The sequence below is a fragment of the Microcaecilia unicolor genome, chromosome 13, assembly GCF_901765095.1.
Source record: "Microcaecilia unicolor chromosome 13, aMicUni1.1, whole genome shotgun sequence".
NCBI lineage: Eukaryota > Metazoa > Chordata > Amphibia > Gymnophiona > Siphonopidae > Microcaecilia > Microcaecilia unicolor.
The window spans coordinates 61,928,573-62,072,751 of record NC_044043.1 but is presented as its reverse complement, the minus strand read 5'-3'; the positions used below and the strand labels follow the sequence as shown (position 1 = coordinate 62,072,751).

Below are 144,179 nucleotides of genomic sequence, written 5' to 3'. Positions count from 1 at the left end.
GAATTAAATCAAGGACGTGCTATGGATGTAATCTACTTAGATTTCAGCAAGGCTTTTGACACGGTTCCCCACAGGAGGCTCTTAAATAAACTAGACGGCCTGAAGATAGGACCCGAAGTGGTGAACTGGATTAGGAACTGGTTGACGGACAGACGCCAGAGGGTGGTGGTGAATGGAGTTTGCTCGGAGGAGGGAAAGGTGAGTAGTGGAGTGCCTCAGGGATCGGTGCTGGGGCCGATTCTGTTCAATATATTTGTGAGTGACATTGCCGAAGGGTTACAAGGTAAAGTTTGCCTTTATGCGGATGACACCAAGATTTCTAACAGAGTGGACACCCCGGAGGAAGTGGAAAACATGAAAAAAGATCTGAAGAAGCTAGAAGAATGGTCTAACGTTTGGCAATTAAAATTCAATGCGAAGAAATGCAAAGTGATGCACTTAGGGAGTAGAAATCCAAGGCAGACATATGTGTTAGGCGGGGAGAGTCTGATAGGCACGGATGGGGAGAGGGATCTTGGGGTGATAGTATCTGAGGACCTGAAGGTGACGAAACAGTGCGACAAGGCGGTGGCCGTAGCTAGAAGATTGCTAGGCTGTATAGAGAGAGGAGTGACCAGCAGAAGAAAGGAGGTTTTAATGCCCCTGTATAAGACGTTGGTGAGGCCCCACCTGGAGTATTGTGTTCAGTTTTGGAGGCCGTATCTTGCGAAGGATGTTAAAAAAATGGAAGCGGTGCAATGAAAAGCTACGAGGATGGTATGGGATTTACGTTCCAAGATGTATGAAGAGAGGCTTGCTGACCTGAACATGTACACCCTGGAGGAAAGGAGGAACAGGGGTGATATGATACAGACGTTCAAATATTTGAAAGGTATTAATCCGCAAACGAATCTTTTCCGGAGATGGGAAGGCGGTAGAACGAGAGGACATGAAATGAGATTGAAGGGGGGCAGACTCAGGAAAGATGTCAGGAAGTATTTTTTCACGGAGAGGGTGGTGGACGCTTGGAATGCCCTCCCGCGGGAGGTGGTGGAGATGAAAACGGTAACGGAGTTCAAACATGCGTGGGATATGCATAGAGGAATCCTGTGCAGAAGGAATGGATCCTCAGAAGCTTAGCTGAAATTGGGTGGCGGAGCAGGTGGGGGGAAGAGGGGTTGGTGGTTGGGAGGCGAGGATAGGGGAGGGCAGACTTATACGGTCTGTACCAGAGCCGGTGATGGGAGGCGGGACTGGTGGTTGGGAGGCGGGAAATACTGCTGGGAAGTCTTATATGGTCTGTGCCCTGAAAAGGACAGGTACAAATTCAAGGTAAGGTATACACATATGAGTTTGTCTTGGGCAGACTGGATGGACCATGCAGGTCTTTTTCTGCCGTCATCTACTATGTTACTATCGGGCTCATTTTCAAAGCACTTAGCCTCCCAAAGTTCCATAGAAACCTATGGAACTTAGCCTCCCAAAGTGCTTTGAAAATATGCCTCTATGTATCAACCTTGGTGGCTATTGTGGTTTTGACCCCAGATAAGAACTGGGTATTCCGAATGTATTTCAAGAATAAATAAAATATGTTTTTAGGACTCAGAATTCAGATTTTCCCTGATGTCGCTAGAGATACTCAAAAATGGTGTCAGCAGTTTTTAGTGCTGAAGCCTGGAGTCCTTCAAATAGGGGCTACTTTTTTTTTTGTTTCTTACATTATCCTTGTAAATGTGTAGTCAGGTATCAGTTGATCAAATATGTCTTTTTTTTTTTTTTACCTTCTCATCTCACAGCTTTTTTGGCAACTAAACATATCACAGAGAATCATCTTTATACCCTTGTGATTGGCTCTCTTTAGTGTAATTTTGGGATTCCTGTTACCTGGTCAGGTCTTTTGCCTTCAAATTGTTGTTTTCCTTTAAATTTAATTTCTCTATTATTTGTAGTCTTGGATTTAAAAATGTGGACTTGAGTTATGACTTCTAATATATATATATTTGTTCCTTTCTCCCTTTTTTATTTGTTTATTTTTGGAAGTTAACTTTTCTGTACAAGTGTATTGCTTGATTGTAAATGTTAAATACTCAAATAAAAAAATTTAAAAAAAAAGTGCAAACTTCCTATATCATGGATCTGCTAAACAGCTATGGGTCCCACATCACCCCTCCATCTTGAATAACAAAATCAACCTGTTTGATACCTTTATGTTAATGATCCATTTCTGATTTATTGTATTGTGATTAGTTTGAATATATGTGGATTTATAGTAACCTAGTAAATGATTGCAGATAAAGACCAGCATGTTCCATCTAGTCTGCCCAATAAAAATGGCTAGAGTTATATAAGAACATAAGCGTAGCTGTACTGGGACAGACCGAAGATCCATCAAGCCCATTATCCTCCTGCTTCTAATAGTGGCCAATCCAGGTCTTAAGTACCTGGCAAGATCCTAGAACAGTAAAACAGATTTAATGCTTTTTATCCTAGAAATAAGCAGTGGATTTTCTGAAGTCCATCTTAGTAATGGCTTATGGACTTTTCATGCAGGTCCTTTTGTCTCTGGGCAAGTCACTTAAACCTCTATTGCCCCAGGTACAGATAAGTACCTGTATATACTATGTAAACTGCTTTGAATTTAGTGGCAAAAAACACAAAAAGGCGGTATAGCAAGTCCAAATTCCCTTTCCGTTTTAGGAAATTATCCAAACCTGATGCTCCGTGCAGGTTACACCTCTCTATGCCAGGAGTTCTCAGGGCACACCTAAGCAGTCAGGTTTTCAGGATACTCACAATTAATATTCATATGATAGATATGCATACAGTGGAGGCAGTGCATACAAATTTATCTCTTGCATATTCATTGTGGATATCTTGAAAACCAGACCCGCTTGGTGTGTCCTGAGGACTGGGTTGAGAACCCCTGCTCTATGCCTTTGTTTATCATGTTACATTGCTATGCATTATCTTGGGCAGTTGGCATTAGACAGGCAGATGATAAATCATTTAATTTAGTGGTCTTAAATGGACTGTGAGAAAGCTGTACTCTGTTTCTAAGGTGAACATTTACACTAGCATTGAGAAGTGCAAGGTCCTGGCTAGACTCTCAGGGAACTTAAATGTCTTGTGGAACATTGGGCACCAGAGCTGACCCTCTGCCACCTCAGCTGTTGAAATTGGAGCTAGGCAGAACCATGACTGGGTTTGCAAAGGGATCAGGTGAGAAATCTGTCTCAGGAGGAAACCAGGGGGAAAAGGTTGTCAATGACAGGGAGCAAAAGGTTAAACTGAGTGCTTACAAATCCAAATTAAAAATAACAGTACATGAGAATATATTTGTCTAAGGTGTTGTCACAGTTATGCCAGTAAATTATAGCGACTCCTTTCCAGAAGCCAGTGAAGTCCCAGGTCATCTCTGCAGGCTCTCCCCTTGCCACGCAGCTCTTCTCTGGATCATTCTTTCTGCAGCCTTCATGGCTCCACCCTCTTCTCTTGTGCTGCTGTTGTCCCTTTTAAGGCTCGATGCCTGAGGATTCCAGTGCTGGCGTCACTCTGACTTCAATCACTCCAGCACTGGAGCCTGAAATAACTGAAGCCTTTCTGTGTCTTCGTCAGTATCCCACCTCTTGAACATTCTCCTCACAGTCACCCTTCCTATACTGAAATAGATTTTGGATTTTAAATTACACCTTTTTAGTAGTAATATTTAAGACTAGTTGCATCCAGGTATAATTGATGTTTCTTTGTTCCCAGAGGGCAATTCTGTTAAGGCTTAAATGTAGGCGCCCTGATTCTGCACAGCCAGGTAGCATCTATTCTCTAACAGTATCTGAGCGCTGGCATAAAACCACATGGCCAAGTGTTCAGCAGGTGTAAATAGATGCACCTAAGGTGCAGCAAACCAGTGTATGCAACTTAACAGTATTACATAAGTGATACACACAGCCAAGCAGGTTTAATTAACAGGAGACTGTGTCACATGACAAGGCTGAAGCCGTAGCCGCCATCTTGATACACTCAAATCAAAGCAAACTATTGGTCCACGCCATAGGCGGTCGGTGGCCCAACTGTTTGGGGAGGCTAAAGGGGGCGGGGTTAGGGGTGGGGCTTAAATCCATAATTGTCTGATAACACACAGAAAAAAAAAATAAAAATAAAAGTCACAATTAATACCTTTTATTAAATTTAGATATTAGATATGTATCATATATGTCAAAGAATAAAGTGGTTGCTCAAAGCATATACTAACCACAATCGCTCAACTGCAAAACACTATGCACAACTTTGTGCAAAAACACACTCAGAACCTTACTGTACCATAAATATTACACTGGGCAGAACCTAATACACCAATATACCACCCATACGGAAAATGCAGACCGTCAACAATATGAAACAAGGATCATAATATCACAATTCTCATGTAGAGCCACAAAACACCCTAATTAATGTTTAATGTGAGATAAATGCCATAAATAAGTAAATAAATATAAACTTTTAATGTTGAGCACCTGATTCTCAAAGTGGACATATTCCAAACACTATAATGAAAATAAAATGATCTTTTCTACCTTTGTTGTCTGGTGACTTTGTTTTTCTGATCATGCTGGCCCAGTATCCGATTCTGCTGCTATCTGTCCTCTTAACTCCGTTTCCAGGGCTTCGTTTCCATTTATTTATTTACTTTCTGCCTTTCTTCATTTCTTGCCTTACATCCGTAAGTAAAAGCTGGGTCCTCTGCAGACTTGACTGTCCAGTGGATCCAGCTTCTGCCTATTTTCTCCATCGATGTGCAGGTTTTCTCCCTTTTCCCTCATCTCATCTCCTTCCTCTCTCTTCCCTTCCCTCCATCCATGTCCAGCATTTCTTCTCTCTCCCTTCCCCTCCATCCATGTGCATCTCCTTCCTCTGTCTTCCCTCCCCTCCATGCATGTCCAGAATTTCTCCCCTTCATCCATGTGCATCTCCTTCCTGTCTTCCCTTCCCTCCATGTCCAACAATTCTCTTTTCTCCCTGCCCTCCATCCATGTCCAGCAACCCTCCTCTCTCCCCTGCCCTCCATCCATCTCCAGCAACCCTCTTCTCTCCACTGCCCTCCATCCACCCATGTTCAGCAACCCTCCTCTCCCCTCTAGCCACCCATGTCCAGCAACCCTCCTCTCTCCCCTGCCCTCCCCTCCATCCACCCATGTCCAGCAACCCTCCTTTCCCCTCTAGCCACCCACCCATATCCAGCAACTCTACTCTCCCCTCCATCCACCTATGTCCAGCAAATCTCCTCTCCCCTGACCTCCCCTCCATCCATGTCTAGTAACCCTCCTGTCTCCCCTGCCCTGCCCTCTAACCACCCATGTTCAGCAACCCTCCTCTCTCCCCTGCCATCCCCTCTATCCACCCATGTCCAGCAACCCTCCTCTCCCCTGCCCTCCATTCTGTCCCCTGCCCCCCTCCATACCCAGCGCGATTCTCCTCTCCCCTGCCCCTGCCTGGCTGCCTCCATCCATCTGGGCAAGCGGCGCCATGAATCTCCCCTTCCCTCCCCTTCCTTACTATCTGCCCCACGCCGCCCTTGGGTTTTTCAATCTTTAATGTACCTCCGTCCCAGCGCCGGCCGTGTCATTTCGAAGCCCGCCCTGCACATCTCTATTCTTCTCTCCCTTCATGACGTGAGTTCGTTCCGCAGAGTCCCGCCCTCAAGGAAATGATGTCAGAAGGCGGGACTCTGCGGAACGAACTCACATCGCGAAGGGTGCGAAGAATAGAGACGTGCAGGGCGGGCTTCGAAATGACGCGGCCGGCGCTGGGACGGAGGTACATTAAAGATTAAAAACCCCAAGGGCGGCGCGGGGCAGATAGTAAGGAAGGGGAGGGAGGGAAGGGAAGACTCACGGTGCTGCTTGCGCGCCCAGAAATTCGGACAAACGGGCGGGCGGGCGGCCGGCCAAAACACCCCCCCGGACGCTTAACCCTTTCCTACTGTGGCTGGGGAGGCTTAGCTTCCCCAAGCCTCTTATACCGGGCGCCTATGGTCCATGCCAAGCCACATACAGGAAGTCCTTATTTCTAATAAGCATTTGCTATTGTTTTGGGTGACTCAGTATGGCGGCAAGCTCCGCCTACTAGTTTCAGGCCAAATAATGGGCCAAGCACGGTCCAGGTGTCTCCTGTCAATTAAGCCTTCTTGGACACACCCATATCTTGGCCATGCTCCACACATGTGTATGCTTCTTTGCACTTATGTGCTATGTCACACACTGCGGCAGCCATTTTGGAGAGGCAGCCGCTAGAAGCAGGAGTAGGCTTCACTCCTGGGGGCCTATCTTGAGCAGTGGTGGGGGGGGGGGTTGGGAGTGGAGGAGTAGCCTAGTGGTTAGTGCAGTAGACTTTGATCCTGGGAAACTGACTTTGATTCCCACTGCAGCTCCTTGTGACTCTGGGCAAGTCACTTAACCCTCCATCGCCCCTGGTACAAAATAAGTACCTGAATATATGTAAACCACTTTTTAATGTAGTTGCAAAAACCTCAGAAAGGCAGTATATGAAGTCCCATTTCCCTTTCCCTTATTGGTGGTAGGAGAGGGGGGTCCAGCCTTGCAGGGGTGGGTAAGCCAGGGGTTCTAGCCTTGTGGTAGTGGTGGAGGGGGGTGAGCACTTTTTTTTTGCGGGTCCTGGCTGATATTCAGCTGTCATTGTAGTGAAAATGCACAACAGTCAGTGGTAGCACTTTCAGCTGCTATCTTCCGTGCTTTTTCACTATACTGGCATTTCACATTTCAAGTTTATTTTGTGTACCACAAAATAAATATCAAAGCAGTCTACAAATAGTAAAATTAAAATTGGTAAAAGAAAAGGGTAAGGTAATGTAACACAAGGATGCCTAGGTTACAAATGGTAATTAATATCATAAAGTAAAGGGTCTTTATTATTCTAAGCTACAAATAGGGAGGGAAGGCAGTGACAAGAAAATAGCAAGACAGTGCATTATAAAATCTTGCTGCAGGGCCAACAAATGGACAGCTAAATCAGGGCAGGCTGCAGTTTCCTTCAGCTGGAGGGGATTGGGGATCTTCACCTGCTACATAAATGATGCACCTGGCTGCTGGGTGGGCCTGAGGCAAAAGTGGAAGGGCAGCCTCACAGCAGCTCAGTGTCTGTTTTTTTAGCCTCTGCTAATACAAATCACAAGATTGTAGTATTTCAAGTTTAGCTTAATTCAGAATAGTAACATAACAATACAAGAGCACTTGTATATGTCTTCTTGGAACTGAAACCCCTGTTGTTCACAAGTCCAGCTCATATTAGAGAAACTATCTGTGTGGTGTTGTCTCAAATAGATTAGAGGATACAAAGATGTTCATTTTTAAATACCGATCTGCTGTGCCGTAAATCACTTTATCCCTCACTGCTTCCAGCCTGGTGTGCCTGGTTTGAACACCATGGGTATGTCTTGAGATTACCTGCACAAATCATTTTGAATAGATCTCATTGTGTCCAATACTTCTTCAAAATTCCAAGGGTAAACCAGCCCAAACAATGAGAAGTATCACCCCAAGAAGTCAGCAAAAAGGAGTAGGGATGGACAGATAGCCTTCCAGAAAAATTTAAATCTAATTCTTGGAAGTAGGCGTCATGTAAAGTTTATTATGGCATCAACTATGTCAAGATTCTATATACAACAAGGGATGCAAGCAGACTCAACACAGACCCATGTTTCTGCGCTACAGTGCCTGCGTCAGGAGTTGTGCGAGCTTGTGAAAATCCTGCTGTATCACTGTGCATTGGAGACAGTGTTGGTGAAACAACACCAATTGCACCAGCAGAAAAGGTAAACAGCTATTTTGATCTAAGCCTTACAGCATATTCAAACTCACACCTGTCAGCACAGAACACAGGAAGCAATGATGTGTTTTTATCTGTAGGGTTGCTTTGTCACCCCAAAGGTCAAAAATCTAGAAAGATTTAAGTGTAATATTGCTTTGCAAATGAAAAAAGAATCATAAATATTTACTTTTCTTTGTAGCCTCTGAAAGGATACAGAGTGGGCTCAAAATCAGAGTCTGTGTATACCTTTTTGGTTGGAGGAGCCAAAGAAACCAATCTTTAGGCCTACCCACAGACTCTCTAGTAATTCAGAAAAATATTGATGGGGCCTTCGCCGAGTGGCATACCCCATTCAGCTGCCTATGCTGAAAATAGTCACTCTGGGCCTTGTTCTATAAAGATTATGCTCCTAAATTTATGAACATAATTTATGCTCATAAAATTAGGAGCGTAATTTATGCTCCTAAATGTATGCTAAATCTATTAGCGTAATAGGTCCTAAATTAGGAGCATAGAATACGCTCATGATTTAGGAGTGTAACCTTTATAGAATAAGGCCGTCTGTGAGTAAAATGATGCATACGGGTACTTGTAGGTGCAGGGAGAAATGATAGGGGGTGGGGTGGAGTGGGGGGCTGGTTAGGCCACAGCATTTCTTCTCATGAAAATAGTGATTAGGATCACTGCATCAGCACTGATGCTCTTCTAATAAGAGAGAGGGGGCTCAAAGATCCTTCAAATTGAGTGTGACACACTGCTAATGAAAGAGACATGGCATCCCTGCAGACAGCCTGGAAGAATTTCACAGAAAGGCTATGGAAATGGCATGGAGTCTGCACTATAATTCCCTGACTTTCCTGCTAGCAGCTATGATTGATAGGTCAGAACTCACAGTAAACACTGGCAGCTGAATAGTTGCCAGAAAATGTGTGATGTCACTTGTAACAATTAAGCTGAGTCTAGTGGTGCATTTGTAATATTTCCTAATATTTAGCCTGGGGCGGTAAGGTCTTGCAAGCCACATCCAGCCCATGGGCTATGCTAACCCCAAATATTTAATGCTGGGGCATGCACAGCTCCTGGCATTAAATATCTGGGTATGTCCACTGACCTGGAAGTTAATCAGGCACCTTTATGCAGTTACTTAACTACCGAATATCTGAAAAATTGCCGCTAATCGTCTAGATTGACGCTCCATCCCTAGCCGGTTAGGGGGATGGCAGGTTAACTGGGATATTTAGTGATACTAACAGGTTAAGTGCTGCCAAATATCTAGGATTGGCTAACTATGTGAGGTTTAACTGGGCATGATTAAACCCTTGTGAATATCGACCCTCCTGTTTCTAGGAGTATTGAACTTGCAGAGATTCACTTTAAAATAACAGTTTGCTAGTAATGTTAACACGGCCACCAGGTAAATGTTTCTGCTGTGTCTAGTAAACAGAAACTACTTTTGTCTTGTGGGACCAGGGATAAAGAAATTAGAAGAGCTCTTTGCTCTGGGGACATCAGGTTTTGATGGCATTTTATCTTAATGTGCCATCTAATGGACAAATAAAGTATTGCATCTTTAGCTCTGGGCTGCTGTGCAGTTGTTTGGCACCTACCGGACAGAATTTAGGATCCTTCCTTCTTACTAAGATGTGCTACGAAATGGGCTTAGCACACCCTAATATGGGACTTTCCCATGTGCTAAGCCCATTTCTAGCACATCCATAAAAAAGAATCTTTTCAATTTTTTTATTTGCACATTGTGCATTCATGTTGTCAATAGTGCACGTAAATTGCAAGTTATTAACGCAGGAGCTCTTTCTGCCTTTTATTTAGGAGGAACTATGGATTCCCACATTAAGCCTGTGTTATTCAGTTAATGCACGCTAATATGCATTATCTGAATAGCACATCAACGCCCGTTCTCCATCCCTGACTTTCTGTCCCCCCCAAAATAAATTAAAGCAAATATGTGGTTAGCATGTACAAAAGGGAATATTACTGCAAAATGCTTTATTGTGTTTTGTGATAAGCCTTATGTCCCGAGTTAAGCATGGATTAGCATGTAGGGGTCCTTTTGATAAGGCATCTTAATGGATTTAATGCATGTTAATGATTAGAGCATGCTAAATGTCATGCAGCCCATAGGAATATAGTGGGCTGCATGGCATTAGTGCACACTAAATCCTTTAGTGCACCTTAGTAAAAGAACCCCTTAATGGTTTAGTAAAAGGGCCCCCTACTTAATATGCCACTTTTTCACAAACAGCCTGGGTGGCTTACATTGAAATATGCCCAGTACATGCATAACAGAAACATAGAACTGGATGACAGATAAGAGTGCAAGGCCATGTCAACTGCAAAATCACTTTGATATATCTTTTATTTATTGTACTTTGATGTCTTTTTGCCGTGTTCTAATATTTTCAGATGTAGGGGGTCTTTTTACTAAGGTGTGTGCTAACAGATTTAGCACACACTAAATGATAAGATGCCCAAAGGAATATAGTGGGTGTCTTATCACTATGCCCAGTACATGCATAACAGAAACATAGAACTGGATGACAGATAAGAGTGCAAGGCCATGTCAACTGCAAAATCACTTTGATATATCTTTTATATACTGTACTTTGATGTCTTTTTGCCGTGTTCTAATATTTTCAGATGTAGGGGAGTCCTTTTACTAAGGTGTGCTAACAGATTTAGCACACGCTAAATGATAAGATGCCCATAGGAATATAGTGGGTGTCTTATCACTTAGTGTATGCTAATCATTAGCGTGCACTAAATCCATTAGCGCATCTTAGTAAAAGGACCCTTTAGCTTTTAAATTCTATTACGCTATAATTATTTATTGACTATTAGTTAATATTGTTTTAGTGGTGTGTTTATTTATGTAATTACAAACATTTAAAACCTGCCCAGCCGCTGTTCTGAACACATAACAATTTATACACATAATTAGGATAATCAGATAAAGCGAATGCTACATACCTGTAGAAGGTATTCTCCGAGGACAGCAGGCTGATTGTTCTCACTGATGGGTGACGTCCACGGCAGCCCCTCCAATCGGAAACTTCACTAGCAAAGTCCTTTGCTAGCCCTCGCGCGCCCGCGCGCACCGCGCATGCGCGGCCGTCTTCCCGCCCGAAACCGGCTCGAGCCGGCCAGTCCAGTATGTAGCAAGACAATACACTTCAAGGGAAGACACAACTCCAAAGGGGAGGCGGGCGGGTTTGTGAGAACAATCAGCCTGCTGTCCTCGGAGAATACCTTCTACAGGTATGTAGCATTCGCTTTCTCCGAGGACAAGCAGGCTGCTTGTTCTCACTGATGGGGTATCCCTAGCCCCCAGGCTCACTCAAAACAACAACATTGGTCAATTGGGCCTCGCAACGGCGAGGACATAACTGAGATTGACCTAAAAAATTTACCAACTAACTGAGAGTGGAGCCTTGAACAGAACAAACAGGGCCCTCGGGGGGTGGAGTTGGATCCTAAAGCCCAAACAGGTTCTGAAGAACTGACTGCCCGAACCGACTGTCACGTCGGGTATCCTGCTGCAGGCAGTAATGAGATGTGAATGTGTGGACAGATGACCACGTCGCAGCTTTGCAAATTTCCTCCATGGTGGCTGACTTCAAGTGGGCTACCGACGCTGCCATGGCTCTAACATTATGAGCCGTGACATGACCCTCAAGAGCCAGCCCAGCCTGGGCGTAAGTGAAGGAAATGCAATCTGCTAGCCAATTGGATATGGTGCGTTTCCCTACAGCCACTCCCCTCTTGTTGGGATCAAAAGAAACAAACAATTGGGCGGACTGTCTGTGGGGCTGTGTCCGCTCCAGATAGAAGGCCAATGCTCTCTTGCAGTCCAATGTGTGCAGCTGACGTTCAGCAGGGCAGGAATGAGGACGGGGAAAGAATGTTGGCAAGACAATTGACTGGTTCAGATGGAACTCCGACACAACCTTTGGCAGAAACTTAGGGTGAGTGCGGAGGACTACTCTGTTGTGATGAAATTTGGTGTAAGGGGCCTGGGCTACCAGGGCCTGAAGCTCACTGACTCTACGAGCCGAGGTAACTGCCACCAAGAAAATGACCTTCCAGGTCAAGTACTTCGGATGGCAGGAATTCAGTGGCTCGAAAGGAGGTTTCATCAGCTGGGTGAGAACGACATTGAGATCCCATGACACTGTAGGAGGCTTGACAGGGGGCTTTGACAAAAGCAAACCTCTCATGAAGCGAACAACTAAAGGCTGTCCTGAGATCGGCTTACCTTCCACTTGGTAATGGTATGCACTGATTGCACTAAGGTGAACCCTTACGGAGTTGGTCTTCAGACCAGACTCAGACAAGTGGAGAAGGTATTCAAGCAGGGTCTGTGTAGGACAAGAGCGAGGATCTAGGGCCTTGCTGTCACACCAGACGGCAAACCTCCTCCAATGAAAGAAGTAACTTCTCTTAGTGGAGTCTTTCCTGGAAGCAAGCAAGATGCGGGAGACACCCTCTGGCAGACCCAGAGAGGCAAAGTCTACGCCCTCAACATCCAGGCCGTGAGAGCCAGGGACTGGAGGTTGGGATGCAGAAGAGCCCCTTCGTCCTGCGTGATGAGGGTCGGAAAACACTCCAATCTCCACGGTTCTTCGGAGGATAACTCCAGAAGAAGAGGGAACCAGATCTGACGCGGCCAAAAGGGAGCAATCAGAATCATGGTGCCTCGGTCTTGCTTGAGTTTCAACAAAGTCTTCCCCACCAGAGGAATGGGAGGATAAGCATACAGCAGACCTTCCCCCCAATCCAGGAGGAAGGCATCCGACGCCAGTCTGCCGTGGGCCTGAAGCCTGGAACAGAACTGAGGGACCTTGTGGTTCACTTGAGATGCGAAGAGATCCACCAGGGGGGTGCCCCACGCCTGGAAGATCTGTCGCACCACACGGGAATTGAGCGACCACTCGTGAGGTTGCATAATCCTGCTCAACCTGTCGGCCAGACTGTTGTTTACGCCTGCCAGATATGTGGCTTGGAGCACCATGCCTTGACGGCGAGCCCAGAGCCACATGCTGACGGCTTCCTGACACAGGGGGCGAGATCCGGTGCCCCCCTGCTTGTTGACATAGTACATGGCAACCTGATTGTCTGTCTGAATTTGGATAATTTGGTGGGACAGCCGATCTCTGAAAGCCTTCAGAGCGTTCCAGATCGCTCGCAACTCCAGAAGATTGATCTGTAGATCGCTTTCTTGGAGGGACCACCTTCCTTGGGTGTGAAGCCCATCGACATGAGCTCCCCATCCCAGGAGAGACGCATCCGTGGTCAGCACTTTTTGAGGCTGAGGAATTTGGAAGGGACGTCCCAGAGTCAAATTGGAGCAAATCGTCCACCAATACAGGGATTCGAGAAAACTCGTGGACAGGTGGATCACGTCCTCTAGACCCCCGGCGGCCTGATACCACTGGGAGGCTAGGGTCCATTGAGCAGATCTCATGTGAAGGCGGGCCATGGGAGTCACATGAACTGTGGAAGCCATGTGGCCCAGCAATCTCAACATCTGCCGAGCTGTGATCTGCTGGGACGCTCGCACCCGCGAGACGAGGGACAACAAGTTGTTGGCCCTCGCCTCTGGGAGATAGGCGCGAGCCGTCCGAGAATCCAGCAGGGCTCCGATGAATTCGAGTTTCTGCACTGGGAGAAGATGGGACTTTGGGTAATTTATCACAAACCCCAGTAGCTCCAGGAGGCGAATAGTCATCTGCATGGACTGCAGGGCTCCTGCCTCGGATGTGTTCTTCACCAGCCAATCGTCGAGATATGGGAACACGTGCACCCCCAGCCTGCGAAGCGCCGCTGCTACCACAGCTAGGCACTTTGTGAACACCCTGGGCGCAGAGGCGAGCCCAAAGGGTAGCACACAGTACTGGAAGTGGCGTGCGCCCAGCTGAAATCGCAGATACTGTCTGTGAGCTGGCAGTATCGGGATGTGTGTGTAGGCATCCTTCAAGTCCAGAGAGCATAGCCAATCGTTTTGCTGAATCATGGGGAGAAGGGTGCCCAGGGAAAGCATCCTGAACTTTTCTTTTACGAGATATTTGTTCAGGGCCCTTAGGTCTAGGATGGGACGCATCCCCCCTGTTTTCTTTTCCACAAGGAAGTACCTGGAATAGAACCCCAGCCCTTCTTGCCCGGATGGCACGGGCTCGACCGCATTGGCGCTGAGAAGGGCGGAGAGTTCCTCTGCAAGTACCTGCTTGTGCTGGAAGCTGTAGGACTGAGCTCCCGGTGGACAATTTGGAGGTTGCGAGGCCAAATTGAGGGTGTATCCTTGCCGGACTATTTGGAGAACCCACTGATCGGAGGTTATGAGAGGCCACCTTTGGTGAAAAGCTTTCAACCTCCCTCCGACAGGCAGGTCGCCCGGCACTGACACTTGGATGTCGGCTATGCTCTGCTGGAGCCAGTCAAAAGCTCGCCCCTTGCTTTTGCTGGGGAGCCGCGGGGCCTTGCTGATTCGCACGCTGCTGACGAGAGCGAGCGCGCTGGGGCTTAGCCTGGGCCGCAGGCTGTCGGGAAGGAGGATTGTACCTACGCTTGCCAGAAGTATAGGGAACAGTCTTCCTTCCCCCGAAAAATCGTCTACCTGTAGAGGTAGAAGCTGAAGGCTGCCGGCGGGCGAACTTGTCGAATGCGGTGTCCCGCTGGTGGAGAGACTCTACCACCTGCTCGACTTTTTCGCCAAAAATGTTATCCGCACGGCAAGGCGAGTCCGCAATCCGCTGCTGGATTCTATTCTCCAGGTCGGCGGCACGCAGCCATGAGAGCCTGCGCATCACCACACCTTGAGCAGCGGCCCTGGACGCAACATCAAAAGTGTCATAAACTCCTCTGGCCAGGAATTTTCTGCACGCCTTCAGCTGCCTGACCACCTCCTGAAAAGGCTTGGCTTGCTCAGGGGGAAGAGCATCAACCAAGCCCGCCAACCGCCGCACATTATTCCGCATGTGTATGCTCGTGTAGAGCTGGTAAGACTGGATCTTGGACACGAGCATAGAGGAATGGTAGGCCTTCCTCCCAAAGGAGTCTAAGGTTCTAGCGTCCTTGCCCGGGGGCGCCGAAGCATGTTCCCTAGAACTCTTAGCCTTCTTTAGGGCCAAATCCACAACTCCAGAGTCATGAGGCAACTGAGTGCGCATCAGCTCTGGGTCCCCATGGATCCGGTACTGGGACTCGATCTTCTTGGGAATGTGGGGATTAGTTAATGGCTTGGTCCAGTTCGCAAGCAATGTCTTCTTCAGGACATGGTGCAAGGGAACAGTGGACGCTTCCTTAGGTGGAGAAGGATAGTCCAGGAGCTCAAACATTTCAGCCCTGGGCTCGTCCTCCACAACCACCGGGAAGGGGATGGCCGTAGACATCTCCCGGACAAAGGAGGCAAAAGACAGACTCTCGGGAGGAGAAAGCTGTCTCTCAGGAGAGGGAGTGGGATCAGACGGAAGACCCTCAGACTCCTCGTCAGAGAAATATCTGGGATCTTCCTCTTCCTCCCACGAGGCCTCACCCTCGGTGTCAGACACAAGTTCACGGACCTGTGTCTGCAACCTCGCCCTGCTCGACTCCGTGGAACCCCGTCCACGATGGGGGCGTCGAGAGGTAGACTCCCTCGCCCGCATCGGCGAAGCTCCCTCCGCCGACGTAGTCGGGGAGCCTTCCTGGGAGGTGGCCGCGGTCGGTACCGCACGCGGTACCGACGTCGGGGACCTCAACCTGGGCGATGGGCCAGCCGGCGCCACGCTCGACGGTACCGGTGGCGCAAGCACCGCCGGTACCGGAGGGGTAGGGCGCAACAGCTCTCCCAGAATCTCTGGGAGAACGGCCCGGAGGCTCTCGTTTAGAGCGGCTGCAGAGAAAGGCTGAGAGGTCGATGCAGGCGTCGACGTCAGTACCTGTTCCGGGCGTGGAGGCTGTTCCGGGCTGTCCAGAGCGGAGCGCATCGACACCTCCTGAACAGAGGGTGAGCGGTCCTCTCGGTGCCGATGCCTGCTGGGTGCCGAATCCCTCGGCGACCCAGAGCTCTCGGTGCCGACACGGGGAGGAGACCGGTGTCGATGCTTCTTCGATTTCTTCCGAAGCATGTCACCGGAGCTCCCCGGCACCGACGAGGAGGACGTCGAATCCATCCGTCGCTTCCTCGGGGCCGAGACTGAAGAAGGTCGATCTCGGGGGGGCTGTACCGCAGGAGCCCTCAGGGTAGGCGGAGACCCACCCGAGGGCTCACCGCCACCAGCAGGGGAATGGACAGCCCTCACCTGCACTCCACCCGATGCACCACCGTCCGACGACATCAGCAGACGAGGTCCTGGTACCACCGACGTCGATGCAGCTATCCGATGTCTCGGCGCCGATGCAGAGGCCCGATGCCTCGATGCACTCGATGCAGGGGCGGCCGAGGAAGAAGGTCTGGACGCTGACGACGTCGATGCACTCGAAGATCCCGGTGCCGATGCCGACGAAGAGCCCGAGAACAACACGTTCCACTGGGCTAGTCTCGCTACCTGAGTCCGCCTTTGAAGCAGGGAACACAGACTGCAGTTCTGAGGGCGGTGCTCGGCCCCCAGACACTGAAGACACGACGAGTGTCGATCAGTGAGCGAGATAACCCGGGCGCACTGGGTGCACTTCTTGAAGCCGCTGGAAGGCTTCGATGTCATGGGCGGAAAAATCACGCCGGCGAAATCAAAAGCCGAAATGGCGAAATTTGAAGCACCAAATTTAGAGGGAGAAAAAATCTCGACCGAGGCCGAAAAGAGGCCTACCCCGACGACGAAAGAAAACTTACCGGGGCAAAAAAGCTGGAAGTACGGGGAGGATTTACACGAAACCCGGCGGGGGGTTTCCGGAGCACTTCCCGACTAGGACAAAGCTTTCCCGAAGGAAAAAAACACGTTCAAAACAAATTGGACGCGCGAGGTCGACTTTCCGGGGCTCGACACGGCGAAAACACGACCGTACCGAGTGCGGACAAAAGAAGACTGGCCGGCTCGAGCCGGTTTCGGGCGGGAAGACGGCCGCGCATGCGCGGTGCGCGCGGGCGCGCGAGGGCTAGCAAAGGACTTTGCTAGTGAAGTTTCCGATTGGAGGGGCTGCCGTGGACGTCACCCATCAGTGAGAACAAGCAGCCTGCTTGTCCTCGGAGAAAACAAAATAAACAAAAACTCATTTAAAATAAATACAAATATAATCATATAAAAGGATTTAGAAAACTACATAAAATACTACTAATAAATAATTAAACAGTGATGATTGTGGATTGTATTTTGCTGTGTTACATTGCACCTTGCCTAGAGTGGTCTGGCAATTGGATGAGAAATTAAAACAAAAATAAATAAGCAAACCCTCTCCAGTTTCAGGCTTTACCCGCACCATGGCTGATGTAATAATCTGTGTTTTGAAATTCAGTGATGAAAAACATCTTCTATTCCCAATGCAGTCTACTAATGGCATACAAGTCACTATGATGTGAAAAACTGTGCAGACAGAAAAAAAAACAGCACACACAATTTATGGCATCAGGTGTTTGATTTCCTTTCCTCTCCATGCATAAGCAGACAAGGAGGCAGACCTGGACTGCTACCCTCCAGGCTGCTGGTACAGAGCACTGGCATAGGGAGGCTTTTGACTCCAGCACCTCCATGCTGCTGCAGCCCCCTAATCCAATAATACTTATCTTGTCCAAGCACACAAAAATGGCAGCACCTGACCCCTAGCAGTGCAAACCAATGCACTATTAGGGTTCAGGTCCTGCCATTTTTCAAGATGGTGCTTGGAGGAACAAAAAGCTACTGGACATTTCCACAGACCTGGTAAATGTTATTGGTCCAGGAGGGTGTCATAGCATGGAGGCTTTCTTATTGAGGGCTTCCCTGTGTTAGGTGCCTGGATCCCATGTGTTTTCCTGTGTCCTGGACCAGTTAGCTTTCAAGATGGGGTGGCTACTGGGACGCTGATGCCACAAGTCCTCTAAGCTGAAGTGCTGCACCTCATAGGAGATGACCCTGCCAACTCCTGCGTAGGATCTTTACTTCACCTCTGAGCTGAAGTAAAGATTTTGCACTAAATGGAAAGGGAAACGATGGGAGCAATTCCCAATTTGGCAGGTTTGCATGCTGACAGTGCGCACAATGGTTTACTTTGGAGTTTTCCATGCTAAAACTGTTATTGAATCAGGATTGAGGTTAGGGCAGGAAAATCAAAAATCAACTGTCACACTAAAGGATAACACAGCTTATTACATCTGCCCCACGGTATTGAGGTAACCTAGGAAAGATTACACTATCTATATCTTGATTAACTGTACAAAGAACTTGCCTTTAGTTTAGCCACCTATTTATTTATCCCAACTGACTCTATACCACGCATCTTGTCCCCATGTCTATATCTGCACCTGGTTCCTCAGCTATATGGTAAGCTGTATTGTAGAAAAGCATTAGTATCATAGTAATGTTATTTGAATGTTCTAATTGTATGCTTATTAGATACTAGTAAAAAAGGCCAGTTTCTGACACAAATGAAATGGCCGCTAGCAAGGTTTTCCTTGGAGTATGTTTGTTTGAGAGAGTGTATGTGAGAGTGACTGTGTATGAGAGTGAATGTGAGTGTGTGTGTGTGTGTGTGAGAGAGAGTGAGTCTGGGTGCGAGTGTGTCTGTGAGAGAGTGTGTGTGCAAGTGTGTATGTGAGACACAGTGAGAGTTTGTTTCACACAGTGTGTGCAAGAGAGTGTGTGTGAAACACAGACTCTGTGAGACTGAGTGTGTGAGTGACTGTGTGACACAGAGAGTGAATGTGATACAGTGTGAGACACAGAGTGTGTGAGAGTGAGAGAAAGACATTGACTGTGAGAGAGCGTGTGTATGACAGCGATACCTCCCCCCCTCTCTGGTGTCAGGCCCCCCCCCTCTCTCTGGTGGCTGAGCGTTACTGTGCAAGACGCTGAGCTCTGGCTGTGCTTCAAGGAACTGACCAATCCTATTTAATAGAATGCACCTCCAACATTCTGAAGCAGAGAAACCTTGTGTGGTTGGTCACTTCTGCTTGTGATGAACCCGGAAGTACGTGATGTCAATTCAGGAGATGGATACAGAGAGCAGGAATGCCTCGCCATGCAGTCAGCTTCAGAATGTTGGAGGTGCATTTTATTATATAGGATTCCATCGCTATTATGCTTATATCATATTATATCTCTGTTATTTGAATTTCAGTGCTGTTAAATGTGTATATTTTTGATCCTTTTTCATGGTAGTCCTATTATTAGGTCTCAATTTGCTGCTTTCAAAATTTCCTCTTTCATTTTGTCTGTCTTTACTTGTTCATTTTACTATTGCTATGCTATTAACAAAATTGTAAGTTTGATGTTAAACTGTACCTACTGTACACTGCCTTGGGTAAATCTCTTCATAAAGGCGGTTAATAAATCTCAATAAGGGGAGACCTCATCAAGAAATGGTATTATCTCCAGTTCCCACTAGAGGGTAGTATACTCCACTCTCCCAGCTTCAAAATCTTTTAATTTGAAAAAGGATTATTGTGGACCAGGGCTGTAGCGAGCTATGTACGGGCAGTGCGGCCACACAGGGCACAAGGAAGGCAGGGGCTCCAAAACTGTGTCCTGTCCATTGCCTTCCATGCTTGGCTGTGATGCAGTGGGCGGGGTGCGTTTCCGGCTCAAGATGGTCCTGCTGTGGATTGCTTAGATATATGGAAATAAATCCGGATTCTGTCAGTTATAAAATGCTATAGGATATTTGCAAATTTAGGGTTCCTTTTACAAGGAGACGCAGCAAATGTGACAAAGCTCATTCAATTCCTATGGGCTTTGTCGAATTTGTGGTGTGGGAATCACGAGCGTGGCTTTATAAAAGGAACCCTAAATAATATAAAGGATGATACTCAGTGGGACTTATTCAAGTAAAAATGGCTCCTACCTGGATAAGTCACGGTCACTGGGTCCATACCTGAATTTTCAGTGGCATTATCTGGATAATTACACTGAATAGCAGGACAGACCACCTTGGCACAATCTGGGTAGTGAAGCGGCAGTCTGGGTGTTACCTGGTTACAGGGGTGCAGCCAGGGAGGCTTGGGGGCTTGGCTCCTGCCCACTTTGGGCTCAATCCCCCTCCAAAATTGCACCACTGGTTTAATGGCTGGCAGGGATGCCCAAGTCCCACCAGCTGAACAGTTTTGCTGCCTGAGTCTTCACCCTTGCTGTCTCAGCGCTGTCACGCATGCTCAGTTCAGCATTTTGTGATAATTTTTGCATTTCATTTTCCACACGCTCAAGCACACATTTATGTATTTAAAGCATATTTTTTGGAAAGAGGGTGTGCCATGGGTGGGAAATGGACGTATCTGAATTAACCAGCCAACATGTTCTGATTATCATGCACAGAATTAATGCAGGAGGACTTGCCTCTTAAACAGGAGGCAGTAAGTGCTCTCACATAAATTTTTTTGCAGGTCTCATGTGCTAATGGAAAAATTAGTGTAGGACCTGTAAAAAGAAAAAAGCCCCATTTTATGGCCACCTTAAAAATGGGCTTGGTGTACTGGAAAGTCAGCATTAAAACACAGTAAGCCCATTTTCTAACACATTTTAGTACAATGACCCTTAAATGCTTTAAGTATCACACCAAAAATGGCATATACAATACAATCATGTAGAAGAAAGGGGGGGGGGGGGGAATAAATGCTATGAACAAAGACTGGACTACAAATATTGCCTTCATTTTAATACCTCTACCAAGTGTCAATAGGTTACATAGCAATATCAAATTTGCCTGATTAGTCCATTCAAGCCAGCAGGCCGCATTTTTAATTTTAGCTCCTGTTTCAGTAGTATGGAAAACTGCAACTCGTTCACATGTTCTCAATTTATCGGGCTGGAACTCTGGAATAACCTACCAGGTGACCTGTAACTGGAAAAAAACCTCCTCTCATTTTGGAAGAAACTAAAGACCAATTTCCTTGCCCAAGCATTTCATGATATGTGATTGTTATTGTGATAAATTTTATGTTAGTGTATTTATTATGACACTATCGCTGGGGTTTACCAAACTGCTAGTGCAGCAGGCTGTGCGGCAGTGCTGACACAGCCCATTCACTTTGAATGGGCTGTGTTGGCAATGCCGCACCGAAGCTGCTAGCGCGTCTTAGTAAACAGACCCCTATAATTACTGTGTTTGGTTTTATTATTGATGTTTTATAGTTAACTACCTAGGCATGAACGATGAGCGAGTTACAAGTTTTATTCTATTGTATTTTGGTTCTTCTGTTCTGCAATTATCCCAAAGGTTCAGCACGGATGATATAATATAGAAGTCCTTTAGTTAAGGAGAATAACAATTAAGAGTTCATACAATTCAGTAAACAAAAACAGGTTTCATTTTCAAATAGATGAGTTTTCAAGGCCTTCCTGAACAGAGAATAGGAATCAATTTGCCTTATTTGAAGAGGTAGCTGATTCCAAATTGACACGCCCTGATAGGCAAAAGTAAGCTCTAAGAGATGTTTACGATGAATATTTCTCGATAGATAATTAAATTTCATACGACGAGTCAACTGAGTAGATGTAAAAGATATTGGAATGTTCAAACTAGAGCTATATGGAATAGAAAATGTTACTATTTGGCCAAATATGAATACTGAATACGAATAATGGGAATTGAGCTTTAACATGACAAATAATAAAAGCAGCAACGTGAAATCAGAGATCCAGTGTTTATTTCAGTAGGATTTAGCGCAATAGAGCCCAGGATTATTCATATTCAAATTTAAATCACTATTTGGCCGAATAGCAATGAGAATATTTGGTACCCCTAATTCAAACTGTACACCAATTTCCACAGTTATAATAATCTAGATATGGAAGCAGTATAGCCTGAACAATACTCCTAAACCCCCTGAGGACTTAACACTGATTGAACTGTCCTCAACTGTCTGAATCGAAAGAATTTTTTTCACCAGAGAATTAATTTGAGGTTCAAAAGATAGATTAGTATCAAGTCGCCAAGAATTTTAGATTAATCTTTGAATTTCAGTATCTCACTGGAAGGCAATGTAAAATCCCTGACAGGAAGGAGTTTATATTGACCAAATCAGACTACCTTCGTTTTCAGCTTGTTTAACTTTAAGAAATTTTCTTGGGCCCACAAATCTGTCTTTGCAATAAATTCTTAAAAAATTGTAATGTATCTTAAAATTTATCTAAAGCAGGACAAAGAACAAAAATATCAGCATATGAAAAAGTGTGAACACTTTTACAAGCTGCCATCTAAGGAGTTGTTTGCTCTGTAGAGATGAAACTGCTAGGAAAGAGTTGAATATTGTTTGCGTATTTCACCATAAAGGTCATTAAAAGAGCTTATTCTGGTAATTTGTGTTCCACTGTGTTATGAATGATCAACAAAATAAACTTCTGGGCCATGCACCTTCATGCTCATAGTTTTGTGGTGCCCAGTAAGTACTAAGAAGTGAGTGGCATGGCCTACCCTTGTCAGGACCACCATGCTGAGAAGACTGACAAAGACAAATTTCTATGAGCAGTGTAATAAGTGTGCTTCTCAGCTGTTGACTGTTTGTGGTGACAGGATTAATTAGCAGGCTGCGAAGTCAGTAATAACTAGAAGGCCTAGTGGAAGTATAGATTATAAGCTCTGTCGAGCAGGGACTGTCTTTTCATGTTCAAGTGTACAGTGCTGCGTACGTAGCGCTATAGAAATAAGTAGTAGTAGTAGTAGTAATTATAGGCAGTCATGTAGCAGGGTCTATCTGGCAAAGACACACAGGGCACTTAAGTAGCTGCATGTTTGGGCTACAGTGGTGCCAGTATTGGTAGCCGTTTCAATTGTGACAAGGCCTGTGGTTAGATGTGAAATGGGAGGGGAGCTACGTGTGAACAAAGTTGGGGTATGAGAGAGAGTTCTATAACCAAGCACATCAGTAACACGCACCTTGCACACACAAGTGCTACAACGCATAACTGCAGGTAGGCAAAGCATGGGCAGAGCTGCCACTTAACGCATATGACTTGTAGAATACTGTAAGTTATGTGCATTGCACGCTACACTTAGGCGTGCTGATTTATACCTGCCATTGACCTGGTGTAAATGGGTATGTGGTTGGGCGGCGGAGATAGTGCTGGGCAGACTTATACGGTCTGTGCCAGAGCCGGTGGTGGGAGGCAGGGCTGGTGGTTGGGAGGCGGGGATAGTGCTGGACAGACTTATACAGTCTGTGCCCTGAAGAGGACAGGTACAAATCAAGGTAGGGTATACACAAAAAGTAGCACATGTGAGTTTATCTTGTTGGGCAGAATGGATGGACCGTGCAGGTCTTTTTCTGCCGTCATCTACTATGTTACTATGAAACAGAGGCACCCAACGCAGATAAATCAACTCTCACAGTTCTCAAATAACTGAATTGAAATGAAATAATTATACAAGCAAACTAGTTTCTCATAGAATATTAGTATACCACTCCATAAAGTCAGCAGACAAACCTACAACACGGGAAATTAAGCCAGTTTATGTATTTAAAGTTGGGTGAAAAAAATTGTTTTGATTCTAAATGGATAGCATTTGTATTTATTATGTATAGAGCAAGCCTTGTAATGTCTCAGATTCAAACATGAGACAAATGGAAGTGGGTCCACGTCTTAATTAAAATGATTATTTTGGAGTCACTTAGAAACTAAGGGGCCCTATTACTAAGGTATGCCGAAAAATGGCCTGCGCTGGTGTAGGCGCGTGTATTGGACATGCACAGGTCCATTTTTCAGTGCGCCTGCAAAAAGGCCTCTTTTATTTTTAGCCAAAAATGGACTTGCGGCAAAATAAAAATTGGCGCATGTCCATTTTGGGCCTGAGACCTTACCGCTACCCATTGACTTAGCGATAAGGTCTCGCGCATTAACTGGGTGGTAATCGTCAGCGCGTGTACACTGCCGATTACCGCCCAGTTAGCGCCAAGCGGTAGAAAATTAAAAAAATATTTTCCGACGCACGTAAAAAATGGAATTACCGCCTGGGTCATGTGGTAGCTGGGCGATAGTTCCAAATTGACACGTTGGATGCACGTTGGCACCTACACACCTTAGTAAAAGTGCCCCTAAATGGGATGCTATGAAATGAGCTTTATTTCAAATTGCACAGTTGTCTGGAGCATTATGATACTCAGGAAATCAGAACTGTAAAACTGGAGACTAAAAAGTTAACTTAATGCGAGAGGCATCACCAAAACACAGATGAAACAGTTCAAAACAGTATAATCTTGCTGCTAAGTATCAGAGGCATTAACCTGGGTTCACAGTCTGTAGGTACCAACAAAGTGAAATGCCTTCCAGGATCCTCAGTGAGCAGGAATACAAACTAGAGATGAAAGAGAAAATTCTAAGGCTGATATACTCATCCACCTGGGGACAAATGATTTGGCACATTCGTACAGCGTGCCTTTCAGAAGCTGGGGGAAGGAATAAAATCTTTGGTGCAGACTGTAGCTTTTTCTGAAGTGCTTCCTGCTTATGGAAAGGGAGAGGAAAGATTATATAAACACAGAAAACTTCAGTAAGTAGCTTAAATCCTTGTGTGAACAACATAGTAACATAGTAGATGGCGGCAGAGGAAGACCTGTACAGGCCATCCAGTCTCCCCAACAATATAAACAAGAAGGTTTTAGATACATAGTCGAATGGGGCAATACATGGAGAAACAAAAAGCTATAAATCTCTCTTTGGCAGGAAAGAGGATCCTTGGTGAGAAATTCAGTCAATATATTTCCAGGTTTTTAAACTAGAGGGTGAAGGTGGCAAACAGAAGCAGAAGTCACCTCCCAGCAACAACAAAAGTTGGACAACAGTGGGAGAAACAATAAGATAAATCATCTTAGCAAATCATGTACCAGCAATCAAGTGGAAAGGGAGACTAGGCAAAAAGCTATGCAAAAGGTAACGGCGACAATAAAATATAGCTGGAAAGCAATGAGCACGAATGCTTGCAGGCTGAGCAACAAAGTACAGGATCTGCAAGCCCTGATGTTAGAGGCAGACTTAGACTGTGTTGCTATTTCAGACACATGGTCACATGATTCCTATGAATGGGTGCACCTAAATGCAGCAGTTACTGTGTAATTATTAGACACACCTATGACTTCCTCATGCTCCTCCCCTGTGAATGTCCTCCTTGCATTTACATGCTAAGCAAGTTGTGTGTGTACATTACAGAATGATGCTGAACGAGTGGCTGCCATTTATGCCTGTAAGTGAACACTTAACATGTGAATGACAGTATTCTATAAGTGTAGGCATGCAAATGGTGCCTGCACTGAGGGGACCAGTTATAGTAGGGGCCCTCAAATCCAGTCCTCAAGGTCCACAACCCAGTCAAGTTTTCTACAATGAATATATATACGAGATCTATTTGCATGCAATGGAAGCAGTGAATGCAAATAGATCTCACAGATATTCATTGTAGAAATCCTGAAAACCAGGCTGGGTTGTGGACCTTGAGGACTGGATTTGAGGATCTCTGAGTTATAGAATTAGAGGGTATGTCTATAATTGGCTGTCTCCACCCATGTTCCACCTTAGCTCTGCCCAGCACTATATATAGATAATGCCTTACCTGATGGAGAGCCTGGAGGAGTATGGGGACTTCTCTGGTTTCTGATTAAATCTTTTAAAATCGGAAGCGTTGGCTAGTTCAGACGATTTGCGGAGATTGTGGGGAGCGGGGTTCCCATTACAGTGGGCAAACGAATCATTTAAATATCTAGGGATCCTATTGGCAATGAACCCGACAAAGATACATGAAATTAATGTGCAAAGGTTCCTCCGGGAGACAAAGGAGCAACTGATGAATTGGGCTAATTTGCCATTAACTTTATTGGGACGATTACATTTGTTTAGAATGATGGTTTTCCCTAGATGGCTTTATCTTCTACAGACCCTTCCTCTGTGGTTGCTCAAAAAAGACTTAGAAGCCCTTAGGAAATTAGTGATGAAATTCTATTGGGGGGGTGGAAAATCTAAAGTGAGGTGGAAATATTTATTAGGGGCACAAAAGATGGGTGGTTTAGGGCTCCCAGACATCCGGAAATATAATCAGGCATGCCTGTTAAGGCATTTGAGAGATTGGTTGATGGATTCAGATATTTATACACATGTGGAACTTGAGCGAGACCACTTCAGGCCTTGGCACCTGGTTTCCCTATTGCATTCTCCAAGGAGAGATTTGCCAGAAAGAGTAAGAGGAAGTGTACTGTTAAAGTCAATGAGACATGTGTGGAAAACAGTGCTCATGTATTGGGGGCAGGATAGCAGAGGAAGTGTATGGTTACCTTTGAGGGGGAATGTGTCATTTAGGCCGGGAGATGAAAATAGGATTTTCCGACCGTTAGAGAATAAGGGAATCCATTCGATGGATGAGCTGGTAATGGAAGACGGATCTCTGCTCTCGTATACTGAATTTCTGGAGAAGAGTGGGCAGGGGACGGCGGCCTGGTTGGCGTACAGGCAGTTGTCTCATTATGTGAGCACCCTCCCACCGGATAGTCTGCACCCACGGTTTGGGAGACAATTAAGAGAATTATTAGAAGGAGATGCAGCGGGGCAAATCTCAGTGTCCTGGTTTTATGGTAAATTGGGTAGACTCGCAATGGAACGGGACTTGACAGAGGTAGCAAATCGATGGAGCATAGAGTCGGGCAAAAACATCTCTACACAGTTGATATCGTCAGCTCTTCAGAGTGGGGTGGCCATAGTACACAATGCAGAATTACAGGAGTGTCACTTTCGCACTATCCATCGAGCATATTTCTCTCAGAGACAAGCTTTTAGAGCAGGAGTATCGACTACACAGCACTGTAGGAAGTGCTATAGGTTGGAGGCAAACTTCTTTCATGGGATCTGGCAATGTAGGTCAATATCACTATTTTGGTCGGCAATTGGCAAATACTTGACCAAAGTGATGAGGCGCACAATAACTTTAACTTTTGAAAGAGCTGTATTCAGTGTGCCTAGACTCTGGATGGGAACCACAAAGGGGGAGAAATTTTTTCTTGGCAAGGCCTGCATATTGGGGAAAAAATGCATCCTACTTTACTGGACTAATGATTGCCCACCCTCCTTTTGGGACTGGAGGAATCGACTTCAGGAATTGTTGACATGGGAGTCTAGAGGGGCGGGTCTGTCGCTGGGAAGGCAGCGGAGGTTCCTAGCAATATGGGGGGCATACATAAACACTATATCGCCTAAGGCGAGAAGTCATATCTTGAATAGACTTCCCTGGAACCAGTGAAGAGAATTTGACTGTGAGCAATGCTCGGGGAGGGGAGGGGGGAGGTTTGGGGAGATAGGGAAGAAGAGATTTGGGTTAGAAAGATTAAAGATAAGTTTTGGTCTTGTTAATTAGGATTTCCTATTGTATATGTTATCCGAGTTTCAATATGTACCATGGTGTTAACTTTTGTTACAAGGAAGTTTCAGGATGATATGTGCTAATATCATTATGTAGCTAAAGAAGCATAACAACTTGAGAAGGGGGGGACGGGGGGTAAAGGGGATTAGGGGGGAAAAAGTTGTTAAACCACAAATCTGATGGCTGTTTTGCACTATTTTTAACCCTGTTACATGAGAGGTTATTGCCGCAATGTTAAGTTTATACTTATATGGTTTATTGTCTTTGTATTATGTCATCAATAAAAATATTGAAATATAAACACTGCCCAGCATGGGCTGAATGAGATGCCCATATTCAGTGCCAGCCCTTATGATGGGACTGGCACTGAATTATCCAGATATGGTTGATATGCAGTACCGGTACTTGGATAACCATCCAGGTAAGTTTTAGGACTCCATTTCCCCTGGATTCTATATATGGCGCTAAAAATTGTGCGTGCAAATTTGGGCATTCTCCCAATTTGCCACTGCAATATAATTGAGTAATGAGCCAATTAGCACCAAAAATTGGGTGCTGACTTCATGTTAATTGGCAACAATTTGGATTTACGCATGCATCTTACTAAGTGTTATTCTATAACAATGTGCGCCCAAACACCATAGTGCACAACTGAATGGGGTGTGGTCATGGGAGGAGCATGGGCGGGTCAGGGGCATTCATTAAAGATGTGCACAATAGTACAAAATTCAGGGGATCCGCATCTAATTTACACACAATGATTTACACTAGATTTTATTTGGTGAAAATCCTTGTGACAAAAATTGGGCATGGACCCTGCCACCACGTGCTATTCTACAAACAGCGCCCGACTCAGAACGCCATTTATAGAATAGCGCTCTGCACATTTTTAGCTCCCATATTGTGGCACCATTTATAGAATCTAGCGCTTTATACAGTCCTTGCCCGATTCGTTATGTGGGCACTGGCACTGAATATCGACGGGTCCACCCCAACTCCACCCCCAGATTACCCTAACCAGATAGTTCCAAAGTAGTCTTCCGATATCCAGCGGCACAATCCAAGTATGACCTGGTCACTGAGACTTATCCAGGTAGGAGATTCTCTTAGCCAGATAAGTCCTGCTAAATATTGACCTGTACAATAATAGCAGGCACAGGACCAGCAGAGGGGAACCGTACTAACTGACTGCAAAGGTGTGGGGAAAACAGCAGGTTAAAACATCACAAGGATGGGCAGCCTAAAATGAGCATTTGCGAAGTGTCCTTGCATGGAAACATTTGCTTGGCATAGAGAATATGTTGCTAATTTGTGCTTTGAGATAAAGAAAAAAAAGTCAAGATTTGACCTTCTACTGTGTGAGGGATTATGAGCTGGTAACCTCCTCTTCCATCATCAAAAATACTGTCACAAGAAGACTGAATACAGTGCTGTAATATCATCAAAAATGAACTAGACAAGAAGACAGGGTTTCCTTTACTTAAACGAGGAAGAAGGATCAGTACTGCAGACACATCTGGAGAGAAACCCCACTACATCTACTAGTTTTACTCTGTCCATCTAGTAAGACAGAGAACAAGGGATTAAGGATAATTTTGGGCTGAATAAAATGACAGCAATATGAATGGGTGCTAGCAATTCAGAACAGCATCTTATGGTTTGTCATTTTCCCTCATAAACATCATCACAAATGATAAAATAACATTAGCAATATTAGTTTGTGAATAATCATTTTTATAATATTATAGCATAGGAAGAAGAACCTACAGCAGCAAGACATCACTGCTTCACACCATTATATTGCTCCAAAGAAAAGGAAAGGATATCATTCACTAGACTACTGGTTCTCAACCCAGTCCTCAGGACACATCCAGCCAGTCAGGATATCCACAATGAATATGCATGAGATAGAGTTGCCTTATTGCCTTCTTGGTATGTAAATCTATCTCATGCATATTCATTGTGGATATCTTGAAAACCTAACTGGCTGTATGTACACCGAGAACTGGGTTGAGAACCACTGCACCAAATTAACTCAGCAGTGCATTTAAAGGAGTGCTACCACCAGTTGTGTTGTTGAGGACTACAGCCATCTCTAGCCACAGGGTGCAAAGCACCACTGCTCAGGGGGAGGGGACAACACTTCAGCAGCTTTAAAGAAGCACCAGCTGTCTTCAGTGCTCAGTGGTTACCCCCTTTGGTATTTGAGGGCACTGGTTCCCCTGCTTGGATAGGGTGCTACAATCACTAAGGTACGAATCCTGACATCATCCATTCATGTGGATCTCACTGCTTACAGCCTGAAAGTGTGAGAACCCTAACAATACCCCTTTCCCTTTAGTACTCTGCAGACCATAGCTGCCCAGATGATTTTTCTGAAGCACACTGGATCAGAGGGCGCAGAACCCATGAATCCGTTAGCGGGTGTACGATCTCTGCCAGTTGTAAATGTCATGGATATTGTGAGGACAGCGTGTTTTCCGTATGCACGCATTCATGTTCTGAGCTGCATCAACTACAGAGCTAGAAGAGGTTCCTTTTTTCCTGCTCAACCCCTTCCGTCCATCCTCCATTCGGAAGAACTCCGCTGTAGCTTTGAAGAAATCCAGCAGGACCTTATGACTACAGGAAGTACCATCTTGGTTATCCCCAATAAAGCCACAGTGACCACCGTGCTGAGTTAGTAGCAGAAAAAAATGTGGGTTTGTCTCAAAGAGTTCAAAGGGCAAAGTGCTCTTAGGGTCCCCTCGTATGGGGTCATCTTGGCTGCAGATGCACAGAACAGGTATAGCTACCTCATCCACATCTCTGAGCGGGTCATTCCTTTCCCAGTAGGTCTCCCAGGACAGGGAGGAAGTTTTGCTACCAGTGACACAGAACAAAGTTTCTTCAAGCTCCATGAGTGACCCACTTCCAAACAGTTTGTCAGTGTTTATAACCTCCCCCAATACTGTGGCATATCTGCATAAGGAGCAAAAGAAAGATGACAATCTATAAAGAGACAGCTCCAGTAGAGAAGAGAGGAATACAAAAAAACAAACAAAGACAAGAGTGTGCAGAGCAGGATTCACCCTTGGGTGGGCTCTAGGCAACCAAATGACTTTGGGCACCCCCTCCCCACCCATGAGATCAATACACTTACTGTATTAATTCAGTCAAAGTATGAACATCAGTCATTTACTCTACACATCCACATCTGTCATATTCCAGACTCCATTAAGTCCTCTCCTCCCAACCCTCCTGGACCTAAGCAACCACTCTCCTCAGTCTCTAAAAATCCCACTATCTATTTGCCTTCCTGCACCTTTGGGTACTGAAAGTCTCTTAAGAGGTGGACAAAGTGGAGTGCATGGCGGTGGCTGATGGTACTTCTCAGATGCAAGGACTCTTAGGGAAGGCAGCCAATGCATGGTGCTGGCTAATGACATAGATGGCTGCTGATGACACCTCTTGTCTATATGGATTGACACAACAGTCACAATGATGACACCATCTGTTTCCTTTGTGGGCCTAGTCAGGGCCAGATTAAGACCTATCTGACAGGGCCCAACATCCCCAAACCTATGACCCTACGCACATGCCCAGTTTGCATATGTCAAAAGGACATGCCAATTCATTAAAGTATCCCTACAGACATACTTGGACTTTATGTTTATGGACCAGGGCACCTTCTTTTCTACTCTGTGGGGTAATTAGCTAGTTCTCCTGCCTGCTGTCACTTAGCTTTTCTCTCATAGCCACAGCTGCCTCTCAATAAAGTAGGAAGTTAGACAAGCAAAACAGAAGCCTGGAACTAAAGGTTCCTGATAACTTTAAGCCATGTTTTATCCTTGGGTACATGCCATATTTTGAATACCAGCCAGTCATTATCTGTCAGCAGTCTGCAGTGGCCCTTTAACTCTCAGAGAAAAAGACACTCACCGGCTCAGCTCCATCTTCTGGTATAGTAAGAGAATTCTCTGCCATAACCAAGGACACCCGGCTTCAAACCAGTCCTGAGGGCGAAAAAGTGGTGAGATGCAGCCTGCTGCAGTCACATAGCTAGAGGAACCACATTCTCCTAAGTAGGAGAAGAGAAGTCCAGCTCCAGTGCTTTCTCCCACTGCAAAGAGCTGAGTGCCTGGATGGCGATGGCGGATATACTGAACTGCTTCCCCAAGGTCACTGGGGTCTCCATATGGCTGTAGCTTGACCGTGTTAAGTGGACAGTCATTCTGGCAGCGGCGGTTAAAGATCACTGGCCGATAACCTTGAAGAAGTGCCAGATGACACAGCTGAAAAACAAAGGTCAAAGAATAACACCTTTACATTCTTTCTCCGCCTCCAAAATCATCACACATCTGCCTCCTACAATTAACTGTACACAGCATGTTAATTAATTTCAATAAATTCCCTTCAGATATCCAATAACCTTATAGATGTCATATACAAAATCCAGCCAAAAAGTAAAAATAAATGTGTTGGACAATGAACCTTAGAAGTACCGCACTGCGCCCACAAGCTCTTGCACAGAGACTTACATACTCAAATCGTCAACGGTTCAAAGGTTGCCACCTTCTTATATTGTTAATTTAACATCCAAACTCATAAAGTAAGGCTCTTGCACTAGTCAGTTTAGGGGCTTCTTCTCTTAGTGCCCCTAAGCCGACTAGATCAAGAGCCTTATTTTAGATGAGTATTAAGTAAAAATAAGCAAAACAAGTTAGCTATTGGATTACATTTATGAGTTTGGATGTTAAATTAACAACATAGGAAGGTGGCGGCCTTTGAACCGATGACGATTTAAGTCTCTGCGCAAGAGCTTGTGGGCGCAGTGCAGTTCTGCTGAGGCCATATCATTGCAGTGTGGACCACTACAAGTGTAGTTTGGAATGGGCATGGGGACAATGCACCCTCTTCCAAATATTCCATGTGTTAATTGTCTTCTTCCCCAACCATCAATGTGACCTTCCTACCCACTGCACCACCCCACCCCCAGATTTTGCAAGCAAACTGTGTCTATGCTGTGGACAGGGGTAACTGGGCAGGCTGGATGGACCAACTGGTCTTTCTTTTCTCATCATGTTCTATGTTGCTATGATTCATTCTGGTATCTCCCTCCCCTCCCCCTTCCCCCAGGATTGTACACATACATCCATGTCTCAATCTGAAATCTGAGCACAGAGACAATCTGAGCAAATCCTGGTACTCCATAAGAGTATGGGTATAGCCAGCTTTAGGGATGTGCAATCTGTGCACAGTGGCAGAATGAGGCCTGCTGCTTCCCCGGGGCACTAGGACAGCTGGCCTGGGCTCCTCCTCTGAAAAGCACACTACAACCATTCTAGAAATTCCCCCCCCTCCACTCCCTGCAGGAGCACCATTTCCACTGGTGGCCATCTGCCCCTAAGCAGTTGCTTACATTGCCTATTAAGAAGTCCACCCCTGCCACTTCAGTGACACTGGGGTGCTGCCACAGTGCTGAGAGCATGATGCTTCTGCTTCAAGGGCACAGGCACAGTGGTGGATTTAAAGAAGTAACATAACATAGTAACATAGTAGGTGACGGCAGAAAAAGACCTGTACGGTCTATCCATTCTGCCCAACAAGATAACTCATATGCGCTACTTTATATGTACTTCTGACCTACTATTACCCATAAGATTATACAGGACAGACAGCAGATCACCACTGCTGGGGGGGGGGGGGGGGGGGGGGGGGTCACCGCAGCAGCTTTAAAGAAGCATAGCTGCTTTCAGCAGCCAGGGAGCACTCAAAGTTCTGGCCTTTGAGGGCACTGGTCCTCCTGCCTTGGCAGGATGCACTTTTACTAGAGCTCTCCCCAAGTATGATTCTTGGCATTGTTTTAGTGTGGATAACAGAGTGGGAGGGTCAGTTCTGGACCAGTAGCTACCTAGTGGTTAGAACTGGGGGCTGAGAACCAGAGCAGCCAAGGTTCTAATCCTAATAATGATCCATGGGACTTTGTCTAAGTTACTTAACTCTCCATTGCCTCAGGTACAAAGTTAGACTATAAACCCTCTTGGGACAGGGAAATACTTAATGTACCTAAATGTAACCCGTTTTGAGCTACTACTGAATAGCTGTAGGTTATTCAGCTCATGAGAGCTCATAATCTTGCTTAATGAGATTTCTGAATTTATAACCAAATTAATAGTATAATCAGGGCTTTTTTTGAGGGGGTACTTGGGGGTGCTGAGTACCAGCACCTTTTCCACTGTCTGCTAAACTTGACCCATGGTTCTCGTATTTTAATGAAAGAGCTCAGGTTCTACATATAAATTCTGCCTTGTCATAGATTCTATGACTGGTTGCAGGGGTCCTGGCTGTTGTAGGGTGGGTCCCTCAATGATCACTCCATCCCTGAAGGGTGGCCTGGCATTTGAGTACCGGCACCTTTTTTGCTAGACAAAATGCACTGAGTATAATTATGCTGAAAGCCTGTACACTGATGCTATAATACATATAGAAGGAATGCACCTATTACAAGGGATAAAATTTCCTTCTAAAAAATATTTGCATACAGTGAATTAATCTTAAATGACAAATAAATCCAGGGTAAGCCTTGTGGCACTGTAGTGTATTGCAATGTGGAGCGAGCTGGGTTTGATTCTATCAATCTGCCAGCTGTGGCTGGGAGATGCTGCAGAGGCAGCTTTCAAAATCCCTGGTAAGCAGTGAGACCTAGTCATCATGAACAGTGACACATAGTGGCCCGAGTTAGGACCCAGAATTGCAATGTTTCTGGAGAGAGTCACATGCATACATGGCCCCCAGCTGCGAGCTGGACCACTGCAATGACTGGACTAAAGTAATAGGGGGAATAGGGGAAAACTCCCAGCCAGCTGTGAATTATTTTGACATCAGGATGGCAGCCATTGGTCATGAAGAAAGCCCTAAGCAGCAAGAGAACACTGGATAAATTCAGAACCTAGTGGCCTGGTTTAGGAGAAGCACGCTTTGCATCAAGTATGGTTTTGTATGGAATCTCTTTGAGAGGAGATATGATAGAGGTCTATAAAATAATGAGTGGAGTTGAATGGGTAGATGTGAAGCGTCTGTTCACGCTTTCCAAAAATACTAGGACTAGGGGGCATGCGATGAAGCTACAATGTAGTAAATTTAAAATGAATCAGAGAAAATATTTCTTCACTCAACGTGTAATTAAACTCGGGAATTCGTTGCCGGAGAACATGGTAAAGGCAGTTAGCTTAGCGGAGTTTAAAAAAGGTTTGGACGGCTTCCTAAAGGAAAAGTCCATAGACCGTTATTAAATGGACTTGGGGAAAATCCACTATTTCTGGGATAAGCAGTATAAAATGTTTTGTACATTTTTGGGATCTTGCCGGGTATTTGTGACCTGGATTAGCCACTGTTGGAAACAGGATGCTGGGCTCGATTGACCTTTGGTCTTTTCCAGTATGGCAATACTTATTTACTTATTTGTTAATCCAGATGCTGCAACCATTTCATAGTAAAAGGAGAGGTAAATCCCCCAGGAGCTACCAGTTACATCCTCCCCGAGAAATAAAGGAAATAGTGGAGTGAAGGAGTAACAGGGGCTTGATAAACTCAGTTTAAATCCCGCAGTCATTCCTTTTGATCCTGGATAAGTCATTTAACCCTCCATTGCCTTGGGTACAATTGTAAGCCTTCTGAGGACAGGAAGATATTTACTGTACCTATTTCAAGGAAAGGGTGCTGGATGCGTGGAATGGCCTCCCGGTGGAGGTTGTGGAGTGTGTCGGAATTTAAGAAAGTGTGGGACAGCCACGTGGGATCCTTTAGGAAAAGGAGGAGCTAGTGGTTACTGAGGAAGAGCAGACTGGATGGGCCATTTGGTCCTTATCTGCCATCATGATTCTCTGTTTCTAAGTAACTGGGCTTGAGCTAAATCCAAAATCCCTTCCCCTTAGCTGGGTAACTATTTATCTAGGTAAAGAACTTATAGATGTATGTATGTAGCTATATAAAGCGAATGCTACATACCTGTAGAAGGTATTCTCCGAGGACAGCAGGCTGATTGTTCTCACTGATGGGTGACGTCCACGGCAGCCCCTCCAATCGGAATCTTCACTAGCAAAGGCCTTTGCTAGCCCTCGCACCGCGCATGCGCGGCCGTCTTCCCGCCCGAAACCGGCTTGTGCCAGCCAGTCTCATGTGTAGCAAGACAAAGACAAGGGAAGACACAACTCCAAAGGGGAGGCGGGCGGGTTTGTGAGAACAATCAGCCTGCTGTCCTTGGAGAATACCTTCTACAGGTATGTAGCATTCGCTTTCTCCGAGGACAAGCAGGCTGCTTGTTCTCACTGATGGGGTATCCCTAGCCCCCAGGCTCACTCAAAACAACAACCATGGTCAATTGGGCCTCGCAACGGTGAGGACATAACTGAGATTGACCTAAAAAATTTACCAACTAACTGAGAGTGGAGCCTGGAACAGAACAAACAGGGCCCTCGGGGGGTGGAGTTGGATCCTAAAGCCCAAACAGGTTCTGAAGAACTGACTGCCCGAACCGACTGTCGCGTCGGGTATCCTGCTGCAGGCAGTAATGAGATGTGAATGTGTGGACAGATGACCACGTCGCAGCTTTGCAAATTTCTTCAATGGTGGCTGACTTCAAGTGGGCTACCGACGCTGCCATGGCTCTAACATTATGAGCCGTGACATGACCCTCAAGAGCCAGCCCAGCCTGGGCGTAAGTGAAGGAAATGCAATCTGCTAGCCAATTGGATATGGTGCGTTTCCCCACAGCCACTCCCCTCCTATTGGGATCAAAAGAAACAAACAATTGGGCGGACTGTCTGTTGGGCTGTGTCCGCTCCAGATAGAAGGCCAATGCTCTCTTGCAGTCCAATGTGTGCAGCTGACGTTCAGCAGGGCAGGAATGAGGACGGGGAAAGAATGTTGGCAAGACAATTGACTGGTTCAGATGGAACTCCGACACAACCATTGGTAGGAACTTAGGGTGAGTGCGGAGGACTACTCTGTTATGATGAAATTTGGTGTAAGGGGCCTGGGCTACCAGGGCCTGAAGCTCACTGACTCTACGAGCTGAAGTAACTGCCACCAAGAAAATGACCTTCCAGGTCAAGTACTTCAGATGGCAGGAATTCAGTGGCTCAAAAGGAGGTTTCATCAGCTGGGTGAGAACGACATTGAGATCCCATGACACTGTAGGAGGCTTGACAGGGGGCTTTGACAAAAGCAAATCTCTCATGAAGCGAACAACTAAAGGCTGTCCTGAGATCGGCTTACCTTCCACACGGTAATGGTATGCACTGATTGCACTAAGGTGAACCCTTACAGAGTTGGTCTTGAGACCAGACTCAGACAAGTGCAGAAGGTATTCAAGCAGGGTCTGTGTAGGACAAGAGCGAGGATCTAGGGCCTTGCTGTCACACCAGACGGCAAACCTCCTCCATAGAAAGAAGTAACTCCTCTTAGTGGAATCTTTCCTGGAAGCAAGCAAGATACGGGAGACACCCTCTGACAGACCCAAAGAGGCAAAGTCTACGCTCTCAACAACCAGGCCTTGAGAGCCAGGGACCAGAGGTTGGGATGCAGAAGAGCCCCTTCGTCCTGCGTGATGAGAGTCGGAAAACACTCCAATCTCCACGGTTCTTCGGAGGACAACTCCAGAAGAAGAGGGAACCAGATCTGACGCGGCCAAAAAGGAGCAATCAGAATCATGGTGCCTCGGTCTTGCTTGAGTTTCAACAAAGTCTTCCCCACCAGAGGTATGGGAGGATAAGCATACAGCAGACCCTCCCCCCAGTTCAGGAGGAAGGCATCCGACGCCAGTCTGCCGTGGGCCTGCAGCCTGGAACAGAACTGAGGGACTTTGTGGTTGGCTCGAAATGCGAAGAGATCTACCAAGGGGGTGCCCCACACCTGGAAGATCTGTCGCACTACATGGGAATTGAGCGACCACTCGTGAGGTTGCATAATCCTGCTCAACCTGTCGGCCAGACTGTTGTTTACGCCTGCCAGATATGTGGCTTGGAGCACCATGCCGTGACGGCGAGCCCAGAGCCACATGCTGACGGCTTCCTGACACAGGGGGCGAGATCCGGTGCCCCCCTGCTTGTTGATGTAATACATGGCAACCTGGTTGTCTGTCTGAATTTGGATAATTTGGTGGGACAGCCGATCTCTGAAAGCCTTCAGAGCGTTCCAGATCGCTCGCAACTCCAGAAGATTGATCTGCAGATCACGTTCCTGGAGGAACCAGCTTCCTTGGGTGTGAAGCCCATCGACATGAGCTCCCCACCCCAGGAGAGACGCATCCGTGGTCAGCACTTTTTGAGGCTGAGGAATTTGGAAGGGACGTCCCAGAGTCAGATTGGACCAAATCGTCCACCAATACAGGGATTCGAGAAAACTCGTGGACAGGTGGATTACGTCTTCTAGATCCCCAGCAGCCTGGAACCACTGGGAAGCTAGGGTCCATTGAGCAGATCTCATGTGAAGGTGGGCCATGGAAGTCAAATGGACTGTGGAGGCCATGTGGCCTAGCAATCTCAACATCTGCCGAGCTGTGATCTGCTGGGACGCTCGCACCCGCGAGACGAGGGACAACAAATTGTTGGCTCTCGTCTCTGGGAGATAGGCGCGAGCCGTCCGAGAATCCAGCAGAGCTCCTATGAATTCGAGTCTCTGCACTGGGAGAAGATGGGACTTTGGATAATTTATCACAAACCCCAGTAGCTCCAGGAGGCGAATAGTCATCTGCATGGACTGCAGGGCTCCTGCCTCGGATGTGTTCTTCACCAGCCAATCGTCGAGATATGGGAACACGTGCACCCCCAGCCTGCGAAGTGCTGCTGCTACTACAGCCAAGCACTTTGTGAACACCCTGGGCGCAGAGGCGAGCCCAAAGGGTAGCACACAGTACTGGAAGTGACGTGTGCCCAGCTGAAATCGCAGATACTGTCTGTGAGCTGGCAGTATCGGGATGTGTGTGTAGGCATCCTTCAAGTCCAGAGAGCATAGCCAATCGTTTTGCTGAATCATGGGAAGGAGGGTGCCCAGGGAAAGCATCCTGAACTTTTCTTTGACCAGATATTTGTTCAGGGCCCTTAGGTCTAGGATGGGACGCATCCCCCCTGTTTTCTTTTCCACAAGAAAGTACCTGGAATAGAATCCCAGCCCTTCTTGCCCGGATGGCACGGGCTCGACCGCATTGGCGCTGAGAAGGGCGGAGAGTTCCTCTGCAAGTACCTGCTTGTGCTGGAAGCTGTAAGACTGAGCTCCCGGTGGACAATTTAGAGGTTCTGAGGCCAAATTGAGGGTGTATCCTTGCCGGACTATTTGGAGAACCCACTGATCGGAGGTTATGAGAGGCCACCTTTGGTGAAAAGCTTTCAACCTCCCTCCGACTGGCAGGTCGCCCGGCACTGACACTTGGATGGCGGCTATGCTCTGCTGGAGCCAGTCAAAAGCTCGTCCCTTGCTTTTGCTGGGGAGCCGAGGGGCCTTGCTGAGGCGCACGCTGCTGACGAGAGCGAGCGCGCTGGGGCTTAGCCTGGGCCGCAGGCTGTCGAGAAGGAGGATTGTACCTACGCTTGCCAGAAGAGTAGGGAACAGTCTTCCTTCCCCTGAAAAATCTTCTACCTGTAGAGGTAGAGGCTGAAGGCTGCCGGCGGGAGAACTTGTCGAATGCGGTGTCCCGCTGGTGGAGCTGCTCTACCACCTGTTCGACTTTCTCCCCAAAAATGTTATCCGCACGGCAAGGCGAGTCCGCAATCCGCTGCTGGATTCTATTCTCCAGGTCGGAGGCACGCAGCCATGAGAGCCTGCGCATCACCACACCTTGAGCAGCGGCCCTGGACGCAACATCAAAGGTGTCATACACCCCTCTGGCCAGGAATTTTCTGCATGCCTTCAGCTGCCTGACCACCTCCTGAAAAGGCTTGGCTTGCTCAGGGGGAAGCGCATTAACCAAGCCCGCCAACTGCCGCACATTGTTCCGCATGTGTATGCTCGTGTAGAGCTGGTAGGACTGAACTTTGGCCACGAGCATAGAAGAATGGTAGGCCTTCCTCCCAAAGGAGTCTAAGGTTCTAGAGTCCTTGCCCGGGGGCGCCGAAGCATGCTCCCTAGAACTCTTAGCCTTCTTTAGGGCCAGATCCACAACTCCAGAATCATGAGGCAACTGAGTGCGCATCAGATCTGGGTCCCCATGGATCCGGTACTGGGACTCGATCTTCTTGGGGATGTGGGGATTAGTTAAAGGCTTGGTCCAGTTCGCCAGCAATGTCTTTTTTAGGACATGGTGCATGGGTACAGTGGACGCTTCCTTAGGTGGAGAAGGATAGTCCAGGAGCTCAAACATTTCAGCCCTGGGCTCGTCCTCCACAACCACCGGGAAGGGGATGGCCATAGACATCTCCCGGACAAAGGAAGCAAAAGACAGACTCTCAGGAGGAGAAAGCTGTCTTTCAGGAGAGGGAGTGGGATCGGAAGGAAGACCCTCAGACTCCTCGTCAGAGAAATATCTGGGGTCTTCTTCCTCTTCCCACGAGGCCTCACCCTTGGTGTCAGACACAAGTTCACGGACCTGTGTCTGCAACCGTGCCCGACTCGACTCCGTGGAGCCACGTCCACGATGGGGGCGTCGAGAGGTAGACTCCCTCGCCCGCATCGGCGAAGCTACCTCCGCCGACGTAGTCGGGGAGCCTTCCTGGGAGGCGACGGCAGCCGGAGACCTCACCTCGGGCGATGGGCCAGCCGGCGCCACGCTCGACGGTACCGGTGGCGCAAGCACCGCCGGTACCGGAGGGGTAGGGCGCAACAGCTCTCCCAGAATCTCTGGGAGAACGGCCCGGAGGCTCTCGTTCAGAGCGGCTGCAGAGAAAGGCATGGAGGTCGATGCAGGCGTCAACGTCAGAACCTGTTCCGGGCGTGGAGGCTGTTCCGGGCTGTCCAGAGTGGAGCGCATCGACACCTCCTGAACAGAGGGTGAGCGGTCCTCTCGGCGCCGATGCCTGCTGGGTGCCGACTCCTTCGGCGACCCAGAGCTCTCGGTACCGACATGGGAAGGGGACCGGTGACGATGCTTCTTCGACTTCTTGGGATGAAGCATGTCACCGGAGCTTCCCGGCACCGACGAGGAGGACATAGAATCCAGCCGTCGCTTCCTCGGGGCTGAGACCGAAGAAGGTCGGTCTCGGGGGGGGCTGTACCGCAGGAGCCCTCAGGGTAGGGGGAGACCCACCCGAAGGCTCACCGCCACTAGCAGGGGAATGGACAGCCCTCACCTGCACTCCAGACGAAGCACCACCGTCCGACGACATCAGCAGACGAGGTCCCGGTACCACCGACGTCGATGCAGCTGTCCGATGTCTCAGCGATGCAGAGGGCCGATGCCTCGATGCACTCGATGCACTGGCCGCCGAGGATGAAGGTCTGGACGCTGAAGACGTCGATGCACTCGATACCCCCGGTGCCGATGCCAACGAAGAGCCCGAGAACAAAATGTTCCACTGGGCTAACCTCGCTACCTGAGTCCGCCTTTGCAAAAGGGAACACAGACTACAGGCCTGAGGGCGGTGCCCAGCCCCCAGACACTGAAGACACGACGCGTGCCTGTCAGTGAGCGAGATTACCCGGGCGCACTGGGTGCACTTCTTGAAGCCGCTGGAAGGCTTCGATGTCATGGGCGGAAAAATCACGCCGGCGAAATCGAAAGACGAAATGGCGAAATTTGGCACCACAAAATAGGAAATTTCGACCGGGGCCTAAGTAAGGCCTACCCCGACGACGAAAGAAAACTTAACGGGGCGAAAAAACTCGAAGTAGAGGAAGGAAAAAACCAAAAGAGGTTAATCCAAACAATTTTTGGAGTTTCTCACTGAAACGAGTCGAAAACGACGCGCGAGGTCGACTTTTTGGTGCACGAACGGTAAAACACAACCGTACCGAGCGCGGAGAAAAGAAGACTGGCCGGCACAAGCCGGTTTCGGGCGGGAAGACGGCCGCGCATGCGCGGTGCGCATCGGCGCGCGAGGGCTAGCAAAGGCCTTTGCTAGTGAAGATTCCGATTGGAGGGGCTGCCGTGGACGTCACCCATCAGTGAGAACAAGCAGCCTGCTTGTCCTCGGAGAAAAATATTTATGTTAATATAGATCTATCTACACACCCACACACAACCCCCCACCCAAAAAAAAAAATTAGTATTTAAAAGTGTGATGTGTGATGTCCAATCATGTATTTTTACAGGATTCTTCTGGGATGGGTGGAGTTAGGATGATTATAAATGGTGCCTAAATGTTAACTGAGAGAACCACAGGGTTGAAGGCTCCCCTAAGGTGCCTCATACCCTTGCATGGGGCCTTGGGAGCTGTAATGAGGAAAAGGAGACAATTTCAGTAAGTTGTTTTTTTTTTAATCAGTAACCAGCCTGACCTGGCAAAAAAAACACTAGTGCAGCCTGACCTAGCAAAAAAACACTAGTGGTATGGAGAGCCCTGTTTTCCAAGGTAATTTCACATTTCCAAGAGAAAGCCACAGCCTAGCTACAACTCTTAGCAAGCTGGGATGGCCAATAACTCCAAGACCAGAACTTGATGCCACAAAAAAAAAAAAAAAAAAATCAGAGAGCCAATGAAAAGGTGGACAATTGACTTCGAGGAAGTGATATGAATCCAGAGTCTGGAAACGTATTTTGTCAGCCGTTTACCCATCCTAACACACCTGTCATATGCTAGTCCCAAAACAGCCATGCCTCAGCATCCGGGGAAAAAGCACAGCTGGGTCCTAACAGAGAACTGCTTCAGTGAAAGTCAACGATCCCCAAAATCCCTGTCGCCCATTTTAAGATAGTCCCAAGCTCTTCTGGATAGGGACCCTTTTACCTGGCTGACGTTTCTGGTGATTTTGCCAAAGGAATTGGGGATGATGAGCAGCAATGGGATGCCGGGGTTACTCGGTCTTCTCCCCATCTCTGCAGCCCAGTCCAGAGCCACCAAGCCCTGGTCACTGAGCTGCAGATATTCCCGTAGAAAGCGCTGTCCCCGGACCGGCGGCCCCAGTAGCCCGATAGCACTTTGCACTGACGGCAGCGCCCTCCAGAGGCCTCCACCGCTCTCCTCCTCCCGCAGGGAGCTGCACTGTTCCCGTAAGTAGCTGGCCAGGGTAGAGGGTTTGCACAGCAGCTCGGAGCCCCCGGAGCGGCACCTGGGACGCAGAAGCAGCAGCAGTAGTAAGAACAGGACGGAAAGAGCAGTAGCAGCACCCGCCGCGCACAGGAGCAGCATGACCGACCACACAGGGCAGAGCAGTGACTGCTGACTGCAGGAACCCAAGGACGCCCCAACCTGCGAGACGAGCAGGGAGGGGCAGGGCTACTGCAGCCGCACACCTCCTCCCAGAGACACTCAAGGGATGAGTGAGAGAGGCGCGCAGGCTGACTGTGCGAGGAGCAAAGTGGGAGGCTTCGGGGAGACATCCCAAACCATGTACGAGCTTGGGAAAGGAGGGGAAAACGCTAAGCTAGAGACGAGCACAGCTAGGAGAAGCTGGAATGAGATTCACGAAACTTTCTTGACCTCGGTATTTGTTACTAAAATAACGAAAAAGCAGTTAGAATGTTATGTCATAGCAAAGTATACTAGTAGGCTTCACATTCAGTTTAAACCAGTCAGGGCTGGCTTTAGACATGGGGAGGGGCCCTGATCCCTTCTCTCCCCCCCCCCCCCCCGAGCTTTGCATCTGCATTGCTACTAAGTGGTCCAGGCATCACTTACCCTTCCCCTAATCATGCGTTTTCTTGAAACATGTATTTCCCTTCTCAGAGGGGCCCTGATGTAGCAACTATCCTCACAACCTGCCTCCAGCTTTCCCTCTTTACCATGATCCGCCCAGGCAGAAACAGGAAATTGCAGCAGAGAAGGAAAGCTTTGGAGCAGCCGGAGACAGCTTGTGAGGATGGTTGCTGTGTAGGAGTCCCATAAGTTTTAAAAAAAAGTCTGGAAGATGAGAGGAGGTGGGCTGTGGTGGAAAGGGAAGAGGTACCTGGAGCTGTGAGGCAGGGCAGCTGCCCTGTTAGCCTCCCCCCCCCCCCAGCTCTGACCAGAGTATAAAACATTACTATCACTCAAAACTCTTGAACCAAAATCATCTTTAAGGCAGTAATTAAACAAGGAAAAAGAATAACACTGTTCAATGTGCTGGACAAGAGTTTTTGCCTTACAAACTAAGAGTATGCTCCCTGAGTAGTAATGCTGTTTATACTTTTAAGACTGATGAAAGCTTTATAGAGTCACACTAGCTTAAAGGGATCATACAACAGAAAACAGCATAGGCAGTTTCAGTTCACAGAGGAAATATGCTGCAGACTAACTCTTACAGACCAGATGGAGAGAGAAGGGGGGGGGGGGTAATTTGCCCAGCAAGCTTAGAGAACCAGGTAAGTCATAAGAATAACCATACTAACCCAGTATCTTGTTTCCAACAGTGGCCAATCAGGCAAGCAATGGCTTCCCCCATGCCCATCTCAATAGCAGACTAAGGACTTTTCCTCTAGGAACTTGTCCAAACCTTTCGGCAATTAGCTTAGCAGAGTTTTAAAAAGGTTTGGACAGCTTCCTAAAGGAAAAGTCCATAGACCATTATTAAATTGGACTTGGGGAAAATCCACTATTTCTGGAAAAAGCAGTATAAAATGTTTTGTACTTTTTGGGGATCTTGCCAGGTATTTGTGACCTGGATTGGCCACTGTTGGTAACAGGATGCTGGGCTTGATGGACCTTTGGTCTGTCCCAGTGTGGCAATACTTATGTACTTTTTAAACCCAGATATGCTAACTGCTCTTACCATATCCTCCAGCAGCAAGTTCCAGAGCTTAACTATTCTTTGAGTGAAAAAATATTTCCTCCTATTTGTTTGAAAAGTATTTCCATGTAATTTAATTGAGTGTCTTCTAGTCTTTGTACTTTTTGAAAGAGTGAAAAAAATGTCATTTTTACCTGTTCTACATCACTCAGGATTTTGTAGATCTCAATCATATCTTCCTTCTGCTGTCTTTTTTTCCCAAGCTGAAGAGTCCTAACCTCTTTAGCCTTTCTTCATCTGACAGTTCCAACTTCTTTATCATTCTGGACACTCTGCTTTAAACCTTTTCTAATTCCATTAATATCTTTTTTGAAATACGGCACCCAGAATTGAACACAATACTCAAGGTGAGATTGCATCATGGAGCAATACAGAGGCATTATAATATTCTTGGTATTATTTACCATCCTTTTCCTAATAATAGCTAGCATCCTGTCTTCCAGTTTCCTAAGGGCTTTCTGCAATTTTTCACAGTCTGCAGGTTTTTCGACAACTTTGAATAGTTTTGTGTCATCTGCAAATTTAATCATCTCACTTGCCCTAATTTCCAGATCACTTGTAAATATGTTAAATAGCACTGGTACCAGTACAGATCCCTATGGCACTTCACTATTCAGTCTCTTCCATTGAGAAAAATGGCCATTTAACCCTACCCTCTGGTTAAATGGCACAGAAGGACATTGGAGCTCATTTTCAAAGCACTTAGACTTACAAAGTTCCATAGGTTACTGTGTAACTTTGTGCTTTGAAAATACGCCTCATTGCCTCCTATCTCATCATGACTCTTGAATTTTCTCAGGAGTTTCTTCTGAGGAACTTTGTCAAAAGCTTTCTGAGAATCTACATACACTACATCAACTGACTATCCACATTAGAGAATGATACGGGGACAAAGCTTGTCCCTCTGGGTTCTGTCTCCATCCCATCCCCACAGGCCCCGCTCATCTGCAGAAGCCTCAAACACTTATGATTTTATATTTAAATCTTTTTATTAAAGTATAAAAAGGAACAATATGCTGTGCAACTGTTGTTGATCAATCACAAATATAATAACCCCCCACCCTAACAATAGCTGACTTCTACTACCCCAAAGAATCCTAATCCACCCTATTAAAATGTCCAGGGGTACAAAATACAACCTGCTCTGTATGCTGCAGCAAGGGAGAAATATGCCCTATAAAGCACTATTATGATTTAGTCATCAACAATCTCGGAATTCAGTCTAGCACTCCTATCTTCCACAGTCCTTCCTGCAATAGATGTCTTCTCACATGTGTTGGTAGCAGGAATGTACAGGATCCCCCATGCAAATTTTGCCAGTTGTGGCCAGCATGTTTGCTTGTTTTTCAAAAAAATGAAAATATCATTGTCTTCATACTCAAACATAAATAATGGCACAAGTCATTAACAGGCTTCAAAGTAGAGAATGATACAGGGACAAAGTTTGTTCCCATCCCCACAGGCTCTGTCCCCATCCATGCAGGTTTTGTCCCCACCCTATTCCCGTGGGCTCTGTTACCACAGGTATCCGTCCTCATGTCATTCTCTAATCCACGTTTATTCACACCTTCAAAGAAATGAAGCAAATTGGTGATGCAAGAATTCCCTTGGCCAAACTCATGCTGACTCTGTCCGATTAAACCATGTTTGTCTATGTGTTCCATAATTTTATTCTTTATAATAGTTTCCACTATTTTGCTCAGCACTGAAGTCAAGCCTACCAGTCTGTAATTTCCAAAACCGCCCCTGGAACCATTTTTAAAAATTGTCATTGCATTGGCCACCCTCCAATCTTCAGGTACTACATATTAGTTTAACGACAGGTTACAGATCACTAACAGCAGATCAGCAATTTCATGTTTGAGTTCTTTCAGAACCCTTGGATGCATGCCATACGGTCCAGGTGATTTATCACTCTTTAACTTGTCAATTTGGCTCAGTAGGTCTTCCAGGTTCACCAAGATTTCTTTCCGTTCTCCCACATCGTCACCCTTGAACACCATTTCTGGTACAGGTAGATCTCTTGCATCTTCTTCCGTAAAGACCGAAACATTGACTTTCTCTGCTATGGTCATGTCCTCCCTGAGTGCCCCTTTTGCTCCTTCAGGATCTAATGGTTCCACAGATTCACTACAGGCTTTCTGCTTCTGATGTACCTGAAAAAGATGTTACTATGAGTTTTTGTCTCTGCAGCAAGTTTTTCTTCATATTCGCTTTTAGCCTTCTTTATCAAATGCTTTGCATCTAGCTTGCCAGTGGTTCTGTTGCTTCTTATTTTCTTCAGTTCAGATCCTTTTTCCATTCTTTGAAGGGTGCTCTTTTGGCTTGAATAGCCTCTTTCATTTCACCTTTTAACCATGTTGGCTGTCGTTTGCTCTTCTCTCTACCTTTGTTAATAAGTGGAATACATCTTGTCTGGGCTGTATTTTTAAACAACATCCATGCCTCATTTAAAGTCCTAACCTTTGTGGCCTATCCTTGTAACTTCTTTTTCACCATTTTCCTCAGTTTATTGTAGTCACCCTTTCAAAAATTAAATGCTGCTACAGGGAACTACAGGATTACTGGGATTTGTAGTCTTATTATATAATCCTAAAATCTGCCTCCATGCAAAAGAGAAAAAGAAAAATATATGTATGGTACAGCACAAAGGAGCCAGTTCTGTGGGTGCTTGAGCACCCCCAATATTTGAACAAACTCCTATGTCCAAGTAGGTATAATTTCCATTAGGTTTAGCACCCCCAATCATTTTGAAAAGTTGGCTCCTATGATAATCAGATAAAGTATAGTACAGCAGCAAATGGCAGGCTATCTCACCAGCTCCAGAAAGGTCTAAACACCAGTTTCATTCTTTATGTTGAGAGGTGTGGTAGCCGTGTTAGTCCACTCTTAAAGGTTATCAATATAAATCAAACAAAAGAAAACATGGAAAAGAAAATAAGATGATACCTTTTTTATTGGACATAACTTAATACATTTCTTGATTAGCTTTCGAAGGTTGCCCTTCTTCGTCAGATCAGAAATAAGCAAATGTGGCAGCAGATAGTATATATAAGAGAAACATCAAAGCATTACTTTGACAGTCTGACAGAGTGGGAGGGTGGGGGTATGCATGGCCTTCCGACAGCCACCAAACTTAAAACACAAGCTGATCAGGAGTAAACTCCCAACACAGACTGAAGGTGAAGAGAAGGGCACATTTCCCTGCAATACATCCAGCTGCAAGCTATGCCAAAACATTTCACAGGACCCCACAGTCATTCACAAAGGAAAAATATTCAACATAAAGGAATCTTTCACATGCTCATCTTTCAATGTGGTATATATCATTCAGTGTAAAAAATGTAACGAAAGATGCTATATTGGAGAAACAGGCCAGATGCTTAAGACAAGATTCAATCTGCACAGACATCACATGAAAATAGCCGGTGCCAGTCAAGCCCCCACCCCTGTGGGCCAACACTTTACAAGACCAGAACACTGCACCAGTGATTTCACAGTAAGGATCCTGAAAGGTAACTTTAAAACAATACAAGAACCTAAGACCTTTGAAGTTAGAATGATTGAATATTTTGACACCCAACAGACAGGACTTAATAAGGATCTGGGTTTTCTAGCCCATTATAAACCATAAAGTTGTATTTCTCTATTTATCACCCTCCTCTCACCTTCCCACACCATCCTGTTAGAATATAAATGAAATGCTTTGATGTCCCCATGCATACCCCCACCCTCCCACTCTGTCAGACTGTCAAAGTAATGCTTTGATGTTTCTCTTATATATACTATCTGCTACCACATTTACTTATTTCCGATCTGACAAAGAAGGGCAACCTTCGAAAGCTAATCAAGAAATGTATAAGTTATGTCCAATAAAAAAGGTATCATCTTATTTTCTTTTCCGTGTTTTATTTTGTTTGATTTCTATTGATTATGTTTAAAGACAGGTGGATCCCTTTTTTCTGTCTCCCTTGTGGTCTATAGGGTTTACTTCAGCAGGACAAGACTGGTGTGGCAGATGAGGGAGAGTAAGCAGGACACATGCGTGGGGCCCCACTGTGCCTTATTTATTTTAATATATCTAGGGCTGCCAATCACACAGTTTCTGACAGTTTACAAAAAGCATAATTTTAAAATGCTGACAAAACACATATAATTGCATAAACAAAACACGTTACAATTCTACCTAAACATCAAGTTTTCACTGCTTTTCTAAAGTCTTATAGATCACTTTCCACAACTTTAGTCCTGGGTTCCAGTATATAAGGGACAGCTTTTGGGATATGTGACCAGATGTCCCCACATGATCCAACAACCTTCTGTCCTGAATTCCAGCAGAAACAGGCACTACTATTTTCCTCCTCTCTGCTCCTCCCATGCAGTGTGAGCAGTTTTATGTTGCCTTCATGATCCTCCCTCTCTCCCAGCCTGCAAGAGGAGAAGTACTTAATACTGTACCAGTCTTATGAGATTTGTCCTGCCTGGCATAGGAAGCTATAATCAGTCCTGTTACCAGTGTGGAGGAAGAGATAAAGATTCTCTGATATACCCAGGCCAAACAGAGCAGTAACCCCCCCCCCCCAACCCTTTTAAGCTGTGACCCATAGCGGAAGAGGTGAGCTGCAGTATCACATGCTCCCATGCAGACTGGCCAGCAGAACAGCATAGCTGTGCTCTTGTTCCTCCTGCTTTTGACTCATCTCTTTCCTGGCTGTTCCGGTCAGCTGTTTGACTGGTGCAGGGGGGGGGGGGGGGGGGGGGGGGGGGGGGGGGGGGGGGGGAGAATCAGCTAACCAGAATTACTCTGAAGGGAGAGAATCAAGTGGCAGGAGCACTCAACCACCAGGGCTGCAGAGAGACAAAGCTGGGCCTGGGGAAAACAATCATCACACCAGCAGTCAAAAGTAAAGTTTTGATAATTTATAATTTAATATATTGTAATTCTTGTATAGAATACTTAGACACAGGCTACTTACATTCTCAGCATCTTCTAGCCTTGCACCTGCTCCCTCTTTCTCCCTTCCCCACCCTCATAGCCTGAAATTTCCCTGTCCCCTGCTCAGCATCTTCCCATCCCTTCTCTCTTTCCTCTTCCTACTCCCCCATGGTCCAGCATTTCTCCCTTTCTCTTCCCTCCTTCCCACTGTCCAGCATCTCTCCTTCACGCCCTTCTGCCCCTGGATCCAAACCCACCCTCCCTCTCCTGCACTCCCATGCCCAGCATCTCTTCCCTCTTCCTTCTCTCCCATTGTCCACCATCTCTCTTTCTTCTTTCAGTCTGAATCTTCACCCTCCACAAGCCTCTCAAAGGGTTGTCAACAGCAGCAGTGACTTTCACATGCTGCCTGCAGCTGACCAAGAAACTTCCCCTCTCCCATATCAGAAATTTGCATTGTGGGGGGGGGGGGGGGGAAGATGTTTCAGAGGGGAGGTTTCTGGGTCAGCTGCAGGCAGTGTGTAAGAGTGACTGACAGCAACTTGAGAGACTTTTAAGGGGAGGAGGGGGGAGAGATGCAGGACCATGGAGCCCAGCTTGCTCCCCACTGCCGGTGCTGTTAAGGGTGTACAACTGCCGGGCCCACCCGTGGCTACGCTCCTGAGTCTCAGAGGCAAGTAGTGGATGGCTGTACTATGGCTGGTGCCGGGCCCCCCTTGGAGGCTTGGCTCGGGGAAATTTTTCCCCCGCCTGCCCCCCTCTCAGCAGGCCTGTCAATCACCATTTCTCTCTTCTGATGGGCTGGGGAAGGAGGCAGAATAGCAACCTTCACGTAAGGGAAGAGAGACTAGGGACTGAAGAGAGTGGGGATCAAGGAATGTCAAGAGACTTGAAGGGTGTGGGGCAGTGGGGTCAGGAAAAGATGGGACATACGGAGTAGGTTCATGGCTAAGTGGAAGAGTGCTATGGGGATATGGAATTTAGATTTAATTACCTTTGGAGTGCAGGAGTAGCCTAGTGGTTAGTGCAGTGGACTTTGATCCTGGGAACTGAGTTCAATTCCCACTGGAGCTCCTTGTGACTGGGCAAGTCACTTAACCCTCCATTGCCCCTGGTACAAAATAAGTACCTGAATATATGTAAACCACTTTGAATATAGTTGCAAAAACCTCAGAAAGGCAATATGTCACGTCCCAGTTCCCTTTCCCTATTTGGAGATTCTACATGGAATGCTGCTACTATTGGAGATTCTACATGGAATATTGCTACTATTGGAGATTCTAGATGGAATGTTGCTACTATTTGAGATTCTACATGGAATGTTCCTATTCCACTAGCAACATTCCATGTAGAAGCCTGTCCTTGCAGATCAGCAACACGGCCGCGCAGGCTTCTGTTTCTGTGAGTCTGACGTCCTGAACCTTGGCTTTCCTGATTTGGAATCTGGTTCTTTATCACTATCCTACTCCTCTTTGGATGAGTAGAAGAGAAGGTGTGTGTGTGTGTGGGGTGGGGGGGGGATAAATGGGATTTGGAGATTGGGTCAGAGGTCAGAGTCAAGGAATTGAGAGGGGACTTACAGATGGACGGGATATGGAAATATTGAGATTCAGAGAGGGGGACAGTGGCAACTTGGGAGCAGGGCCAATATTAAGGGAGTATAACCAGGGCAATTGCCATGGGCCTTAAAAGTTGTATGGGGAATTATAAGCATTTATGTTTGTGTTTTAATATGTCATGGCATTTTTTATGTACATTGTGATCTGCTCAAAATCTTTATTTTTGGCAGTTTCTGAAGTGGAGACTTGTTTACCTGTGATTAATACTTGGATGTTTCAACAGAAGTTGGCATTGAATTTATAGAAAATGGAGATGCTTAGATGGTGCTTTATTTTTTTATTTGGATTTATTAACTGCCTTTATATGAAGAGATTCACCCAAGGCAGTGTGAAGTAGGTACAGTTTAACATAAAACTTACAATTTTGTTAACAGCATAACAATATAAACATAAATACAATAAATACAGCAAAAACTGAAACCTAATAGTCCTATCATGAAACAGGATCAAAAATATACATATTTAACAGCACCGAAATTCAAATAACTGATATAATATGATGTAAGCACAATAGTGATTGAATATCTAGTAAGCACATAATTAGAACAAACAGCACTGCTATGATACTAATGCTTTTTTACAATACAGCTTACCTTATAGCTGAGGGGCTAAATGCAGATGTATAGATGGGAACAAGATGTGTGGTACAGAGTCAGTTGGGATAAATAGATGGGTAGCTAAACTAAAGGCAAGTTCTTTGGACAGTTAAACCAGACAGGAACATCTAAGATACAGTGCGGCTCATTTTCAAAGATGTGCTTTGAAAATACACCTCAAGTGTGTAGCAATCTAGTCCAGGTGCAGCGTGTGTATAGACACCACAAAACCAAAGCTCGTAATGGACATAAATTAACTCTTCCTCCTCATGATTCCTAAATCTGTCATGCATGAACTTTACTCTACCACAACCTCACTCTGTATTTGTTCATACCGATATTGGTGATCGCCTCTACGGTACTATGTAAGCCACATTGAGCCTGCAAATAGGTGGGAAAATGTGGGATACAAGTGTAACAAATAAAATAAATATATATTAGAGGCTTGGGAGAAGAACCAGGCTTTTACCTGCTTCTTGAAGTACAGGTAGTCTCGAGTTATACGTAGCTCCTCTGGAAGTAAATTCCGGAGCGTGGGGGCTACTCCTGAGAAAGCTCGCTGGAAGGGTATCACATGGTGAAATTAGGCCTTACCTGCTAATTTTCTTTCCTCGAGACCCTCCAGACCGGTCAAGACGCGTGGGTTATGCTCGCCTACCAGCAGAGGGAGACTGAGAACACTAACTTCAACTATGTACATATAACCTGTGCCCATCCCACAAAAGCCAGTATACACTTAGCAAAGCAGAGAAAACCCCCTGCAACCTGAACTCTTGAATGTAGAAAACCCCTGTACCTGGAAAACCAATAGACAACACCAACAGTGTGCTCAGACAGACGGAACGTCAAGCGCCCCGCTCTGTCAAGTATTATGGACGAAGAAAAACTCTCCGACCCAATGAAAGATAAAAGGAATAGTCATAGCAGAACACGGCTCAAATACTTCTGATACGAACAATATCTCTGAAATCCATAGGGCGGGCTCTTGACCGGTCTGGAGGGTCTCGAGGAAAGAAAATTAGCAGGTAAGGCCTAATTTCACCTTCCTCATCGACCCTCCAGACCGGTCAAGACGCGTGGGAAGTACCAAAGCAGTAGAAACTTAAGGGTGGGACCCTCGAAACGCAGAAGACAGCACAGCCGCTCCAAAACCTGCATCCTCTTTTGCCTGAACATCAATCCTATAATGCTTAACAAAGGAATGAATGGACGACCATGCCGCTGCTTTACAAATATCCTGCGGAGGAACAAAACTACTCTCCGCCCAGGAAGCGGCAACCCCCCGAGTTGAATGCGCCTTAAGCAATGGGGGCACCGAACGCCGCCTCAACAAATACGCTGAGGCAATAGCCTCCTTCAACCACCTAGCCAGAGTCCCCTTGGAGGCCGCAGCTCCTCTCTTAGGACCTCCAAACAAAACGAACAACCTATCCGAATCCCGGAAATCTCGCGTTCTGCTCAAATAGGACCGCAAGGCGCGCCGAACATCCAACTTAGCCAACCGACGCTGAGAGGCATCCCCCGAACGATCCCCCAACACCGGTAACGAAATCACTTGATTCACATGGAACGCTGAAACCACCTTAGGAACAAAGGAAGGAACCGTCCTCAAAGTCACTTTCTCTTTCGCAAAGGACAGAAAAGGCTCCCTACAAGACAAGGCTTGCAACTCTGATACTCTCCGAGCGGAAGCAATGGCCACCAGAAAAACTGTTTTCAAGGTAAGATCCTTACATGTGATGGACGCCAATGGTTCAAACGGAGGACCCACCAGAGTCTCCAAGACCAAATTCAAATCCCAAGGCGGAACCATTGGACGACGGGGCGGCCGAATCAACTTCACTGCCCTCAGGAACCGCCCTACATCCGGAGAAGCTGCTAAGGAGACTCCTCCAACCTTACCTCTGAAACAAGACAAAGCCGCAACCTGCACCTTCAGGGAAGAAAGGGAGAGCCCCCTGTCCAAACCATCCTGCAAAAACTCCAAAATCTCCATCACCGAAGCCCGCAAAGGGACAACATTCCGTTCAAGACACCAACTCTCAAAGATGCGCCACACCCGCACATAAGCCAACGACGTGGACTTCTTACGCGATCGCAACATTGTATCAATGACTCTGGCCGAGAAACCCTTCTTTCTCAATCTGTGCCTTTCAAGAGCCAAGCCGTAAGCAAGAATGGAGAGGGGTCGGCCATCTCGATCGGTCCCTGCACCAGTCTCACCTGAGACCCCAGGGGAAAAGGACCCTGCACTAACAACCGCATCAGATCTCCGTACCATGGCCGACGAGGCCAATTGGGCGCTATCAGAATCACTAAGCCGGGATGACGACCGATCCGCTGTACCACGCGGCCCACCAGCGGCCACGGCGGAAACACATAGAGCAACTGCTGAGTCGGCCACGGCAGAACCAACGCGTCGAGACCCTCGGCTCGAGCATCTCTTCGACGACTGAAGTACCGCGGGACCTGCGCATTGTCGGCCGATGCCATGAGATCCAACACCGGCCGACCCCACTGCAACACTATCCGTTCGAACACTGAGGGATGGAGGGCCCACTCTCCGGGATCCAACATGTGCCTGCTCAGATAATCCGCGTCCACATTGTCCACTCCTGCTACGTGGCCTGCCGAAAGAGCCTGAAGATGGGCCTCTGCCCACCCCAACAACTCCGCCGCCTCTACAGCTAATCCCGGGCTCTTCGTCCCCCCCTGCCGATTCACATAAGCGACGGCCGTGGCATTGTCGGAAAGAACTCTGACCGCCTTGCCCTCTAGCAGACTCTGGAAAGACCGAAGAGCCAACCGAATTGCTCGAGTCTCCAGGCGGTTGATGGACCACGCCACCTCTACCGACGTCCATCGCCCTTGGGCCACCTGCCCTAGACAATGCGCCCCCCAGCCTAACAGACTCGCATCCGTGGTCAGTACCACCCAATTCGGCACCTCTAGCGGCATACCCTTCGCTAGATTCGGAGTGTGAAGCCACCAGCGGAGGCTGCGTCGAACCCTCTCCGGCAGCGCTAACCGCTCCTCCAACTCCTGGGATTGAGGGGACCAACGAGTCAACAACGAACTCTGCAACTGTCTCATGTGGGCCCTGGCCCAAGGGACTACCTCTATAGACGCAGCCATCAGACCTAACACCTGAAGATATTCCCGCGCCGCAGGCGCCCTCTGAGCTCGGAGCTGATGTATCTGAATCTGCAGTTTGGAAATGCGAGGAGCCGTCAAAAACACCCGGCCTCGCTCCGTGTCGAACCGAACTCCCAGATATTCCAGCGACTGTGACGGAACTAGGTGACTCTTGGCCAGATTGACAACCCAACCCAGCGACTGCAAAAAGGTCACCACCCGGGCGGTAGCCTCCTCGCTCTCCGCCTGCGTTTTGGCTCGAATTAACCAGTCGTCGAGATACGGATGCACCAAAATGCCCTGCAACCGTAAAGCCGCTGCCACGACCACCATCACCTTGGAGAAAGTGCGAGGAGCTGTAGCCAGGCCGAACGGGAGCGCACAAAACTGAAAGTGACTCCCTAACACCACAAAACGAAGAAAGCGCTGGTGCGCCTCTAGAATGGGGATGTGTAAATAAGCTTCTGTCAAATCCAATGAAGTCAGAAATTCCCCTTCCTGAACCGCTACAATGACCGAGCGCAACGTTTCCATCCGAAAGGAAGGAATCTTTAGAGCCGCATTGACCCTCTTGAGGTCTAAAATGGGCCGAAAAGAATCCTCTTTCTTTGGCACCACGAAGTAAATGGAGTAACAACCGGTACCTCGTTCTTCTGGCGGAACCGGCACCACAGCACCTAAATCTACCAGACGTGACAGAGTGTCTCGCACTGCCCTTGCCTTGCGCCTTGAATGACAGGGAGAGACGAGAAAGAAATCGGACAGAGGACCGTCGAACTCCAGCGCGTACCTGTCTCGCACTATCTGCAGCACCCACTGGTCCGACGTGATTTGGGCCCACCTCTGGTAAAACAAGCGTAAGCGAGCCCCTACACGAACCAGAGGCTGGACCCCCAAACCATCATTGCGACCCACGGGACGTACTGGCCGCTCCAGAAAAGGCAGCTCGCCCCCCCCGGCGGCCCCCACGAAAGGGCTGGGTTCTCTGAAAATAACGACCCCGGAACCCCCCCGAGGGCCTACCCGGCCGATACCGTCTAGCTTCCTGAAAACGGCCTCGCACCGCCGCGCCCCTAGACGCCTTAGGCCGAAGCTCTGGAAGCCGCGGGATCTTAGTGTCACCAAGACCCCTAACCAACTTATCCAATTCGTCTCCAAAAAGCAAAGCGCCCTTAAAGGGAAGCGAACACAACTTTGCCTTGGACGCGGCATCTGCCAGCCAGCCCCGCAACCACAGGGCCCTTCGAGCCGCCACTGCAAGGGTCATGTTCTTCGCCGATGCACGCAACAAATCATATAGCGCATCTGCCAAGAATGACGAGCCCATCTCCAACTTTGCCAAATCCTGCACTAAGGCAGCTCTATCAACCTGCGGAGCATCTAGCAGCCGCTCAGCCCAGCGGAAACATGCTCGAGCCACCAGACCTCCACAAACTGAAGCCTGCAAAGCCAGCGCCGATAAATCAAAACTGCGCTTCAGAAATGTCTCCAATTTCCTGTCCTGAGGGTCCCGCAAGGCAGCCCCTCCATCTACAGGAATTGCAGTAGCCTTGGTCACCGCCGTCACTACGGCATCCACAGTTGGGGGCTTTAAAGAGTCTCTATCTTCCTGCGGAAGGGGATAGAGCTTAGCCATGGCCCGTGCCACCTTACAAGGTGCCTCCGGCGAGAGCCATTCCTGCGTTACCATCTCTCTAAGATCCGCATTCATAGGAAAGGTCCGAGATACCCTGCGGATCCCCTTAACCAACGGGTCCTGCTTTTCAGAGGGAGCCGGATCTACTGCCGGGTCAAACTTGAGCATAGTAGACACCTGCTCAATAAGATCCGCCAATTCCTCCCTGTGAAAAATGCGGACCACCGACGGATCCTCCCCGGGCACTGTCTATCTGGTCCGGACAAGGACCCCTCCTCCTCCTCCAGGGGACTAAAGTCGCCCTCTGACTCTGGAGGAGAAAAACAGTCCAGGTCTTCAGCCCACTCAACCCGTGGCCTCTTAGCGCTCAAGCCCGCCCCCGGACTAAGGGGCTCCGTGCGCGATGGTCCCGCCTGCCAGGCTTGAAATAAGGACCAAACAAATTCAGGAGGGAAACCCATCCTTCCCGAAACGTCCCCTCCCGAAGCACCAGCCACCGGGCTGCCCTGAGGGCCGCTGACTAAATCCGGGATTCTCGGGCCCGAATCCAAAATGGCGGCGGTTCCCGCCAAAACCGGGACCGCCGCTGAACCGCTAGCCGAAGCCCCTGCAACCTCCTGCAAGGCTGGCGCGGGAAGTTCCGCCGCTAACACCGGCGGAGCGGAGGCCTGAGTCTTCGGTTCCCCGCAAAAGCGGCAGGAACCGCCAATCGCGTCGACCCCCCGACGAGCGCAAAAACGACAGCGAAGCGGCTTCGAGGACATCTTCGCGCCAAAAACCTCCCCCAAAGGTAAAAGAACTGGGAACTCACCCAAAGAAGCCACTCACAGCTCAACTTGAACGGCTGCCCAGCTCCGGCACTCCGGAGTGCAGCTGCACAGCTCTCCACAGCGTCTGGGTCTTTTTTTTTTTTTTTTTAAACTTTATTGCAGCACCATTTGAGCCCTGCTGCTATTAAATCCCTGGCACTCAAGGCTGCAATATAAAACTGCAGCCGAGGCACAAAGCTGCCCAAACTGGAGAGCTAGCTCGGGGGAGGGACCCGGCCACCCGGGTGTGACACCCCAGGGGGGACAATGGCAGGCCCCACCGGCACCGCCAATCCCCAGCACACAGAGTAGTCCAGGCACAGGGAAGTTCCTCAGGAATGATCAATAGACCAGGCTAAAACTCTCAACTGATCCCTGACTCCTACCAGACCGGACAAGCTGCACAGGCTGCCTGTCTACCCTCTGCTGAGACTGAGAAAATACTGGCTTTTGTGGGATGGGCACAGGTTATATGTACATAGTTGAAGTTAGTGTTCTCAGTCTCCCTCTGCTGGTAGGCGAGCATAACCCACGCGTCTTGACCGGTCTGGAGGGTCGATGAGGAATGTACAGTTTCTTTTGATGAGGGGACAGATAGTGATGATCCTTGAGAGGATCTCAGAGGTCTCAAAGGTGTGTAGAGTTTTAAATTTTGCCTTGTAAGGTACTGGTAGCCAGTGTAGTTTTTGCAGGAAGGATATGATGTGGTCACACTGTTTACAGCCTTCTATCAGTCGTGCTGCAGCATTCTGAATTAATTGGAGCTGATACAAACTCTTTTTGGTTTGACCAGTATACAGGGCATTACAATAGTCTAGTCGTGATGTTATCATGGCATGGACCACTGTGGTCAGACTCATCTGTTCGATACATGGAGAGAGATTTTGTAGCTGCCATAGGTGATAGAGACAGTTTTTAAAGGTTGTTTGAATTTAAGGGATCAAAGCGAGTGATGAGTCTAGCAGTATTTCAAGATTCTTGACCTGTGATTTTAGGGGGAGTTCAAACTTCCTATAAGGTGTTTTGAAGTCAGGCATTGCAGCCTCCCTCTGTATCTCTTAATGAGGTGAGTGTTGTTTTGCAAACAGAGGTGAGAGTCTTGGGGTAATTTTGGATACACCGTTATCCTTCCACTTCAATGTCAAAGCACTGCTCCATAGTAGCTTTAGGAAACTATACATATTGTTTAAATGGAAATGACTTTTGAATGGACAGGATTTTAGGATGAAGCTCTGGTTTTTGCGTCAGCAGGCTCTTCACTGGCTGCCAGTAGTGTGGTTTTCAACCTTTCTTCTGTTGCGACACACCTGACAGACAATGTTACATAAGAACATAAGCGTTGCCAAACTGGGACAGACTGAAGGTTCATCAAGCCCAGCATCCTGTTTCCAATAGTGGTCAATCCAGGTTGCAAGTACCTGGCAAGATCCCAAAACAGTACAATACATTTTATGCTGCTTATCCTAGAAATAAGCAGTGGATTTCCCCAAGTCCTTCTTAGTAATGGCTTATGGACTTTTCTTCTAGAGAGAGACTGACTGAGTGTAGATGAAGAGAGCATGAAAGAGACTGACTGGGTGAAGGCTGGAGGGGGGCATTAAAGAGACTCTGGATGAAGGCTGGAAGGCGGCATGAGGGAGACTGAATGGGTAAAGGCTAGAGGGGGTCCTGAGAGAGACTAAGTGAAGGCTGGAGGGGAGCATGAGAGAGACCAGAGATGAGGCTTAGGCTTGTCCTCAGGTAGCCGCTGGACCTTGGACTCTCCCAGGTCTTTAACAATCTTCTCCAAATCCGCACCAAAGAGTACTTTCCCCCGAAAAGGCAACTTCACCAGACGAGATTTGGATGCCACATCAGCAGCCCAATGCCTCAACCATAGCCAGCATTGTGCCGAAATAACCAAGGCCATACCCTTAGTTGATGCTCGAAGAATATCATAAAGAGCATCTGACAAATAGGACAACCCTGCCTCTAGGGTAGGGAGAAAGTCCAACGTAGACAATTGCTGTAAAAGAAGAAATTGCTGCTTGAGATTTTAACGCAGCTAGTTGAAAGGCAAGCTTAAAAGAAACCTCAAGGTTTCAGTGCCACCTTCAACAGGGATAGTGATACGTTTAGTAACCACTGTAATAAGGACATCCACCTTAAGCAGAGCAAACTGCTCTAAATCAGAAGGCAGAAGGGGATATAATCTGGACATAGTGTGAGCCACCCGGAGGTTGGAATCAGGGGGTCTCCTACTGAGCTGCAAGAAGCTCCTGCATAGCCTCATGAATATGGAAAGATACAGGAGGTATCTTAGTACCTGACACAATAGATAGAGCAGGACCAGAGGACAGAAGCAGGGGAAGAAATGTTTAAAGCCTCCATAGATTTTGTGATCAACAGAGGCAACTCTCAAAAACAGACTAGCTACAGTAAGATCATCACCCCCATCTGCCTCTGAAATGACCAAGTCAAGGCCATCAGCAGAACTAGGACACATAAAACCTCCTCTGAGTCCTGAGGAGGACCATTCTCCAAATCCTGCAGAGCAAAACGTTTTTGTTTCTTAGGAATCTGCTCCTAAAAAGCAACGTGAGGGAAAGAAGGAGAGGCAGCTTGAGCTGACTCAAATAAAAATGCCCAATATAATAAAAAAACAAATTCAGGCAAAAACAGCAAGGCAGAGACTTCTATCCCTGCAAAACCAACATCCTGGGACACTGTAGCAGGCGAGGAACCTGCTGACAAAATGGCTGCCGAAGCCTTGTGAAGTGCAGGAGCCATTGGTGCTGAGCTGCCAAAACCACCATCGGAGCAGGGCTGGAATGAACTCCTGGAGACTGAGTACGGATGACCAAAGTAGGCAAATAAGCATGCAGGAACTGGTAGCTGAGAGCTTATCCCCGCAGCACGCACAAGACTAAATAGGCTCAGACATAGAGAATAATATACTCGCAGAAAACAGCCAGTCTCGTGACCTCCAAGGCACTGAAGCGCCATAAGCACTCTCAAAAAGAAGTGCACTGACTGTTTTTTTTTTTGAGGCAGGAGAAAAAGAGAAGAGAAGACTGAGATAAAGAGGTAGAAATGGGGGAGCAGGGAGGGACCTAGACCACTAGGTTTACACCTGAGGCACAGGATATTCTCAACCCCAAACTCTGTCACCACAGCACACAGAACCTGCTATCCCGCCTGCTGGAGATAGAGAATACTGGCTTGGTTGCTAAGCACAGGAGCTTATGAGGCACAACTCAAGAGTTTTCTATTTCCATCTAATGGTGGATGGTCACAACCCATTTCTCTGGACTGATCCCTGGGACCTAATGGAACAATCCACATAAGTTGCAACTTTGTCACCATTCATACATATAAGGTAGACCTTTTATTTAGTTGGTTTAAGTTATATTCAAAGCAGCTTAATTTCATGCTCTAAAATAATTAAAATTTTAAAAAAGAATAAAATAAATCCAGGTGCATTATTTAACACTTACGGCTTTGGTGGCAAACAGCACTGTGCAAACAAGTTCTACCAATCCTCATGTCGATAATTCGGCCCAGCCACACTTGCGCTCTCTGCCCAAGCTGATTGCAAGGACCAATGACCGGCGCGTGGGTGTACAACCTCCACCTGTAGCGTAAGCATAGTGATCAGGCTACACGTGGAGATTGCCACACACCTCCTTGAGCCAGTAGATCAGGTAACCTCTGATGCTCCTGGCATGTGGATTTGTCAGTGTGTCCTTGGTCATAAATCTCCTTGGTATATGCCTGGCTGCATCAGCACCAGAAGAAAACAAGTGTGGCTGCGCTGAACATAACACATGGAAAAGCTCTTTTTGATTACAATCACATCAGCACCCGGTATTGGTGAGATTCAAACGCTGGTATACTATAAACCCATGATGGCGAACCTATGACACGCGTGTCAGTACTGACACGCTTAGCCATTTTCGGTGACACGCGGCCGCATGTGGCCGCATACAGAGAAGCAGCGGCGTTCCCCGGAGCAGATCGCCGATGCGTCCCCCCCCCCCAGGTGCAGCGCGACCTCCCCCCCCCGGCGAAATCACCCCCCCCCCGGTGCATGTTTACCCGCTGGGGGGGGGTGCCGTGTGCGCTCCTATTGGCTCCCTCCGAGTCCTCCGCTTGTTCCCTCCCTGCTGCTCCCTCTGCCCCGGCTCCTGCACGGCCGTTAGGGGATCTTTGACCTCACTTCCGGCCGGCGGAGCAGAGAGCAGCGGAATGCCGTGGGGGACGCATCTCTGGGGGCCCTGTGATCGCCATTACCACATAACCACAGCAACCATCATCCAATCTACTGTTCTGGGGTGTCGTGGATTTCTAATTGACCATCATTGCTGAGATAGGTGAGGGGGAGGCTGGGAGAGGCGAGGGCATGTGCTATGGGTGCCGTTTCCCGCCATTAGAAATAGCGGCAGCCATCTTAATTTACATAAGGTGGTCAGTTAGGCTAGTTAACCCCTAATTGCCTGCAGGGCTAACAGGCTATCTATAATTCTATCTTCTGTCACTGCCCCCCTGATGGAGAACCCAAAAAATAAAAAACCAAGGTTAAGTAAAGGAAGTGGTAGTAGCAGTAGCCGACCCTTTCAAGAGACATGGACCGAGATGTATGGCATTATAGAAAAAAATGGCAGATCATTTTGCGTTCTATGTACTGAAACGGTAGTAAGCAGAACGTGGAATATAAATAGACATTTTGAAACTAATCATTCCCAGCTCTTGAAAAAAAGTGAGGATGAAAGGAAGGAATACATTTCCAGGCAGCTACACTTTTATAAGAGCCAATCTAAGTCCATCCTTAAATTTGTAAAAGGTTCTACAAATTTAACATCTGCAAGTTTGAGCATTGCTCACTCCATAGCTCAGCATGGAAAAGCACTCAGTGAGGGAGAATTTATTAAAGAAACTCTCCTAAGATGTGCACCAGTTCTATTTCACGATATGCAGAATAAAGATGCAATTATTAAGAGAATATCTGAGTTACCAGGAAATTTGGAGTGCCTGGATCCGATTACCAGACACTTTTAGCACCCTGAAAAATATAGCAATGGCTTTACTCACAATTTTTCCCTCTACGTAGTTTTGTGAAACCTTATTCTCAGCGTTAAATAATATCAAAACCAACAAAAGAAACAGATTGAAAGATGAAGTTAGTAGCGCTTGCTTGGGCTTGAAGTGTACAAAATACCAACCTTCAATTGAAGATTTAGCCAATGAAATTCAGCAACAAAAAAGTCACTAATAGGCAGATTAGTTAAAGAATTCCCCCTCCCCCTCACTTATCTTAGTTCACGGCACCCCACACAAGTTAAATAATATCAAGACCAACAAAAGAAACCGACTGACAGATGAACAAAGAAGTCACTAAGCAGGTAAGTTAAATAAATAGGTTTTGGTTTATTAAATACAGTTATATATTACAATTATACATTTTTGTTATTTAAACTATAAATATCGTGAAATTATGGTTTTTTTCTCGAAGTGACACACCACCCGAGTTATGCTCGGTTTTTTGGCGAATTTTGACACACCAAGCTCAAAAGGTTGCCCATCACTGCTATAAACCATATACCCAAATATTGCATAATAAGATACTCCACCGACCACATCCAAAATTTCTTCTTAATATGGTGTCTCCATTTAAATCAATCCTTAATACTAACAGTATTCTGTCCGCCTGCTCATACTGATGCTAACCAATGTCGACTGCATTGCATTCTTTAGATTGTGCATGAGTACTTACCATTTACTTAACTCGCACAACATCTGAAACCTTCAGGCAATACCATAATTATTCTTCTCTACCATGTATGTACGCACATGGTGTATATATATATATATATATATATATATATATATATATATATATATATACCATGATCTATTCCATGTATGTTATCATGTATGTATGCACCTTACGCAATAACCTTTGCAATTCTACTACCCGAAATGGCATCCGCCCTTACGGCAAATGTAAGCCACATTGAGCCTGCAAATTGGTGGGAAAATGTGGGATACAAATGCTACAAATAAATAAATCCCCAGCCCCCCCCCCCCCCCCCCCCCCAATCCCATCTCAGTTATTTCTTTCTGTACAAGAGCGGCATCTGCCTTAACCACTCACAAAACGTATTCAGTCGCAATGGCTAGCAGAAAAGCGCATCTTCACAGAGCTTCCCCCATAGCTATTTGTAAAAGCAACTATGGTTATCCTCGCATCCTTTAAGGGACCACTACCGCATCAACGCTGTCTCGTTCCCGACTTCAGCTTCGGACATGCTCAGCTGCCTGACGCAACTTCCTGTTTCCGGCAAGGCGGGATGCGGAGGGAGAGTTGTGTGTATGTACAGGCAACGGGGCACTGGATGGAGAAGGAAAGCTGTGGGATTGTTAGTGGGCGTCCTCAGGTATGAGTTTGACGGGATGGTGGTGGTGGAGAAGGGGGAGGGGCGTTAGTCTGAGGAAGAGGTGCTGTATCGAGGCAGATCATGGGGAGGGGGAGACCGGACCCTGGATCTCCGAATGCGTGTGAGGAGGGGTATTTGGCGTGTGAGAGTGTGAATACAGCCGGATTCGTGTGACTTGGTATCTTTGGTGATCCCCATACTATCTGCGGTTATATTTTTTTAAAATTTAAGCACTTTTATTATTGTTATTATTTTGCTGACACCCCCAATTTATTAAAAGTTGTGCATCACTTACAAGTCAATACTGTCCAGTGCTTCTTTGCAAAAAAAAAAAAAAAAAAATGTTGCTTTGGGCCGTTATAATTATTGAATTGTCTACTTCAATCTTCTGCTTCTCCCTAGAGCCTGTCTGTGATGGGGCTTTTTCATAGTAATTTTGTGCTTCCTTCGTATTGATTGGCAAGTCTCTTCTCCCACTGTTTCCTGTTTTTCTTGTATAGGTGCTCTTTCTGCAACCTTTCAAATTTAGACAGTGTTCCCTGTTACAAAGGGCAATTAGGAAAAGAATATTTGAAAAAAGTGCTAGTTTTTAGGTTTTTTTTTTTCTAAAACAGGAAATAAAAGAAGTAGAAATATGGAAGTGTTTTTTGAAATCTGGATAATTGAATTTTGTCTAATCTGTATAGAGCTCTCTAGACTGAAAATAGAGATGGCGCAGCTCAAGGCAGAATTAACCAGATTACAGGGCCTTCCTTTATATCTAGAATATAACTCTCACCCCCATTCCCTTGAATAATATGAATAATGAGGAGTAGATGGATGCTAATAGGTTCAGGTAGGATGTGGACTGTGAGTCAGGTTTGATAAGTTCCTTGAGGAAAAATCCATAGTTTATTGAGATAGACATGGGGAAGCCATTGCTTACCCTGGAATTGGTAGCATGGAATGTTGCAGCTATTTGTGTTTCTGCCAGGTACTTGTGACTTGGATTGGCCACTGTTGGAAACAGGATACTGGACTAGATGAACCATTGGTCTGATTCAGTTTGGCTATTCTTATGCACACATCCTCCAAGTTAGTGTTTCTCAAGCTAGTCCTGGTGTACTTGACCCCCTCCTCTCCTGCCAGTCTGGTTTTCAGAGTACCCATAATGAATATGCATGAGAGATTTGTAGTGCACTTCTTTTATTGCATGCAGATATCATATATATTCGGAATATTCGGAAAAGCTGAGACCATAGGGAGTATGCACAGAAAACATCATTAACCAGTGCTTTGGTGGTTTTAAATACTGCATTTCAAAAATATTTTCAGAATAGCCCCTCTTGCAGTTTGTTTTTCATTGTTAATTAAATTTTACGTATTTATTTATCAGTGGAGGTCTTTGACACATTTCCATTTCTGACATTCCATAATGTTGCGGGATAGTACTGATATTTATGTGGCCCTCTATGTATAAAGGTTGTCCACCCCTGCGTTAGAAGGTACTTTGGGCTTGAGAAATACTGCTTCAAATGATGCTAGTACAGAATCGTGAATGAAAGGCCCACGGAGGCATCTAATATGGAGATGGAAGATCACAGTAACAAAGATTATGAGTTTAGTATCAGATGATTTCAAAAGAGGTAACAACTTCTTCCAGCCAGTGGCTTGTGTCAGAAGCATAGATTTAGGGGTAGGATTAGACAGATGCAAGATGGCCAAATGTGTATCCGATCCTGGGCTAGTTGGGATACAGTAGGAAAAAGGAAAAGGTGAGACATGTCCTGTTTACTTCATAATAAATGGACTGGCTAAGAGCTAATTCAGTGCTGTACATGCAAAGCTCAAGAAATTAGGAGACAATATATCATTTATCTTAGAAAAATGGCAACAATGACTCTGGTTACAGAGGACTAGAGAAAGACAGATGTAGTCTCTAACAAGTTGGAGAGGCTGTGTATCCTAAGAGATGTATGGATGAAAACTGCATTATTTATTCCATGCTGCCTAGCTCAAAAGGCTGGTATTGTCTTCTCTTTGTGATGCCCCCAGCACAGCAGTGTGTATGTGTGAGCCCCATGCTGGTTTTCTGGAACCCTCCAGGTCTTGAAGTGCAATTGCCGTTTCTAGGGTAGTTACATCCATGAGGGTGATCTTGGGCTCCCCAACTTCAGCTGCTTTCACTTTTTCTTCTTCACCACATCATCCTGCAGTGATAGCTCTCCTTGGGTCACCAGACACTTATGGCTTATTATCCATTCAGAATTCTGGCTGCCGGCACTGCCTTTCTCTTCACTGTGCAGATTGGCTGTGTCCTGGAGATCCTCTGATCTTCTCCCTCACCTACTGTCTTTGCTGGCACAGTGCCTTCACACATCTCTCTCATTCATATTCATTATGGGTACTCTGAAAACCAGATTGGTGGGAGGGGTACTGCAACACAGGTTTGAGAAAGAGGGATGAACACAGGACATAAGGTGTTTTCTTTTAGCAGGAACAACTAAATATGGAAGTAGTGAGGAGGCTGATAACCATAGGCCATATATTCTAATCTCAGTAGTAGTTAAATTAATGGAGTCTGTATTCAGAGGACGAATAGTGGAACATCTTATCTAGCAGATTGTAGAATCTATGGCACCATGGTTTTACCAAAGGGAGATTGTAAGCACTGGATATGGTATTCTTTGATGCTCTCTCATCTAAAAAGCTCATAAATAAACTAAGCAGCCTAATATGCTGTAAGATGGTCGACTGTATTCAAAACTGGCTGAGGGAGAGGAGGGTAGTAGTAAATGGAATTAATTCTGAGGAAAGGGGTTTGTTATTTATTTTCATAAATGATTCTGAAGTAGTGTTAAGTAGGAAGGATGTTCCTTAGTACAGGATGTGCAACAGCTTTCACTCTTATTGGGCAGATAAAAAAGAATGTTTTAAGACAGATTGAGTGAATGAGTAGGGAAGAGTTATGGTGCTACTGCGGTTGGAGGGCTTGGGTATTTAAGGGGAGGAGGCTATAAGAACCAAGGCCTTTCCCCTTTGGAATGAAATACTGAGTTATTCCTATTTAAGTTCATTCTTCTGGCTTGTTTTTTTTTTAAAGATATGTGTGATGTTTTGTCATTGTTTATGTCTTTTTCAGATTTATTGGGTTGGGGGAGGGGAGTTTTGTTTTCTCTAATACTTCAGGGACTGTAGGACTGCTGTGTTTGATTTTGGTGGACTTCATATTCATTTGAAATCTTTGAGAGGACTTCTGTTCATTATACAAGGTTATTGTAGCGTGTAAAACTGAATAAAAACATTTGGACTAAGATAGGGTTGAGCAGTGGTCAAGTGCTTGACAGCTAAAATTCAGTGGCAAAGTATAATGTTGTCCATTTAGGAGGCAATTCTAAAAAGGACCCTAAAAATTAGGCATCTAAAACCTGTGCATTAAGATAGTATTTTGCAATGGCATCTGGGCACCCAGAATCCATTATAGAATAAAGCCTAAGTTGAAATTTAGGTGTGCAAAGGGCAGATGTGAATGCTGGTACCTAGGTGAACAGCTTATAGTATTCTATAAGTTTGGTCTCTCTGTGTCTCATCCTGTGCTGTTACATGCTAAAGCACTTAAGTACCAACTAATAGAACAGTGCCTAAGCGTTGTCTGAGCTCCTAAAGTTAGCTGTCTAACTTGTGCACTATATAGAATTAGGGAGTTAAGGTGCAGAAATCTAAGGGAGCAATACACCATACTAGGTGAGATACTAATACACACGACAGAAAGATCTTGGGATGATGGTGTTTGATTTTAAGGTTGCAAAACAGAGTAAAGGTATAACGAGAGATGTATAACCAATAGATCTTATTTTTTTCTAGAATATTATATGCAATCCTGCAATCTGTACCTCTGAAAGGATATACACAGAGTAGATATTGTATATCCCAGAGGACGAATACCCAACAGAAGCTGTCAGTGGGATATTGTGACGGATGCAGAAATGTTAAAGGAAATTAGGAACGCAAACAAACAATAATAATGGGCAATTTCAATTATCCTGATATTGACTTGGTAAATGTAATATCGGGGCACGCTAGGGAGGTAAAATTCCTTGATGAAATCAAGGACTGCTTTATGGAGCAGCTGGTACAGGAGCTGATGAGAGAAGGAAAAATTCTAGACCTAGTCCTTAGTGGAACACATGATCTGATGCGGGAGGTAATGGTGCTGGGGCCGCTCAGTAACAGTGATCATAATATGATCAGATTTGATATTAACTTTGAAGTAAGTGTACATAGGAAATCAAATACCTTAGCATTTAACTTTTAAAAAGGAGACTATGATAAAATGAGAAGAACGGTGAAAAAAAAACTTAGAGGAGCGGCTGCGAGGGTCAAAAATTTACATCAGGCGTGGATGCTGTTCAAAAACACCATCCTGGAAGCCCAAGCCAAATATGTTCCGTGTATTAAAAAAGGAGGACAGAAGACCAAACGACAGCCGGCATGGTTAAAAAGTGAGATGAAGGAAGCTATTAGAGCTAAAAGAAAATCCTTCCTTCAGAAAATGGAAGAAGGAACCGACTGAAGATAATAAGAAACAGCATAAGGAATGTCAAGTCAAATGCAAAGAGCTGATAAGGAAGGCTAAGAGGGAGTTCGAAAAAAAGATTGCGTTGGAGGCAAAAACATATAGTAAAAATTTTTTTTAGGTATATTTATATTAAAAGCAGGAAGCCGGCAAAAGAATCGGTTGGACCGCTAGATGACCGGGGGGTAAAAGGGGCGATCAGGGAAGACAAAGCCATAGCGGAGAGATTAAATGAATTCTTTGCTTCGGTCCTCACCAAGGAAGATTTGGGTGGGATACTGTTGCCAGAAATGGTATTCGAAGCTCACGAGTCGGAGAAACTTAATGAATTCTCTGTAAACCTGGAGGATGTAATGGGGCAGTTTTACAAACTGAAGAGTAGCAAATCTCCTGGACCGGATGGTATTCATCCTAGAGTACTGATAGAACTGAAAAATGAACTTGCGGAGCTATTGTTAGTAATATGTAATTTATCCTTAAAATTGAGCGTGGTACCCTAAGATTGGATGGTGGCCAAAGTAACGCTGATTTTAAAAAAGGTTCCAGAGGAGATCTGGGAAATTATAGACCGTTGAGTCTGACGATGGTGCCGGGCAAAATGGTAGAGACTATTATAAAGAACAAAATTACAGAGCAGATTCAAAAGCATGGATTAATGAGACAAAGTCAAGATGGATTTAGTGAAGGGTAATCTTGCCTTACCAATCTACTGCATTTCTTTGAAGGGGTGAACAAACATGTGGCTAAAGGTGAGCCGGTTGATATTGTGTATCTAGATTTTCAGAAGGCGTTTGACAAAGTACCTCATGAAAGACTCAGGAGGAAATTGGAGAGTCATGGGATAGGAGGTAGTGTTCTATTGTGAATTAAAAACTGGTTAAAAGATAGAAAACAGAGAGTAGGGTTAAATGGTCAGTATTCTCAATGGAGAAGGGTAGTTAGTGGGGTTCCCCAGGGGTCTGTGCTGGGACCGCTGCTTTTTAACATATTTATAAATGACCTAGAGATGGGAGTAACTAGTGAGGTAATTAAATTTGCTGATGACACAAAGTTATTCAAAGTCGTTAAATCACGGGAGGATTGTGAAAAATTACAAGAGGACCTTACGAGACTGGGCGTCTAAATGGCAGATGACGTTTAGTGTGAGCAAGTGCAAAGTGATGCATGTGGGAAAGAGGAACCCGAATTATAGCTACGTCATGCAAGGTTCCACGTTAGGAGTCACTGACCAAGAAAGGGATCTAGGTGTCGTCGTTGATATGTTGAAACCTTCTGCTCAGTGTGCTGCTGTGGCTAAGAAAGCAAATAGAATGTTAGGTATTATTAGGAAAGGAATGGAAAACAAAAATGAGGATGTTATAATGCCTTAGTATCGCTCCATGGTGCGACCGCACCTCGAATATTGTGTTCAATTCTGGTCGCCGCATCTAAAAAAAGATATAGTGGAATTAGAAAAGGTACAGAGAAGAGCGATGAAAATGATAAAGGGGATGGGATGACTTCCCTATGGGAAAGGCTAAAGCGGCTAGGGCTCTTCAGCTTGGAGAAAAGGCGGCTGAGAGGAGATATGTTAGAGGTCTATAAAATAATGAGTGGAGTTGAACGGGTAGATGTGAAGTGTCTGTTTACGCTTTCCAAAAATACTAGGACTAGGGGGCATGCGATGAAGCTACAATGTAGTAAATTTAAAATGAATCGGAGAAAGTTTTTCTTCACTCAACGTGTAATTAAGCTCTGGAATTCATTGCCAGAGAATGTGGTAAAGGCGGTTAGCTTAGCGGAGTTTAAAATAGGTTTGGACGGCTTCCTAAAGGAAAAGTCCATAGACCATTATTAAATGGACTTGGGGAAAATCCACTCTTTCTGGGATAAGCAGTATAGAATGTTTTGTACTTTTCTGGGATTTTGCCAGGTATTTGTGACCCACTGTTGGAAACAGCATACTGGGCTTGATGGACCTTTGGTCTTTCCCAATATGGCAATACTTATGTACTTATATATTTTTTAGTTTGTATTTCGATCCCATGTTTTCAGTGGTAGCTCAAGGTGTTATATTCAGGTACAGTCAATATTGTCCTGTCTTGGAGGGCTTTTAATTTGTTTGTACCTGTATATTCAGGTCTCATATACAGCCTGAATATGAAAAATGTTTCTAATTTGTTACAATTGATATATTGCCTTTCACAGCACTTGACTTGAATTTATTTACATTTCAACATACGCCTTACCAACTAAACTCAAAATTGGTTACCGTAAAATTCCTTGAAACGGTCTCACCCCATAAGTGGGTATGTTCTGAACCCATTCCTCCCATAATACACCAAACTCATACCAACACAATCTAAAACCCAACTATCCCTTAAATACAATTATGACACTTGGCTCAACCCTCTATTTCCTTATTGTACTTCCCTGCATCTCTGCCAAACAGTCAGCATCCCTGTGTCACTTCTTGTTTATTCTTCCAGAGGCTGCCATAAATAGCCAAGATTTCACCTCTTACTCAAAGAGAGAGAACATTATTCCAGCCGTAGTTCTGAAGAAAATATATTCATAATCCCAGCCCATAATAGGCAAAAGTTGTTGGGTACTGTATAATTTAGCTAATTCTAGCACATTTGTTAGCTTCTGCTGTGAAGAACATAATGCCCTTCTGGGCACTTTTGGAGTAACGAAACTAGCCAAGTACTGTAACCTGTCACAACAAAAGACTTTAGAAACCAGAAACAAGGTTTTTAAATTGGACCTATTCAATGGGTAACCAATGTTACATGGTTAGATGATGGCTTGCTCATCAGCAATCATGAAGCTCTATTTTGGATGAATTCCAGGCATTTGAACTGTACTTTGGAATTTATTCCACTGTATGAACTGTTGCAGTAGTCCAGTTTAGTTGTAACATAGGTGTGGCCTGCTGCTACCAGATCACCTAGATTCAGCAGTCCTTGAATAAATGCACCGATCTCAGGCTAGCAAATCACACACCGAACAGCACAGATATAAGTCTGCATTGGTTGCTGTTCCCAAACTTCTTAACTTCCTGTGCTCTAAATTATACAACTGTAATTAAGGGGCAACATTTCAAAGGCCAGGCCTGCCTCCATGACCATTCTACATAAACTCAGTTTTTTATGAGTTTAGTTTCAAACTATGTGCCTGAAACCAGTTTACAAGGGAAGTTTATTACTTGTCTAACTTGATCAAAGAACCGTCTTGGTTTATATTTTTGTGCACCAATATAAAAATATAATTGTGGATGCTAAACTGATCTGGCAACAAGAGCAGGGGATTCATAAAAGATTGCAGACTAATGGAGAGAGCACTGATCCATGGGGTAATCCATATTGTATTTTGACTGATTTAGAGTTCACTCCATGTCCCTTCCCACAGTACATTTTGAGCCCAATCCACCAGGAATTATTTGAGGCACTCTCATACCATTCCCTCAGTCACAGTCTAGTCAAAAGAATCCCTTGATTGAGTGTATTGAATGCTGTAGATAAATAGAGGAAAATCGCCAACGCTCTTTGAAGCCCTTGTTTGCACTACACTGTGGAATCCTTCTGCTACTTGAGTTGTTTTAGATAGGGAAAATTTTCTTTTCAGTTGCACATTTTAGCTGTTTCTAGAGCAGATTTTTCTGGCTTTGCACTGATTACGGATGTTTTCAGTGTTTCAGTGCGCCACACTCTTGTACGTGGATTTATCGTACCAGGTCAAAACATCCCCAAGACAAAATAGCCCCAACAAAAGAAAAACTAACAAAAAAGCCCTGACATAATAGTCTATGACAAAATGGCCCAACATATTAACCCACTTACCTATTTTTAATGTCTTTTCTGCTATTTTTCACATATGTGCTGTGTTTTGGTGCCGAACGTACACCCCATATAGTGGGTGGGACACCGGAGAAGGAAAGGGAACGGAGTGGACTCTGATAGCTTTTCCTTGCTGAGATGCAGCAGAGTTTTCCACTTTCTCTTATTTAACCTTTTCATTGAGCCTCTTGTGGGTCTGATTCGGAGCTCCACAGCTTAAGGGTATGGTGGTGCAGGCAGTAGAGCAATGTGTTGCTTTGAATGCGGATGATGTGTTGTAATATATAGCAGAACTGAATAATTTACTTCTGCTTTCTTGTGCATCTTAGATAACTTTAGGGTGGTATTTAAACTGAAACTGGCAAAATCCAAGATTATGCCCCTGAGGAGGAGGGGGGGGGGGATTTATGGTTATTGAAGGCCCTATTAGTGTGTCTGTTTCAGTGGAATAATAAGGCGCTGTGCTATCTTGACGTCTTGCTGTTGGTGCAAATGAGTGAATTAGTTCAATTTAATTATCAACCATTGATGAAGAGATTGTAGATAGGTGAGCATGGCCGCCGAGAGGGGGGGGACAGGGGGGACAAAAGGGGACAGGGGGGACAAAATTCCCCGGGCCCGGGCCTCTGTGGGGGGGGGGGGCCGGCGCCACAGTCCAGCCCACCCGCCCTCCGTCGCTCCCTGGCATTGAACTTAAGTGCCTCACCTTCGAAAGCGCAGCAAGCAGCAGCAGACCACTCCTTCCTTCCGTGTCCCGCCCTCGCCTGATGTAACTTCCGCAAGGGCGGGACACGGAAGGAAGGAGTGGTCTGCCGCTGCTTGTTGCTGCGCTTTTGAAGGTGAGGCGCTAAAGGTCAGTGCAGAGGGCCTGGGGGTGGAGAGAGGGCTGGGTGGAGGGGGGGCCCGGCGACCTCGGGATTGGGGGGCCCCCGGGGGCAGCCTTGTCCCGGGCCTGGCCCAGTTTCTCGGCGGCCCTAGAGGTGAGTACATGGTTCTGGTTGCACTTAGGTTGGGTGAATTCAATTCTTGATACTTTGTCATCTTAAGGTATTATACATCTTTAATATGCTTCTGGTTTGGGCTCCTGAATAATTTTTTTTCATGCATTGGATAGTTGTATGATCCAGTTTTATGGGGGGCCAGAAGCCTTGGGTTTGATTGATAGTGCTGCAGCAACTGAAGTGAGTATGTGTATGGTAGGGGAGGGAAGTCAGTCCTTCTGACTTTTGTAGGCAATATTGGGCATTGCTGTTGAAAAGCCCAGTAGTGGGCTTTTTTTTTTGTTTGTTTGTTTTTAATGCTTCATCTTCTATTCACTAATACCGAGTGCTTTGCCATTTTCAGAAGAGCTGCAGCGAGCCAAGCTTTGTTTTAAATTATCAGAGCATATTTAAAAGAAACTGTGTGTTCGGTAGTTTTAAGACACTTCAACTGTGTTGGGGGCCACAGGAAGTGCCCTAAATAAGCATCCACACAAAAACATATAAGGTTGTTAGGTTATGGATTTTGCTTAAGTTCAAGGTTTATTAGGTTGCCTGAGAGAAGTTTGTACATAAAATCACACAGTAGATGAAAGGAAGTACATTGGTAATAGGAAAGAAAAGAGTAGAGCATAAGAAGACGCTGGTTACTTCAGTCAGTGTCAAGAAGTGGCAAAGGACAGATAAAGGGCCATATGCATCTCAAAGAGGAATGTCTTAAGTTTAAATTATACATTTTCTCATTTCTATGAAGTGCAAATACCTCAAATTTGAATTCTTGAATTGTTTCCTCTGAACGTGCATCTCTCTATTCTTGTCTGCTACGTTTTTCCTTGCAACTGTGAATGAACAAGGACTTTTTCCATTTCATCATCCAAGTCAATCCAAGTGGTTTACAAAATATAAAAATAAACAAACATTCATTAACAAGAACTTCCTAATACAAACATAACCCATGCAATCAACAAACTCTCATTCATGCATAACCTGAATTATTTAGAGCCACACATTTAAATTCATATTGAAGCCGAAAGAAGCTTCATTCATTGATGGAGATAGAGAATGACACGGGGACGGGGATCCGCGGGGATGAGGACAGGGACAGAGCTCAAGGGAACGGGGCGGGGGACAGATCCCACGGGGACATAGCAGGGATGGGGACATGTAATTTTTCTACTTTGCAGCCTGTTTATGAACTGGACTGTTGTTTATGTTTGAGTGATGCAGACAACAATATTTTGATTTTTTGGAGAAACAAGCAAACATACTTGCCACAACTAGCAAAATTTGCATGGGAGATCCTGCATTCCTGCTACCAGCACATCTTCTAAGAAGATAAGTTGCTCATTTTTTATTATTGTTTTCTATTTGAGTTTATAAACAATAGTTGCACAGCATATTCTTTTTTTATACTTTAATAAAAAGATTTAAATATAAAATCATAAGTTTGAGGCTTCTGCAGATGAGGACAGATCCCACGGGATGGGGTGGGGACAGAGACAGGGCCCATGGGGACGGGACAGGGACGGAGACAGAACCTGTGAGGATGGGGATGGAGACAGAACTCACGGAGACGGGGGTGGGAAATGGTATCTAATGTAGTGAAAGAGGGGTAATCTAGTGTCTGGGCTCTTCATGGAACGTATAATGCCTAAGTTGAAGATAGGAGAAAAAACACACAGTAGGGAGATTCCACTTTGACCAGATTTAAAAGAAGGGATGTCACCTATCCCCAAGGCCACCACTTGACCCACATCTACATCTTCCCTGAAGCTAGTTTCCAGAGGGGGACTTATCCTGACCTAGGTGGAAGTCTGGGCTGTTCACAAATTTCAGAAAGGGAGACGGACCCACTGTCCCCCCCCCCCCCCCCCAATCTGGCCCTCCACCACTCCCAAGCTATCCTTAGAGGGCACAGTAAAGATGATAAACATAGCTATTTCTCCTAGAATGAATGGCATTGAATACCGAGTGTGGTAAGGTATCATCTGATCAAACGTAGTCTGGTGCATATTTGTAAGATCCCATGTGGATTTCATGAATCCAACATAACATAGCCACTATGTTGTAGAGCTTTAAGATCAGGCAGGATAACTCCTTCCTCACTCTGTCCCTGGTGAGTTTGTTATTGCTAATCTGTGCCCATCGGGCTTTCCATAGGAATGAAGTCACTATCCCCTGATATGACGTTTTGTCCTTGTGTGATGCAAAGGGGCAGCATTTGAAGGGGGTACAACAGCTTTGGTAGAAGAACCATCTTAACCAAAGGCACTTGTCTTAAGAAGGAGATAGGCAAATCTTTCGTACAAGAGGTCCTTGATAGAATCCAACACCAGTGCTTACTCTTTTGTATCGAAGAGAAACAGGAACTTGAGCAATGAAAGCCCAGCCTTTCGTGAGTTAGAAATTGTTTTCACATCACTTCTTTTGACAAATTTCTGTGACCTACAATGATTTATGGGAAATTTGTGACTAGAAGAGAGTACGATTAGGAAGATACGATTTTATTTAAGATCCAAAAAGTGGAGTGGAGGAGTGGCCTAGTGGTTAGAGCACCGGTCTTGCAGTCCAGAGGTGGCTGGTTCAAATCTCACTGCTGCTCCTTGTGATCTTGGGCAAGTCACTTTTCCCTCCATTGCCTCAGGTACAAACTTAGATTGTGAGCCCTCCTGGGACAGAGAAATATTCTTTCTGAACACTCTACCAGAACCCTGTTCCACAACCTTGTCACCTCTCATTTAGACTACTGCAATCTGCTTCTTGCTGGTCTCCCACTTAGTCACCTCTCCCCTCACCAGTCGGTTCAAAACTCTGCTGCCTGTCTCGTCTTCCGCCAGGGTCGCTTTACTCATACTACCCCTCTCCTCAGGTCTCTTCACTGGCTCCCTATCTGTTTTCACATCCTGTTTAAACTTCTTCTACTAACCTATAAATGTATTCACTCTGCTGCTCCCCAGTATCTCTCCACACTAGTCCTTCCCTACTCCCCTTCCCTTGCACTCCGATCCATGGATAAATCCTTCTTATCTGTTCCCTTCTCCACTACTGCCAACTCCAGACTTTGCGCCTTCTGTCTCGCTGCACCCTACGCCTGGAATAAACTTCCTGAGCCCCTACATCTTGCCCCATCCTTAACCATCTTTAAATCTAGATTGAAAGCCCACCTCTTTAACATTGCTTTTGACTTGTAACCACTTGTAACCTCTCGCTTCTACCTACCCTCCTCTCCTCTTCCTCTACACATTAATTGATTTGCTTGATTTATTTTTTGTCTATTAGATTGTAAGCTCTTTGAGCATGGACTCTTTCTTCTATGTTTGTGCAGCACTGTGTACGCTTTGTAGCGCTATATAAATGCTAAATAGTAGTAGTACTTGAATGTAACTCACCTTGAGCTACTACTGAAAAAGGTGTGAGCAAAATCAAATCAAAAAGCAACAGAATACAGAGAAATGTTCTAATGGTAAAATAGCAGCAAGAGAACAACCATATACATTTTTAAAGATGATAAAATTATTCATTTTAAGTTCTGAGAACCTTAAAAGTTAGCTGTGTTGTTGTGAAAGACATTTCATCTTTTTAATATTAGTAGATTTCACGTGAACTGCTGCACTTTAGTAAATATTTTGCTAGCTCATCTATTGGGTGTCCCTCTTAATGTTATACAAGGTTATTTTTACGCTTGGCTCCGTAAGGAAGAGAGGCTGAACAGATGGCTGCGATGTCAGTGTTTGTGCTTCTGTGTCCCCCTTTTATTTTCTAAACTGTTTGGCTGACATGAACCAAATTCGTATGCATGGAAATCCTTGGAAGAACATCTGACATTCCTGCCTTTTGAGCTTTAGAGAATGATGGTATTGGGGACATGAGAAGGGGCATAATCACCAATTTCTCTAATCAAAAATAGATTGGTGGCAAATTCACCTCACGTGCTCCAGAACCACTGGGTTATTTCTAATGAAACTTTGGCATAAGGAAGTTTAGTTGGCAACTGAGGACTGACTACAGTTTTATTCCATCCCACTGTTTATATACTAATATGATATTTGTACTTAGTAGTGTTTTCAATATGACTTTTATTTGGCTGAACCACATTTTGTATAAAGCTAGTCACATTGAAGACTTATTATTTTTGGACTTACCAAATATCACAAGTGATTGGGTGTGCAGAAAGAGGCCAGATTCCAATTCATTACCTCCCCTTAAGTAATGCATTGGAAACGACATCCATATAGCATATCCTCAGAGTAAGTGGGCCAGTTCTTAGACCTGGCTATTGGGAGTGATTTGGAATGTAGTTGGCACCTTTAATTACTGATTGTTTACATGACAACACACCATTTTCAGGCATTATCATTTATAGCATGTATGATTTCTTATGAAAGTGTTCTTAGTATTTTTCCTTGCCCTTCAGTTTATTAGTATTAGTCCTGCATAGCGGAAGTCTGACTTTTATTCCCTTTCATTCTAATCATGAAGGGTATGTTCTTTTTCAGAATGATCAACTGATGTCTTTGTATCCCAGAATATATTTAGAATTTTATTTCATATGGAAAGTTTCAAATATGTCTTGACAGCTCTGTTGAATTTTATATCCACTGGTAATATTGCATGCAGATATAAACAGACGTTATCTATACCAAAAGGTTAGAGGCAGGTGCCTTGGAAGGGCTTTTTTGCCCAGTAAAATCAATGTTCTTGACTTCTGAGGGGTGTAAAAAGAAGGGTTTAGTGACTCTGGCCTCTGCGGGGTGCAAACAGGTTTGGAATAATGTCTGCAAGTCTCTATGGGGTGCAAAGAGAGAGATTAGTGGCTGCAGACTCTGTGGGGTGTAGTGTGACTTGGAACAGTTATGTGATGACTTCTTAGCAGACTATAACCTTTGTCAGGGACAGATAAGAATACAAGAAACACCCAGAAGCTAACCATGGACAGGGATTCTTTCTTCATCAGTAGCTGTTTCCCACAGGTTGAGCACTGGGGTCTGGGTGGCTTCCAGGCCTTTTAGTGATTCACAGTTGGCTATCGGGATCATGACCAGGAAAAAGCTCTAAAACCAAGATTCAGGATAAACAGAACAAATGCCAGGAACTAGGACAGGATTCAGGAACAAAAATACAAGAACAAGGCTAGGGCCCAGAAAGAAAGGGAAATGGGACTTGATATACCGCCTTTCTGAGGTTTTTGCAAATACATTCAAAGCGGTTTACATATATTCAGGTACTTATTTTGTACCAGGGGCAATGGAGAGTTAAGTGACTTGCCCAGAGTCACAAGGAGCTGCACTGGGAATCGAACTCAGTTCCCCAGGATCAAAGTCCACTGCACTAACCACTAGGATTCTAGATCATCTCTGGAACAAGGAGAAAGAAGCCCCAATAACCATGAAGCCAGCACAGAAACTGCTTGGATCTGCCCTGGGTTTTTGTGCCCATGTGAGGAGCCAAATTTGCATCATTAATGGAAGCAGCTGGGAATGATCAACAAAGTTCTGTAAGCACCATACAACATACCTTACACTGAGGCATATGCTATAACAGCCTTGGGGCAAAGGCACAATCTAAAGTCCTGATAAACAGAGTTGATTCTTAGCAGATTCTGACAAGTTAGAGGTGTAGTCTCTGGGTGCAAAGTGGTTGTGGTCTCAGGAGCATGAAGAGACTGAAGGGTTAGTGGCTGTAGACTCTGAGATGGCAGAGGCATAGCTAGGTGTGATGCAAGGGGAGTGGCTGCTAGTGCTCCCCCAAACGAATTTTAAATAAAATAGCACCTGTGCTAATCAGCCCTTCAGCTTCTCACTGATGCCCGATTTATAAAAAGTCTGTTCCCCCTGACATCAAAACCTGGCTACACTTCTGGATATAGGGACAGTGTACTCTAGGGTGGGCGGCAGTACTGGAGCAAATCTCTGCTTTCATTGGAGTTCATTCTGCCCTTTGAAATCCTAATGTTGCTGGGTGTTAGTGAGGGAAATGGCTTGGCTTTGTGTGGTTTGCAAATGTGAGGGGCCTTTCAATATAACCCATAATGAAGCTAATGAGCTCCTGCACAGTTTACTTAGAGCAGTTTATCTGTGTTAAATGGGGCGCATCATTCAGGAGTCTGCTGGATTAAGGATGAATGCTCTTGTTAACAGATGGCAGGGGGTACAGTGGATGATTAGAGGTTGGATTAAGGGTTAGTTCTCATATTAGCAGGATACTGAGATTGATGTGTTCAGAATGCTTTGGATGAAAGGATGGCAGTCTAGGTGTACTTGGGGGTGTTGCCCCTCTCCCCACAAATATTACAGGTGCTGATACTGAATTGATCTCTGTTTCCCCCACTGTCAGTGATTTTCTTACCCTTTGTCTCACTTCAAAATAAGCAAATTACAGCTACGGATGCCTGTGGGAGATTGATGATACAATCTGCTAGTGCTGAGTAGTTAGACTTTGTGGAATTTTTTTATTTGGTTTGGGAGGATGCCTAGGAGGGCTGCTAAATGGCACAGTGTCTTCAAAAGCATATGTGATACTTCTGCATTTGTATTGTTGAATACCTGTATTAAACATTATCTCTTCCAAGTGATAGTTACAGGGCAGCACTCTTCCTTTACAAATGTAATGTATTTATGCTCGGTACCCATCCACCCCTGTTTTACTTTTCTTACATGATAGCTTTTGGGAAAAGTTATTTTTGCTGATTTACCAATTATGCTATTGATTCCTTAGATTGAGGACCAGCCTGCCTCATCCATCCCATGTTCTATTTACATAAGTGTCTTTGCATACTTATATATACATATCTTTGCCCTGAATCTAAAGTGATATTAACCAGTACTTTAGATCCAGAACAAAAAAAAATGTAAAGCCTAATATCGGTAGAAGTTAGGAGTCTGTGTCAGAGAGTAGAAAAATAGAGGAGTCTGAGTCGAAGGTTTGGTGTACCGACTCCACAGCCCTGACAGCATTACCCAGTTAGATGAAGGGGTTCCTCTCTTTTTTTTCCAGTTAAAACCCAACCAAAAGTGGAGGAGTGGCCTAGTGGATAGAACAGCAGGCTTAGAACCAGGGAAGTCAAGATTCCCGCTTGTGACCTTGGGCAACGCATTTCATTCTCATTTGCCAGCTACATACAACCTCATTTACAAATCTGCATTAATGTAAGTTATTTAACAGGAAGCAGCATAAGGAGTGTCAAAGCAAATGCAAGGTGCAGATTAAGAAGGCCAAGAGGGATTATGAAAAAAAGATAGCATTAGAGGCAAAAAAAAACATTGTAAAAAATTTTTTCAGTATATTAAAAGCAGGAAGCCGGCAAAAGAATCGGTTGGGCCGCTTGTTGACAGAGGGGTAAAAGGGGCAATCAAGGAAGACAAAGACGTAGCGGAGAGATTGAATGAATTCTTTGCTTCGGCCTTCACCGAGGAAGATTTGGGTGGGATACCGGTGTCGGAAATGATATTTCAAGCGGACGAGTCGGAGAAACTTACTGACTTCACCGTAAACCTGGAGGACATAATGGGGCAGTTCAGCAAACTGAAGAGTAGCAAATCTCCTGGACCGGATGGTATTCATCCTAGAGTACTGATAGAACTGAAAAATGAGCTTGCGGAGCTACTGCTAGTGATATGCAATTTATCCTTAAAATCGAGCATGGTACCGGAAGATTGGAGGGTGGCCAATGTAACGCCCATTTTTAAAAAAGGTTCCAGGGGAGATCCGTGAAATTATAGACCAGTGAGTCTGACGTCAGTGCCGGGGAAAATGGTTGAGGCTATTATTAAAAACAAAATTACAGAGCACATCCAAGGACATGGATTACTGAGACCAGGTCAGCAGGGCTTTTGTGTGGGGAAATCTTGCTTGACCAATTTACTTCAATTCTTTGAAGGAGTAAACAAACGTGGACAAAGGGGAGCCGGTTGATATTGTGTATCTGGATTTTCAAAAGGCGTTTGACAAGGTACCTCATGAAAGGCTACAGAGGAAATTGGAGGGTCATGGGATAGGAGGAAAAGTCCTATTGTGGATTAAAAACTAGTTGAAGGATAGGAAACAGAGAGTGGTGTTAAATGGGCAGTATTCACAATGGAGAAGGGTAGTTAGTGGGGTTCCTCAGGGGTCTGTGCTAGGACCGCTGCTTTTTAATATATTTATAAATGATTTAGAGATGAGAGTAACTAGCGAGGTAATTCAATTTGCTGATGACACAAAGTTATTCAAAGTCGTTAACTCGCGACAGGATTGTGAAAAATTACAGAAGGACCTTACCAGACTGGGCGGTCTAGATGGCAGATGACGTTTAATGTGAGCAAGTGCAAGGTGATGCATGTGGGGAAAAAAGAACCCGAATTATAGCTACGTCATGCAAGGTTCCACGTTAGGAGTTACGGACCAAGAAACGGATTTGGGTGTCGTCGTCGATAATACACTGAAACCTTCTGCTCAGTGTGCTGCTGCGGCTCGGAAAGCGAATAGAATGTTTGGTATTATTAGGAAAGGTATGGAAAACAGGTGTGAGGATGTTATAATGCCGTTATATCGCTCCATGGTACGACCGCACCTTGAGTATTGTGTTCAATTGTGGTTGCCGCATCTCAAGAAAGATAGAGTGGAATTGGAAAAGGTGCAGCGAAGGGTGACTTAAAATGATAGTGGGGATGGGACGACTTCCCTATGAAGAAAGGCTAAGGAGGCTAGGGCTTTTCAGCTTGGAGAAGAGATGGCTGAGGGGAGACATGATAGAGGTATATAAAATAATGAGTGGAGTGGAACAGGTGATGTGAAGTATCTGTTCACGCTTTCCAAAAATACTAGGACTAGGGGGCATGCGATGAAACTACAGTGTAGAAAATTTAAAACAAATCGGAGAAAATTTTTCTTCACCCAACGCGTAATTAAACTCTGGAATTCGTTGCCGGAGAACGTGGTGAAGGCGCTTGGCAGAGTTTAAAAAGGGGTTAGACGGTTTCCTAAAGGAGAAGTCCCTAAACCGGTACTAAATGGACTTGGGGAAAAATCCACAATTCCAGGAATAACATGTATAGAATGTTTGTACGTTTGGGAAGCTTGCCAGGTGCCCTTGGCCTGGATTGGCCGCTGTCGTGGACAGGATGCTGGGCTCGATGGACCCTTGGTCTTTTCCCAGTGTGGCATTACTTATGTACTTATGTAATTATTTAATGCAAGTTTCATTATTCTCAGTGAGGCCTCTTTCTTAACTGAGGGAATGTTAAAACATTAACGCAGGTTAGTAAAGGAGGATCTTAGATTGTAAACCCAGTGGGCAATGGGAAAAGACTGTATTCAAATGCTAATAGAAAAGTGTAAGCCCAAAAAACAGGAATGTAAGGATGGAAATTAAGCATGAAGGATCTTATAGGTAAGTCAAAAGTTGGGTCATTTAAGCGCTGTAGGGTGCAATAATTCCCATAAATATTTTTTGATGGTAAGATAACACTTGGAAAAAATCGCAAGGCTTGTCTGGTCTCTGCTTTATGCAGTGTAGTAGACCATGTACCTGGCTTTTAACTTCGCTTCCTAATTGGAAAGGATCCTCTGTGCTTGTCCCATATTTTCTTCAATTCCCATATTTATTTATTTATGACATTTGTGTCCCATATTTTCTTCAATTCCCATATTTATTTATTTATGACATTTGTATCCCACATTATCCTGAACAAACAGGTTCAATGTGGCTACATTCAAGGACAACATCAAAAATATGATAGATAATTATAACATTTTAACATATTAGGAATAATTGTGTGTTTTGTCATGAAGCTAGGTGAGAGTATGTTTGTGTATCCACACTTGGAGCGGTAAGGTTACTTTTTATATCCATTATCTTGTCTCTGAAGAAATATTTTTGAACATTTTTCCCAGGTCTAACCCTTTCTGACCTTTTGACATTTATTGTATTTTTGCAGTGCTCTGCACAGGATGCTTTGCAACAATTTATGCACCTTCCTGCAGCATAGGCCTCTTTTTTTTTTTTTTTTTTTTAAATGCTAGAATTTCCTGTCCACCCAAAAATGCTTCTGTTTGCTATATATATGGCACTGAGGTATTTGCATGTATATACCGGAAAAGAGGAGAATATATTTATTTATGTGTGGTTTCATCTCACAAGAGTTTTAATACCTCTTTAGGTCTTCGTTCCTCCTCAAGATTTATTGGGCATGCATGGATTCTGAAGAAAACCGAAACCTTTTCATGTTGTGATACCTTTTCATCTGAAGCAGGGACATGCGGTCTTCAAAACTCATATACTGTCTCTTCTCAAGATCTCAAATTCTGACATTGTACTGGAGATTGCCGGTCTCTTATTTAACCACCATTTGTATCTGAGATCCTGTTTTTGAGGAAGGAGGGTGTGTTGTTGACATGGGAGGAGAGGGGAAGAGAAGGCAAGGCTCCTGGTGTTGAGACTGGTCCCGAGGTGGAGGATAACTTACTGTTGACACTAGTTGTTGGGGGAAAGCTTTGAAAGCAGGATTGCTAACTACCCTCCCCCCCCCCCCCCCCCCCACAACAAAAAAAGTTTACTAGCACATGTGACATTTTATACATGATACATGTCAGTATGTATACATGCAACACTACTTTCTCTGAGCTGAATGCCAACTAAGGACAGATATGTTTCTTGTGATGGTAGTTTTCTTATTTCATGGGGCTTTCAGCTCAGTCAGAAGAACCATCCTGTTCTGGTATAGTGCAGTGGCTTTCATTTGTATTCACAGTTAGCTGTAGTGTTCTGTGTGTGCCAGACAGGTAGAACATGTCCTCCCTCCAACAGGGGGAGTTACAGCAAACTCCTGCCCTATCCATTATATATACTGGTGTAGCAGGTAGCTTGTCATGTCAGTATTTGTTTTAGCAGAAAAGGTTACTTGTGTAACAGGTAAAGAAGAGAAGAGGGCTTTGCCTTTCAAGAGTGTCTGGGTGCTATAGGGTGAGGATTTCTTGGCTGTAGTGGCTAAGTTTTTATATTGAAAAAATGAGCCAACAAACAGAAGGAAAGCAAAGGGAGAAGGCAACATCAGATTTGCTGCTGTTGCCCTAGAGCTCTCAGGGAGTCACCCCTCCCCCTTCACCCGGAAGGTGATGGGTTTGGAGAGTGAATTTAGAGAGATGCCACACGTTGCCCAAATCACTCAGCATTTATTGTGAGTAGTACTATCTTTGGTCTCTCTCCCCCTCCCCCTCCCAGAGTTCCCTCCCTCCCGGAGTGTGTGTGTGTTGGGGTGGGGGAGTGGCAGGTAATTAGTTTCATCTTTTCATCTTCATCTCAACCAGATAATTGTTGCCTAGTCCCATGCGGCACAAGGTTGAACAGGCTAGCAGAGTAAGACATCTCTTGACATTCTGAGGAGATTCCGTATACGTGAAGATGACTGAACCTATGTGGAAGACCGGCAGGCTTTTTGTCCTTTCTGGTGGTCCCCAAAAAGGTCAGGTGGCTTCAAAAGCTACTTCAGCCAGATAGATAACAGATACAATCACATTGGTGTCCAGTTTACATAGATGACGTGAATGACTTGAAAGCGGATGACCGCAAGTATAGGTTAGTTCCTCTGGAAGATATCTGTAAAGCAGGGACACGGACATCTCTTCGTCCTTTTTTCACAATACTGTAGGCTAGATCTAGGAGCCAGAAATGACTGCATTGGATTCCTCCTGCCCCAAATGAAGAGGGCTCTGAACTGGTCTTGTATGGACAAGAGGAAAGTACAGTTGTGCCTTACCTGATAACTGCTTTTCCTTGAGCCCTGTCAGACTGGAAGCTGCTCATGGAATTCAGAGATACTAGGGAGTGAGAAGGAAAGGGAATGGGATTTAATATATGACCTTTCTGTAGTTTCAAAGCAGTTTGTATGTTATATACAGGTACTTATTTTATACCTGGGGCAATGGAGGGTTAAGTGACTTGCGAATATAAAACCCATTTTCCCAGTCTGTTGCACTAGCCATTAGGCTACTCACCTAGAGAGAGAGAGAGGGAGAGACAACATGAGTTTGCACAACTTGGCAAAAAAAAAAAAGAAGTGAATTTATGGACATGTCTGTCTTACTGTGTGGTTGTCACTCCCAACTGAGCCAGGCAGTAGCAGAGTCCAGATGCGGTATGCAAAGCCTTAACATCACCAGGTAGATGTGTGAGTGGACATGTATTGACAGTGGGTTTCATTATTTGGTTGACCCCATAGCAGCAGTGCAGATCATCTCTGAACCCCCCCCCCCCCCCCCCCCCCCAGTGCTGTTCATCTAATGTGCACTGGCCATAGCCCAACCAAAATCGGTTTAGCTGTGAAAAAGTGAAGGGATATCCAGTAAAAAATAGGTTGTTGACTTGCCAGATATTGTACAAGTCTAGAGTTGTGTGTGCTCTTGATTGACCATCTCTTGTGCCACAGACTTCCATTGGGGTCACTTTAGACTGCACTGTCAATTTAGAAGAAAAAGTTGCTTGTCTTTAGTTTAATTAGTAACTTCAGTAACATGATCTCAGTTGGGTGGAACAAACTGGGGTGCACTTGCAAAGACTTGAGGATGAGCACGTTTGTGCTTCATACTCCATGACAGATTACACATCATTCCTTCACATGTGACTTTGGTGGACACACAACTAAATTCCACAGTGCAAATCATTAGTGGTACGCTGCTACCTTCTGATACTACTTGACTCTGGTGGGTACTGGGTATCAGCCCACCAGACCATTATCGTCGGAGTGCGTGAGCAAGTGTACTTGGATCCAAAAAAAATCTCAGACCTTTCACTTCATCATGACATTTATGACCCCATCCAAGACAAAATCCAATCTGGGTTCACTTTCCAAGCTCAGACCCAACTGTAAACAGTTTGCGGACATAACATTGGCAATACACAATAAACTGTGGAGACAGCTTGCAGAAAGAATGTTGATATGCTATCTGCTGCATTGGCTTAAGTAGTGGATGGAGCAGGAATTTACTGTCTCCACATTCCACTGGTCTGGCAGGATTCAATATATAACAACTATCAGGGCATACTTTTTCTCTCTTTTTTTTTATATCCACCAACTTTGCCCAACCACTGCAGTAACAGTCCTTGGCCGGGGCTACTGACCTTAGCTCCCAGAGCCTTGTTTGCATGCACTCTAAATCTGGCCAGCAGGTGTATCCATTAACAGATAGAAACTACAGCCTTAATTATAAGTGTTATATAACACTTATAATTAAGGCTGTAGTTTCTATTTAGTATCCATTAACAGGCCTTAGTCCAGGGGTTTACAAACCTGTTTTCAGTATATCCCCACTAAAAATGCATGAGAAAACTTTGCATATACTGATAGGTCAATATTTGAAGGGATTTACATGCTTGTGGCTGCCACCATATGTATAAAGACCATCCTGTCTGTGGATTTTTCATCAGCACTACCCAGAAAGTCTCTCTAAATGCCACATCACTATATGGAAAGCCGTTAGGGCAGAGTAATGGTGGAACGCTCGAATAAATGGATAGTGCTGATCTGTGTAGCTATTTAAAACAGGTGTGCTAAATTAAAACTTAATAGCTGTATGCATAGGGCCAAATTCAGTAAATGGCACTCAAAATTAGGCGCCAGGGAAAATCTGTACCTACCAGTATGCTATATATATTGGAAACCTGGTGTAAATCTCAGTGCGTGTTTGGCTTGTAACCCTGGTATTCTATAACAATGCGCTGAAATTTTTGGAATGCCTCAATGCGCTCATGCCCCCTTTTGGGTTGCACGTAAGACACTTTGGGTGCACAGCACTATAGAATAGTGCGTACGCAGATCTGCATGTAAGTCCAAATTAGAGACAATTAATGTCAAGAATTGTTAACGGCTTGTTGGTTTGTGCACAGATATTGGATTTATGCCCAAATTTGGGCATCCAAATATGGACACCATATATAGAATCTGGAGGATAGTGGCTTAATATTCCCACTATACATGTAACCAGCAGCAGTGATCACCTTTATATTCACAACTGCTGCCTATCCATATAATGGTACCGAATGGATGTATTTTAACAGCATGACTAGTGTTCAATAAGGTAGAGGCTCCCTGCCAGATTGGAAAATTGACCCAAGAGTTTCCAGAAAATTTAGTTCATGCATATTTATTGTGGATATCCTGAAAACCTGATTAGTTATGAGGTTTCCAAGACAGATTTGGGAAGCCCTTTCTTAGACTCCCTCTAATTCTATAAATGGCGTACACAGTTACATGTTCAATTTGCACATTTAATTATAGAATAGCACCACTTAGTAACTTAATTTGCCTTTGATTGGCGCTTACTTGGCAATAACAGTTAGTCTTAGCACTGATTTCCAGTTAATGGGTGTGAGTTTTGACTCTGTTCTATAAAGTTCATGTGTAAATTGTTTGGTGTGTAACTACACAGGAGCATTCATGTGAGAGGGACATGGACATATCATGGGCATTCTGACAATTCTAGCGTACGCTTTATAGAATACTCTCAGTTATGCGAAAGATGCCACACTTAGGAATGCGCATTTACACCTGCCATAGACATGGTATAAGTGGTTGTGCCTAAATGTTGACATGTAAATGCCGATTTATGGTTGTATATAGATTTGTTTCTTAAAATATTCTGTAAGTTGTAAGGGAAAGAGGGAGGGAGTCTTGATGTTAGCTTATGCCCTTTTCAGTAGTAGCTGAAGGTGGGTTACATTCAAGTACAATAGATATTTTCCAGTTCTCCGAGAGCTTACACTAAGTTTGTACCTGAGGTAATGGAGGGTTAAGTGACTTTTCTCAAGAACATAAAGTGTGGCTGTTGGCTGCTGCTCTAATCATTAGGCTACGAGGTCTTTGATATTTACCTGGTTACAACTGTTTTAATGTCGTCCCAAAGAGATGAGATGGGCTGCCCAGGTCCCATAGAAAGTAACCACTAGTTATGTACATTTGCATCTCATCAATTGTCCTGACACTGAGGTACAAAAAGTATTTAGAGGCGTCCTGGAACTTACTAGTTCAGATTGGGTAAGATTTGTCTATCTTGTTTGCTGACTTCCAGCACCTTCATGATTCCTAGCCAAACTTTCTTGGATCTGCCTCTTTAGTCAGCAAGGAGTGGCTAGGCTACTTAGCTTCCAGTTAAGCTCTTAACTCTTGCTGTCAGATCTTGGACTGACTCCTTTTCGTGACCAGCTGAGTAGCTGTGTGTGCTATGTGTTTGATCCTGCTTATCCTCCATTTTTTTTTCTTATACTTACTCCTACTTCCTAGGGATTGATTCTTTAGTTTGATATCCCTCAAAGTTATCCTTGCCTACTTATTTAGGACTAAAAAATTGGTGCTGAAAAAAATAGTGCTTAGCAGTATTCATAAATGGTGCTTAAAATTAGAATACACCAACAAAACCTTGATGTAAATCCCCTACACCTAAATTAGTCACAGATTCCCTTTATTCTATAACTATGTACATAAAGGAATGCCCATGCCCCCCCCCCCCAAAATGGCTGAGCCCCCTTTTTGGACTTGTGCATAAAATTTACAGGTGTAAATTTTAATTAAATCAAGTAGCACCAATAGTTGTTATCTCAATTATTGGTGCTAACTGGCTCATTCAATTAAATTTTTTGTTCACCCAAATTTGCAAATACCATTTTTAGCGACTTTTATAGAATTCGGTAGTTATTGTGTCTACTCTTGAAATGCTTGTAAGATACTAACATCAGTCTGTTGTTCACTGTTGTTTGGGAACTGGATGCATTTGATCCAACTTGAACATCTGGATCGCACCTCTAATATTTAATTCACTGACACCAGTGCCCTTTCTAGATTCAGCACTGAAGAGGATCCAATGACTTAACCCCCACTGTGCAAGAATACTTCATAGAAGCCTAGCCAATAAAATTAAACTGTTTGACTTGTCCCCAGAAGTAGTTATGTGTATTTTTCATTGGTTTTCTCTCTACTGGTGTGGGCCAGCTCAATTTCTTTTTCTGTCCTTAGACCTCTTTTATCTTCGGTGTTCATGCAGTTGGAGCCTGCATTCCATAATGCAGAATGAGAAACATTGTTGCAAATATGGAAAATTAGAAATGATTGAAATACATTTTTAAGGATTGTGTGGCTGTTACCTTTTACTACACAAATAAGCAGAAGAAATGGCTAACAAATAAATTTAGGGTAATACTTTTTATTGGGTTATCTTAATACACATAAGGGGTAAATTGTTTAAAAACATGTCTGTGTACAAATCCTGTTTTCATGTGTCAAATTAATTTTATGAAATTGCATAACACATGTATAAGTACATATGGTCTTTTCAGTGCATCACATGAAGGCATTCCTGGGGCATAGTTTTAAAGCAGAGCAGGGGTGGACTTACGATGTATGCTTGTGTTTTTTTAAAATAAAACAAGTAGGAATATAGCTCCTTCAGAGCAGATATGTTTATATGCGTTTGTTTCTGTTTTTGGGTGCTTATTTTCTAAAGGCACACAATAAATAAGTAAATCGGTATCTGTGTTGCCTTTATAAAATAAAGCTGCTAATTAAAAAAGAGCATGATGGACCATCAGAAAAAAAATCATAAAGCCAAAGACATGAGCTATACTTTCTGTTCACTGTAAGTGCAAATTTTCAGTCATTGGTCCATCGCAGTAAGAATTGCATGCATAAATCAGTTTCATCATAAATCGCTATCACAAAGGTGCATCCTGACTTGGAGGATTGGCTCCAAAATATGGCTGAAAAATGGGAAGGATTCAACTTTTAAAACGTGCTCAGGCTTTCAAATGCAGAAGATGTAATATGTGTAACTTATGTAGGGAATGTGATGATGTGTACACTGCAAACAAACTTTATTGAAATGTTAAGATTTTTTTTTGTTTGTTTATTTTCAGCACTTGCTATACCGCAAGTGATCCCTGAAGCGACTTTGCAGTATACAATTTCTATTACAAGTACTTTGCACTGTTCTTATTGGGCTCACAATCTGTTATATATTGTACCTGGGGCAATAGAGGGCTAAGTGACTTGCCCAGGGTCACACAGAGCTGTAGCAGGGATTGTACCTGGTTCCCCAGGTCCACAACCCGCTGCACTAAACATTAGGTCACTCCTGAACAATTGACTACATAAAAACTAGATGTGACAGTTCATAGAAAACTATTTCATTCTGCTTTGTTGTTGAGACCATTAGGTTGAACCATGTGACATTCATAAATCCCCAAATTGCTCCTTTGGCTGTCACCGGCACATGATCCAAAACGCATACCTTGTTCTAAATCACTGCTCACCAAGGAGAAGAATTCCTGAGTAGAATTACTTGGTAACAATCTGTAATATTGAGTATTGTGTATCTTTGAGGCACTTTGTCAGCTTTATAAGTCCCTACGCTGGACTACAACAGAGCATCCTTTATCAGCAGTTTTTATAAACAATTCAGAGCTGGATGCCACTTCCAGTAATATATTGCCTGCTGATTTTATGTAGCTGGCTGAAGTTTTTATTATATAGGATAGTTTTTTTTTTAATTGAACTTGTTTGCAGCGTGCATGTCACCACAGTCTCTATGTAGGTTACACATATACTGCTGGATTCTATATATCATACCTAGCGTTCCGTGCCTAAATCTAAGCGTATTCCATAACATTGCTCGTAACTCAATTGGGTTAACAAGCTAATTGGCGTTTTTAACAGCACTTAAGCAGCAATGAGCATTAATTGGCAATAATTAGAATTTACATGCATAACTCGGCATATTCTGTAATGCAGAGTACCTAAATTGTAATGCGTGGAGACAAAAAGGTGCTTGGTTATAGGAGTTTCGTGGGCATTCCAAAATTTATGCACACTGTTATAGAATATGCCTCTGCACCTAATTCTACGCGCCGACATTTACACCATATAAAACGTGGCCTAAATGGATGACTAAATTTGGGTGTGTGGAAAGGCGTTTTGCGTATTCTATTTACCGTGTGAAAAGTTAAGCCTATTATATAAAATTTAGGCATATTTTTTTTACTGCATGGATTTTTCAGGGGCCATATATAGAATCTGACCCATTATGTCTTCTACATTTATAACCTGAGAGCACTATAAAGCAGGGTTGAATCTTTTCTATTTTTCAGCCACATTTTGGAGCTGAAGCAGATACTGAGTCAGGACAGTCCCTTGTGAGTGGTGATCTGTGGCATTACCCTGCTTACAATTCAGTGATATGGAAGAATGTATAATGTTTGCTGTGAACCCGGATCTGATGTCATATAAACTAAGAACATTTCATTTATGTATTGAACATGCTTTGAAGATATTTCTACTAATGCGATCATTGATTTATGCATGAAATTCTTACTGTGATGGATTGATGACTGAACAATTGGCTTCATGATATTTTTTTAATTGTCCATCAAACATTTTCTTCCTAATTCTATAAACTTGCACAATTTGGTGCTTAGTGTTAACCAATAATGGACACTAATTTACAGTTATTCGCATAACTGCCTTTTAGTCAGTATTCTACAAATCGATGGGCCAATGTTAAGAACACCCATGGTAAAGCCAACAACACAGAATCCATACCGCCGATACAGCATAGAAAACTAGCTCGCCAATCCTCAAAGGAAATGGTAGTCAAATTATATCTGCGCTGTAAAAGCGAAAGCAAAGGGGGTGGAGCGTGCTTGGCACATGAGCAGAAGCATTTCACAGTAAACTTAGCTCTTGCTGAGCATGTGCCAAGCAAATCCAAAAGTGAAGCACACAGCGCCTGTTTTCTGCACCTTTAAATAAGCTTTTCAAATTTTTTTTCTTGGGAGGCCTATATTTAAGCGCAGGACACAGGCACCGATGTGTGCTTTGTTTTGTGTGCTGTTCTCTGAGCATTAGGAGGGAATAGGAAATGACTTCATTAACATCTGTTGACTACATTTGTATGTTATTTATGCTAATCTTTGGCGTGCACATTGTCTCCCACGCTAGAGTCTTCTGAGCATTCTGCTCTCACTGGCACTAATTGCCTCTAGTGCCAGCATTACGTTTTGAGCATCGGCCCATGAGTGCGCAAAATCCAGGTCACACAACTGCAAGGGGAGCATGAACCTCAGCAAGTTAGGGGTGTTCTTAGCACTTATTATTATTTTATTATTTATTTAGATTTTGCTCACACCTTTTTCAGTAGTAGCTCAAGGTGAGTTACATTCAAGTACTCTGGATATTTCTCTGTCCCAGGAGGGCTCACAATCTAAGTTTGTACCTGAGGCAATGGAGGGTTAAGTGACTTGCCCAAGATTACAAGGAGCAGCAGTGGGATTTGAACTGGCCACCTCTGGATTGCAAGAAGCTAACCGCTGTTACCACATTCTCTGGCTGTGAATTCCAGAGTTTAATTACATGTTGAGTGAAGAAATATTTCCTCTGATGATTTGTTTAAAATTTACTACTTTGTAGATTCTTTGCATGCCCCCTAGCAGAGCCGGTGGTGGGAGGCGGGGCTGGTGGTTGGGAGGCGGGGAGGGATAGTGCTGGGCAGACTTATACGGTCTGTGCCAGAGCCGGTGGTGGGAGGCGGGGCTGGTGGTTGGGAGGCGGGGATAATGTTGGGCAGACTTATATGGTCTGTGCCAGAGCCGGTGGTGGGAGGTGGGGCTGGTGGTTGGGAGGCGGGGATAGTGCTGGGCAGACTTATACGGTCTGTGCCCTGAAGAGCACAGGTACAAATCAAGATAGGGTATACACAAAAAGTAGCACATGTGAGTTTATCTTGTTGGGCAGACTGGATGGATCGTGCAGGTCTTTTCTGCCGTCATCTACTGTGTTACTTTGTTTATTTATAAAGGCCACTTCAAAGAAAAACAAAGTTTTATAATTCTTTACAGGTCACCTAAAGTTTACATGCCTAACTTTAGGTGACCTGTAGAGAATTATCAAACTTTGTTTCTCTTTGAAGTGGCCTTTATAAATAAACAGAAAGTAGGAGCCTTTTCAGTTTACATGAGCACCCTTTTGCAAAATTATCTTCTTTGTAGTTAGAGTTGAAAATTTAAGTTCCATTTATCAGCTCAATGCAAAATAAGATAAAGGGGCTCATACCACGTGCTCTGAAAGCTATTGCGAGAGGAGCAAAAAAGTAATTTAGAATCTCATGCAATTATAGCCAAAACACATGTATATGTAGCATAGTGCTTTAAAACATCCGTCTCAATTCATATTTCATGTCCAGGGCTGGTCTTAGCAATTGTGGGGCCCTGTGCAGACCGGTTCGGTGGGCCCCTAGCCCCGCCCCTTGTTGACGAGATGTGTTTTAAAACATTTTTTTTTATTTCAAATAAAAAGAAATCAACCAAAACTTGTACAGAAAAACTAATTTAAATATGCACAGTGCTATCATAGGAAACTTTTGGGTTTAAAAAGCAAAACTATATGCATGTAAGGACTGCATAAATGAATTAAAACAAATCCCCTTAATATGTAATACTTGGTAGCAATAATGAAACAGTGATTGAATATTCTTATAGCAAGCAGCCTATGCCAATAGACTTATTTTCCACTGAACATAATTAACTTTGTATGAACTTGGCTGCTAATAGTGTGCTGAACTGGACAATGTTGGCACATTTAGACTGATTCTGGACAGTTCTGCATGAAGGAAGCCTCTCCCTCATTAATCAATACCTTCTCTGGGAAGCAGTAATAATAATAATAAAAAAGGCAAGTGCATTTTTATAATATACAACTGCATTCCACAAAGCAAAAGGAGCAAGTTCCCACATGCCATCTTTCTTTTTTCTTCTGATGTAGGCACAGGAAAAAAAAGATTTTAAATGCTCCCAGGTTTCAATCTAATTCATGTTTAATGTGGGATAAAATGCCATAAATAAGTAAATAAATAGAAACTCTGAATGTTGAGCACCTGATTCTCATAACATGATGTCTGTTTAGTAGCTTTTTACCAGGAGAAAAAAATATCTCTGCACAAATACAGTACTAGGGTGTCCCTTTTAACCAGCCCCTCCAAATGACACAGATATTACCTTCATTTTTTTTAACAGTATCCTTCCCTCCCTGTCCCTTTAACTTGCCCCTCCAAATGACACAGATATTACCTTGATTTTTTTTTTACAGTATCCTCCCCTCCCCTTTAACCAGTCCCTCCAAATGAGACAGATATTACCATGATCCTTCTTTTTTAATTTTTTTCTTACAATATCTTTCCTCTCCCCCACCCACCTATTCCAGACCTCCTCCCCACTCTCCTGAGCTGCAGGGTGCCCTCCAGGCACATACCTGAAGCCACCCTGGTGGTCTAATGAAGTCTTCAGGGCAGGAAAGATCCCCAGACTTTCCTGCCTGCTGCTGGCGCAGACCCTGTTGCAGCCGCATCTTCTTTAAAATGGCTGCCGAGACTTCCACCGGCAGCCTTGCAAGATTTCAGCGGAAGTTTCTGCAGCCATTTTTAAAGAGCATGTGGCTGTCAGCGGGCAGGAAAGACTGGGGATCTTTTCTGCCCAGAAGACTCCACTAGACCATTAGGTGGCTTCAGGTATGTGCCAGGAGGGCACCCTGCAGCTCAGGGGAGGACAGGCAAAGAGTCGGATCGCAGCAATAGCAGGGAGCGGGAGGGAATTCCGAGGGGCCCCTGGAAGTGTGAGGCCCTGTGCAACCACCCCTGCCTAAGACCAGCCCTGTTCATGTCCTTTTCTAAATCAGCATTATGTAACCTTTTGTTACTTGAAAGTTGCTTTCAGCCCAGTTTGAAAGCACCCCTCTGTTTATTTTTCTCTGTGGTTAAAACATACATTCTAAATCCATTTTGTTAGTGATTTAAGAGAGCTACTGTGCTCTGCAGATAATATAGACAAATCTATTTAATATATGCAAAGAATAAAAACAGTCCTTGGAGAGCACTGTAGATTGTCTCTGGAAGCATGGTCTGAGAAACCTGAGAGGAAAGGTGAACTGTACAGGAGAGGGATAATATACTGTGCTTTATACTTATTCTAATTTATTATTTTTAGGGCGTCCAGCACAGCGGAATGGTGTAAAGTACCTTAGACTGAATATTGACATTTCTACTTCACCAGCATGGAGTGGCTAATGCAGAGGGTGGAAAAAGAGCTGCATATTGACCAAAGACAACTTGCTGCTGGAGAGGGGACGCATGTTATTGCCTTTGTGCCCCTGAAGTGGCTGGTGAGCCTAAAAGAAAGAAGGACACTTCCCAGGCAGTGCCCACGTCCAGAAGGGTTGAGTGACGTAGAGGTGCAGACTTTTTTGCAACGTTCTGTGCAGAAATTGCCCATTGGCTGGGTGAGAGTAGAAATCCATGGTCTGAGGAAAAAAAGACTGGACTACACGCTGATTTGGAATCAAGCTGAGCTGGAAGAGAATAATGATTCAGAGTTGCTAGTTAGATTTATGCAGAATGTTGCCTTGCAGAACTATAAAAATTTATGGCTCAAAGCCCACGGAACTTATGTACAGTCATACAGTGGTATCCAGGAAATATGCAAAGTGCAGGCCTTGAGTGCAATAAAACTGGCTCTTCAAAAGGTTTTTGGCTGTTCATTCATTCAAATGGATAAATCTGCACAGTTCCTCTCCCCTGCCAAAGAGGGTGTTCCTATTGCAGGTGGTAGCTCCTCATGCGCTAATATTCTCCATGTGGAAGCAATGCTAGAGTCGGCAGATATGCTGTATATTATCCAAACTTACCAACCCTATTCATTGTATGATGTAGTCACGTTTAGCCCTGCCAAACTTGCTAACAGTCATGCCAAAGTGCTCTTTATTCTCTTCAGTGTTCTGCAGGCCATAAAGGCTTGCCATCAAGAGGGATTGGCTTGTGGAGCCTTGTCCCTTCGTAGTGTTGTCATTGATGAGAAACTATGCAGCCAGCTTAGACTTAATTTAAGCGACTATGAGAAATTGGAGGTGGACAAAACAAAAACTCGAAAAAAGCACCATGAAAGAAACAGCAATCTTCCCGAAAAGATGAGGCTGGAAGGATCATCTTCTGCCTGTCAAGAAGAATTAAGGGGGCTGATGTTGGGTTGGGTGCATGGACAAGTATCCAACTTTGATTATCTTATGAAAATTAACCACTTGGCTGGACGTCGAGAGGGAGATCCAAATTACCACCCAGTGTTACCTTGGGTGGTAGATTTTACCACTAAAAATGGCAAATTCAGGAACCTCAAAAAATCTAAATTCCGTCTCAACAAAGGAGACAAACAGCTGGAATTTACCTATGAAATGACCAAGCAAGCTTTTGTAGCTGGTGGGACAAGTGCTGAACAGCTGCATGTCCCTCACCACATCTCAGATGTTCTCTCTGACATCACTTACTATGTGTACAAAGCCAGAAGAACCCCAAAGGCTGTTTTATGCTGCCATGTACGATCCCAGTGGGAACCAAATGAGTATCCTTCTAGTATGGAGAGGATGCAAGCCTGGACCCCTGATGAGTGTATCCCTGAATTTTATACAGACCCTACCATCTTCAGATCTATTCACCCAGACATGCCTGACCTTGAGATTCCATCCTGGTGCAACACTTATGAGGAGTTCATTGATGTTCATCGCCAGCTGTTGGAGAGCAGGGAAGTCTCTCAGGATATGCACCACTGGATTGATCTCACCTTTGGATCCAAGCTAGTTGGGAAAGATGCAGTCAAGGAAAAAAATGTTTGTTTACACCTAGTTGATAATCATACTAACCTGACTAGCTATGGGGTGGTACAGCTGTTTGATCAACCACACCCTAAGCGCTTACTGGAACCTGCATATATTCCTTCTGAAGCACCTATCACAAAGTCTGTCATTAAGACCTCAAGAGAGATGACAGTGTGGGAAGATACCCAGAATCAGGTGTCTGAAGGAATAAATGGGTTGGTGTTGGAGGCAACAGGTAGCTGGTCGGTTGACAAAACTGCTACCGAAGATGATGAGTTGGAGCAAGGCATGGAAGCTCTGGATTCCATCCCTTCAGCTGGAAGAGTTTTGGATCAACCTTCTGTGCTGTCCTCTTCCCAGGTAGAAAGTAGAATCCCAGCCTCCCGATTCAACCGAAGGAACAAGGCTGGTATTTTAGACCAGGCTGATGGGGATGAGAGAAAGTTTGTGCTTCCTGAGACGTATAATCCTCTCCAAGCCCTGGAAGAGTTGGAGAAATTGGATAATTTTTTAGTTAAAAGTTTAAATGATGAAATACAATCAATAAAACAGGCTCAAGATGTGCCTGAGGTGAGCCTCTTGGATTTCTTTCAGAGAGATATGCAAGCACTTGGAGTCATGATCGCTGAAATTGTGTTTGCTCCCAGGGTTCGTACTTTGAGGCCTGCAGCTTCCTTACTGGACCGTTTCCTTACAGTTCGGAAGCTCTGTAGGTATTACACTAAGGAGATCCCAGCTCCTCTGCAGTACCTACTGGAAAAATTATTACAGCTTCATACACCAGAGAATGTGCTACTTAAAAACATGAAAGCTAACTGCTCTGTTACACTGTTTCAATACAAACAGATTTCCAAAGGTTTACCTCCACCTTGCCCTTCTCAGCTTCTCAGTCCCTTCTGCTCCATTATTCCTTTCCCTCCTTATTTTATATCTTTGCACACATTTATTTTAACCTATCAGTCAAGGAGAGCAGAAGATGAGTCTCAAGGTCGTGAACTTGTCTTCCAGCTGTGGCAGCAGTTGGAGGGGATACTGAACAAAATCACACCTGAAGGTTTGGAGATCCTCTTGCCTTTCATCTTGTCTTTGATGTCGGAGGAGAACACTGCTGTCTATGCAGCTTGGTATCTTTTTGAACCGATAGCCAAAGCCTTAGGCCCAAAGAATGCCAATAAGTACCTGCTGAAGCCTCTCATTGGTGCATATGAGAATCCGTCCCATCTCCATGGCCGATTCTACCTTTATACAGACTGTTTTGTGGCACAATTAATTGTTCGACTGGGGCTCCAATCATTTCTGTCTCATTTGCTCACTCATGTCCTTCAGATTCTTGTTGGTGTTGAGAACTCAAAGGAGGAAAGCAAAACCTTTGGAGGAGCTGCAGAAGATGAGGAAAGTGGAGGTGGTACTCCTGTGTCTTGCTCTTTTGGTGAAGAGAGAAAAAATGATGATGAACGCAGCCCTTCTGGGCTAGAGTTATTGGACTATACATCTGGAGTCAGCTTCCATGACCATGTGTACGTGACAGAAAGTGAGGATTTCCAGAATGGTCTTTATGTGAGTGAATCCCTGGAGCCCCAGGAACAGGAGGCCTTAAGCATAGGAAGACTGAGTAACAAGAGCAGCTCTAGTGAGGTATCTCTGGGTGAGGACAAGCCCACAGATAGTGATTCTCTTAAGGAGAAGAGTAGCTTAAAGTCTGTGGATAGTAGTCAGGACCTGAAGCAGAGTGAGGAATCTGAGGAAGAGGAATGTGATGCTAATGTAGACCTCAAAGAGCTTGTCCTTTCTGCAGACACTGATATTTCCATGGACACTGTTTTGACCAATGAAAATATAGAACAAGAGGAGGAAGAACATGAGTTGAATGACCAATCAGAGGAAAAAGAGCAGAAGATCCTCCTGGGTAAGGACCTCTGGGTTATTCTATATAGACGAAGGAAAAAGAGCAGGGAAGTCCTTCCACAGCAGTCGAACAATCAACCAGCAGGGTGGAGAAGTGTTCCAAAGAATGAACAGAAGTCAATAGTTTTCCAAAAGGTTTATTCTCCTTAAAGTCACATGAATCACCTGGTCCTGACATGGTCCATGTTTCGGCTGTATGCCTTCCTCAGGGGTCATAGCTCAAAATATGTGACCTTGATGACTTGAGGAGAGCGTCTCTTCAAATGAAAAAGAAAGATGTAATCCTTTGTGGAGCAGATCTTTCACCATGCCTAACAACCTTGGTGTGAGATGCCATTCTCAAGTGCCCACACGCTATTGGAGGACCCACAGTGCTAATTGTTTCCTTTGCCTGAATGTGCCAAAGTGTTGATGTTGTGTTGCCTCAAGTGCAGAGGTGAAGTGGCTAATGGTACTGTTTGGACAAAGATAGTATTGTCCCTTCCCACACTAAGGTTGTTAGGCATGGTGAAAAATCTGCTTCACAAAGGATTACATCTTTCTTTTACATTTGAGGAGATGCTCTCCCCAAGTCATCAAGGTCACATATTTTGAGCTGTGACCCCTGAGGAAGGCATACAACCGAAGCACGGACCATGTCGAGTCCAGGTGATTCATGTGACTTTTTATAAAGAGAATAAATGTTTTGGAAGACTATTGACTTCTGTTCATTCTTTGGAACATTCCTCCACCCTCTGTTGGTTGATTATTCTATATAGATACTGTGCACTCAGTAAGCATGCTGAATATTCATGTGGACCTGACCTTTGGTAAGGGTGAGTATAATTAATTTAAGTGATCACAAGCAGAGCTAACTTGGCTTCATTAAATACTCTGAGAGTGTCTCAGAATTTACACACAGTGTTCAGAACATAAAAACGTTTCTATTTGGTCTTTCAGTAAGCTTTTTTCTTGCATTGCCCTTGAGCAGAAGGCACTAAAGAACCTCAGCGGAGCCCAGACTTAAAAGTATGCAGGTGATTTTAGAAGGGTTAGGTGGCATTTTTATATTTAAATCCGCGAACACATGTAAGTAATGATTTTAGCAAAGCTGCTTTTTATACATATATGCCTGCAGCCTGTTTGGATGTGTTGTGGGCAGACCAGTTTGAGGCATGTACTCCATATTTTACACTGGCTCTATGGGTATTTCAGAAAAGCTCATCAGCTTTTATACCTGCTTCAGTCGCCCTATAACTATGGACTTTTTCTGTGGACCTAGGCTTGAGAGGAGAGCATGAGCTGGGAATCTTGCTCACTTCTCTGGCTTTGCTAATATTTGTCACTTCTCAAGGTGGGTTTTGTTTTACAATATGGCTCCATAGTTAATTCCCTCTAGACATGCAGGTTTTCAAAATCTGTCATTTACACAGAAAATTAGCAAAATTGTGATGGGCTTGATTTTATATCAGGGCGCCTATATGAGAAATCCAGAAAAGGTGCTTATTTAAACTGTGTACTTTATAAAATAGGCACGCAGACCCAGACCCAGCAGCACACAGATGACAGAGTGCATTTACACATGCCCAGAAGTGTCAGTGTGCATCTACTATACGCGTGTAGTCACATATTTTATAAAATATGTAGGTAGATCACAACTGCATTCCTGCTCTGCCCAAACTACACTCCCTGGGATTATCTGTGTACGATGCGCATAGAAGTGCGTGGCCTGGCGCTTGTGTCGCAGGGCAATTCCATAATAGGCCTTTTCTGTGTACAAAAGCGTTTTCATGCAGATAAACCTTAGTAAAAGCCATGTACTTTTGCAAAGCCTTGACTGACGCCACTTTTTTTTTTTGTGTTCTCTTTGGTAAAATGGCTTCTGATGTGTGTTAAACCAAGTACACGTGCTTTTTTTAAATGGCACAGCATGTATTTTATAAAAACCTCTGGGTTCCTTTTATAAAGCCACGCTAGTGATTCCAGCATGGCAAGTGCAATGAAGCCCATAGGAAATGAATGAGCTTTGTTGCATTTGCTGCGCTGGAATCACTAGCATGGCTTTGTAAAAGGAGCCCTCTGTGTCATAAGGGTAAGGTTTTAAGATGGATATGGGGGCAGCACCCCTTCCAAATGTTGAGCATCCTAATGCTCAATTGGTCCCCTTATCCCACTGCCAATATCACTTCCTTATCCTTTGTCCCTCCCCTCCACCCCCCCCCCCCCACACACACATATACAAAGTAATTGGGCAAATTATACCTGTGCTCTGCATTGAACAGATAAATATAAAAGAGACTTTTTATAGTTTTGCCCATATGGACCTAGAACATTGGTGTTCGGATGTAGTTGGGCCTATACAACATTGAGCTGTACATGCTCTGTTATAAAGAAAAAAATTTTATGAGAATGTTTAATTGCTGAAGCAAGCTTCAGGAGCTCTCTTTAAACAAATGAACACCAAAGCAAACATGCTACCACTCTCCCATGTTTTTGTACATTTCAGACCTATGGGAATAATTTTTTTTTTTTCTCACCAGCATATGGAGACAGAACAGAACAAACAGGAGTAGAGTTGACCAAAAGACAGATCCAACTCAGGAGATAGTGCTCAAAAGATGCTTTTATTGGTTGCTTGAATAAAGGACCTGACGTGGTCCATGTTTCGGCATTGCAAAACGCCTGTCTCAGGGATCACAAAAGGTGTTCACAGATTACACTGACCAGACAAAGTTGCCAATCAGCATGCTCTCAAAGGGAGTAACAAAAACGCATGCTATTGTCGGGTCCTTTATTCAAGCAACCAATAAAGTATCTTTCAAGCACTATCTCCTGAGTTGACTTTGTCTTTTGGTCAGCCTCTACTCTTGTTTGTTTGGTTTGGTCGTCGTGGAGGTTTTTCCTCCTGGAAGGACAGGCTGAAGCAGAGTGGTCCTCCTGTCTGTGCTGCCATCTGACTATTCTGTCTCCAAGACATGATCCATGTTTCACCCATTTTGCAAGTGTTAAATTGCATTCTTATGTTTTGTGCTGACATTTTTCCAAAGTTGAAATATTTACCTTTTTTTTTCTTCACAAGGACTACAATGTTTACCGTTTGGGTGTCTTGTTTACCAAACTGAAGTACTTGTTTGTAAATGTTACACTTCTTTTTTCAATTTTCTTTGTGTTTTTTTGAAAATTGTCTTTTTCTGTGTCTAATTATGTTGTGATATTGTTACAGCCCAAAAAGGTCTAGGGTGGCATGGGATGTTGCCATACATGATCAGGTAATGTGCAGTTGTCATTCTTGCCATGTCAAGAAATTCCTTTTAATAGGAATTAAAATGAACCCTGTCATTATGATTATGCACATCTGTCTTTGTTTACATCATGTATCAGTAAATTTTGAGTTAAAAATTAGAAGCCAGTTCTCAAAAGCACTCAAAATAACTTTTTTTTTCTTTAAAAATCCATCACTTTAAACATAGAATTTTGGACACATAGCTTTGGCCATGTAACAATTTATCTGTCCAGAAACAAGATGGGATTTGAAGTATTCTGGGGGCAGTGCCACTTAACTAATACCATATATGTTTAAACAGTGATATTCAGCTACTAAATATATTATTACAGTGGTGTGAATTCACACAAGTACCCCTGATGTTAACTGGGCAAACCTCCCTCTCCCCCTATACAAGACCAACTTAACCATTAGACAAGACTAGGCAATTGCCTAATGTGGATTTGGGGCAGAATATTTTAATATCTAATAAAAGTATGTCATCCAGTTATGCATTTTTGTAAGATTGTTGTGTAATGATCATGATTGTTGAGTTTAATCATCAAAATCTTGAGAGAAAGAGGATGATCCAGGGGCCTAAAATTTTAACTGAAAGGGGTACAAGGCTGAAGGTTTGCCGAGGCCCCCAGTACTCTTGGAGCAGTTCTGCCAGTCAAGAAGGGGGGACCCAGTGATCCCTGCACTGCAGAGACAGAGAGAGGCAAAGTTTGACAGCACTGTATTTTACATTATGTCCCAACATTTTTCTTTAAGGTGCCAATGATCAGGTTCCCTGTGCTGTTCTGAACAGTGCAGTAAAATTACTGCTGTAACAGTGCAGGGAAAGAGAGCCCTTAGTGCTAATAACAACATTCAAATTTATGTGCATTATTAGCGTTGATCTGCAGGAGGATTGTGCCTGGGCACGTGCTCAAGGCACAATCCTCCCGCAGAAGAGGTTTGACAGGCCCGGACCTTCAGGCTCCCCATCCTGCCAAACACAAGCACCTGGAGGTCCAATGAACCCCAGTCCCACCTGACCCACCCCACCTAGCACAGGGGTGCCTGGAGGTCTGGTGGACCCTCGGGCCCCTCACCCCCGGAGCATATACCCCCTTCCCACACATACACACACTGAATGCCCTGGTGATCCAGTGGGACCCATGATAGGGGCCTGATGTGACTCGACTATCCCTGGTGCTGAGCGGTAGGGGGGGTCCCTCTCCAACCCAACTCTCTCCCCTGGTATCTTTAAGTTGGAGGAGGAGGAGGGACTAGCACTTCCTCCTCCTGTGTGGGTGCTACATCAAAATGGCAGTGCCCTGTCCGGTATATCCTGGGATGCACTGGATGGGGTTTAACTTCCACATAAGAGAGTTTTTCTTTTGTGTTTTGAGGGGGTTGGGGAGGAAGGGGCCTGGAATAATGCAAATGCTGAGCATTGGAGAGGAATTCTAATAACTCTATTTAGCATGCATTTGCATGTTTGTTACATTCAGAGCTGGCGATCTCGTTATATCCTGCACTCACTGGCTCGGAATATTTTGCGGTAGCAAATGCAGGCGTTAGTCTGGCGCTAATGACCCGCATTTACTTTTAAGCATCGGGATCTAAATTACTCGTTCCTTTTCTGGTATCCAGAGATGTATTTAAGTGCAGCATCTCCTGCTGTCAAGGTCCAAGTCTCACGATCACATGACCTTGATGCAACACTTGGATTCATCGGCAGGTGGTGGTGTGCTACAGTGCTTTTCAAGCTGCCAAGCTGGAACGAGTAATGATTAAAGGAGGATGTTGGGAGGCGGTATGGCAGCACTATTAAAGGTGAGTACACTGTTGTTTCGCTCTGCACCATGACAGTCCTTCAGCAGACTTTCACTGCATTTCAAATTATGTGGCCTGCAAAGATGACTAACTTGGACACTCAAAATCAGGCAGCACTGCTGTATATACAAAGACAAATAGGTTATGCTGCTTAATATACTTATTACTCCTGGAAGAATTCTGCACAAAAAATTTTAAATTCTGCATAGTTTATTTGTAGTGTATTTTTGCACAAAACTCTCCCATTATAAGGCCTGAAATCCTCCTGCATTTTCCCTCCTCAGGCTCCATTCTCCCCTATTCCCTCTCTCATTCCAACTGCAGTTCTTTTTCCGTAGAATTCCCAGCAAGACCCCTCATTCTCCCCTCCCTGTGACACACCCTCAAGCTTGATTCCACACCCCCCCCCCCTCAACATCAGTGGCAGACTCAGCTTGTTCTGCCCCTTTCCCCACCGCCACATCACAATCTTTCTTTGCTGCTTCCCCCCATCCCCATGACATACAGTCACATTGCTCTGCCCCCTTCACAATTCCCTGGCACACACTAGCCACTGGCACCAGCTGCTGCTTTGCTCACTCGCCACCTCGACCCCTGCTGAGTTTGTGTGGCAAGAAGAGGAGGGAGGGAACTGCTGCACATCAAGGTGCTTCCTCTTTTGTACTGTCCTAGAACTGACTGTTCATAATGAACCATGCGGGCCTCTACAGCCCTTTGATTCAAATAAACAGTTGGGTCTAGGCTGGCACAGGAGGAGGAAGCAGCAGCTCAAAGTGTAGCCATTCACTTCCTTCTCCTCTTGCTGCACGATCTCAGCGCTGTGCAGTTGCGCAGAATTCCCCCAGGAGTAATATATAAATGTAACGGTCTACATTAGATATGCGGCTGAATATTGACCTCTGTCTTTTGAAATGTAATTAATTCCAGACTAGTGACAAATGTTTTATATTTTGTAGATGCTTGATGTTCGGTGGGTGAGGAAAGAGCATACATACACAACGTAATATAAAGAAATCTAAAGTTGATGTACAGCAGAATTAGCAATGGAAGAGAAAATCAAGGCGGGGCCTTAGCAATCACCAGCTTACCTAGCTCTGCAACACATCCTGTTCCTTGCATTGATTACTCTAGAAAAAGGAAGACAATGCTAGAGGGAGGAAGATGCTTAAAAGGGTCTGTGACATATAAAGGGTCAAGAACCACGGCAGTAGACACAGGACAGGGTCTTGGAGAGAATCTTATTATCTGGAGTTGGTCCATGTTGATTCTTTAGCAACATTGTGAAAGCCGAATGTTTGTGTTTTCATGCACAGCCTGGTTTATTAAAAGATTCAGAGCCAATCTGAAAACTCATTTATTTCAAATTTCATTTGGTTGATTTTTTTGGGGAGGGCTGAAAACATCAGCAACTCTGTAGTCTGTGTGCATGTTTTTTTTTCTTGGTGTGTGTCTTTCCTTTTTAAGTTTTTAAAGGTTTTTATTCAGGATCAAAAGAACCATACAGCAAACTGCAAAGTCAACAGTCAATTATATGACAACAAAGAAACAATGATATAACAATGAACAAAGCATCATACAGCATGAGATGAAACTTATGATCCCAATTTTTGTGAACAACCTACTACCGCCATCCCCATGATCCTTATCCTTTTGAGAATACAGCTGTAACAGCCTGTTGTCTGGACTCTTATGACTCCAGGCCATCTTATTGAGATGAGCATGCCCAAGATTTCCTAACCTTCCCATCCAGGCAGAGGACCCTGTGACAGCCTGTTGTAGGCAATAACCAAATCTAATAACCAAACCTAACCTAACCTCTATACCTTTCAGGAAATCTAGACTGCCCCAATTTGATGACCTCTACTTGACTAACTGTACATTTGTCCTTTAGATTGTAAGCTCTTTGAGCAGGGACTGGCTTTCTATGTTGAATTGTACAGCGCTGCGTAACCCTAGTAGTGCTTTAGAAATGTTAAATAATAGTAGTAGTAAATCATGATATGCTTTGGAATTTATTCAGTACCACACTTGATTCTTTCCTTTTTAGAATGGAGTTCAGTTTCTACTTCTTTCATGTTTATTACCTTGATTTGGCATAAACCAAGATTAGTGATAAAGCAAGATTTTAATAAACATAAACATACTGATACACCAGTATGTATCAATACATCTCAAGCAGGAATTTTCCCAGATAGACTTAAAAGAGCCATGATCTGCATTTTGTTACAAAACAAAATCTAACTTAGATGTCTTGGTGGTGTCAAAAGTATAAGCTTGTCTCCAGTTCTCTTTATCTGGTCACATTTATTGAATGGTTAACTGCAGTGTGGTGTGTACAGGTCATAGATAAGTAGACTTCTGTAGGCTGATGACAGTTGGGCTTTTGCCCAGTCTTCAGTAGTGAGAGCTTCTAGCTTTGACCAATGACCTGAAAGTTGTCTAGATCAATGTTTATGTTAACTGACTATTTCACTAGACTTATCTGCTGCCTTCGACTAGATCATCCTAGTTTATTGACTAGAGATTCTTGGAATTGAAGGCACAATGCACAAATGGCTCATTTCTTTAGTCAAAGATTTCAGTGGGTGAAATGTTCAGATAGCTCAGATTCCTTGGCAGTACATTGCTGTGTTCTCCAAAGCTCTATATTTTCCTCTTGCTACTAAATGTATGTCCATCCATTGTTTTTTTTTTTTTTTTTTTTTTTTTTGGGGGGGGGGGGGGGGGGGAATAGTAGTTAAGAAGCATAGGGTTCAAATCTCAACTCTATATGCCCAGGGCAGGATTCAGCATAGGCACATTAGATATGTGCCTACGCCCAAATGTTCAGGAGATGCCCTCTCAGATGCCAGTTCCATGGTTCTCAGGGCAGAATTTTGCTTTAGTAATATTTGCTGGCAGATAAAAAAGATTGGAGGTCAGGGTGAGCCATAACGGCCACTGTATTCACCCCTGTGCATTGACCTTCAACTTGACTTTGCAGTCAGAACCATGTGAGGCTCCATTTCTGGGTGTGTTAAATATATTTCTCAGAGGACAAGCAGGACATGTTCTTCTCACGTGGGTGATGTCATCCATGGAGCCCTGCTGCGGATGCTCCAAATGGTTTTTGAACTTCTAGAAGCCTTTGGCAAGCCTGACCCCGCATGCATGCAGGTCTTGCTTCCCACTTGACTCAGGCTGGACCCTCAGTTTCGTTTTCTCCTCAGAGCTGTTTAGATATGTCTCTCTTGTGCATTTCTTTTTCCAGGCAATTTTTTTTTTGGCCTTTTTGCCCTTTTTTTTTCTCTTCATTTGAGGTATCACGGGACCATTTTATTTTCTCTACCTTTTAGATTTTTGTGACACTTTAAAAGTTTCCTTTATTTTTCACAGCTTGCAGCCTACTTAGGCTTGAGCTCCCAGTTTTGGCAAAAAAAACCAAACCCAAAACCAAAAATACATATAAAATTTAGTTTTGAAAAATTGAGCTGTTGGATTTTGCTTTGGCTATTTTTCCAGAGATGTCCCAGAAACTTTCCAGCAGGTTTAAGAAGTGTTTGAGGTGCGGTAGGACCATTTCTGTGACTGCCACAATTGGTGCCTACTGCGATCATCAGTCCTCTCTCACTGTAAACTCTGATCTCAAATGGAAGAGTAGAGCCCCCCCCCCCTCAGCTCGAGAAACTGGTGTGCTGAAGGCCGGTCCATCAACATTCGCGTTGGAGGTGTTGACTCCAATGGTATTGAGAGCTGCATTGATTCACTGGAGATGCACCCGAACCTGTATTGAGGTGATCTCAACCTGCCTCAGTATCGGTAGTGTCTGCTTGGGTGGAGCATCATCAGACCCTACACCAAGGACACATGAGGATTCCTTGTCATCATTGGCATCAAAGGATACCAGTGTCCTGCATTGAATGAAGGTGAAGGAGTATGGCTGACATTCCCTCTCAGAGCATGGTGTCAGGAGTGCTGGGGTACCGGCATCGCTGGTCCTCAAAGCATCAGTGTCATGAGGATCACTTCCCCTGTGTGGGGATGCCAATAAGCCAGGCTTCCCAAAGCTGGGCCCCTTGGTCTGTACTAGCTCCAGCCCCACCTTTATTGATGTCTGTTCTCAAGGAGTGGCTCCAGGTTTTGTTACAGGAGTAGCTGGAGCACATTCTTGCTTGGTGTGATGCCGTGTCATTGAGGGTATTGGTACCAACTACAGTCCTGCTGCAGCCTATCCTGGAAACTCACGGTGTGTCTGTCAGCTGTTTATCGATGCTGGTGCCTTGAAGGACATCAGAGCCAGCACCAACCAATGTGATGCTCCTTTCCAGACCTACAGGAGAGGAAGCTATCCCAGAGTCCAAGTAAGGACCCGCTTCTTGGCACTCTCACCCAGAGCCTGGTTTGTTTGTCCAGTGATCCAAGCCAGATGCAGATTAAGATGCCCCACAAGGAGTACTTCCAGAGTCAGATACAGACTGTTTTTGGAGGGGGGGGGGGGAATATGAAGTAGAACCAGAGGAGGGTTCCCTTGGTCTGCCTTCAGACCCTTCTCCACCTCAGGAAAGGAGAGAGTCTCCCCCAGAGGAGCTCTCCTTTCTTATGTTTCTGAGAGAAATGGCTGAGGCCATCCTCTTTAATTTGGAAATTGAGAATGAGCCTAGGGCCGAGGTGTTAGAGGTCCTTGATTATAACTCCGCTCCTAAGGAAACTGTGACAGTACCCGTACACAGCATCCTTAAGACTGCACAAATGATGAATTGGGTGACCTTCTTACTGTGCAGCCTGTACCTAAGAAGGCGGACTCTGTATAGAATCCAGAAGGCTCCCGAATTTGAGAAGCAGCAGCAGCAGCTTCTGTACCATTCTATCATCGTTGAATCCACCCCCAAAAGAGCCAGAAATTTGAGGACCCATGTCCCAGTGCCCTAGGGCAGGGATGCTTGTACTCTGGAGTCTTTTGAGAGGAAAGTGTTTCAGGGCTCGAAGCTCATTTCCTTTTTCCAGTCATACCATTTCTACATGAGTATCTACTTGGTGTGCAGTGCGATGGAGTTTGTGGAGACACTTCCTCCAGAGAAAGTGCTGAGCTCTATCAGCCAGTAGCCAAGCAGAAGGAGTGTCAAAAACATGGCCCAGACACCCTATGATGCTTTTAATGTGATGTCCAAATTGTCTGCGTTAGGTATTGGTGCGTGCAGATTTTCATGGCTGCGTGTCTCTGCTCTAGAGCTAGCACTGTAGGAAAAATTGGCAGATGTCACTTGCTGAGGAGACAACCTTTTTGGGTACAAGATCAAAGAGATTGCTGACCTCATTAAGAAGAGGACTGATATCATCAGGTCCCTGTCTCGGCCCACTCCTTCCATGGCCTCCACTTCTCAGAGGTTTTCATGTGGAAGTCGAAAGAGTTCCTACTACTCTGAAACCCCAGCCAGCTTCCCAGTTTAAGCAGGGGACATGTTTTTGACTGGCTCCAGCAGAGCATAGCAAAAATAAAAGTATCCATTCCAAATGACCTACCAGTGGGAGGGAGGCTGAATTGTTTTTCCAAGAAAGGTGGCCCCTTATAACCTCAGACCAATGGGTTCTATAAATTGTCTAGGAAGGTTATACCCTCAATTGGTGTCATTCTCCTCCAGTTGCCCACCAAAAGCCTCAAAACTCAGCTCTCAGCATTGGGAAGTTTTCATAGAGGAGCCTTCCTCCCTTCTAAAGGCCCATGTGGTTGAACCCATTCCACCAGATGAAGAAGGGACTGGATTCTATTCCAAATACTACCTTGTGCCCAGAAAGACGGGGGATTTTGTTTTACCCTGGACCTAAGGGCCCTGAACAAATGTCTGGTCAATGAAAAGCTTTTAGGATGATTTTCCTGGGCATTCTTCTTCCCATGATTCAGTTGAATGATTGTCTATGCTATCTGGACTTAAAGGATGCTTATATCCACATCCGGATATGTCTCAGTCACAGGATGTATCTCAGATTTTGAGTAGGAAAAAACATCACTTACCAGTATCGCGTTTGCTCCCAGAGTATTCACAGAATGCCTTGCTATAGTCGCAATGTCGCTGTGCAGACTGAGACTACATCTAATCTAATCTAGGTATTTATATTCTGCCTAACCTAGACATGGCTCAAAGTGAATCACAGTAGATATAGAAAATACAATGACCACGAATTACAAAATCACCAGTAGATTAATTCAACATAAAGTAACATAAGTTCCTAAATACATAGCAAATAAAGATTGAATAAATAAGCTTTCATTTGTTTTCTGAGTACTGGGCCATTCATCGCATATTACTAGGTAATCTATTCCATAAATCAGGACCATAATCCAAAATAGATTTCTTTCTGGTAGATACTACACACAGTATTAGATGGTATCAAGAGTCTAAGTTCCTGTGTAGATTGACGTGTTCTGGCGGCTGAGTACAGTACAGTTGAATCCTAAAGGTACTCCGGCGCAAGACCATATAATATCTTAAAGATGAACATAAACAACTTGAAGTGAACTCTTGCTTTGACTGGGAGCCAGTGTAACCTGTGTTTCCCTACTTGGATAACATAACAATATAATTTATAGTCTGCCATTTACCTTGCGGTTCAATGTGGGTGACATCTATAAGAAGCTGGACAAAACCAGGAAAAAGACATTAGCAGTGATACACAATAGCCCTATCTTAATTATTCATATTTGAAACATATTTTCTAAACATTCCATATCTCTTTGTTCAACTTCACTGCCACCAATTTAAATCTTTTCAAGTTTCTTAGTGTTGGAAAAATTACTGATCTGGTGGGCTTGATTTTCTTCTAAAAAAATAAAGTGGTCCAGCAAGTATAATGGAGCTAACCCATACAACTCCTTGAAGAGAAGACAACCAAAGTTGAAAAGAACTCTGGCGTAAACAGGAAACCAATGACTTTTTAAAAAATAGATTGATAAACTATTGTATCTCTCTAATGAATAAATGAGATGCAATGCCATGTTTTGAATAGTTTGGAGCCTCTTAAACAATAGGTTTGAGGAACCCAGATAAAATAACATTGTAATAATCCAGGAGGCTCAAAACCAGTGATTGAACAATTAACTGAAAATGTTCCTGATCAAAATATTTGCAAACCTGGCAACGATTGGGTTAACAAATTGATCTGGGGCTCCAAAGACAATCTGGCGTCTAAATAAACACCCAAAACTTTTATAAAGGGTGAAAATTTGTACTCTAAAATCTTCACATTTTTTCTTCATCATCAAGGGAATCACTAATCAATAAGAATTTAGTTTTTTTTCTGCATTTAGTTGAGCTTATGCATTTTCACCCAGCAGTCCAAAGTATCCATTATGTTATATAGTAAAGACAGATTTAATGACACTGAAGAAGTTGTAGGAATCATAATGGTGATGTCAGCATAACTACATAGATAAACACCTAGCCTCTCCAGAATACGTATAAACGTTAAAAAGTATAGGAGATAATGGGGACCTCTGTGGGACAGCACTCAGATTAGTCCATCTTTTTGATAACGTACTATCCATCTTGACTATATAGGAATGTTGTTTAAAAAAAAATTGTGATCCAGTTGTGTACTTTCTAAAAGCCTAAGTAAAATTCATGGTTTACTAAATCAAAAGCACTAGATAAATCAAACTGCAGAACCAAAACTGCCTTACTTTCACATAAGGTTTTACGAATGTTATCCAGAAGGGAACCAAGAACTGTCTCAGTGATGAACAATTGTAAAGAATGTAATATATTGTGTTGACTCCATAAAAACCACAGAAACGAGTGAATAAAAAAGAAGTGTTTTATTAAAACAGTACATAAGTAATGCCACACTGGGAAAAGACCAAGGGTGCATCGAGCCAGCATCCTGTCCACAACAGCGGCCAATCCAGGCCAAGGGCCTGCTCACCACACGAGTGGGTCTAAGTGTGGTGAGAAGTGGAAAAAGTGGTTTGATTTTTTTTACTATTAGGGGTAGACCCTGTTACCCACCCCTTGTAGTTTTTTTTTAAACCCCTGACGCAGCCTGAGGGTGAAACAAGGCGGTAGAGGGGAAATATGATAGAGACATTAAATACCTACATGGCATAAATGCATAGGAGATGATTCTCAGTTTTTTTTGTTTTTTTTGTTACATTTGTATCCCATGCCGCACTTTCCCACTCATGGCAGGCTCAATGCAGCTTACATGGGGCAATGGAGGGTTAAGTGACTTGCCCAGAGTCACAAGGAGCTACTGTGCCTGAAGTGGAATCGAACTCAGTTCCCCAGGACCAAGCCACCACCCTAACCACTAGGCCACTCCTCCACTGTTGCTACTATTTGAGATTCTACATGGAATGTTGCTATTCCACTAGCAACATTCCATGTAGAAGTCGGCCCTCAATGTGGCCGCGCAGGCTTCTGCGAGTCTGACGTCCTGCACGTACGTGCAGGACGTCAGACTCACAGAAACAGAAGCCTGCGCAGCCTTCTATATGGAATGTTGCTAGTGGAATAGCAACATTCCATGTAGAATCTCCAATAGTAGCAACATTCCACCTAGAATCTCCCATAGTAGCAACATTCCATGTAGAATCTCCAATAGTATCTATTTTATTTTTGTTACATTTGTAACCTGCGCTTTCCCACTCATGGCAGGCTCAATGCGGCTTACATGGGGCAATGGAGGGTTTAAGTGACTTGCCCAGAGTCACAAGGAGCTACCTGTGCCTGAAGTGGGAATCGAACTCAGTTCCCCAGGACCAAAGTCCACCACCCTAACCACTAGGCCACTCCTCCAGTTGAAAGGAAGCTCTGGAACAAGGGGGTAGACTCAGACGTAACCTGAGGAAATATTTCTTCATGGAATGGGTGGTGAATTTCCTGCTACTGAATGGTAGTGAGTGGAGGTCAACCTGGGCATATCATTTTTACTTCATAGGAATTTAGTCTCCATGTTTATTCAAACCACCTTCACTGCGCCACTTCTCTTCATGATCCCTGTCCAGGAATGAGAGACTTTGTTTTAACTAAAGCCTTTCAGCTTGACCTGGATTTAATGTGTAGTGGATGGAAGCATAGATATAGTTCCTGAACCAGAAACTTCAAGACATGAGTTTCCTAGTATTAACTGGCACTCCCAGATTCTTTTGTAAACACAACAATCTGGACTGCTGAGAAAACTTTAATATTAATTTTTTTTTTAGAAAATGTTCTTGTTAATGTTCAGGCTTAGCTGCCAGAGATTTAATTGCTGCTGCTTCCCACCCAGTCCCAAGTGATGCCAGACCAAGGTTCTGAAGAGAACTTTTCAGTAAATGATATACATAATAAATTGTGTGACTTGATAACTTCTGCTTTTGCAGTACATCTTGTAGAATGGATATGATAACCCTGTTCTCTCTCTCTCTCTTTTTTTTTTTTAGACACTACCTGTAAGATGGTGAGGTGGCTGTCGGCTAAGTTAGGGCCCACTGTCACATCCCGAACCATAGCTCGGAACCTATTGCGTCTGCTTACGTCCTGTTTTGTTGGTAATGTTTCCCTCTTTTTTAATGAATAAAATAACTATTTTGCACTGTTGTAATACTTATTTTCTTTTTCCTTATCAAGTAAGTACAGTTTGAAGGTTTATTAGCTGCGGAATTGTTTTCTGACCCTCCACGGAATTATTTAAGAGAGCCTCACCTGAAGCTATAGGAAGCATCTGCCAGTGGGGCAGATTCACCCAGTTTGAGATTGGAAGGAAGGCTGTGGTATATATGAAATACAGGAGCAATAACTATATCACTAACACTATTGAAGAATAAGCTGGGTCAGCAGAAGAACTCTGTCTTCTGAGCGCAGTAGTCATAGAGGAGGTCCTGCCTTAATATACAGGTACTGTGGCAGGAATCTGGGAACTTAGCATCCATCACTAGTAAGTGATGGTCCCATTTGTTAGGGTGTGGTATTGCTTCTGGTTCTGGTAAATGGCTCTTTGGCTTCTTGAGGAACCAAACCCACACTGAATCGGATTGGTAATCTCAAGACACCGTATCTGATGGCTGTCCCTCCCTCCTCTTCTGCTCAAAACATCTGGAAATCAGAGATGAAACATAATCATTTAGAGGAACATATAAAGCCTGTCTGTCCTGCCCAGTTTACTTCCTGTTACATTTGATTTCCCAGCTGCTTTCTGTCTTTTCCTTCACTAATTTGCCAGAAAGGACTCTCTGTTTTATCCCACTTCTGTCTGGTTTCTGTTACTGTTTTTGCTCCACTAGGAGGTGGCTTCGTAACTACTGCCAGTTGTGTTTTGCCAGGTATCACAGAGCAGTCATCATTGTCACCTCAACAGGCAAATTAATGTGGCCCATACAGTAGGACAGGTGTCACGGAGCTGGGAGATGAGGGCTCTGGTCAGCCTGAATTCACAACTGAATAGCCCCTTATGCAACAATAAATATTCAAGAAAACCTATCAACTCTGAGCTCTAGAGATGAATTGAAGCTATTATAATATAGCAGCAGCATTCACACAGCACTGCAGAAGATGATTAATTTGGTTCTAAAAGTTTCCGGTGCTAAGATCCTCCGAGGGAGGGTGTGACTTAGGGTCACACAGTTGTGCATAAGTTATGATCTCCAGATTCACAGCTCTGTGTTTTAATCATCATGTTACAGTCAGATTATCCAAATAAACTCTCCTCCTTTCCTTGTTTTTTTCACATAGTGATATTAAATGCTTGAATATTTTAATGTTTAATGCAGACATCATATCCACTCTTCTGACTTCGCCTAACAGAGCTATTTACAAAAGTAAAATTAAAACTAAAATAAAAGATTAAAGGAAATGAACATAAATATTGACAGTAATGGAGAAGACAAAAGAAAGAGAAGGCCAAACGATGCCTCCTGCATTCCGAGTTCCAGGGCACCCCCGAAAAGCTTGAGAGAACAAAATGGGCTTTCAACAAAACCCTAACTTTAAATATGATTACTCTGTGCATAGGGTAACTGGCAAAGTGTCCAAAGCATGTTTCATTATAGCGGGTTCTTAACATGTGATGTGAATGATCAGCTCTTGAGAATAGGCGTTCCACCCTGCAGAAGTGGTTCCTTAGCTGTCAGCTTCCAAAGGGGAGCAGGAATGATGAAACAACTAGAAGCACCAGGAGCCAAAGTGACATAGATTAGGGAATTTAACCTCAAGATATTGTTAAATTATGTAACCTGGCCACTAGATCACATATAAAAGTGTGAAAGGACCTTTTGATTATAGGATGTTCCCATTATCTTCAGTCCATAGCCCTGTGCAAAGAATTTCTACCATGGTACTGAGTTCTTTTCAAGCTTGTGATTTTTTTTTTTCTTCACAGGTCCCCATAGGCATCAGTTTGTGCCAAGTGGAAATGAGAACTATCCTCTCAACAGAAACATTTATCAAAAGAGACTGGGTGCTGGGGGGACCAGTTGTCCAAAGCTGTTCTGGACTGTCTGATGCATGTGGCTCATCTTTATGGAGAGCCTGTCCTCACCTATCAGTACCTTCCATACATCAGTTACCTGGTCAGTACTGGAGACAGGAGAGAGGAAGAAACATTGCTTTCACTTTGTCTTTGTCTATCGTTCTGTTCATATAACCAGATGAAGAGGGGGGAAACCCATTTTACTTGATGGCTTTTCTGTTTCTCTCTGTTTCACATTCTTGGTATGCACAATGTTTTTTTTTTCTTGTGGGTAACCACTAGTAACAGCCTGCAGTCTTTATGGCTATTAGCTTGCTCTCCTTAAAAACAGAGAGAATACTTTGATCTTATTTTGATGCCCTATTCTATGGGTTGTTTCTTTGCTGTCTTCTGTTTTATTGTTCCCAGTTTTTTGTTTTTTTGTCCCTGGGACTGTAACCCACCTTAAAGCTTTTTTGGGGGAGACTGGCAGTGTAGCAAATACTGCAAATTTATAATGAAAAAGAGGCATACATAAAACAAAATCTCTGTGCAATAGGGTGCTCACCCCGTTGGGATGCTTAGGGCACTTCTGGTAGCTATACACACATAATTGAGGTGCCTTTTGAAAGAGTAAAAACTTTAGTTTGATGAAAAATAGTGTTTTGTGACAAAAATAAAAGCAAAACTCTGAATAATATGACACGTATGCATTGGCTTATGGCTGCCATATAGTGTCCGTGTGGTCAGCACGACCAACCATGCAATTCCTGTCCCAGAATGACAATGTGGGATGCAATTTAACTTTTGCAATTGTTGCATGCTACTTGTTTCGTATATAGAAATCTCAGATTTGTGTGAACAGTGTTATGGGACTCTTGCCGTTCTCACAGAAATATTAAGGTTTCGAATTAAAGCAAGCAAAATTGTAGATTGTTGAAAAATAGTAGTTTTCAAAAAAGTCACATGAACTCACTAAAAACTGAAATGGACACCAGGAGGTGCCCTTGTTGGGGAGTGAATGGTGGTTTGTGTGCATGGCAAGCCAAAAGAAAAAAGAGCTCATTGCAGGGTTGCCCTACTACACTGAGAAACATGTTGGGGCATCCCCAGCCCATGGAAGACAGCACTTGCAGTACAGCATGCACCAGTGTTAGCAGGTCAGTAGCACAGGGACACAGGAGCAATTGTTTAATAGGGAGGAACAGATATATAGAACAGGAGTCTAAGCTCAAGGTGTGTCTCAGAGCAGCTGGCCAGCAGACTTCATAGCCTGGAGAATGAGTGTAACAGATGGTAACTTTTGGAGGCAGAGATGGGAGGAAGTTACTAGACAAAGTGAGCTGCCCTGGCCTCTTACAGACTGTGAGGAGTAGAAGCACTGCAGTGCCTGAACTAACACAGGAGTCAGGACTGGAACTATGGGGTGAGAAACGAGGGCCCAAGCAAATGTGGTAGGTCAGAAGGCATCTGAGAGGGAAGAGAAGTGGGGTAGATATGACAAGGAGTTCAGAGGAGCGGAGTCGGGGGCTAGCAAAAGCTCAAGAGTCAGGGGAAGCAGCAGTAGGGATGGATGTTCTGAAACGGTAGCCCAACAGAACTGAGTTTCTAAGGCCAGTTTGAGAAGGTAGTCCGTTCTACCTCAAGGTTTGCACATTCCTCTGAACCACAACTTTGTTGTCATCTAATGAGGCCAAATTTTCCACCAGTTTTACTACATTTCCAGTTGTATCTGTTCATCTGTGAACTGCATAAATATGAATGGAAAAAACAAGTATTGATCTCTCTTGGGGGTTAGTTTTGCACATACTGTGACGGTAATGAACCTGACTCCTAAGCCAGGGTATGTGGAGTATGATCTCAGTCTGTCAGATTTATTGCTAATGCTTTCCATAGTACTTGCATCCTGCCTAAGAGAGCATCCTTCTGGATTTATAAGATGGAACGTGTATATGCAGCTTATCCAGATGTTCTTGAAAATTCCTTGTAATCTGGGAAATATTTCTGTATCTTTCTGCCACGTTTTCTTGATCTCTGAATGCATTTCTTGATATTTGAGGATCTTTTTTCTCTCCATCCAATTCACAGAATACTCACTTGGAACTGACATCTTTGATTAATGCCTTTCTAGAGTAATTTCTCCCCCCTTCCACCCCCGTACTACTATGTCTGATTTCCTTGCATCTATAATTCTCTTTGGATCATGATCCCAGTGCTTTTCCGATATAGCAATATTGTATGTTTACAAAGTTTCCAATGAATGAGATGTTCTATCTAATTGTGTTTTTCTATGTAGAAATTTTCTACGATCAGAAACTCCACAGCCTGATATGAGATGAACGACTGACTGTTTCCAGCAATTTCTTATGGCAGACATTTGTAGATTCTGTATCATTTTTTTTCCGTGCTTGCTGTGAACCATCTTGATCCATAATTGTTGTCCTAAGCAGCTATCATTGCTCATCCTTAGGTTCAATTCACTTTTTCTTAACCCTTTGTGTGCCTGGTTTTGCTCATCAAATGGTTTCTGGAGTAGCACTTTGTATTTGCCACTTGTTTCCCCCCCCCCCCCCCCCCATTTGTTTTATCTAATTCTTTGATATTTTTTTCTTTTTCACAAATTCTGTTGCTTCCTTCCCTTTATGTACCTATGGATACTCCTCGTTCTTTCTACTTGTTGAAATGCCTTGTCTGAGCTTAATGGTTTCTGGATGTTTATTTTCATATTTTGCATATTGGGATCTGATGGCATTGTTAAATAAGCCCAGATGTTTACGACAGTATAGCCAACAATTAAAGCAAAAAATGTGAAGGTAAATCCTTCAAATACTTCTGTTCAAACAACATACAAATTGATGGAAAGAAACAGTCAAAAATCAACTGGCAATTCAACTGAACCGTATTCCAGATTATGAATACGAGAGATGACGCCTCACGAAGCCCCCGGCTACACATTTGAAAGCTCACAGGGGCTGGACTGCTTCATCATCGGCAACCACCTCTACAAATTTTTCTCTTATTGCTTTTCCTTTACTTAGAAATTTCATTATACATAGCACTTAGCTTAAATTCCATCTGGACTCCCAAGACGCTATAAATGACCATGACAGTACGCCATAGGTACGACAGTATAGCGCCATAGGTACAGTGGTGGAAATAAGTATTTGATCCCTTGCTGATTTTGTAAGTTTGCCCACTGACAAAGACATGAGCAGGCCCATAATTGAAGGGTAGGTTATTGGTAACAGTGAGATAGCACATCACAAATTAAATCCGGAAAATCACATTGTGGAAAGTATATGAATTTATTTGCATTCTGCAGAGGGAAATAAGTATTTAATCCCTCTGGCAAACAAGACCTAATACTTGGTGGCAAAACCCTTGTTGGCAAGCACAGCGGTCAGACGTCTTCTGTAGTTGATGATGAGGTTTGCACACATGTCAGGAGGAATTTTGGTCCACTCCTCTTTGCAGATCATCTCTAAATCATTAGAGTTCTGGGCTGTCGCTTGGCAACTCGCAGCTTCATCTCCCTCCATAAGTTTTCAATGGATTAAGGTCTGGTGACTGGCTAGGCCACTCCATGACCCTAATGTGCTTCTTCCTGAGCCACTCCTTTGTTGCCTTGGCTGTATGTTTTGGGTCATTGTCGTGCTGGAAGACCCAGCCACGACCCATTTTTAAGGCCCTGGCGGAGGGAAGGAGGTTGTCACTCAGAATTGTACGGTACATGGCCCCATCCATTCTCCCATTGATGCGGTGAAGTAGTCCTGTGCCCTTAGCAGAGAACACACCCCAAACATAACATTTCCACCTCCATGCTTGACAGTGGGGACGGTGTTCTTGGGTTCATAGGCAGCATTTCTCTTCCTCCAAACACGGCGAGTTGAGTTCATGCCAAAGAGCTCAATTTTTGTCTCATCTGACCACAGCACCTTCTCCCAATCACTCTCGGCATCATCCAGGTGTTCACTGGCAAACTTCAGACGGGCCGTCACATGTGCCTTCCGGAGCAGGGGGACCTTGCGGGCACTGCAGGATTGCAATCCGTTATGTCGTAATGTGTTACCAATGGTTTTCGTGGTGACAGTGGTCCCAGCTGCCTTGAGATCATTGACAGTTCCCCCCTTGTAGTTGTAGGCTGATTTCTAACCTTCCTCATGATCAAGGATACCCCACGAGGTGAGATTTGCGTGGAGCCCCAGATCTTTGTCGATTGACAGTCATTTTGTACTTCTTCCATTTTCTTACTATGGCACCAACAGTTGCTCCTTCTCGCCCAGCGTCTTACTGATGGTTTGTAGCCCATTCCAGCCTTGTGCAGGTGTATGATCTTGTCCCTGACATCCTTAGACAGCTCCTTGCTCTTGGCCATTTGTAGAGGTTAGAGTCTGACTGATTCACTGAGTCTGTGGACAGGTGTCTTTCATACAGGTGACCATTGCCGACAGCTGTCTGTCATGCAGGTAACGAGTTGATTTGGAGCATCTACCTGGTCTGTAGGGGCCAGATCTCTTACTGGTTGGTGGGGGATCAAATACTTATTTCCCTCTGCAGAATGCAAATAAATTCATATACTTTCCACAATGTGATTTTCCGGATTTAATTTGTGATGTGCTATCTCTCACTGTTACCAATAACCTACCCTCATTATGGCTGCTCATGTCTTTGTCAGTGGGCAAACTTACAAAATCAGCAAGGGATCAATACTTATTTCCACCACTGTATATCTTGTTTCTATGAGGCCCATTCCTCCTCCAGCTCAGAGAATGTACAGTTTCGGCATACATTGCTTCTTATAAATAACCTCATGAGCCTGGAGGAGTGTCCTTGTCCATACATTTAGTTTCTCAAGATCTTTAAGAGGTCAGTTCCAAAATTGTACAAGAGTATGGGAATTTCCAACCAGTTAATAGCTTATATCTTTTTCCATGATGTTAATGCACTCTTCAATATCAATTTACTCTTATTAATATTCTTTACTGATCTTTACACTCAATAATTTATGCTCGATTGTTTGTCCCTCTTCTTTACGTACCTTCCCATTCAAGTTTTTATTTCACAGTCATCAGTCAGAGGAATGTTTTCAGTTTTGTTCAATTTTCTCTAAGGAAAGTTGGCTTAGCTTATTTGTTAAGGGCAAAAGTCATCTTGATATCATCTGAGAAGCACCTCGCTACATGGAGGAGTTCTGCTAATTGTTGGCCACTGGAACTGTAGAGCTTTACAAGAAGCAAGTGCTATGTAACCTCTATACCTTACTGAATCTTGACGTTAAGAGTGACAAACTGTCCATACTTCGGATGGAGTATAGTTTTGCCACATTTTCATAATGATCTTGATGGACTCGATCAGTTCAGGTCTATTTTATACATTTTGAGACAATTTATTATCATGGAATATGGGATGCTACTGAAGGCTTTCTTGTATGTATTTCATGCTATACTGAGATTTTTGCTCCTCTTAGCACTGGCCATGATGACATTATTCAGCATTAACTGGTCTTTGATTCCATATGCTCCCTTCTTATTGCCTTTTCTGCTCTATGCCATGTTTTTTGGAGTAGATATGATCATCTATTTCATTGACATCTATTGCAGTGAATAACTTATAAACTGTAGACAGGCAAGTTATGGGTGTGTAGGTTTTGGGAACCTTGCTTTGGAAGTGTTATTCCTGTGCCATTGTGGTCTGACTGCCTGACCAATTAATTTTTGCAGTCTGCCAGTCTTGTGGGGGTGATGTAAACTTTTTCATCCAAAAATTGGTGACTCCATGTGGGCCGGGGCTCTTTTTTAATCTGTTTTCCAACTTTTTGTTGTTATTCAGGCCATGCTATAGCTTTGTTTGCCTTTTCCAATTCTCCCATGTGCGGGGTAATCATTCTGCTTCTCAATTGTACTCTGCAGGGTCCTCATAGTAACATAGTAATGACGGCAGATTAAGACCTGCATGGTCCATCCAGTCTGTTCAAGACATTCATACTTAATCTTAGTTTCCCATGGCGCAGACCATAGAAATCTGCCTGGCATTGGCCTACATTTTCAAATACTTGAGGTGCCATCAAAGCCCAATCCAGCCCAACCAGATCTGTCTAGCCATAATCAGGACACACATTATAGGAGTCTGCCTGACACTAGCCTTACATTCCAACTACTGGATTTGTTGCTTAAGCACAGCTCATTTTTTTTTTTTACTATATTCTCTCCTTTGAGCTTATCCCATGCATTCTTGAGTTCAGTTACCGTTTTCATCTCTACTACCTCCCGCTGCTGCTGCTACAACTACACTCATAGACCACCAGGGATTGTAAAATAGGCTTAAGGAGATTATCAGTAGGGGGTAGGCTGTTGAGGGGTCTGAGAGGAGGGGCAACTCCTGTTTGAGGAAGGGGAGGATGGAGACAAATGGGACAAGCATAAATATCCAGCTTCTGCTGAAAATTAAAATAACCTTTCGGTCAAAGCCGAAACCAGCAGAAAAAAAGATTTTAGGCTGTTTTCAGTCTGTAACCAAAACCAAATTCAGTCAGCCTCTATTATGGATCTTAAATTTGCATCCATTGCTTGTTGGAGCTTTTCGTTTGGCAATATTCTACTTTCCTCCAGTTTTTGGCAAACACTTTTGTATATCCTCTTGATTTAAATATAAGATTTGTAGCATAAATGTAGCAGTATGTTATCAGAGTCCTCTTAATTTTAAAATTAAGTTCGTGGTTTATCTACTACTATGTTGATCCATGGACAAGTCTACTACGGTCTTCATCTGCAGCAAGGGTATTATCATCATCTGCAGTGTTTACATTATCGCTACCACCATCTCTAGTTAGAGTTCATCGGCTACTGGCAAGCACCCTTTTTATGTGCACCCAAAATCATTTTCTCACTCTGATTCTCTAGGTTTCCCCGAGCAGTGGTGGCCGATTAAACAGCCGGAAAGAAGCTTCGTTACTGGCAGCTGTGTCTGTAATGCAGAGGATCATTGTTTACCTCTCGGACACTACACTGATGGACATTCTTCCCAAAATCAACCAGGAAGTCCTCCTGCCTGTTCTGGGTTTCCTAACCTCTCCCACCACCAGGTAATCCCGAATACAATAAACTGTGTATTACTTTATCTTTATTCTGAAGGAGTGATTTCTGCTTTGGTGAGTTTTTTATTTTATATGTTTGGAATCACCAATCTTTCTATTTAAACTTTCAAACATTGAAGGTTGAGTATGCTGCAGGTTGGAGCATTCACAGCCCTGGGGGGGGGGGGGGGTGAAGGAGTAGGACTGGGTCGTTGTGTACTAGTGACACCTAGTGGCCAAACTCATTGTTCCTTATTTGTGAAGTTACTCTTGCAGTGGCTGAGCTGAGATGGTGGAATATTTAAAAACAAAAAACTTCATGTAATTGTGAATGAGGGTATATGGTGGCATAGTCTATCAGAAGTTGGTTAAAAGTGATCTGAAGCTTTAAATGATCAGGAGAAAACTGCCATGCTAAAAGAAAAGCTCACATACATTTCACTGCTGGAGTCTCCAGCAGGCAGTTTTTTTTTGAGGAAACACTCGCTCCTGCGTCCCAGGTTAGCCCTGCCAAGACACTGCTGTGAGGAAGCTCACACTGCTAGAGGGCTTGGGTTCTGGCTAACTGGGGGTGACATATTGCTTCTGTTGTAGAGGATGTCTAGTTATGAGACAGAACTCTGAGGTGTAACATGGAATTAGAGAGCATAACTGATGTTGTATATTCAGTTTCCCCAGTGGTTCCCAGTGCTCGGATTGCTCTGTGTGTAAAAGCTACAACCTCATTGCCTTGATCTGTTTACGAATTGGAACTGAGATGGTGCAGCAGCACCTGATGAGACTTTGCAGATGTTCTTCAGCACCTTCTCACTTCTTCAGCAAGCCCATGACCAGGTCTGATGCTTTCTCAAATAGGGTTTGTTTAATATTTATGCAATTCACATTTAAATTCAGAATTTGAAACAAGAATATAAAGCATAAAGGCTCAGGTACCTCCCCCCCACCCAAGACAAAAACAGTTCTTTACAAGATATCAGAGCAAATTCTCTGTATAATATTTTTATATAGCCCTTACAAATAAACAGGAAAATCAGGAGCCTAATAACCAAGCATAAACTCTTTTTTTTTTCTCTGCATTTGTTTCTGTGCTCACTAGAGAGAGGTAGAAACAGTCACTGAAAATGGGTATATAATTAGTTCACAGTATTACTTCAGCATGTATTAAGGTAATTTTAGAAGCCCTTTTCACATTCAGATCAATAAATGCAGCAAGCTGGGATTACATGGGCAAATGGCAAGGGAGGTATGGTAAGGTGAGACTAGGCCCACCACTAACCCAGAGAAACGTTAGTAACAACGAGGGTTGAGGAAAATCAAGGGCTGTTTTATCTTGCACTGGCTCAAACCCCCCCCCCCCCCCCCCCTTATTTCTTTAAGTGTGGATATAAAAGTGCTTTTTCCCCCCCTTTTCTTAAAGAAATTGTTGAATTGAACAACTAAAGATTTCAAATGCACCTCACAATAGTCCTATGAAATATTATTGCCATCATGTGAGAGGAAATTTGTGGTGTTACAGTAGTATAAATACTCGCTAAACCTTGTTTTGTGACATATACTTAATGAGAGACTAGGGCAGGGCCAAAATATACATGTGTATTTACCATTTCAGAAGGGGAAGGCATGTCTGTGAGCACCAAGATCGATCAGAGGGATTTACACCTGCTCCTAGGCATGTCTAGGCCTTCATAAACGGCTCATTTGGGCAGAACTCTACCAAGAGAAATTAGGGGAGATTGTTCCTTAATCTCCTCTTCCTCTTCCCCTCCCCCCCACCCATGAAATTGATAGTGCCACATGTTTGCGAGCTCTGTACCTATTGAAGAACATAACATCTAGATTTCCAAAATGACTGACGTACACGTCTAGGTATCGGTACGTACACATGGTACAGTTTGTTTGATATCTCAGACATACTGTGTACGTGCCGACAGATGTGTATGTTACCTCCATTGATGATTTAGATGTTGACCGTTCCAAAATGGGTTCTGCTGCTACACATAGTCAATGCATATATATTCCTGCATCTAATTTTACAAGAGGCTGTACATTGGCAAATCTTTTCTAAAATACTACTATAATTGACACATCTCAACCTAGACATGTCAATTCATGTTCATTCTAAAATCTGCCTTTAAATGGTAGGACAATTTTTATGTATGTCTATCAGCATTGTATTTGGTGGGAGAGCCCAAGGTTCTGGGATGCTTGGCATCAGAATAAATCTCATTCATTACTTCTTGTTCTTACTCCCAGGGATTGAAGTTGGAAATTTTGAGTTGCCCTGAGCCATTGGTGGTGGAACTTCGTTGCTTAGATGGGATGGTATTGACCGGTGATCTCTCTGTGCTGGAGGAGCTGGAGAAAGTGTACAATCCTGAGATGGCCTATGCTACCTACATTCCCTTCTCTTGTCTCATAGGTACTAAATTCTCCTCAGTGAATAAAAGAATGATCTGAGCATCATCATGAAACATGCAGGGAGTTGGGCCTTGAGTGGGAGCAGTAGTCACTTCTAACCACGCTGTGGTAGAGTAGTGAAGATTCCTGGCAAAATGTGGTTGGGAATGCCAGGGATTCACAAAAAAATGCTTTCAGAACTGCTGCAGAACAATGGAAATATTTCACCAGTACATGTCTTGGGGTAAATGCAGAAAGAAAGATAAAAATATTAATGGACTAATGGACATGAGCATTTATGTTTGCAGGACTTGATATTTTTGTGTGTTTCTTTTTTTATTATTTAAGGAGATGTTGCAATGCAGAGGATTGTTCCAAACCATGAGCTTCTCTGGAAAATGACAACTGTATACCAGGAGAGCATGATGCCGAGCACCTTAGAACTCTCCAGTCATGATCGAGGACTTTCGTCACCATTACTGAGCACTCCTTACCCCACTCATGAAACTGAAAGCCAATCTGGCACTTTTGGAAGTGTTTTAGTTGGGAATCGGATTCAGGTACCTGACAACATTCAGCTTGACCGATGTAGCATGACTGCTGTCAGTGCAGGGACTGATATATTTCCTCCTGGCTATGATGATAACACTCTGAACAGGACTTGCCCAGGAGTGCTCATATGCTATGTGGAAATTGGCTGGCATACTGGCAGTATGAGATAGGTGTGAGTCAACATGAGGCACACTTCCACTTCCATCAGATCAAGCTACAAAGCTTTGTGGCCACTCGGGTTTCCATCAAAAGTGTCATGCCACTAAATGGTGAGGACTTCTTCCTGAGTGGCAGCAAAGATAAAACTGTCCCGTCTTTGGCCTTTATACAATTATGGTGATGGCAGAGAGAGGATTGAAGCTCGGTTCATCTATACCGAGCACAGAAAGTCTGTATTCTATGTGGGCCAGTTGGAGGCTGTACAACATATGGTGAGCTGGATGTGCAGTCCATGTCTGGGACAGTTTACAGGTAAGAGCAGAGAGAACACATCTGAGGGGAGAGGGAACCTTTCTCTCTGAGATTGCAAACCGACCTACCTTCCTTTCTTTCAAAACCTAATGAGCACTGCATCTCCAGCTTCTATATCTGACAGAAGCGATGGGTTGGTGAGCTGTCCTTGAAAAAAGCAGGGTCAACACTCCAATCTAGCAAGGCGAGGTCCTCTCTAATGTGAATACCATTCAGATTGTTTTTCCATGCTGGCTCTACAGACTGACAATCTAGGAGACTGCTTTTCCATCCTCATTCTCTCAGTGTTGGGTCTGCTGTGGACTGTCTCCTGTTTGTATAAATAGATCAGCATTATACCATTCTGCTTGCTGCCTTTAGTCTCATTAGTGCTTTAAAATCTGACCTTTTAGCTTCTGGGCATTAAATATGAAGAGGAAAGAAATGGGCAGTGCGTGGGCAGTGTCATCCATCAGTTGTTCTAACCTGCAGCAATGATAGGAAAACTGCTGGTTTTGACAGTAGATTGTGTGCAGTGTTAGTTCAATTCTGCGATACTGCTCTCTTATATACGTTTTTATTTTTAAAAGGTAAAACGATCTCTACATACGAACCTGCAGACAGCAAGACCCCCATTACGGCTGTTGCCACCATGCCTTCTCCATACTGCAGTGTGGCATTTGGGAGTGCGGACTCTGTCCTGCGATTTATAGATCACCGGAAACCAGGACTACAGGTATCTCCTTCCCCTGGATCTCAGCACGCTAACATCTTCATTACACACAATATTAGAGTATTAATAAGTTCATGTGACCAAATCACCTCCTCAAGATCACACTTGTTCACTGTTTCTATACTCACTTGAAATTTCATCTCTTTCACACCTTCTACAAAAAAACAAATCTGATATTTAATATAACCATTGCATGGAAATACAAGGTGATATCTTTTAATTGAACTGACAGTGCATCTCTTGACTAGTTTCAGGGCAAAATAAGCCAGTAGTCAGTGTATTAAAATCTCTGCTACCCTTCCATGACTGCAGTTGCACAATTTTTCAGTTTCTCTTTCATTGTATTTCAGAATAGAAAAGAACATGCAATTCAATTTAATTTGGAACAAGATGAGGTCTGCTGGAGGGATCTCCGTTGTCACCTATTTTATTTAACATTCTTTGGCTTCTCTGGGGAGGCTACTTGAATCTGAAGGTTTTAAAGTTTTTATATACGTTGATGATATTACTGTCATTATTCCAGTCCCTTCGGGCTTAGCAAATATGGTTCTTAAGCATCAACACTGTATTTCATTAGTTGCTAAATGGATGTCAGACAGTTTGCTAAAACTAAACAAGGATAAGACTAAATTTCTTCTGATAGGATCAAAAGACAAGATTCATTCATTTGTTATTGAGAAGGTTCATTATAAATTGGAATCCACCTTGAAAATACTAGGGTTAATTTTAGACTGTAATCTAGAATCACATGTACATCAACTAATAAGAAATTGTTTCTGGACAATGAGAAATTAGAATATTTTGACTTTAGATTGTGCAAGCCTTGATTTTATCTAAATTGGATTACCGCAACATTATGTATACAGGATGTACAAAGGCCCTGTTAAAAAAAAATCTGCAGACAGTGCAGAATGTTGCAGTAAGACTAATTTACTCAAGTAGGAAATCTGATAGTGACCCCCTTTGTATGTTCAGCTTCATTGGTTACCTATAAAGGCCAGAGTATTGTTTAAATTACATGATTTTCAAGATTTGACAAAGAATAGCTCCTACCTATATGATTCATTTACTTGATTTTTCCATGTGTCTTTCGCAAACATTTTCGTTTTCATCAAGCAGATGAATGCAGAGCCAAGTGGGTTATGACCATCTACCAGCAGGTGGAGATAGAGGGCAATACTAAACTCTGATATATGGTGGTGAGCAGCCTGGTCAGACAGTGTGTTCCTCTATCTCAGCAGGTGAATAGCCCTGGTGTCCCAGCAGCTTCTGGATTCTTGTGTCAGCGTTTCTGTCTGGTTCACTGGTTGTTGAGCCCGGGGGTATTAGGCATGTGCTAGTGCCTTATGGGGGGTACATCTGGTGGTACCAGGCCCCTCCTCCCTTCCAGCCACGGAGCTGTCCCTCCTCACAAAAGAAGGCTTTGCCCTTCAGGTCACACTTTTTGGTGTGAGCAGCTTCCTATTGAAGGGGGCTTGAGTAGTGCAAAAGCTAGCAATTTTCCTCAGGCAGCACAGTGGTGAGTTTCAAGCAGAGATTTTACCAGAGTGTCATTTTTAATTTACATCAGGTTAAGTCGAGTTTGCTTTCGCTTTTGTTTTCTTGCCAGCAGGGCTTGGTTTTAGCAATTCCCAGTGTGTTCTGACTTTTAGGAACATCGGAGCTCGGCTGGGGTGAGTTCTGGGACTGTTCCCTTGGCAGTTATGGCGGGCTCCATTGATTCTCGTATGAGTCTTGGCGTGGTTCAGGCCCTTGGCAGTTCTGGTGGCCATTTTGGATTCCCTTGGGGCTGAGGCTTCTTTGCCGGTTCCCTCTCTTAGTAGTATAGTAGATGCTGGCAGATAAAGTCCTGTACGGTCCATCCAGTCTGCCCAACAAGATACCATACATAATGAGTTTGACATGATACTTCATTTGTATACCTGATCTAGATTTGTCCTTGCCATTTTCAGGACATAGACCGTAGAAGTCTGCCTGGCACTGTCCTGGTTCTAAATTTCTGAAGTTGTCGAAGCCCCTGAAAAGCTCCACTCCAAGCCATCCAAATCTATTCAGCCATAATCAGGGCAGAGACCTTAAAAGTCCTACCCAGCACTGTCTTTGCTTCCCAATTAGTGGTGTTGCTACCTAATCTCCGCTAAGCTTTTTGGATCCATTCCTTCCAATCAGGATTCCTTTCTGTTATTCCCACACGTTTTTGAAATCTGTCACCATTTAATCTCCACCATTTCATGTGGGCGGGGCATTCCAGGGTGTAGGTCTGATTGTCTAGGGGATGGGGAAGGAGTGTTTGAGGAGTGCATGGGGGGATACTGGGAAACGAGGAGGGGTGGGATGATACGAGGAGCTAATTTTAGCCTTCAGAGAGGTGAAGTTTTCTTCCTGGAATGGCTGATCGAGTAGATCTGAGATCAGCACAAGGGGAAGGGGAGGGATGGCGTGGATGGGCGAGGGGCTGGGGTGGCAGGGAAACAGAGGGGAGAAGAGCAAGAACAAGGGGTCAGTCAGGAAGGGACCCCTGGGAGGACATAGGGGGTGGGGAGGGAAGGAAGGGGGGAGGGGGGACACGTTGGTTGGGCACTTGGAATGTAAATGGCTCAATAATCAGGGGAAGCGCAGTAGCATTCTCAAGGCATTGACTAGTTGAAGTGGGATGTGACGTTTGTACAAGAAACACATTTACGATTGAGGGATGCCCATATGTTGTGACGCAGGCCATTCCGGGAAGTTGTGGTGCAGTCAGGGAGAGGGAGGTAAGAAGACGGGGGGAGTGGCTATATTGATACGACAGAATTGCAGGTTTGTGTTACAACAAGAGTTTTGAGACACTAGTGGCAGATGTTTAGCCCTTAGAGGGCTGTTGCAGGGTAAGGAGATAACTTTGATTAACATCTATACTCCAAATATGGGGCAAGGGAAATTTTTTCAGTATTTATTGGTAGAAATTCAGGGATTTATTGGAGGACAAGTGGTGGTGAGCGGGGACTTTAATATCGCTCCAGATGCTCGCTTGGACCACTCCACAGGGGGAGGGCACTACAGTGGCCCGGGGAGGAAATCGTTGCGGCATTTCATGAAGGAGCTGGAAGTGGTAGACTGTTGGAGGCTGTTACACAGGGTGCAGCGGAAGTATACCTTCTACTCACATGCGGCACAGTCTTATACCCGAATAGATAGGTTGTGGGTGCACTGCAATAGCTGGCACATGGTGGAAGAGGCCAAGATGGAACCTATTCAAATCTCGGACCATGCCCCAACTTGGATTCGACTTAGAAGGTTGGGTCAGGGTAAGCGGCAGGGGTTCTGGAAATGAAATGACTCCTTGCTGGGGATGAGATGGTACGGGAGGATATTAAATCTACCATACTAGAATTTTGTAGTTTTAATGATAATGGAGATGTGGAGGACGCGGTGTTGTGGGATGCACTGAAAGCGTTGGTGAGGGGCATACTGATTAAATGGGGGGCGAGAAAGAAAGGGAAAAGGAGCAGCAGTCACTCACCTTACGAACACGGTTGATTTATTTGGAACAGTTGCATTAAAGAAACCACTCATTACAGGTGGGGGAGGAGCTTAATAAAGTACGGGGAGAACTACAACAGTTGCACATGGCTGAGGTTGATTTCATGAGAACAAGGCTTAAGCAATACTATTTTGAATTTGCCAATAAATCAAACTCCATGCTCACCCATTGTTTACGGGCTAGAAGGGCTAAAACTTTAATTCAAAAGATGAAAGATGGCAAAGGGAGGTGGCATTATGCAGATGCAGATATTGCAAAATGCTTTTTGAAATATTATAAAGAGCTCTATAGGGCCCCGGAGGGGGAGATTGGAGGTTAACATTGTTCATTACCTAGATCAGGTCCACTTACAAAGTTTGAGGAAGAAAGAGGGCAGTTAGGGGAGCCTATTAGACTGGGGGAGGTGCAAGGGGTGATTAAGAAGCTTCCAAATGGTAAGGCACCCGGGTTGGATGGATATACTGCAAGGTTTTACAAAACCTTTGTGGGGGAGATAGGGCATCTTTTGGCACGAGTGGGCAATGGAGTCCTGGAGGGCAATGAGCTACCGAGGTCTATGTCGGAGGCGGGGGTGACGATTTTGCCTAAGCCGGGAAAGGACCCAACCGTCTGTAGCTCATATAGAGCGATTTCATTGTTGAATGTTGAAGCAAAACTTTTGGCTAATAGACTGGCTAGGGTGTTACTGAAACTGATCCATGTGGACCAATCTGGGTTTATCCCGGGGAGGCAAGTTGGGGGTAATGTCAGACACACTCTCCATCTGATTTGGGAGGTGCAAAAGCACAGCCCTTTTGGCCATCAACGCTGAAAAAGCGTTTGATCGGATGAATTGGGGATTCTTGAGGGCAGTGATGACTCGTATGGGATTGGGTGATAATTTTGGGAAGTGGTTGGCTGCTTTATATACTGACCCGAAGACTAGTCTCAATGTGAATGGAGGATATACCTCTTTCTTCTCTATTGGTAGGGGTACCAGACAGGAATGTCCACTGTCACCACTCTTGTTTGCACTCTATATAGAACCCTTGACAAAGTTGATACGCAACCACCCGGATATTAGGGGTATTAAGGTGGGCCGGCAGGAACATCGTATTGCTTTATTTGCGGACGATGTGCTGCTTTATGTGGCACAGCCCGAACTTACACTGCCGGTGGTGCTGGGGATCCTCAGGGACTATATGCGGGTTTACAGGTGAACATGGATAAAAGTGAATTATTAGGAATTTCCTTGACCCAAGTGGAAGAGCAAAGCTTGAAAGCACAATTCGCCTTTAGATGGGCAAAGAATCATATTTGATACCTGGAGATCCAAATACCTAAGGAACTGTACAGGGTATATTATTTATTTATTTATTTGTAACATTTATACCCCGCACTTTCCCACTCAATAGCAGGTTCAATGCGGCTTACATAAAAATCATGTTAACAAAGTGATACAAAATGGATGCAGCCATGATATTGTAGGTAAAGAAGTACTCTTTTATGTGCGGATAGGTAAGATAGACAAGAAGGAAGATGGAAGAGTTAGGGGAATGGTAGGAGGGAGTGTATAGGGATTAACATATAGTTTAGTATGGGAAAATGTTAGGGAGGGATATTGTATTCAGGTGGAGCTGTCTAGATGGAAGAGACTGTATTTGTCCTGGTGGGGACGTATTGCTGTAGTGAAGATGAATGTCCTACCCAGACTGTTGTTCTTATTTCAATCTTTGCCGGTGATTCAAGGAAAGAAAATTATCAGCTAAGTTATAATTTTTCCTTACGATCCTTGAACCAGCTACATTTTCCAGATCCTAAAGGGATAAGATCAAAGAGACTTTTTAATTCTCTCTTTTCTTATCAGGTGGCTAAAGCTCAGATTGTATTATTGGAGAATTTTAAGAACAGAATATAATTTATGCTATTTAGGAAAATGACAAAAACTACTGTCTTTTGTGAATGTTACTTGTAAACTGATGTAATCTAGATTTATTTGCAGAAGCTTTTTTTTTTTTTTAATTTTTAAAATTTTTTGTATGGTCCTAGTTGTTCACATGTTTGTTCTACATGGAGTCTCCTGAATGTCTACCAGGTAGTGTTCAGTGGGCATTATTACCTTAGCACTGTAACAGGAACAGCTCTCTGCTACTGGGGGAACATAATAACATAACAGGAGACTGCAGAAAAAAGCCAGTTGGCCCATCCAGTCTGCCCAGTTACTCCTGTGTATGTTGCAAGGATCTATCCCAGCTGCTAGCCACAAAAGCACCATTGCTTTTGATCAAAGTTTGTTTGTTGTCTCTTTCTGTGGTTCTCTTCCATTCTATGTAGATGAGCCCGCCTGATTTCCAACAGCCTGACACCCAGTTGGAACCCCCAAATTATACTATCAAGCTATATAATTCTCAACATCTACCAAATCTAATGAGATTGTCTGAACATCTGTCAGTATTGAGTCAGTTATTTTCTGGGGACTTGCGGCCTGCCGGTAGTGACTCTGCGACCCCACGATGTGCGCTTTCAACAGGCGTTGTGTTTTTTGTTGCCCTTGTTTTCTGTGTATCTGTTCAAGTGTACAACACGTCTTGTAGCGCTATAGAAATGATAAGTAGTAGTAGAAACCAAAGAGATGATTTTCTGGGAAATGGGGGTGGGGGATATTTTTTCACTCTGTATTAGATCCTCTCCCAGTTTCTTGCTGAATTTGGTATCCAGTGAACAGCAACAGTAATTTCTTCTGCTGCTTGGAGCTAGAATTTGGCACCATGAGCTTCATTTACAACTGCATGGGGACTTTTCCACTTTTTTACATCCCCTCCCAAGTCACTCTAGTTCAGTCATGGCAGCAGCAGCTGTTCTCAGAATCAGGGCTGCTCCCGAGAATTCTGCAGTCTTGCACCTTAAATCTATTAGATGTCACCATTGTATGGTGGCCTGACTCAAGAAGTGCAGGACCTGGGCTAGGAATCCAATGCAGGTATCTCTCTATAGCAGGTCAGTATTGCCATGGAACCAGTTGCAGCCAAAAGCCTTGAATGCTAAACATATATATGAGTAGCCTCTTGGAAAGGGGTCTACGTAGGCTTTATAGCAACTGTGGTATCTTTCTTTTTCAAATTATTTTTAGATTGATCCAATAAAAGATATCACAAATTAGATTTGTAGCATATAGCGATGGGTATATAGAAAACACATGCTGTATATAATTCTCCACATAGGCTGGAGTCCATCAGGCCAGCTTCAAGTCTACATTGTATTATTTAACCTTCAGAAATCTGCTTTTCTTGACAGCATGAGTTCAAACTGGCAAGTAACATGAATGCTGGGCTAATCCGTTATCTGGCAGTGAGCCCAAGTGGCCGCAGTGTTGTGGCAGGATATTCCTCTGGATTTATCGTGCTGCTAGACACCAGAACAGGCCTGATCCTAAGGGGGTGGCCAGCCCATGAAGGTGACATCCTACACATGAAGGTGAAAGTTGATATGGCTGTTTTCCAACTTGTCCAGCACAGTTTGATTCACAAATGTTGCATTGTTTCATTAGTGAGCTGTGTGCATACGAGGGGTTGTGGTAAAATATTCCCTTATATTGTGCCTGAGTGAAAGCTAGCTGCCAGGATGCCGCTTTGTGCTTGGGGTCCTCATACAGTCAGATGCAAGATGTAATTCTAGATATGGCACCCTGGTACTGCGGGGGTGGATAGGGTACACCAGCCATTCTTTTCTGCTATGTTTAATTTTCTAAAGATTTTCTGTAGGTTCACTCTAATGAGTAACCCTTGTCCATATTTACCTGGCCTCAGTGCTCAGTGTTACGGTTTCTTTCACCTTGACACAGAACAGGTTAAACAAAGTGTATTTGCACAGGACTTGTTTACTAGTGCAGAGAAGCATTGACCGCTGCCCAGCCTTGAGGACTAATTCTGTATTCTCATTGTAATGTAGCGTTTTGCACATATAGGGGGCATTCTATAAATGGCACAGAAAAATCAGCACTAGAAACAATTGGCTTAGAGTGCGATTCTAGAGATGGTGCTCAGGGTTGAATACCATGTTCTAGAATAATGCTTAGAGCTGATTCTTCTGCCCAGAGTTGGGTATTGGTATTTACTGTAGCTGAAATCTGGTGTAAATGCTGGCAACGAAATCTGGCATTTGGGCACTGAAATGGACCATTATATAACCCCTCATGCAACATTTCAAACACCCCTCCCCTTTTTTCGAGTTGTGCACAGGGTTTTAGTAACGCGAGCAGGCAGATGAGCAGGTAAATTTCATTGCCAATGAACTGCAATAATTGATTGTTACTAATTAAGATGCGCACGCATCTTAGATCCGTGCCGAAATTTCAGTGCTATATATAGAATCCGGGGGATAGAGGTTAATTCTTTAATAGGATGCCTACTAAAGATGCTTGCTGTGGCACCTATTTCAAGCTTATTCTATAAAGAAAAGTAGGCACCTACTTTTCGTTATAGAATACCAGTGCAAGTGGCTGAAAACGTGCTTAAGAAGCGATTACTTCCACCAGCCATGTTTGCCCAACTGCATGCAAATTAGTCTACAATTTACATGTATACCTATGTACTTCACCCATGTTCATGTACACCATCAAAGTATGTGCCATCAAATCCTGGCGCATACTTTTTTGCTAGTCTATATTCTTTACATGTGGTTTGCACATGTAAGTGGCTACTATACCACCATTTGCTCACCTTTTTGCTATGTGCAACTTGGTGGCCCCATACAGAATGACTCCCATATTAGAAGTTTATAACAGAAGTATATGTTGCATAGGTAGAGAAGGAACTACCTTCCTGTTGGGCTCTTAAGAGTTATTAGGTGTGTTTTCTCTGAATTTGAACAGAATGATAAAATGTCTGTCCTGAGGGGTGTCAATGTTCTTTGCTCATAATGTGCCCATCATGTGACTCTGTGCTAATGTTTCTGAAATAATGTTCTTTCTAGGCCGCTAGATTGTAGGCTCAGGTCATAGATGGATGCAGCCAAAAATAAGCAGCATTTACCTAGAGCCAGGGGTAGGCAACTCCGGTCCTCGAGAGCCGCAGGCAGGTCAGGTTTTCAGGATATCCACAATGAATATGCAGGAGATAGATTTGCATACCATGGAGGCAGTGTATGCAAATCAAGTTCATGCATATTCATTGTGGCTATCCTGAAACCTGACCTGCCTGCAGCTCTCGAGGACCGGAGTTGCCTACCCCCTGACCTAGAGCATTCAACCCAGTTCTCGGGGCACACCCAGCCAGCATGGAATGTTGCCACGATTTGGGTTTCTGCCAGGTACTTGTGACCTGGCTTGGCCACTGTTGGAAACAGGATACTGGGCTAGATGGACTATTGGTCTGACCCAATATGGCTACTCTTATGTTCTTACGTCAGGATTTTTAATGGTGATATCCTGAAAACCCTGACTAGCTGGGTGTACCCCGAGGACTGGGTTGAAAACCTCTGACCTGGATGCTCTACTGGGTGGAATGGCCAGTGAATGCCTGAGGATTTTTGAGCTGAGGGGAAAAGTCAAACATACAGATTGCAACAGTTTACAGGTGATTCAGAGTGGATGATGGCCAAGGATATCAGCTATGTCACAAATAGTTTTCAAAACCCAGAGGCAGCAAGATTTGCATAGATATGTGTGTTTAGAGTAGAGTTTTGCATTAACTGCAGCCCTGTAAATCCTTTTGGTAAAGGTTTGCATGTTACACAGTCATAAACCTTCCCGGCAGGGGATCCTCCGGAAATGAGTGTAGGAGTGCTGACTGTTGGAGTTCATAGTTCCTTTAATCCCAGTCTCCTAGTAGGAGGTACTTATAAGCAGGGCCCATGATTATCTACAGTGATGCTGCAGCCAGAGCAAGGACCTGAAAATTAAAACTGTTGCTGCAGAATTGACTAGTTCATTGTGGGAAATCAGGGACTGGTTCCAGGGAGAGGGAAGGACCAACACATGGTATCCATCCCCTATTCTTTACACCCTTCCCCAAGCTGAGCAGGTGGTAGAAGGACAGTGGTGGTGCCTTAGGCTATGTTGTCTGCTGCCCAGGACTAATTTTAAACTTTGAAGCACATGGCAGTAGGGAGCCCCACATGGTTCAGAGCATGAATTGGGCCCAGGGTGGCAATAGAGGAGCAGATGCCTGGGGCATCACTGCTTTTCACTTCCTTCTGGCATAGATGATAATTGGGAAGATTGGCAAGGAAAAGGGGAGATGGGATTAATGTTTGTATTGGGGAAATTGATGGTTGGTAGTGTGAATGAGCAGATGAGTGGAAAGGGGAGCTGAATGGTATGGGGTTAGTGGAGTTGAGTGAGTGCTAGAGGCTTCATAAAGGGACTAGCTCAGGGAATTGGTGCAGAGGGCAACTGAGAGGAACTAGGAGTGGGCAGGGGCTTTGGGGTGTGTGCCAACTGATTGGGAGTTAGAATGTGTGTGAGATGTAGATTGAGGGGTGTATAATAGGTAGCCAGAAGTGGGTGCGAGATGTAGAGAAAATATGAAAGGAGATGATTAGCACTAGGAAAAGTGCTAAAGAGAGGTAGTATTAGAACTGAGTGTATGTTGATATATGTGAGAGATGGAATTTGCACTGGAGGGAATGTGTGTGATAAGAGCTGCACCAGTTGGGGGGGGGGGGGTAGGAGAAAGGAGTCACTCATCCCCATCCAAGTTCTCTTTTCTTCCCCACCCTAATCTCAGATCCTCTTGTTTCCTCCCAGCTCCTCTTCTCCCGTCATCATCTCTTTTTCTCTCCTCCTCCTCCCCAGTACCAATTTCTTCATAAGAACATAAGATGAGGCATTCTGAGTCAAACCAAGGTCCACAGAGCCCAGTATCCTGTGTTCAACAGTGGCTAGTCTGGGTCACTGATAACTGGAAAATACCAAAAAGTAGGTAGATTTCTCACAGCTAATCTCAAGAAGTAAGTGATGGCTTTCCCAACTCTACCAGGCTAATAATTCTTATGCACATTTCTCCCGGAACGTGTCCAAAAAGAGGATACAACCAGCAAACTGTAAACAAATAAAAGTGTACTCAGCATATAATTAAGCTGTGGAATCTGTTGCCAACAGACAGTCAGGACGACTAACAGTGGGTTTCAAAAGAGGTATCATTTTTGTTGCCCTTCTCTGAACCTTTTCTAGTCCTGTTGTATCTTTTTTGAGATGGGGTGACAGAACACCACACAGTAGTCAAGGTATATTTGCACCAGGGACCTGTACAGGGGCACAATGGTATTCTCAGTTTTGTTCTCCCTTCCTTTTCAAATAATCCCCAATACTCTGCTGTTTTTGCAGCCAGAGAACACTGTGCTGAAAATGTCACAGTATTGTTCCCGATTACTGGAAGATTTTGTTTGGTGGCGACTCCTAACTCAGAACCCAGGATTTTGTACTATTTGCTTTACCTTGCACTTGTCCACATTAAGTTTCATTTAACATTTAGATGCCCAGTCTCCTAATATCATAAGATCTTCTGCATTTCCTTACAGTCCTCTGATGATGTAATGACTTTGAATAATATTGTCATCTGCAAATTTGATCACCTCATTTGTTTCTCCTTTCTCCATATCATGTATCAATATATTAAACAGCACAGGTCTCAGTACAGACCTTTAGGATACTCTACTATTGACTTTTTTCCAATTGGAAAAGTGATCATTGAGTCCTGCTCTCAATTTCCTTTCTTTTTAACCACTTATCTATCCATGATAGGACACTGCCTTCTATACTATGACCTTTTAATTACCTAAGGAGCCTCATAAGCATATTCTGACAATCCAAATAAATATCAACCAGCTCACCTTTATCCATGTATGTTTATACCCTCACCCCATCTTTGTGATGTCACCCCTATGCTAATTCACCTTGCTCTAGTCATTTAAGATCAGGCCCATCACCAAGTCAGCAGGTTCACTAAATATTTTGGGGGATGGGGCTGGCTACAGAGAAGGGGGCCTCCAAAGATTTATTTTATCTATTATTACATGAGCTTGATATATCCCCATTAGGGTGGATGCACAGCAAAGTGGCTCACAAAATCATAAGGAGCTAAAGAAACAGAGTAAAGGAAAGGAGAAGGGGGGATGACATGGCTGCAGAAGAAATAGAGGAAGAGGGGAAACAGATGGGTGTGTTTATGTGTGGAGTGAGGAGAGAAAGAGGATAAATCATAGAGAGGGAGAAAGAAGGAGAGACCACCAGGAATGCCTAGGAGTACAACTGCCTTACTGTTACCTGAGGGCTAATTCAAATAGCCAGGGATTTCCTGTTTTAAATTTTTTTTTTTTTAATTTAAAGATTTTTTATTGTACAATCTAAATAACAATCACAATGAGACTTCGTCTCTTGAACATTTTCAAATTCCTCAACAAACATGCTATGTCAACATCCATTTTGTCTTTATTCCCCCCTCCCCCCATTCCCCCCCCCACCCTCCTCCCTTCAACCCTCCCTTCCTCCCCCCTCTCCTCCCTTCCCCCCTCCCCTCCCTTCCCCCTTCCCTTCCCCTTTCTCCCACTCTTTTAGCAACTTCCCCCTCCCCACCTCCCTTCCCTATCCCCCTATGAGTTGACGTTCCTATTCCCCTGCATTCCCAGCTAATATTTTCCCCAGCCTTATCCATTCTTCTGCTTGTGATTTATATTTTCCCTGACGTTTATCCGTCAATTTTTCCAAACCTATCATTAATTTTAGTTTTTCCTTCCAGTCTTGCTCCGTGGGGCCTATCTTCTGTTTCCATTTTATTGCTATGATTGTTTTTGCTGCTGCTAAGCATATCCTTTTTATTCTACATTGCCATTTCTTTCCCCCTTTATTCCCATAGCCAAGTAAACACCATTTGGGATCACATGGAAATTGGACTCCAATCGCCAGAGTTATGAGTCCTGTGATTAGCACCCAATATCCCTTTATAATCGAGCATTCCCACCATATATGAAAGTATGTTCCCTTCTCACGCTCACATCGCCAGCATATATCCGTAGCTTCAGGGTACATTACTTTTATTCTGTCTGGGGTGTAATACCAACGGCTCATTATCTTATAGGCATTTTCCTTAACTAGTACGCATACTGACGCTTTTTTCACTTCCAGACACATTCTTTTCCATTCACTCTCATTAAATTCAGTTTTGAGGTCTTGTTCCCAGGCCTTCATATATGGTAGTTTTTTAAATCTTGTACCCCTGATGTGTTCATATAGCTTTGATATTCCCTTATTTCCCTCAGTAATTGCCCCCCATAAATTCTCAAACTTTTCATTCTCTAGCCATTCCCCTTTATGCCAATGTTCCCTTATCATATAACTTTTGACTTGGAGATATGCAAAGTGATCCGTCTCGGGTAAATCATAGTCTTGTCTTAAGACTTGAAACGTTTTGAGTTTCCCCTCTACTGTTAGCTCTCGAAATCTAATCAATCCTTTATCCATCCAATTTTTAAAAATTTTATTCTCCTGACCCCCTGCGAAGCCTGGCTCTTGAGTTATCCAGGCATATGTTGATCTTTCTTGCGGGCCCCTCAGTTTCTTTTTAAGTCTGCCCCACAGCCTGAATAGATGGGAAACAAATGGGTTCAATGTCAAGTTTCTATAAGTGGCCTCTGGGAGAGATCCCCATAGCAGTGCATCTAATTTTCCCTCCCGCACATAAATCTGCTCTAACCGTGTTACAGGGGAGAAATCTACCTTACTCCAAGTTCCTATTTGTTTAAGCTGTGCTGCCCAATAATACCATACTATGTTTGGCAAACCCCTTCCTCCCTGCTCCACTGTCCCCCACATTATTTTCCTTGATAGCCGTGCTTGGTGACCTCCCCATATAAATTTCCCCAATTCTGATTGTATTTTCTGCAATTCTCCCTTAGGGACCGAAATTGGCAGGGTTTGAAATAAGAATAATAATCTTGGGAGTATATTCATTTTGACCGCCGCTATGCGGCCCCACCATGACAACCAGCCTGTCCTCCATTTGCTGAGATCTTTCCGAATAGCTATAATTAATGGTATATAGTTAATCTGATATAACATGGTAAGATCTCTCGGTATTTGTATGCCTAAATATCTAAAGTTCGAGTTTGCCCAACGAAAAGCAGTATTCGTCTTCAGTTGTTCTATCTCCTGATCAGAAGTCGTGATCCCCATCAGTTCTGACTTATCCAGATTTACTTTAAATCCTGACATTCTCCCAAATGAGCTCAACTCCTGAATAATCTTCGGTATTGTTGACAGAGGTGTTCCTATGTAAAATAATATATCATCTGCGAATAATGCAATTTTGTGTTCTCTCCCACCCATGCGTACCCCTCTTATTTCTTTTAATTCTCTAACTCGCTGTGCTAGGGGTTCTATAGAGATGGCAAAAAGTAACGGAGACAGCGGGCAGCCCTGTCGTGTTCCCCTTTGGATATCAAATAGATTTGACCAACCCCCATTCACCTTAATCCGAGCCACTGGTTGTTCATATAATTTTTTCACCCATCCTATAAAAGGTCTTCCCATTCCCATTTCTGTCATTACTTCCCATAAGTATTCCCACTCAACTCTATCAAACGCTTTTTCCGCGTCCACCGCAAGCAGTGTCATAGAGTCTCCCCTTCTCTGCGCCCCCCAGATCAGGTTGAGGGTTCTCCTAATGTTATCCGCTACCTGCCTGTTTCTAATAAAACCTGATTGATCTTCGTGTATAAGGGATGGCAAAACCCCGCTCAGCCTTTCTGCCAAAACTTTTGCAAGAATCTTAACATCTATATTCAGCAGGGATATCGGGCGATATGACCCACATAATGTGGGGTCCCTCCCTGATTTTAACAGAACCGATATCCCTGCTTCTTGCATACTAGTTGGCAGGCTCTGCTCCATAAAGCCGGCATTCCCCAAACGGACCAGCAGCGGCCCTAATTCACCTTGAAAGATTTTGTAATACTTAGCTGTGAATCCATCTAATCCTGGGGATTTTCCTCCCTTAAGGCCTTTAATGATTTTTGATACCTCATTCAATGTTATAGGTGCTTCCAGCATTTCTCTCTGCTGAGCCGTCACTCGCTGCAGCTCTAGATTCTGTAGAAAAGCCCTAATCTCTTCTTTAGGAGCCACTGTTTCTTTTTTATAGAGTGCCTGATAAAAATTCAGGAATTGTTCTCTAATTTCTCTATCTTGGTGAAATATCGAGTCTTTTGGGCCCTTTATTTTGGTGATCATATTTGTTATCCTTCTGTCCTTCAAGCCCCTGGATAGTAAATTACCCGCTTTATTACTAAATTCAAAGAATTTTGCTGCATTAACTGCCTATGGTACTCCATTGTTTTCATCTGAATCGATTGTAGTTCTGCTCTCCACCGCTTAAGCTCTAGTAATTGGTGTGGCCTTCCCTCCCTCTGGTGTAGTGCCTCTAATCTAACCAATTGCTTCCGTACTTCAAGCTCATATTTTACTCTCTCTTTTTTCTTATATGCCCCCTTCTGAATTAGTGTCCCTCTCACTACTGCTTTTAAGGCATCCCACAATATTCCCTCCGAGACTTCCCCTGTATCATTAATTTCTAGGTAATCTTTAATGGTTTGCCGCACTTCCTGGCAATCTTTCTCCTCATCTAACAGTGATTCATTGAGTCTCCAAATTTGCCTGCAATCCTGTTTACCCATTCCTTCTATTGTCATCCAAACTGGGGCATGGTCGGAGGCATGTATGCTTTCTATCTCTGCCTCCTTCACGTCGCCCCATATCCTCCTACTCCCCCAGAGTGCATCTATTCTTGCATATGTTCCTTGCACATGTGCATAATGTGTGTATTGCCTCTGGTTTGGATGCATCAGTCTCCATATATCAATCAAATCTAGTTCTCGCATCAATTTATGAAATTGGCGCCCAATATATCCTCTCCCTCTCTCCTGCTGTTTAGAATGATCAAGTGTCCCATCTGCATAGTTAAAGTCACCCCCCATCAACACCATCCCTTCTATAAAGGGGATCAGGCCCTCCCTGATAGATTCGAAGAACTTTTCTTGGCCTGCATTCGGGGCATACACATTTACTAAGGTAACTCGTTGATTATTCATCTTCCCCTTAATAGCTAGACATCTCCCTTCTTTATCCCTGTTTTAAATTTTGGAAAAGAAGATTCAGTGAATGTTATACCCCCAGGTTTATACTGATGGCGGTGAACAATAAAATTACATATCACATTACAGAACAGAACTCCAATGTCAGACAGGATAGACATGGAGAGAGTTCCGTAAGTGTGGGCCAGGATAGCAGAAGATCTCTAGATGTGTCAAGGCAGAGATGAGACAGGGGAGGAAGAGAAAGATGATCAACCTGAGATGAACGAAGGTTATGATAGGGTGTGTATGGAATCAAGAGATCGTTAAGTGGGGAGAACAGACTTAGCTGCTGTAATGCAAAGATGAGCAAAAGCAGTGGAACCAGACTTTTGAGTCTATTTGTGTTTTGAATGAAGGTTTGGAGTCAAAGAGGATGCTGGGGGCCATATTAGAGCTTCAAAGAGCAGAGCATAGAGTGCAGGAGTAGCCTAATGGTTAGTGCAGTGGCCTGAGAACCAGGGGAACTGGGTTCAAATCCCACTGTAGTTCTTTGTGACTATGGGCAAGCCACTTAACGTACCATTGCCCCAGATGCAAAATATGTACTGGACACACAGAGATCCAAAAACTACAACTTCTACACACAGTCTCATTCACAGACAAAATTGAAGAGCAAACCTAGTTTCTTCAGTGTAGTTGTAGTGTTAGGGGCCAGTATTTCCCCCTAGTGGAACCTTAAAAGAATATGTAATAGTGACTTTTTTTTTTTTTTTTTAAGAGGAGAAACGGAGCTAAGCATCTGCAATTAGGAAAAGCAATGATCATAGTACTGGCACAACAAGAAGCACTCTTTGTCCTGTCAAACCCACCATATGTGACAGCTATGGCATTTGATGGAGGTGATGAGGTAGAGGCAGATTGCGAATTGAAAGCAGTGAGAGTTGGGTTTTTAAATAGGATCTGAATGAGGCCAGGAAGGCCCCTCCAAACATTTTATGAAACAGATGGAAAGCTGAGATTTGGCGGTGGAAAAGGGTGCAGATAATAGCAACTTATCTGAGGAGCAAAGTGCAGGGCGAGAAGAGAGAGGTCAGTTAATGGGAGATGCTGCAAAGTGAGGACATTTTTATGTGAGTATGAGAAGCTTGCGAACTGAATGTGAACAACTTTCATTAAAAAAAAAAATAGAACTGTTACGTTGTAGGTAGGATGATTTTCAATGCTGAAAATTGCATCTCACACAATGTGCGTTAAAGTACCCACATTGTTCACAATACAGGGATCAAAAGGGGCAGAGTTAGGTCAGGGGAAGGTGAATATGCACTGTTCCTTTTGGAACAGAGCTGCTGCAATAGTACTCTCTTGCAGCTGGCATTTGCAAGCTTATTTTCAACCCTATTTTGGATAATCAGTATCCAAAATTGGGTTGAAAATAAGCTTGCAAATATCACGGGCTGTTTGACAATTGCCCTTTTTACATGCAAATTTATTCAGAGATGGAGCATAATTGTTACAGAATGTCAGAATCTTTGTTGTAGAATTTTCTAACATTGTCCCGTGAACTGTCTGTAACTGGGGTGTGTGTTTAAAAGTAGCTTCAGGATACAGCATTTAAATGGATGGGACTATATATCATATAGGAAATTTGTATTTCAGAACTGTTTCTTTCAGTGAATCACAGCTCCTCCTTTCCTAACTTTTCCCTGTATGAATTTGTGGCAGAGTGAAAAAGGGGAATTATGAGCAATCAAGCTATTTTTGATGGGGTTTTCCTTAGGAGGCCTGCTTCTGAAACCCAGTAGCACCGTCAAGTATGGCACCAGAGTTTTGCAGGATCAAATCTCTAGGCTCTTCTCCTAAGTCGTCTTCCATGGAAAAATACACTGATACTGTTGAGTGCTGTGCTGAATGTTGAACCTATGTACAGCTGTTTAAGGACCCTGTATACTAAGCCGCGCTGTAGGCGCACTAACTTTTTAGCATGCACTAATGCTAGAGACACCCATATATTCTTATGGGTGTCTTTAGCATTAAAGCGTGCTAAAAAGTTAGCCTGCCTACAGCGCAACTCAGTAAACAGGGCCCTAGCTGTTGTAAGAGATGTACATGCCTGAGCGTGGGTGCCTTCAGCCTGTTCAATCGTGTCTTTTTCTTGTAGGCTGCAGAAGGAAATATTGTGGTCAGTTCTTCTTCTGATCACTCTCTTACGGTCTGGAAGGAACTTGAACAGAAACCTGTGCATCAGTATAAATCAGTTTCCGACCCCATCCATGCATTTGATCTCTATGGCAATGAGATTGTGACTGGCACCGTGGCCAACAAGATCGGAATCTACTCCCTGTTAGATCCTTCAGCAAGGCCAAATAGCACCACAAAACTGAGTTCAGAGAACTTCCGGGGGACCCTGACCAGTCTCGCTGTTCTGCCTACAAAACGGCTGCTGCTCCTTGGTGCAGAGAATGGAATTATTCGTCTTCTAGCCTAAGTAGCACTAGGACATTGAACTGAGAATGTTATTTCTGTAACCCAAATTGTGCTTTGGTAGCTGTGGCAGTAGAAATGACCTACGATGTTCCTCTCTGGTAGAGCAAATCATTTCCTTGGCAAATGTATCAAAACTGGAATTAGTTTGTGGAAAAGGAGTTGATGGAAGAAAGTGAGAAATAGGTTTTTTTATCTGTTAGTGGTAGGGTTTTTCCCAGTAAAGATCTTTACAGCCATATGTGAGAGTCTGATACTGTGGCTTATAGTGGTGGGAACCTAAAGCACCTCCAGTGCCTGAAATGCCAGCTCATTCGTAG

At 44.2% G+C, this 144,179-nt stretch overlaps 2 protein-coding genes across 2 annotated transcripts; one reads left to right on the top strand and one right to left on the bottom strand.

Moving 5' to 3' along the window:
- Window positions 1-29,223: 29,223 nt before the first annotated feature.
- LOC115456887 (protein ABHD15-like) lies at window positions 29,224-42,619 on the bottom strand. The gene is made up of 3 exons (XM_030186257.1): window positions 42,114-42,619; window positions 31,177-31,529; window positions 29,224-30,216 (listed from the first exon to the last, which is right to left on the bottom strand). The coding sequence occupies exons 1-3, from the start codon at window positions 42,513-42,515 to the stop codon at window positions 29,673-29,675; spliced, it is 1,299 nt and encodes a 432-aa protein (XP_030042117.1). The 5' UTR covers window positions 42,516-42,619; the 3' UTR covers window positions 29,224-29,672.
- Window positions 42,620-62,921: 20,302 nt separating this feature from the next.
- On the top strand, window positions 62,922-143,884 carry WDR81 (WD repeat domain 81). The gene is given in 15 exon segments (XM_030186256.1): window positions 62,922-63,238; window positions 94,583-98,145; window positions 112,604-112,711; window positions 114,538-114,611; window positions 114,614-114,727; window positions 121,506-121,687; window positions 122,348-122,451; window positions 122,454-122,512; window positions 123,932-124,097; window positions 124,424-124,726; window positions 124,729-124,937; window positions 124,939-125,098; window positions 125,668-125,813; window positions 132,607-132,786; window positions 143,537-143,884. Coding segments are annotated over 14 exon segments (5,628 nt in total). The 5' UTR covers window positions 62,922-63,238; window positions 94,583-94,649; the 3' UTR covers window positions 143,864-143,884.
- The last annotated feature ends 295 nt before the right edge of the window (window positions 143,885-144,179 follow it).

What these genes read in the sequence shown, in the direction of transcription:
- LOC115456887 (XM_030186257.1), bottom strand. Translation starts at nt 42,515, where the DNA reads ATGCTGCTCCTGTGCGCGGCGGGTGCTGCTACTGCTCTTTCCGTCCTG. An exon ending in TCACCAGAAACGTCAGCCAG is followed by an intron (nt 31,530 to 42,113) that starts GTAAAAGGGTCC and finishes TTTGTTTTTCAG; the next exon opens with CTGTGTCATCTGGCACTTCT. An exon ending in CAGAAGATGGAGCTGAGCCG is followed by an intron (nt 30,217 to 31,176) that starts GTGAGTGTCTTT and finishes CTCCTTATGCAG; the next exon opens with ATATGCCACAGTATTGGGGG.